This window comes from Toxotes jaculatrix, chromosome 7 (assembly GCF_017976425.1).
Source record: "Toxotes jaculatrix isolate fToxJac2 chromosome 7, fToxJac2.pri, whole genome shotgun sequence".
Taxonomy (NCBI): domain Eukaryota; kingdom Metazoa; phylum Chordata; class Actinopteri; family Toxotidae; genus Toxotes; species Toxotes jaculatrix.
In genome coordinates, this window is record NC_054400.1 from 21,760,657 (window position 1) to 21,870,044 (window position 109,388).

Below are 109,388 nucleotides of genomic sequence, written 5' to 3' on the forward strand. Positions count from 1 at the left end.
TGTTGAGGTTTGGTTGTTCTTCTGTCCCTCGGTAGAAAAAGTCAGAGGTACGATCTCGTTATCCTGTTTAAGGTGAGACAGGATGTGTTCCTACACCACTTATTTCCCAAAAAGCTAAATGAGAAAAGGAAAGACACCTGTAGCAGACCACTAACTCTCACTGGTTTGGTGAAAGTTCACGCAAGGTATCTTGAGGATAGGAATAACGTGGCTTGACATTTACCTGCCACAACTGGAAATATAGTTCGTATCAGCTGTTACTATTTCTATTAAATGTTTAATTAGTGTTGTCTCTGTCTTTATGGAATTCTGTAACGTCATTGTTTCTTAAGGTGTTATATTTCTGGTTAGTCTCTCTTGCATAATAATTATACTGGTCACCATGCACTGCTCAGAGCACAGATTGGTATTTGTGCTGAGGAAAAAGGTTGCTAGGCAATCCATTGAGATCTAAGAAAAGGTCTGTATGAGATGTGGCAAAGACAGAGAGCTGGCAGTTGCTGGGTAAATTGCAAGTAGACAATCAAAGTCATATCACACTGAGCTGGGAAGCAGAATGAGAGGAGCAAGCTGCTGAACGAAGCTGTTTACCTCCTGTCCTTATACGCTGCAGCAAGTGGTTGATATCAACAGGCGACATGAACAATTAAGTACACTCCATAAATTAGTCAGTGATTGATAGGGTTATTTTGAAAAAAATAAAAGAGAGAGAGAAAAGCTTAACATTCATCACACCTCATTCAGGATTTTACACGCTTGTATCCGTGACTGACATAGTTAGAAAAGCTTAGGATGTGGCTCTGAGCAAAGTGCTTTGATTTTGAGTGGGACAAGTGGAGGAGGTGGCATAATTGGGTTCACACCCTGTGGAGACTGAGTGACTCCTCCTCTCCCAAGTATTTGAAAGGAAACAAAAAAAAACCACCCAGAATAAATAATGGAGCTGTTGATGAAGCAGTACAAATGTCTTACACCCGACCAAGTTCACCCACTGACATGGCACAATGGGGCAGACTGAATTTAGCTGTCTTTCAACTTAATACACAGGTGTGGCTTTGTGCCCTGCAGAGAGTGGGGGGATTTATGGCTGGGAAGACTGTAGCTGTCATGTCCCTGCAGCAGCAGCACCACCACTGCTCAGCATCTCTGCCAAGGCGCAGTTTACTCTGCCAGCACTGCCCTTGCATCCCAATGAGCTGCATACAGGAAACGGCTAATGTTACAGCCTCTCATCATGTATCCTGGGATATGAGCTCAATTAACTCAACATAAGCACTGTCAATGGGGATCAAAACAGATAGAGGCCTCATATTCAGCTGTGTCCATAATTACAGTTTATGTAACAAACAAAGATCCACAAAAAGCAGTATTGGATCAATGTGATTGATAGCTTTGATGTTAAATTTCTTTGCTTCACACCTCTCATTTTTGCCAGTAATCCATCTTTTAGTGTCTGTATGCACTGGCTGGGGCATTCAGGGTGATCTCGGGAGCCAAGAATAAAACGAGAGGATGCTCCATCAATTTTAGTCTGCTACGCTGATTTACATCTCTCCGGCAGAAGGCAGTTCATGACTTGCGGAAATCCAGTATTTTTCCCCTATTTTTCCACACGACTGGGAATCTATCATGGAAGATGTAATCAAGAACTTCGAGAAAGGCTGTGGAAATGATCTCTCCTGATCACATTTAATCAGTGAGCTTAATTATTTAATCAGAAATTAATTAGAATACTAAACCCGATTAAGTAAAAGGGAGATCTGTTGCTATTATAGTTCGTATTGATGGATGAATGTCAGAGGACCTTCAGCACGAAAATGCTCTTTGTAACTGGCAGGGTTTCACTCATGAGTTATCTCTTTGGGTTACACACAGAAACCTGGCAGGAGGGAAATCCATTAGAGAGATCTGGCCTGGGTGCACACCACTCATGTACCTGAGATCAGTGTCATTTTAAGATATCTAATTCTTCTGTCCCTTTGAAACCAGATCCATTCAAGTTCTTTGTGTATTCATAACACGTCAAAGACACATTTTATAACTCATTCATTTAAATTTGAATAATGGATTTTTACAACCATTGGATAGAAATATCATTTCACTGTCACATGCTAACATTATCTAGGCTGCATCGCAAAGCTCAGAAAAAAATCATTTGGAAATAAAGCAATTAGGAATGTATTCAGCAACTAAAATGTATTGTATTTACATTCTATTCTATTCTTGTAATACAAAAGAGCAATGAAGCTGTTATATGCAACAATTGTTCTTTTATAAATGTGTCATTAGCCTGCAATGATTATGTTAAATACTGTATGTGAATGTGTAGCCAGAATCCCAGGCTAAATCATTTTTTCATTTCAGATACAAGGCTGTTTTTCACCTCATTCTCCTGCTCTTATTACATTTACTCACTAAATGAATCTAGAGCTAATCTCCTGTTTCTCTATTATGTTGACGAGAGTTGCTCAATTAATTTATATTCATTTAAATATATAAAAAGGATTGTAAACCCGCAAATGTGGCTGGAAATTGTTTTAATTGCTGTTAAGTCTAACCATTACAGCTATTGGTTCATATTACTTCCGCGCCATCCCAGGAATACAAATGTCGTGATGTACTGTGGAATAGAAATTAGCCTTCCTTAAAGAGACTCTTTAATAGTTGTCTGCTCATCTGTCTTTTGGAGTCTTTAGATGCTGGAGCATGTTGTTTGTGTGTAAAGCCCAGGGGCATGGTGTGTACTGCAATGAACTGATTTATTAAATTGTTTGCCTCACAGCAGCCACAAATAACCCCCCATATTACGGGGGAGCTGGAGACTGTTGACTGGTGCATCGGTGCTACAAAATGATAAATTACATCAAGAGCAGCCAAGTAAGATCCCTCCAACATACACACATCGGACAGTCAGACATCGGAAGGTAGGCACTTGAATTCGTGCACACACCCTTACATACGGGACTTAAAGAGTTTCTTGTCAGTTAAAAGAGAAATGAATGACAAAAGGACATGTAAATTGCAAGTGAGTGGTAATTCTTTATTCTTCACATCCAACATCTTTGGTGTCAGATGTACTTATTGTAGCTTCTAATATTTTATTTATTTATTTGCAGTTTTTCTGCTCAGGATGTAAATTGATACCATCCAACCAGTTTGATCTCACACATGTGAGCACTGTTAGTGATGATGACTGACTTTATCTTAGTCCTGTACATACAGTATATCACTCTAAATCCTTTATGTTGCTGTTAAGTGATGACCTCAATTACCATTATACTTGTACTCCACTGGAGTTCAGAGGGAAGGTACTTTGTATTGCACTATAGTTATTTGAAAGCTTTACTTACTTAAAACTTGTTAGGTACAGATGTAGTTTGATGAGTCTTAAAAATATGATGCATTGTTGTAGTTCAGACTAACTAGTGGTATATAAAATTATTAAAATTTGCTCCACATCCAGCAGCTACAGACAGAAATAATGATGTGATATAAAATCTAACAGTATAACAAACGTAAAGGTCTTTTTTATGCCTACACACCAGAAACAATTTGAATTTCTTAACATTTGGCAGAAACATTAACTTGGACTCAGGAAAGAACTGATTAGAGTTTGGTGGTCAAAGGTCAAGGTCACTGTAACCCCACAAATACTCAAGAATTTATATGTTAACTATGATAAAATATGCATAGATAAAGAAAAAAGATTAAAAAAAAAAAAACAATCATTTCCTAAAAGAGATTTATATAAATGTAGGAAGAAGAATTGTGGTGTAGCCATATGTTGTTCTTGTTTGTGAAAATGAAAAAGAGAAAATTATTATGTCCCAGTTCCATACTGCAATACAATTGTCTTAGTATGTTGTTTTTGTTGTTTGTAAGTAAACAAATAAATCAATATGCAGAACTAAGCTGTTTCATACTAACAGGAAAGGATACTATATGTGAAACAGAAAGCAGAGTTTTTTGTTTTGTTTGTTTTTAATTATTTCTGGGGTATTTGCAGAGCTGTTTTAACATTGAGGGTTGTTTTTAATGCATCCTGTCTCTTTTGAGTAAACTTAATTTTGTCCCTTTTCCACTGTGAATAGACTACACACCTAAAGCCTGCTAAGATTTAATACGTAGTTTGGATTCGTGACACAGCTCGTGACTGGGTTTTGGGTTTGACAAACACCTGGGACCAATTTACAATGACTGGGGACAAAGTCAGAGGGAACATTCATGTTTAAACTTGGATTAGGCTTTGCCCTTGTTTTCTCATGTTATTAAAGATTAACATATGTAACTAGCAGTGACATTTGGATTCCAAGTGTAAGTTTTACTGCATATATAGTTGATTTTTTTCATTGATAAAGGTCAAACATAACCTTCAGTAATTATTTGTGTGTATCTTATCAGCTGTGGAAAGTATGAAAGTAAATTTTCTCAACGACTATAATTTTGAGATACTTTTTATTAGTGGTAGTTCTATTATTCTATTCTAATTTATTCTTACAGTTATATAGGTTCTCGTTACTTTGCAGATTGAGATTTTACACAGAAAACACAGTGACACTTTAATAAATACGATCATTGGTATAAATTAAACTTCCCAGCAGCATTACCTAAAATTAAACCACCTCCACTTTGAACAGCTACGACATTAAAATACCTATTACCTGTTTTTGCATCAGTGATAACAATATGATATATAATCATGAAACTCTGACCATGGCTAAATGGGTACTTTACCATTGATATTAAAGTGTATTTTGCACCTAATACTTTTATCTAAATAAGATTTTGAACACTGGAATTTAACTTGGTGTATTTTTACATTTATCAATGAAAAATCAACTATATATGTAGTAAAACTTACATTTGGTATAAAACACCACTGTATGTTAATAAAACACTTAATATTTAACTTGTGTTCACTACATGAAAACACATTTTCATTTCCTGGTGAAGATGGGGGGTCATTATGGGCAGCCCTGGCTGAGCAGACAAATTAAAGAGCGCCATCTACAGAAACCTGAGCCTGACAAGAGATCTGTGGATGTGCAGTGCATAAACGTCACAGAAATCAGCATCAAAGATGTCGCTAAATCTCAAGGATTGCTACTGTGTGTCCTTACCAAACCCAATAACTGTGAAATGCTTTGATGTTTGATCAGGTGGCTGTTAAAACAAAGCACTCCTCTCCTACTGGTTGATTTGCTCTGCCAGTGTGAAGCTAAAAAGTTGTCTGCTTAACTGAACTCTTGCACTAAACTTCAGAAGCATATTTAAAAATATGAATATGAAATCAAATATTTTTATTTTAAGTACCATATGCATGAGGATATTAAATGAGAAGGGACACTTTTACAAACAAATTTTAATAATACAAAATGTTCACTCAAAAAAGAAATGCAGCCATTTCCTAAGGTACATAAAAAAAATTCACAGCTGTTAAGTGCATATTTACACTGGTAAGAGGCATGAATGAAGAAAAATGAATTCTACTCTGTCAGAGGAAGGAAAATCTAAATTGTCAGGCCTTTTTGAGTGCTGTTTCATTGTATTAGATATTAAAAATATTCCCACAACAAGCCGCACAATACCTCTCACACCTGTCAGCTCCAGAGATCACCCACACAATCTCTGCGTTTGTCTGTTTGCCCTGAGTAGCAGCTCATCAGCTACCGGGCTCTGTGGACAACTACTACGCCACACACACACACAAAGATTCACCGCCTCCACTGCCACCCAGACCTATGCGCATCCATCATAATTATACACAGCAGGAGTTCAAATAGCTCTTCATACTTCAGAGCAGAGGAACATTGCACCAATTTCCTCCACCTTATACAACACAAACAAAACAAGGAACACAAAATTCTATTTTGGTTATTTTTGTTTACTGAATATGACATTGGAAATGCTTCACTTAAGTCAGCAGAAGTCTGAAAAAAAATCTATTTGTGCTTTCTGTGGTCCCTTTATCCACCTTATAAGATTCACATGAAAAAGTTGCAGCACAGAATATTTGGAATACCTGGAGGCTATATTGAGTTACTATGCAAACCCATCTTCACCATGTCCCTATCATAACCTGTGCAGGATATGTCACCTTTTCTATGACATTTTCACTCATCTAAAGAACGGCATCAAGCTGTGCTTCCCTGCCAGCGTCATATTCACTTTCTCAGTCGCACCTGAGACTGAGTTGACCTATGGGCAGTATACATAAATCTCCACCAGCGCCACAAAGGCACGTGTGGCCTCTCTCAGGGTGTATGTTATAGGGCTAAAAGGTAAAGATAAAGGACAGACCGATTAGGGGGGGAAAAAAAGAGAGAGGGAGACTAGAGGAAGAAATGGTGGATCAGCATTGCTGTGCAGAAAAACAGGCTGCACTCTCTGTGCTGAAGCCAGCAAGTCTGTTTTTGTTGAACAATTTCATTTCTTTTAGAATCCATTTACCTAATTATATACCCTTGGAGTAATATCATTTGGGATGAAAATTAACAAATGATTGGATTTACAGGCTTCACAGACCACCATCTCCACTTGTTTAAGGACCCCTCAGGTTTGTGGGCGGCTACGTGTGTTTATATTTTGTGTTGTACATGGCCTTGAATATACAGCACTGTTTAGTGCACGGGATAACAGGATCAGTCTAGTGTAGACTAAATGCAGCTCTGTGAAATTAAATCATCTTGGACTGTGCTGTTTATGTGTGGAGTTTGGCTACTGCGAGTACGATTCTGTCTTCAATCTTGGGGTGACATATTCGGTCATGGGGCATCACACAGAGATGAATAAAGATGGGAGGGTTTTTTTTTTTTTTTTTGGAAGATGAGATTATTCTCAATCTAATTTACAGCCAATCCAGTTTTTTTTTCAGTGAAACCCCAAATGTTGCACAAGATGCAAAATCCCATAATGAAGAATATGTTTCTATTTAGGCCAGGTCATTTGTTTCTATGTTGCAGTAGAATGCAGTGAATTTCCCTTGGGGGATGAATAAAGTATCTATCTGATCTATCTGTCTATCTATCTATCTATCTAGGTCTATATATAATAAAGGAAAATGCTCACTTGATGTCACCTTAGGGACAGCAAAGTAAAAGGGAAGGAAGGAAAGATGAGAATCGTAAACGTGAATCACAAATCATAAAGTTTTAACTCCTTGAAAGTGGAAGGTTGGATGAAACTCGGGGGAGATTAAGTGAGATTAAAAATGCTTAATACCTGGCAGCTCATCATTGGGCAGCTTTCCATGAAGCAGTGACATGAAAGGTGACTTTGACACAAAGAGTAGAACTGTGGATGACACACTGTCATGTGGGAGCAGGACTTTTTTTTTGTGCCAGTTTCAGTGCAATATCGTCCAATAAATAAAAAAAACTGGGGTCATCGGGCTGCTAAAATCTTTGTTGATATATTAATTAGTTTGTGAAAAGTGTTGTGTACACAACTTATGATGTAGTCAGTTTAAAAGGATACTGTGACCAGTACATGGCATTGCCCTTTTAGACTCCTATTATTAACACCACTGGAGTTTCTCACACTTCAAATTATTAAGGCAGCAATCAAACTGTGTGAACCAAGTCATCCTTTATTTTTGGTTCATTTATAAAAGCCCACTGAAACCTATAATACCAGTTATACATTAAAAGTGTCACTGATCACAGCGGGTTGCACAGTTCCTCCACACACTGTAAATGTTGGCTCTATATCTTAGGGTTTCATTGACTGGGGCGCAGCCAGTCCATGTTCAATTTCCTCCCACAGTAATGTTCCCCTGAATTAAATGGGTTTGTGAAATTGAGAATATAGGAAACCATTTTGGAGAGATAAAATTATTTTGGTACAGTGAAAGCAAAGTGTATATCCTCTTCTAAGTGATTTCAGGGGTACAAAAATCAATAGCTCTCTAGTTGCATTTCTGCCAAGTTGATGGAGGTGGTTGAGTACAGGTGCAAAGATAGATCAAGTTGGAAATCAATCAAACCCGAAACATTCCATTTGAAAGGCGAGAAATGTAGGGCACTGAAGTGAGCAGGAGTCAATTTCAGAACTCTCGAGGTTCAGTCATGTTGGAAAAGCATACGCCACCTTGTCTAGGGTGGTTACTTTTAAAACATTGCAGGTTGAATTACTTAAAACTCTAATCAGTCATGTTACAAGGTTGATTCAGCAAAATGTTTCTGTTCTCAAATCTTTGGATTGCTAACCCCCAGAAAATATGGATTTAAAGCATTTTTAAGACAATAATACATTTAATCTACTTTAATCTTCTTAACTGGCGGGGTAGGCATTACAGTGCTTCAGGACTATGTTATTTAACATTCCCAGCACTTAAACTGTCTCAAGTGGAAACTGAAGTGTTTCAGGTTTTTTTTTTTTTTTTTTTTTTTTTGAGCCTCAAGTGACAAGACAGATTTTCTCTCCATTTTCCTTCCTTTGTTTTGATGTTGTTCAGCCAAGAATAATCCCTTACACTGTGCTGATTTCCTTTATCAGTAGACGTGACCTTTTGGTGGGTTCGGAAAAAGACCATCACTTACCTGTGAAATGTCACAATATCCTGGATATCTTTGTAATTGTATTTTGGGGAGAAAAGCCAACAACAACAGAAAAAAGAATAAAAGAGCAGCAAGCACAGAGGTGCTACCTTGCAGGCTGACAGGAAGTCATCCTATCACGTGTGTTTAACTGCAAATATTGACTCACTTTTTACATACAGTCTATGTGTACAGCACATTTTCTGTTAATATCTGAAACATACTGTTGTTTTGATAAGTTACCTTAAAATTATATTCAAATTTGAACAATTTAGACTTTGTGAAGACAGATTCACAGATTGTGAGTCACTGTACCCTCCTGTCTGCACTCAATTCAGAATGAGAGGATGAAGACTTAGCACTGGGCAGAGGACAAATTCTAACCTCTTGTCTTGTAAGCACAATGATGGCTGAAGCTCTTGGAAAGCGACCATTGACACCGCCACCGCCCATACCCGACAAAATCCACGTTCAGCGGCATAAAAAACCAACAACAAAAGACCTTCAGTTGTCTTTTGGATTTTGACACAACAGTGCAGTTTAATGACAGGATTACAGAGGTTCTTTTGAGCTAAATAATAGGATGTCATTTAGAATAAATGATAATAGATTTTTAAATGTGACGTGTCTAATTCCCAATCATTTTGCCTCTCAAATTAAAGTCCTATAGCAAGTGTTGCATAAACATGCTCACCATAAAAGGACCAAGATTGTTAGCAAAGATTTGACAGCAGTAATGAACTATTATCTGCTTTATGGTGTGGAAATATGACAATAAAACAGAGCAATGAGCCATACCATGATACATAGACAACTGATAGTCATGTAAATAGCTTACAAAACATCATTACATTATCAAGGGCTTCACAATGACTCATTAGATACCACATTTAATAAAAACAGAAAGGACAGTGTTTGCACATTGAGTAAAAACAGGAAAGAAACATGCACCTAGACGTACTGTTTAAATGTACATTTGAATGAATGATTTCAGATTAAATGATTTGAGATGAGTAAAGTCAAATGATGAGTAAACTTAAACTTTAGAAAATAGTGGATTAACTGACAGTGCTTTGGGACTGTGTCCCCAGGTCTGTGCCAGATGTCAAGCACCACCACTTAGCTGTCGAGGTCAGAGAAATTGAGCAGGTATGTACATGACAAGTACGAATAGCTGTTTGCGTGAGTAGCCATAATTGCGCCGATAGGAACCATTACCTGTCCTTCCCAGGTGAGATTATCAAGTCAATGGTCTTGAACTAATGACCAGAACATTGAGCCCAGACCTCTGCGAGCTGCTCGGTGCCTGAGTGGCAGAGAGGAAATCTGTCTGAGATGAAGTACCAATCAGCCTTTTCTACAGCTTCTGGTAGGAAACCTATGGACAAATTAATGGCACTCAGATCAACAGATAGTGAAGAGCCGGTCCCTAGTCAGAAGAATAAGGATTCGTCGCTCCACTTTGAATCGCTGGATTAAATATTGCTGTTGAAAGAATCTCTAATAATGTCCATGGGTCCTGTCAGTGAAACGTGATGCTCTAACTTTGCTCTAACTACACAGTGTTAAGGCTGCTAATGGATTAACTACTATCATGTAGAGATAACACTGAAAATCATGTGTTTTCCTTTAAGAAAATACTCAGGAGTTGCCTTCCTTTATAACCTTAATAAGAATTAAATGCCATCTTACACGTGAGTGGTAACTTTTCAAGAGTCACATCAACAAAGTCGTCATCCCAGCTGTCTGGTTTCATGTTGGAGTCCTAGACGTGATTAGATGGATGATAAGAATGATACAAAAGAGCAGCTTGTGTATCTGGTAAGGCTTTAATAGCAGCACATCTGCTCACCTCAAAATAAGAACGAACAATAATCTCACACCTGCTGCTCAACTTTCACTCAACTGCACTGGCAGATAAATCTCATGGACTGGCACACCACACACACCCAAACTGTCAGTGTGAATCCAAACATCTGAGGCCAAACATCTGGAACTAATGCTCAAAGAGAGTCGCTCTGATTTTATTGAGTTATTCTCCTTCCGAGAAGACTTCTATTTGGTAGACATTTTAGAGAAGGGGAAAGTCAAGACGACATCTGCGGTACATCGCCCTGAAGCAGCAGTACATGAAGTGTAGCTGTCCTGTTTTTGAGGACTAAAATTAATATTATGTTTCCGAGGCAATCCTGTTAGCACTGTCTAATCCGACTCAGATTGGCAGACTTGAAAACTGGTCTCAGAAGCAGTTTGAGGATTACCCAGCTTGAGTCTTATAGACACCACACATGCCGGTTGCTATGTTTTGGCCAGGGCTGAGGATTGCATATTCAGAGAGGAAAAACATGTCAATCTGTATGAGAAGCAAAACAACAACTGTGGTCAGTGACACTCTCAATCTAAAATCTTTGTTTCTCTCTTCACACAAGCTAAGGGCCACTGTGATGAAAGAATGAAGAAGAATAACAGCAACTGAGAACTCAATACAGTATGAGCAGCATGCACCAGCCATTTGTAGTCAACACTCTGGGGGCTATCAGTCTCACATGGCTTCCGAAGGCTGTCAGTGTTTGATATTTACCAGTATGTTTACATCTGTTCCTCTTGTCTGTGCAGGTATTAAAAGTTTTTGTGCAGCAGCTTGAGTTTCACTTTTCATTTACTCGGCTTTGCCAACATGTCTTTCTATACGGCTTTCTGTTGTCCATTCCACAGCCCAGATGGGGAACAGTAAGTCTCTCAGACAACAGTCTACATTGTCTGTGGTTTAGGTTGACAGATAATAATAAAAAAAAAAACAGCACACATAAAAGTTGGACTTCTAGCACTGCAGAACATTGCACCTGTAGGTGAAAGGTGTAGTCAGTGTTTCTAATGCGATATACTTTTTATCAAATTCAGCAAATATCTCATCACAGTCTGCTAACTACTGTCTTTAACTTGACTCTATAAACGCAAAACGAACAAAGTGACTCGGACCGAGCCACAAAACACTATTCCAGCGAATCAGCAATAGGGGGCGTTCATGCCGTGCACATGACAGGCTGCTGGAACCAATTGCACTCCAACACCTGGCTCTTCCTCTGCTTCTGCTGGCTGCTCCTGACTAATCTCTCTCTTTCCACATCCTCGCCCACGAGGAATGGAGCTACATCACGATAGAAATGAAACACTGGAGACATCACCTTATCAGCTCGGTATAAAAAGAATTTACTTGCTACAGCATAAAGATCTTTCATCATTCTTTGCCTATGTTATGTTACTCGTCCCACATATGTACTCTTCTGTGGAAATTACACCTTATTGATAACGTATCCTCAGGCGCTCGGGATTCCGCCATGATTCTCTTTTGGTTAGCCAGATGTTAGTGTCGTTCCCTTGCCAATGCGTGTCCATGAATGTTTTGAGCTTCTGAAGGAGCTCTGAAGGGAAGGGCGTCTTTGTTTGGCTGCTGAGTTCAAATATCAACAGTCTCCAGAACTGCGTACTCCTTGAAGCCACTATAGGTAAAATGCAACAGATAAATTACTTTTCCCTCCTCCACTTACACAGCATTCATCAGAGAGTAGAATACATTAAAGTTAATTGAGCATTTTTGCCATTTGGGCTGTATTAATTGAAAAGCCATCACTGCCAGCCATGCACCAAATGACCACATTAACTGTCAACATTATGTTTGACATCCTCCTAGATGAAGTAGTGCTTGGGGAGCTCTCAGTGGGCTCTTAGAAACACCAGACAAGAGAGAGAAGAGCCACGCTAAGCTTGTGTGTAGGTGGTTAGGCCTAAAGTCAAAGAACAAATTGCCGTCTCTTTGCGTCACTGGTGCTAATCACCGATGGATGGATTTGCCATGTCATCCAGGATTTGTGTCTGCTGGGATGAAACAGCACAAACTTTCATGGTGTGTTGTAGGTTCAGATGGCAATGGAACAGAAAATAGAAAATGATCCCCTTAGTCTATTTAGAGACGAGCGCTTACAAGCTGTTTTCCTCTATTTGCACCTCATTTCTGTTCGCAGCGCATCTATCATGTCATGTCTTCCGCCTGCAAGATATTTTCACCCTCGTTGCTCCCCGGGTCTCACCCTGTTTGAGTATCTGAGCTTGTGTTTCAGAATAGGTAGCCTAGGGAATAAAATGCAGATTCCTGTCTCCTTTGGTACTCTGTGCACTCACTCATGTGCTACTCTGTGCAGTGTGTTGCTTGTAAGATGACAGCAGTGCTTAATTTTAACATAAAGGTATATGCCAGATCCCTCTAGATACTCTTTGACTTGTGTGTTTGCTCAAGGATTATGCAGCATTGTTCTGTCTGAAACATTACATTTAAAACTGCTTACTTTTTCTGAAATGTTTAAAAAACAAATCAACATGAATAAGTACCCAAACAAGATTTCACTGCTATAGACAGACAAGCAAACAGGGCAGTCAGACTGAAATGTAAATTATTACCTATCACTCATACTGCAAACTGTAACACCCCCAGTCAGGATATTATTATCATTTTGGAAAAATAACAACTAATAAATTAACCAACAACAATGTAAAAAAAATGTAAATAAAATGTAAATACAGCAGAATGAGGGTTATATAATAATCAGTACTATTATAATGTGACTAAAAGACAAAGAGCCTTTCATTTGTTAATATTTCTCTTTTTACATTCATACCAATATACTGCAATAAAGTATATGAAATAGTTAAATGCATTTGAAGATAATATATTAAGTGACAGATTAGTGTTAGTCTTATATTCAGTCTGCAGCATGTGGTGCCCTCTGTGGATGTGTCCCTGGTGTAAAAAAAAAACTTAATCCCACCTCGAGGACATTCTTGAAGCCGCCAAATGTCTCCAGGGAACCCTCCATATGAATATTCCTTGGAGACCTGAGTTCGTGCCTCTGATGTGACTTTCTCTACTGAACCTCATTTCCATGTTGGCTTCACTGGTAATGGTGGATAGTAACAGGGAAACAGGCAGATGGTGCTAATATGGTAAAGCACAGTGTAGCTACATTTTTTGGTACTTTTGTGGGTGGAGGACATGAAAACAGGTTAAGAAGAATTGCTTATCATAGATTCATGAATCAGTGAGTAAGAGAGGGCGTGGGGAAAAAAATCACAGCCAATCCTCTCATCCCTGTTAAAGGCAGTACATTAATGAGGAACCTCGGGAGAAATATCACCCACCTCTGGAGTTCCTACGGACTCTTCTACGGAGCATTTCAGAGTCTTTCAGCTCTCTGTGTTGGTCCACAATGTCATGACTAGCCCCTAAGGGGGCTGTTTTCGGAACCCTCTTGTGATGTTTTGAACTCTTTTGTGGATTTTTGGACTCTCGTTTAGTTTGTTAAGTTCTGTTCATAGTTTCCTGTTTTATTTTGAAGTCATGGCCCCTTGTGTATCTTATCTTGTTCCACTTCCTGTCTTTGTCTTGTTTCCCGCCATCTGTGATTGTCTGCCCCGCCCTAATTGGTGTCACCTGTTCCCCGTTGCTGAGTGTATATATTGTCTGCGTCTCCCCTTGTTCTTGTCTCATGTCTTGTCTCTTGTCATATTGTCAGAGAACCAGCGTTTATTCCATGTTTAAATCCACGTCAAGTCAGGTCTTGTATTTTGCTGATACTTTCTCTTGGTCCTTGCTCTTGTTTTTTCAGAGTTGTTTTGTTACTTAGTCAAGTTGGTTTTTGCCTTTTTCCTCTGTGAGTGATTTTCTGTTGGTACTTTGTTAGAATTAAAACTGTTATTTTTGATTACATCTGTGGGTTGTGCATTTGGGTCCAAGTCCTTGCCCTAGCCATGACAATGCCTCAACTTCTAATGAATGAATGATATTCCCACTCTATGACCCATGATAAGCTGCTTTACTGATCATGATCATTCCTGACCTTAGCAGTAAATCTACACTCATGCTAAATGGTTACTTACAAACTTACATAATATAATGTGTACTTAAATGCCAGATGAATAAGCCGAAGAACAAAGAACATAAAAATGCTATCGTGGGCTAATAGACCTGCTCAAGCCTTTGGAAACACAGAGGTCCACAGACAATTTCCAACAGCCAGATTGTAATCCTATTATATCAGGCACTCTGCTCAGACAAATGAAATCATCTGCTGCAACTGGAGGGAGGCCAAGTTTACATAAATAAATTAAGAAACAGATTCAGTTCCACCCCCTTCAGTGATTGCACCTGGATTCCCCAAACAGAAAAACAGCATAATTTAACTGATAAGGGCCTCTAAATAAATTGCACTCAAATTGTATTTGATTCAGATGGGTCTTCATGTTTCAGCCTTTTAAAATGTATTAAGTATTGGTCATTGTATGAAGACTATTTTTTTGTGAGTAAATACAGTGAAAAGTGGGGGGAAATGCTTTTTAAACCTAGTCTGGCACAAATCTGTAAAGTGTGAGCTCAAATTACTCCCAGTAGCCTCATTGTTGAGACCTAAGACCTTTGCTGCAACATTACTTTCACACATACGGTAGTAGATATTGACAGAGTAGAACGAGGCCCCCTCTCTTTGTTTAAATCAGTGATTGCCAGGGAGCTCGTGCCCCAGGGGGTACCGCTACAGTTGCCAGGGGGTAAACAAAAAGATTGTGGAGTAGCTCAAATTTTTATCTGGTTCTCCAAGATGCTTGGAACAACCTGCCTGCCAAGTCCCTTGAAAAACTGTGAGGAAGTGTATTGAGGAAGAACTGGTGCTGTTTTAAAGGCTGGTTGCACCAAACACTGATTTGATTGAAGTTTTTCCTGCTCACTGCACTTTGATGGACAAGCAACTAACGCCTGAGAACTGTGTGTTACAACTGAGTGTATGAAATTAGTTAGCAAACATGAAGGAAAGTCTAAATTGTTAACTAAAAATGGATAAATAACCGGCTGACTCAAAAGGAATGAATAAATGGATGAAATAGTAAGCCTAATGTAAACGGTTTAAATAGATAGCTGAGAGTGATGGATAAATGCTTGAAATGTCATGTTCCTTTCACTACAAGTGGTAGAAGTACAAATGCAAACTTTACCAAACCAACATAAACACAAGTCCAGCTGTATGAAAAAAATACATTAGAGAAAAAAAAAAGCTTGGCCACCTCTGAAATCATGCATGACAGACCCACACTGATAGCATGGTATTATAACATGCACACACACATGCAAAGTATCAAAGAGGGTGTATGTAACAATGTCTGAAAGAGTTAATGAGCTTGAGCTTCAAGGTAGCAGCCTGTTTCAACAGGGAGCTGCAGGAGCTGAGACTCTGGAAGTGTGGATGGATGAGGCTGTTTGATCGCTTGTTATCCAGGTGCACTGCTCCAAGGTTATTGTGTTGTTCCATCTTGCCTAATTATGTAAAGTCAAAACCAAAGTCTTTTCACATCTGAATTCATTAGGCTTGGCAAGGACCCTTCCCCGCTGCTACAGTCACTAAAGCTACACCATGAAAATGTTGGGACTTTATTAAAACCACGATCGCGGTACTCCAGCTGAGATTTGTTCAAAGGTCTTGTATGTCAGCGAATGTCTCTTAATGGCAGGGTATCTGCGTTGGAAAGAAAATACATTTTATTCCGTTAAATTTGTTGAGAGTGTTGCTCTAAGACTGAAGACACATACTTATTTATCTCTTTCAGTGTGTGTGTCTGTGAGCACATGTAGGTGTGCGATGATAGTCTTTGTTTCCTGAAATAGTCAGTTTCGTTTCCCAGATAAGCTAAGATAGATGAACGCAATTTTAATTTAAAATCCCTAAAAAGGGGAGAATATTGTGGCAAACATTTCATTATCCTGGCCCTGAAGAAATTATATGATGAATTAAAAACAGGAATTGAAATGAGGGCTTCAGTGACACTGTGAGAATTCCCATTAGTGGCCAAGAAAATGAAAGATCTTTCATCAAAGCCTGAGATGACAGCACCGTATCATTCACTTCTAGCAGCTGGATGTGTCTTTTTTTCTGCACAAACCTGAGATTAATGCTTATCTGTAGTTCTACAGCGTAATACTTGAGTTTTCTTCCTCTGTTTAATCTGATTATTTAGTGCACCTGTGGAGAACAATCTTCGACAGTGAGGAATAAAAACACACCTCCTTTTATAGCTATGTATTCCACAGAGAGAGATAGTTTTCCTGATTTGAAAAGTGGATTACATTACAAGCGTAAACACTGCTGTAACCGAAGCACTTGTTTTCTCTTTGTCCTGCAACACGCAGCTATATCAAATGTGAAGTGATGATCCCGAGTGTATTACATTTTAATGGTGTTATTACAGCATACGGGTACAATTAGTTCATCAGCAGAAAGAGGAGATAATTTCCAGTGGCTCAGCTCTATTTAATGGCATTCCCAGGGATGCTGGCTCAGCAGAATAAGACCCTGTATCAGAGGACTGCAACAGTGGATGACATTTTGAACCACAAACAGCTACTTATAAGTTGTGATTATGTAGGCAATTTACCTAAAGAGCCACTGAACTAAAAACTGGTGTGAGAAAAAGCTTTAACAAAAGAGCATGAGAGATAAACCTGTCCATACTGGGTGATTATTGAACAACACTAGGTCAAATCTCAATATGCAGCTGGACCATGTATGGTCAATGTGTGAAATTGAGGAAGTAGTTGAAAACTGTTGTGTAACTGCTAGCTACTACAAGTACTTTTAATGGAAAGTAGATAAAGACTGTTTGAAAAGTTGCTAAATGTCACTAGATGTCGTAATATGTTAGTTAGCATATTCATGATCCATGTCATCACGTCATATTTGCGTTCTGCCGGTGTGTCAGCCAGTTTCAGCCCTTTATCTGTTTGCTTCGCTCCTGCTCTCCGTGCTCACATATACAGTAATTTAATACAACTGAATTCCCAATAAAGGTGTTCTCATTTACATGTTTTTTCTGTTTCTGTTGTCAAACAATGGAAGTATGAAACAGTGACTGAAGGGCAGCCCATTAGGATACACGTTAACCAACACCAAGCCATTTCCAAGCTGCTGCTGCTCTGCTAAAATCCTGATTTGAGGATCCACATTGTCAAAATCATCACACACACAAGTCTAGGACAACGTCTGCGCTGTGATTTCAGTTGCATTCACTTGTGAAATGATCACTCAGAGAGAAAGTTAGAAGCTCATTCCCGTCAATCTTAGCAGCTGTAAGGTCAATTAAATGAGATGTATTCAGAGGCGTGCCTGGGGAAGGAAAGCCTGACCTTGCGCTTGTGGGCCAACACTAGCGACTCTGTTTTACGGAAGGTAGCTTGATTGATCGTTAGATTTGTCTTATTTTAACTTGGGAAACGCCAAGACTAGGGCTGGCCCCATTGTTGTGGTCCAGCCAAAATTCCAGTAGACTGGCTTCTTTATTCATATAAATATGTTAAAATCCCCCTAAATTGAATTTATGTTTATCAGCACAATTTCCGGTTACAGCAAGGATTTCTGTGGACAGGCTTAATTCAGATGCTGCTTCATTGTTACATCCTGTAATGTAATATAGAATAGGTAAGATGGCAGAGATCAGAAGATGTATAGCTTCAGTAATACGCATTCCATGACATCAATTATACTTTGACAGTTTCACGGTTGTCAGGCCACCCATAATGATATCCGATGGGTCAACTTGAAATTGGACAGGTAAGACGGTATGTCATCCTGACATGAGGACAATGGGAGCAGCATGAGCATTGAGAGCTAGAAAAAAATGATTTGGGGCCCTAAATATTTTTAGCAAGCATGAAGATCATCCTTACATCTTTCCAAAGATGTAAAGGGGTATTTTAGAGATTATGGATTTTGAAAAACAGATTTTAAAAGACTATGTTTTTGACTACGATGCCTGTGGAGCAGATGAATCTTCATACTTAAAAATATATAAAACTGAACAAAGGTTGTGTGTGTTATGAATATGTTGTCAGTTCAGTTCAAAGTAAAGCCAGTCCAACTTTGAGAAGCTTGACAAAGCCTCAGTCACTTTGAAAACAGTCATTCACATTCCTGAAAGAGATTACCGTCAATGCCCGAGTTGCCATGGCTGCATAGCGAGAATCCCTGATGTTTATTTTCCCCCACTGCTTTTAAAACCGCAAGACAGGAGATACTAATCAGACTCAAAGTTCTTCTTAATACCATGAAGAATCATGTAGCCTTTGCTGCTGCTGCCTTGTTCCTGTCACTCTTTTAAAAATGATAAATGATTTTGCAATGTATTAAATAAATTACCAGTGAATGTGGTGAGACAGGGAGAGTGCAGATCTGTGGGTGGAAGCTGGGTAAAGGTGTCCTTGAGGTATTCCATGCAAGAAAAATTCACAGTGGATTTAAACAAACTAGACAAACAGCTCTGTTTTGTGGAGCTGAAAAAGCGTCTCATGATTTGCCTGCAGTATCTCTCATAGCTGAGTTCCAGTAAATTCTACAGATATTTTGCTATGACTAACGCTTTTCCACCATCTACTGCGGACGTATAGTTAGTGTTGGTTCATCTAACTCTATTGAATTTAAAAGTGAAAGGTGATGATTGCTTCATGGTCAAATTGACATTTTATTTTTTGAGGCTCTAGATTAAAAAACACAATGTACAAGTAGGAATGACATAAGTTAAATCAAAGGTTCAGGCATCAAATTAAGAATATTTTAAAAATCAATATGTTTACATTTAGACACACTGTCTCATTATAAGGATTTTTTATCAGTTATTCACGTGGTAATTGTGTAAGCTGTTTGAGATTTGGTTCTCTTCTCGTTTGTTGTTTTTAGGTTGTGGTTCTAATATAAAGTTGTTTCATATTGTGAATTCAATGCCTGATGAAGGTCCCTGTTCTCTATTGAACTCAGTGCTGACAGAGAGCAGGAATTTAACCTTTTCATTAACATTTTTGTCATTTTCCTTTACAACCCATAGTCATAGTTATTTGTTTTATCCATGACTGTTCCACAACCCTAACTGCATGTTTATAATTGTAAACATGACAACGAAGGTCCTCTTACCTTAAGGAAGTACTTATTTTAACCTAAACCACAATCTTTTCCTAAACTTAACAAAACCATGACCTAGAAGCTTAAATGCATTTTTACTAGTGTTTATTATTTATTTCAGAAGACGCTCCCATGGGTTGTAACAGAGGGTAGGTACAAACAATCTACATGGTGGTTTTGGGTGGAGGACTAGATTGTCTGCAATGGTTTATTGTGTTAAGCTTCATCTTTATCTCTCTCGACAGCTTTGGCTATATTAACAGAAGTCACAATAAGCCCAGGAACATTGCTCTTCAACATGACCACTGTGACTCAAGGACCCAGCAACAGAAGAGGAACTGAAGTTATAATTAAAGAATTTTAACTTAAAGCTGAAAAACTTGTCTAACTGCAGTTAACAATAAAGGAAACGTTTATTTAAAGGGACATAAATGTGAGATTTTACAGTGCAAAGGATAAAGTAACATGGAGTAAAAATTGTTCTCCGCTTTTTCTCAACTAAAGAAGACGAGTTAGCAGAATCTCGTCTCTCTGTAATGAATCACAGATTAAGATTCTAAGTTACCAGGACTTAGTCAGTTTCGTTTAAACAAGAGATTGGCTTCATTTGTTGGTGCAATTTAGAGTTTTACTTTAAATTCTGATGATTTAAGTTTCTGAGGCCTAAAAAATGTTAATTGTTATTTAAGCAAAAGAATATAAGTTACAGATTTTACAGAGCTTTCAGGGTTTTTAGGGGCTTTAAGATCTTAGTTGCATGGTCTGTCATGGAAAATCTTCTGGAAATCAGCAACTGATACTAAACTCTGTGCAGCTATGTGACTACAACAACAACTCCTGGGTCTTTCTTAAAAATGCAAATGATTGGCCTGATTTTCAAATGTTTTAATGTATATCAAGAAACATAAAGAAAATATTATCATTAACTGTAAATGTGCTACCCCACATGTTATGTTAAATTATACTCTGTGTGCCCTTTTTAGTGTTTTTTTACTTAGATCAGCTAATAACATATGCCCAGATTAGTTTTGTTTCATTCTACCTGTTTTGTTGTATGTTTGTCATTGATTTACTATAATGTGCTGACTTCTGTTGCTTTTAAATAAATAAATAAATAAAAACAGAGAGTACTTTCTCTGTGTACTCTCAGAGCATCTTCTCTATTCTCTTTGTATAATATGAACCAAGCCACATAGTTCTTTCCAGAAAACATCCAAGGAAACTGCAAGGAAATTACAGGTATTTCAAAGCTTGAGCAAATGGTTAAACTCAAACCAAATTACTAACGACATCCATCCAGTGACAACCCACTGAAAATATACCTATCCATTTGATATGCTTGAAAAGCCAACACTCAGAACTCCTCTGCAACAATGAAACTTGTAGAAAACAGTGTTTGAGGATTTGTGCATCTTCTTTTCGGATTATGTAATAAGGCACACCTAATCGACCAATATAAAGCAAACCATCTTCCCAGCTTCAAACCATGAAAACATAATGTCTTAAGTGGGAGCTGAAAACTTTTTTTTTTTACAGTGTATTGTATTCAGGCTTTTTTGGTTTATGGCTCTGTCACGAACAGTAGCAACTGTTACAAGATATTTTCGTGGTATAAAAACACCCACACGCACACATACACACCCCAACACAAACACACACACACACAGATACACAAACAAGCACAAATAACCAGGCTCAACAAACTAAACACATTTTCCAGAGAAGAAAATCCACAAACACACACAAACAACTGACATGTTTCTCTCTGTGGATGCCTGATGTGAGGAAATGTGTCCGAATGCACTGTTACAGTCTTCACTCTGCTCTTCAAGGCTATACTGTTTAGAATCTCAGTACCATGGGTAGTAGTTCAGCACCGTGGATAGAGGAAGTCAAGGAAGTGTTCAAGGTCCACTCAAAGAGACTGAATCCCTGCAAACAGGCTTAAATGGGCACTTATTGCATAGAGGTGGGAGCCACTTTCGGTCCAATGAGCTGCATGCCCTCTCACTTGAGGTCAATGAGCTTCTGGTCAGTGTTGTGTCGCTTCCCAAATCCATTAAGTCCTCAAGATTCCCCTGTGTTTCTTTCTCATTCTTGTCTGGCTTTGGGTTGTGTGGAAACAACACAATCTGATGGAAGCCAGCCAAGATGTAAAAATCAGCTAAGAAATTAATAAATGTAGCACTGTTTTTAATTTCTCCACCTCTCACATACTATAAATTGCAGTTTTTTTTTTTTTTTTAAATGTAATATTCGCTCAGGAATTTATGGAATATATTTTCATTCACTCTCCTCAATGTGTTATTAATGTACAAGTGAAATACCCTCAAGGAATCATAGAGGGCATGACCATATCTTAGATGAGAAAGAGGAGAGAGAGAAAGTTGCAATAAAACCGAAGTAAATCCCTCTGATACCACTTGGCAGACGGTTGCTTGATATACCTCAGGCTGGATATTAAAAATCTCAGATGGGCTGTCCAACTGACAACTTAATCCATTTAGAGACACTGAGTAAGCAGCAGGAAGCTGAGTCAGGGTCAGTGTACACAGAGGTCTGTCATTTCTCACACGAGGCACAATAAGTTTATCTGCGGTAATCTATTCCACACGCTTAAGAGTCAGACAAAAACAGCAGAGAGGCAGGAGAACAATGCAAACATCTTGTTTTGATATCACGATGATTAAAAGGCATCACAACATGAAAGCCTACTCAAAGTGAGGTTACGCAAGTGCTTGAAAAGAAGAAAATGCCTGGTATGTGTTCTGTTATTTTCAAAGACTGTAAGAACATCACTAAGTTGATGTGTGAATATGTTTTTCAAAATCCCTGAACTGTTAAGGGTAGACAAAATGACCTAGTGAAAACAGGGGAGTTCAGTGTGTTAATTAATGAGGCCGTGTTCGAAGATTGGCTGGGGGCACAGCAGCCTCAATGACCTTCCTTTTAGCATGCCCAGAAAAATGGAAGAAATCTGGTGCAAGTTCAATATGGTGTTGTGGCTGTATTTTGAATAATACAAAAAAAAAAGTCGTGACAGAAGCAACATGTGTTAATGTAGCAAGAAAGATGTTGCAGAAGCTGGTGAAGAGCACTGTTATGTAAGTAAAATAATCTGTAGTTATCACATCTAAATGATGTCAAGGTTTTTTAGCCATTAGAGAAAATATTAAGCTACCTGTATCCTCACAAGTTCTCAGTACAGCTTCTTCAGTTGAATTTACTTTTGAAAGGTCATATATAACACGGCTCCATGATATCTAGTTTGACACTGAATAAATAAAGAAATCGCTCACGTAAAGTATTTGTGGCTCATATTTTGCCATCTGGTTATCAAAGCAATTACACTTTCTAAACAATTTTTCTAAAATAATTTTTTCATGTTTTCAATTAAGTTGTTTCCATTCAGGGAAAAGAGTTGATTCAAATCATAGAGATTTTTTGTGAGTAACTTGAATATGTGTTTGAATAAATAAGTTGTTTGTTTTCCGTTATGGTTAGTACAATCTGAAAAGACATTTTCAACTTTTGGATGCCATAACTTCATGTTTGGAGTTATTATTGGTTGGTTCACTGCAATGGGAGGTGGGCACTGCTCTACTTTATACTTTAATATCCAAATCACATTGCAAAGAAGCAACAAAGAAGCACCAAGATAGATAGATAGATAGATAGATAGAAAGTAAACTCTTTCGCTATCCGTTGCTCACGAAACCTGGAGGTTAATGACAGTTTCTCAGTCGCAAAAGACACAAGACACGACGCACAAGTTTTCTTGTGCTGATCCATCCTTTGAACATCAAATCCTACAGACTGTGCAGCCATACAGTTGGTAATGTTAGCTTTCAAAGACTCATGTATTGACAGAGGCATTTCCAGCCAATTCATTTAAGCTTTTCAAAAATATCAACTCTGACAGGTGTCATTGTGCACCGTCTACTGACTTCACCTTAATGAGAGACAGTGGGGGTTGGAGATGGAGGGAGGGCACACACTGATTGTACTGTCTCTGGTCCCTCTCACACTGGTTTCTGAAGAGGATTTTGAACCAGACTGAACGAGCTCGTAGTTCAATACTGCCATCTTCTGGACAAAGTTGTCTACTGTACTGTCATAAATGACCCTCACAGCTTATACATCAAAAAATGTTCAAGTACAACAGGTAAGTTCCTTATTTGTTTTCATATTTCAGGCTTCATCTTGTACGTCAGTCACACTTACTCTTCCTGTGCTTTTCCTACATTCACAGCTCATCCAACCATGATGCTTTTCTTTCCAAACCTTTAACTGAAAACAAATGTGTTATATCCTCCTCATATATCAAATCATGGTGATGTTAAGTGTTTCCTCTGCATTGAAATTACAGTCTCCTTAATAGTAATTCATGATACAAATAATTTATAAACATTTTAGCACTGTTGCAGTAATGTCACTGAAGTACATAACCATAGCGCATAGTAGTAGCAGCAGTATGGTGAGAAGTAAATAGATAATTGTGGTGAAATATGATTAAAAATCCCAGGTTTTGCCAGCATCATTGTTCTGTTGTAAGTGTGACCTGGAGACATCTGTTATAAAAGCTAAAGTTTTTGAAGTTATATACCATGATGCATACTGGAGTCACTTGTTGTCTTGTCTTAACAGTAGTGCAGAAAGGAGCTCCTATCTGATTGACTGAAGTTTCAGGTTCTGTATTAATTAACATAAGATAACAGAATACATGTCCCTGAATGTCAGTGTAGAGATAATATTGTTTGGGCAGTGTATCATGGTGCACCATGCATTAGTAAATGGCTTACACTTTAGATTAGCAGCGGCAACAAGCTTTGTAAATGATCTGTAAATGAATCACTTAAAGATTTATAGATAATTTGGAACCAATAAGGAAAAAATGGCGGTGTGCCACACGTGTGTACACATGTTTACTCTTGTACTAACAAAAGACTTTGTTAATGACTCACTTAACAAAATTGTGTGCTACATATTTGTTTGAGATAAATAATTGACACTCATTTTTAGATCCTCTAGGAACAAACAGTTTACAGTATATACAGAAAAGAATAGTGATATTTGGGTGTTGAATATACATAAAATAATGTGAACGTTTCAATGCATTTACACTGTAATGTATACACTGAACATTGGACATGATAATAATGCCTTTAAATGTATCCACAGATCTTTGCGAAGGTGTAAAGGCCCTGCTGAGGGTCAGGGTTCAACTCTCACTGGGACCATTACTGGTGAAAATGTCTCTGTCTAATGTATAGTCAGACAGAAACATCCAGATATTATTTTTACCTCAACAGATGTGCCAAAGGTCTTCATGAGGATGCTTCGTAGGTTGTTATCCACAGACACCCCTGAGATTCTCCTTGGAGTCTACAGCACTTATCTAAATAAGCAGAGGAGAAGAGGAGAGAGATGATTAGAATAAACAAGGAAAGTACCAGCAGAGGTAGTAGAAGTTATGTAGGTAATTGTTGTAGCGGTAGTGGTGTTAGTAGTCATAGTGGTAGCAGTGGAGGCAGCCGCATCTGCTTACAGACAGAGATGAAAACTCTAATTGGATTTTTATAGCAGCTAATTGAGTCCTAAAATCCCAGAATTTCCTGGTTGATGAACTGGGAGCACACTGTGGGATTGAGAGATGTAAACTTGGCACTGAGACGACATCAGGAAGTGAATCTTTAACTTGAAGTTAAACTCCACTCACTCACCAGTGTGTCCACTTTGTCGGCTCAAAGCTGATTTGGGACCAGCTGAGCAATGTGCAGAGCCACCAGGTAGCCAATATATTGCTGAAGGATGCGTGAAGAAACAGACAGGGCTCTCTCCAACTCGGCTCTGGGCCAGAGAGCCTGCTTCAGTGTCCCCAGGACTGCCGGCCATCTGGTAAATGAGACAACACCCGTAATATGATGGAAACATGTTAATCTGATGCATTTTAAATCTGCCCATGCTGGGCTTTCACAAAACCTGGTAAAGTTTTTGGTTAATTTGATATATACTGTACTCTGAAGATAATGAAATTGTACATGGCAGAAACTGGACATAATTCAGTCAAATATATGTTAATGTATCTTTACATTATGTTAATTTCAGCTAATTAAAATTGAATACTTGGATATAGTTTGCGACATTAAAACAAATTGGTTGAATGTATTGACAGGAGTCACCAGAGAGTGGGACAAAATGGCACGGCACACACTCACCAGTCAAAGGTTTTAGAACATCTCCATTTATTCAGCTTTTAAAATAAGGAATCATGGAGTCTTTTTGTTGAACCAGATTTGTTCTGAATATCTGACTCATCCAGCAGCCGAAGACACTTGTGTTGTTCTTTCTACAATGAAAATCAATTATTGCTCAGAAAGTTTGTTCCTGTGCTATTCCAGAAGTTCTCACTGATGTGTTTCTTTTTTGGTCACTTTGCTTTCACTCTTTGTCCAGTTCATCCCAAACCCGCTCCACAGGGTTTCAGTCTGGAGACTGTGCTAGCCTTCATCATGTGAGGCCGCCATATGCTTCTTTTCTTCTAATGGTTTGGGTCATTATATTGCTGTAGGATGAAGCTCTGACCAACCAGTCTGTCTTCTTTGTAACTTGCCTTTCCTCACCATTCTAATACCATATAAGGAACTAAATCCTGCAGTACACTATTGTCCTAATGCATCAGAGGGTTTAGTAACACAGTTTGTTCCAACACTGCCTTTGTACAGACAGAGAGTTTGTAAGTCATCAACAAAAGTTTGCTACCTGCAGGAACTGTTTACATTAACTTTCAATGACTAATTTCCTTTCACAGCAGGAAAGCTGTAAGTTAATCAGTTTCTTCATCCCGGAAAAAGGCCTGTTTTCTATTAAGTTTGCATATTTTTTCGGGTGACCTAAACTTTTTTTTTCTATTATCCTTGGACAGTTTACCAACTACCTCTGTAACTATAAGATTATTCACTGGACCTGAACTGCTGAAATTTCAATAAAAACTGGAAAAGTGGGGATGTTCTAGAAATCTTGAATGGTAGTGTAGATCACTGCTGTTTTACTATTAAAGGACCACAAACTATGGATCTATTTTTATTCATGTTCAATCACATCCTCCATTTATGATTAATAAATTCTTAAATTTATTATAATGTTCCATTGTTTTGCTCATTAAAAGCTTTGTGTCAATCAGAGGTTTCAGATTGCTGTTGTGGTAGAATTGGTGGTTGACTTTACTGTACGCTGCTCTCTGGTGGCCACATTGTGTAACTACAATAGTGAATGTAATGGTGAGCCCTTTCAAAATAAAATTTAGACACGATACAGAGATACAGTTGGGCACTGTGGCCACTGGAGGGCATTAAACACCTATGATAAGTAAACTCATGCTCATGACATTTATAAACTCTGCACCTCTGCACAAGACTTCCAAGGCAGACATGCATTGCACTTCCGGCAAAGACCATCAAAATAAAGGTTACCCCACACAGACTGACTCCCTCAGTATCGACCTTGAAAAGCAGAAAGTCTTCGCTTCTAAACAATTATCATTTACTTAAATTTTAGAATCTCCGTTATTGTTGTCACCGGCTTTCTACAAATCATATCTGTGCTTAAAATGTGCAAATAAAGTTTATTTGAAAAAAAAATGTGCAGTGTCTCTTTGTGACGTATTTTTAAGGGGACAGAAGGAGGGCGGTTTGAAAGGGAGAAGGCCATTTTTGTCAACATGTTTCAAATAAACCAAATTGCCTGACGAGATTGAAGTGACTGTTCGCCGTTAGTAAGCTGTCTCATCTGCAAGTTAGCTGGGAATAAACATTGGCTTGTTATTCGCTTCCTCGCGGGACTTAGCTAATGTTCAGTGAATTCGGTACGTTAGCTAGCTCGCTGCTGCCTGTGGCTGTCTTTACTTTCCGCTAAATGTCGACCCAGTTTACCATAAAACCGGTGTCTTTCTTCGCCTCAGCCTGAGAAAACCTTCTGAAGATGGCGAGCGTTCACGAAAGTTTGTATTTCAACCCCATGATGACGAACGGAGTGGTCCATGCTAACGTGTTTGGCATCAAAGACTGGGTGACTCCGTATAAAATCTCCGTCCTGGCGCTGCTCTATGAGATGACCGCATCCAAGATCACACTGCCAGAAAGAAGACGACTTAACAAGCTGATTCTGCCCCTGCAGCAGGTTGGTTTTGTTGATGTAGCAGCCTTACACTCCACTGTATTGAAGCACTTCTCTCATAGCTGCATATTCTTGTTTCATGCGTGGTTTATCAGGGTCCGGACCTGACTCTTGGTCAGTTCCTGCAGACGGTGGAGGAGTGTTGCTCTCAGACTGCATACGCTGTCAAACTCAGGTTTGTGCTTCGGCTTGATCCCCACTCACTGGATTTAATTGCTCAGTACCATGGAGCCTTGTAGTTCTGGTAAAAATCAATATTGGGCTCAGACTACTGATGCTTTCAAGGTCTCAAAATGTTCAGGAAATTGTATCACTTAATAATAATATAACCTCGGGAAAGATAAAGACAATATATACTGACATAACAACGTTTAGACTAGACATATAGATCATATAGTACCACAATAATGTTTAAATAGTGGCTTATCTAGTTACTTATGCCACTGCTGTTTCCTTCAAAGGCTGCATGAAATGGCAGATGGAGAGCTGAAAGACATGGAGTACTTCTTTTCTACACTTCCCACTCCATTCACTGCTTTTGATTCTGAGGCATATAAAACCAGCGTTGTGGGTGAGTAGAACATATGATTTGACAGCTGCTTTCAAAGTCTGACTGGAAGTCCTGACATGTCTGTTGTGTTCTCATTAAGAAGACATCTTCTCATCTTTTTTTTTTAAGGTCTTTTTATGAGACACATGCTCCTGGCCTACAACAAGCTGTCCTTCAGTCAGGTCTACAAACTCTACAAGTCCCTGCAGCACTACTATCACAGTCACTACGCCAGGCCTACTGATGGTCAGGTGGGTTTGCCAGCACTGGTTGCCGATGACTCTGATATGGACCTCACCAGCACTGAGGATACTGTGGGAGACAGAATAGACAAAGAGGAGTTGGACACCCCACTGCATGAGTCAGAGCTTCGGTTAGTAATGCTGTGCTTGCATAATTACGTAACTATCAATAGAAAAACACATATTTTTAATCCTTGCCTTGATTTTATTTTTTACAGCTAAGTGTTTTGTGCTGTTTTGGTTGTAGAAATGACAGTACTCCAAGCAGAGGTCCCCTGTCACAAAAACAAGCAGAGTACTTTCTTGCAAGACAGGTGAGTGTCTTCAAATGTAAATCAAGGCAGAAGTGAAATGAATTGTTTTATTGCCATCTTGTTCAAACCACCATATTTGATGCAGTAGGTAAAAGTTTGTGTCAAACAGAGACCTACTGCTGTAACACTCAAGGGCCCTTGCTGTTTTTGAAACATCTTTGACTAGGCGTACCTACTGAAGAATGATGAGAACAAAGCTCTGAAGCCCGCTGCGCTGCAGGAGGAGCTCAACAATATGCTGAAGTTTAACCCAGATTTTGCTGAGGCGGTGAGGCTGATTGTCCTACCTTTTGTTATCATTTTAATGAGTCTGTTCCTGATTTATCAGTTTCAATGAGAGTGACGGTATCTCCCTCATCAACTCTGTGGCCGTTTCTTTCTTTTCAGCATTACCTGAACTACTTGAACAGCATGAGAGTCCAGGACATCTTCCTCTCCGCCCACAGTCTTTTACATTACTTTGATCGACTCATCTTGTCCGGAAATGATGGAAAGAGCAACGGGGATGAGGGCTACGGTCGAAGTCTCCGCTATGCTGCTCTTAACTTGGCAAGCCTGCACTGTCGCTTTGGTCACTAGTAAGTACAAGTGGTGGTGGAGTTCTGAGTAGATGGACAAGTTTCTAAGCAAAGAATAAATTCATTTCATACACAGAGGTTTTCCCTTTTCTTTCCCCTCAGTCACCAGGCTGATCTGGCTCTACAGGAAGCTATCCGCATTGCACAGGAGTCCAATGACCATGTGTGCTTACAGCACTGTCTGGTAAAATACTTTTTTTATAATTTATATTATTTTACTTTATTTCACTGTTGAACCATTTTATAGCATTATCTTTTTCTTCTTCTTCTTCTTCTTCTTCTTTTGTTCATTATGTCTGAATTTAGCGAGTGTCCTTAGTTTATTTATCCTGTTTCTCTGTGTCCTGTATCAGAGTTGGCTCTACACATTGGAACAGATGAAGGGATCTGACAGCACTGTGTTAACTGAGGATTCAGTGAAAATGGCTGCCCATTTCTGCCTGCCAGTGAGTTTTGCATAAGCTCTTAAATAAGAGTGTCTACATATGAGTGGCTGTGGCTGTTCATTATTCTTTAATTGCTTTGGCTGAATTTTCAATTTGCAAAACAAAACAAAATGCTGTACTCCAAATTTTTACATAGTATAAGCATAGATATAGATATAGATATCTATATATCTATATATATGTTCTAAATTCCCTAATAGAGTATGCATATTGATAGAATGTTAGGATTTGTTTATGGTTTGATTCCAGTTGTGATATTTGGTCAGGCTGTTAGGAGACAGCTATGTCTGGGCGAGGGGGGGCTTTTGAAGAAAAAAATAAAGAGTACGCTCAGTGTGTGACAAGAGGACTACACACTAACTCAGTCTCTGCCATCAACTGTGATGACTGCATGGACGCAGCCTCCCCCCACCACCCTGCAGGTGACTGTGTTACAGCCAACTCCTCAAGCATCACAAGCAGTGAGTTATGCAAGTTCACAGATGCAAATTACATCTGGCTATCAGCTCAACCAGCCGTATATATACAGCCAGTAAACAATGCACATGGCAGAGTGCCACCCGCTGCACAGCTTCAATACCAACCCATGCCTGCAGCAGCAGTAAATTTTGTATCAGTGCCACAACACCCTCCACTCATGTCTGCACAACCAGTGTATCGATCTGCCCAGATAGCAACAGTTCCATATCCACCATCACAACCGCAGAACCTCCATGTGCAACAGTATCAGCCTCAACTTGCCCCCTCAACTCAGCCAGCTTATCAACTAGTGCCTGCACAACCTGCCTTCACCCTGCATCAGCCCACAGCAGCTCTCTGTAGTGAGTCCAGCCCCCAGTCCCACTACACATCACTGCAGGTACCATACACCATCCAGTTCCCCAAGCAGCCGGTTCCAGTACCTGAACTGCCTAAGCTGGTACATGACAGTGAGAGAGAATTTGCTGACCTAAAAATGGCCTTGGACCATCTGCTTGATCCACATACAGAACTTTCTGAACATTATAAATACCGTGTGCTTATGGAACAGTTGGTCTTGGATGAAGCAAAGTTAATAGCTCAGTCATGTAGGTATAATGTACAACCCTACACAGCCGCCATGCAAGCTTTACAGAGACAGTACGGACAGCCACACCAGTTGGCACAAAGTGAGATTGCAGCCATCCTGAACTCTCCCGATCTCAAACCAGGAGACCCAAAGGGCTTTCAGAGCTTTACCCTCAACGTTGATCTGCTGGTAGGAATGCTGACTTCATTAGAGGGACCAAATGTGACAGAAATGATGTCTACTGGCCATGTTGACCGGCTACTTAGCAAACTCCCCAGACACATGAGAGACAACTTCGTGGAACATCTGCAAGTTCGAGGCCGCCTTAGCACCAGCAGCCTAAACCCATACAACCTAAGAGACCTTGCAGAGTGGCTCATGGTGAAGGTGGAGGCTCAGAGACTGTCTGCAAAAATGGCGCAACGCTATTGAGCTGAAGGAGCACAGCCTACCAAGAGAGACAGACCCATCCCTAATCCCCGACCTCGGACTCAGCCTGTCTCTATGTACCACGGCGCTGACCAGTCAGGATCTGCAGAAATGCCACAACAAGCATTTAAACAACAAAGGTTTAAAAGAATGTGTATTTTTTTACAAGAGTACAGAGCACTATTTGTCACAGTGTCCAGACATTACTCAACGCTCAACACAGGATATTGAGAAGTGGATAGTAGATGGCAAGCGCTGTCGGAACTGCGGCCGCACTAACCACGACCAAGAGAGCTGCACCTCAAAGAAACCATGTAGTGAGTGTCAAGAGGTTCACTCGAGAGTGCTTCATGGTGTTGCTGGACCAGGCCCCCGTGTCTACCTCATAACACCAAAGGACTACAGCTCTGCTGCTAGCTCTATGGGAGGAGGAAAAGTATACCTCAAGGTGGTGCCAATCATCATCAGTCATGGAGCCAAATCACTGCAGACCTATGCAATCCTCGACGATGGGGCTGAATGCACCATAATTCTGCCAGCTGCCGTCCGTGACCTGGGGCTCAGAGGCAGAGCTGAGTCCCTCAACCTGCGGACTGTTCGCCAGGATGTCATTCACCTCACTGGAGCATCGGTGGATTTCCATGTAGCCTCTCCGGCAACACCATCAGAACAACATCTGGTCGAGAGAGCCTACACAGCGGGTCGACTCACCCTGACAGAGCAGTCCTACCCAATCGCTGCGCTCCAGAGACGCTACCACCACCTGAAGGGGTTGCAAATACACGGCTTCAGTAAGGTACAACCACTGCTGCTTATTGGTGCGGGTTATACTCACCTGATCACTGCCACTGAACCAGTCAGGTTTGGTCCAAAGGGAGGACCCGTAGCCATTCACACCGCACTTGGCTGGACGCTACAGGGTCCAGATGGTTCACAATCCTCCAGTGCTTCATGCTATTACACCACCTTCAAGCCAGCACCAGATGATATCTATCAACACGTCGAACGCCTCTGGCAGCTTGACGTGCTTTCATTCCGTAGTGAGCGGCTAGCAGTGCGGTCCCACCTGGACCAGGAGGCAGTGCACATTTTGGAAGCACGTACCAAGAAGGTGAAGGTTGGTGACATACACCTCTATGCGACACCTCTGCTCCGGGTGAAGGGTGCACCCCTGCTTAAGGCAAATGGTGAAGCAGTTATGCCAAAGCTACGCAGCACAGAGAGCTGCTGAAAGACCCTATCAAGGCCAAGGTGTTTGAAGCAGAGATCCAGAAACTTATTGATGGCGGGTGTGTCACCAAGCTCCAGGAGGAAGAGGTAATGAACTCCAGCGAGTCATGGTTCTTTCCCCATCATCTCGTCCATCACAATGGTAAACATCGCCTGGTGTTCGACTGCTCCTTTAAACATGGCGGTCTCTCTCTCAATGAGCAGCTGCTTCCTGGTCCAACCCTTGGACCATCTCTCATCGGGGTCCTCCTGCGGTTCCGCCAGCATGCTGAGCACCAGCCGTTACTGAGGTTTGTTTGGAGGAATCTGCAAAGAGAAAAACAGCCCGATGTCTACCAATAGCAAGTTTTGCCATTTGGTACCACAAGCAGCCCATGCTGTGCAACATTTGCTCTCCAAAGACATGTCAAAGAGAATGCTCCAGGGAATGAAGACATCCTGCAGTCTGTCGAACAGTCCTTTTACGTGGACAATTGTCTTCAGAGTCTGTCAACGGCTGAGTCAGCCAAGCTGCTTGTGGACAAAATGTGACAGTGTCTGGCTTCAGGAGGCTTTGAGGTCCGTCAGTGGGCAAGTAATTTTCCATCAGTTGTCTCCCATTTACCTTCCACTGCCAGATCTGAGAGCGCGGAGCTGTGGCTCACCGAGAAGAGCAACGATCCACAGGAGCCAGCTCTCGGCCTGCTGTGGCATTGTCCGACTGATCGGCTCAGCTACAAGCCAAAGCCTCCAGAGAGTGAGACCCCCACTATGCGCTACATATATAAGGTGCTCGTCCGCCAGTATGATCCGCTTGGGATCATTATCCCGTACACTACTCGGGCCAAGGTCCTTGTCGAGAAACTGTGGGCAAAGAAGAGGAGCTGGCACGATCCGAACCTCCCTCCTGACATTCTCCAGGCCTGGTCTAGCTGGGAGAGGGAGCTCCCCGAGCTAGCCAGTATCTCCATCCCTCGAACCTATGCACCATTGGAGTCTGCTACTGATACCACGGAGTACACTCTCCACGTTTTCTGTGACTCCTCAGAGCAAGCATATGGATCAGTAGCATACCTCACCTCCACAAGTGATGATAAGACTTATGTCTCATTTGTCATGGCAAGGTCCAGGGTGACCCCAAAACGTCAGTCAATGCCACGGTTAGAGCTCTGTGCAGCGCAGCCCAGCTGTCCTCCCTCATTCACAAAGAGCTCACCTTGTGTATTTCCCAGACCATCTTATGGACTGACTCCACAACAGTTCTTACCTGGCTGACATCTCCATCATGCAGGTTTAAGGTCTTTGTGGGAACCCGAGTTTCTGAGATCCAAGAGCTGACTGCTTCACCCACCTGGAGGTACGTGGATACCACTAATAATCCAGCCGACGATCTCACACGCGGCAAGGCTTTCGCTGAGTTAACACCCTCAAGTCGTTGGATCCAGGGACCAGCATTCCTACGACGTCTGCTGGATGAATGGCCATCAGGTCCTGGCACTGTGGGGCCTGAGGACAGTAGTGAGTTAAAACAGAGTGTGTTTTGTGGCCTCACACAGACGAGCTCACCACTCAAGATACCAGACATTACCCAGTTCAGTAGCTGGAGGGAACTGGTAAAGGCTACGCAGCAGTCTCTTCATGGGGCGGAGCTGACCCTGCATCGCCTCTGTGTAGTTTTCAAGATGCAGAACTTCATCTATTAAGGATCAGCCAAGCAGACTGCTTCTCTGAAGAAGTCAGATGCCTCAAAGTAGGCAAACCAGTACCCCCCAGCAGTAGGCTGAGTACGCTCGCTCCAGAGTTAGACCCAGACATGGGTCTTATGCGGGTTGGGGGACGCCTGCGCCGCCTTGACAGTTCTGACCCCATTGTCATTCACCTGATAGTGTTGGATCCCCACCATGCAATCACCAAACTCCTCAGATGCCCAATTACACCACCCCGGGCCTGACAGGGTGTTTGCAGAGATGAGGAGTCATTACTGCATTCTGCGGGGACGGCAGAAGTATCAGCGAGCCTGTACTGGTTGCATGAAGTGGAGAGGAAAGCCAGTAGTGCCAAGAATGGCAGATTTGCCCTCGGCTCGCCTGCGGCTGCTCAAGCCTCCATTCTACTCTACTGGCGTGGACTGCTTCGGGCCTTCCTCCTAGCACTAAGGCGGTTCATTGCACGTAGAGGTACCCCCTTTGAGGACCAGGGGACCAACTTCAGAGGGGCAGATAAGGAGCTGAAGGAGGCCTTTGCAGCAATGGAGTCACAGCTGCAGGAGGTACTAGCAGAAAAAAGTTCTGTTTTAACCCACCAGCATCTCCCCACTTCGGAGGCGCCTGGGAGCGAGAGATTCAATCAGTTAAGAAGTAAGTAAGAAGAAGAGGTTCTGCTCACACTTCTCATTGAGGTGGAAGGCATCCTCAACGCCAAGCCTGTAGGATACGTATTCTCGGACCTAGCCAATCCAGACCCAGTGAATTTAAACGGATCACTTTCTGGGAAAACAAAAGCGCTGTCATCTTCCTGATGCACTTTCTTTGTTCCAAAAAGCGAGTCTTCATTTTCCTGGGAGATTACCTAGTCTATCGTCACTTTAAGATAAACACAACCCAGAATGCTTCACTTATCAATCATGTTGCTTGGCTAAACCTGCTAAACCTTTCCATGTTTGACATGTGTTATCCACCACACTGACTGATAATCCTCTCTGTTACAGTACCTGGCATCTCTGGGCATTCAGTCTTTGGTCCAGCAGGGGGCGACACAGGGTAAAACAGCACACAAACTAATGGACGCGCTGAAGGACACAGACATCCTGCACTGGAAGCACAGTCTGTCGGAGCTGATCGAGATCAGCTTGGCTCAGACTACGTCCATATGGAGGATGTACGGCAAGAGGTCAGGCTCCTCACCTTGCCACCCCACCACACGGTTGTCAGTTCTGTTCACTGTTATTGACAGTGGACTGCATCCTATCGGACAACCTTCTCCCGACTCACATTAAATCAGCTCTGTTAAACATGACTGTAATGTCTAATGTATTCATGCATGGGTTAACATTTCGGACAGCTGAACATCTAGATATAGATAACCAGGACTTTTTATCTAATTCATTAATGTGGCCTTCTGTGTCCGGTGCAGCACCATGGCTCTGCAGCAGGCCCAGCTGCTTCTCAACATGAGCAGTCTGGAGCCAGTCAACTTCGGGGTCCAGCAGAACAACACAGAGGCCTTCACCGTGGCTCTCTGCCACCTGGCCGAGCTACACGCTGAGCAGGTAACGCATTTGATTTGATCTTGTCGTCTTCTTTCTGCCCTGCTGTTGCCTGTCCATTGGTGAGTTGGCTCAGTGTTGCAGGAAGGTAATAAACATCGATCAGGTCTGTTTTCAGGCTCCTGGAAAGAGTTCAACACTTAACTCTTTACCTCATGTACCTTTGCTTCTGTGGCAGGGCCTGTACAGTGCAGTGTCAGAGATTCTTCAGCATCTGAAAGAACAGTTTCCTTCTCACTCACAGCATGCAAAGGTTGTTTTGCCTTCCTTTTATTCATTTTTAGGTAGACTTTTTGATATGATGTGGTATTGTCCATGAGAGGAAATGTAATAAATGAAATTTGGTTTTTTGTTTACCTTATTTTCCAATTCAGCTCTGGATGCTGTGTGATCTTAAAATCCAGTTTGAGAGACATATGAACGAAGGAAAATACCACTTAGCGGAGCCACTAGTCACAGCCATCTCTGCCTTGAACAAAACAGAAGGTCTTTACAGGTAACACCAAGGCACAGGTCTTCAGTTCTAATCGAAACAGTTGCTGTCTTGTATGTGTGTAATTTGTGCCGTAGCACTAACGGTGTGTTTGCTGACAGGAAAGCTCAAGTTCTGAAGGCTCTCAACCGCAGCACCGAAGCGTACAGCATCTTACAGCGGCTACAGGTTCACTGTGAGAAGACGAAATGTACAGAGATGGTCATCAGGTAGACGGCCAATTACGTCATGTTGTTTGTAATTTATTTTCTGACAACATGATTACCCCTTTCCTGGAGTGTGGAAGACAGTGAATGCACCTGAACGTAGTCTACCTTTGTTTCTTTTTTGTGGAATTGAATAAAATCCCCTTTTTTGGAGCTGCCATGAAGATTTAATTTGTGACGTTCACACAGACACAGTTGCCTTTCCAAAATGTTTTTTTTCCAGGGATCAGACTAAGTCACGTTTTTATCCTCATCTACATCACTGCCTGATTATGTCTCATACAGAGTGATGCTGTCCACTGCTGAGCTCCACTGGGAGTCGTCTGGCTTCTCCACAGCTCTTCCTCTCCTCCTGCAGGCCTTGGCTTTGGCCAGACAGCACCACCTACAGTCCCTGGCCTCAGAGACCATCCTTCACCTGGCCTTTACTCAGGTCAGCCACTACACAGAAACAGCCTGTTACAGCTCCCATAAATGCAAATCACCACAGCCCTTATTTGCAGTATGACAGCTGTAAATGCTAAACAAAAGCAGGACAGGCATGTGGTTTATTGGTGTATCTCTTATCTCTGCTTTTTTGCAGCTGATGCTGGGAGTTCCTGAGCAGGCACTGAGTGTCCTGCATGAAGCTATTGAGCCAGTTCTGGCCCACGGCGCAGTCATGGACAAAGGCCGAGCCCTGCTGCTGACAGCCCGCTGTCAGATGGCAGTGGCTGGGTTCAGGCCAAATGGACAAGGGCAAGCAGGTAACAGCTCCAGTCCCCCTGTGGAACACCGATCCCTATCTCACAGTGTCATGTGGTTGTTCATTTACATTTACACACTGCTGCTCATTGTCTCCCTGCAGATTTGCGTTCGGCAGTTTTGGCCGTCGACACGCTAGGCGAGGCTGCAGCCTATTTTTCCAAACTGAACTGTAAGGAGCGGCTGCGGGACATCCACTACCTGCAGGCTCAGCTCCACCACTCTCTGGGACAAACGTCACAGTGCAACAAAAGTGCCATGGTCTTCCGACTGCTTGACCAGGAACTGCAGTCACCAGCACCACCAGTCTCCATGCAACTCTAACAGCCCCCGGCCCAAAGTTGAGTTACTTCAGCTCACCACTAGATGTTGGTGAAACTCTGTCCTGCTCACTTTCAGCTCTAAAGCATTTCTTTTATAAACATTTTGAACTGGAGGTAATAATGGGACTCTTTTCATGCATTGCCGGGATAATTATCACACACAACCCTGTCCGCAGTCATAAATAAGGCTAAGTTTCTAGAAGGTGACCATGTCTCCACTGGTCTTCATTTGCAGTCTGTTACCAATTTGAATGATGGCCTGTTAATAAATATAACCTGTTTTAATAGCTTCCGCCACAGAACAGTCCAGGTTTGTCTGACAGGCATAACATGCCAGGCAACGGTGTGGTGGAAACGTCGAAAGTTTATCAGGAGCTGTCACGGCCGTGCTGATTTACCCACCGCTTTTTGATGAATGAGGGTAATATCACAGTTAGCTACAAGATGAATGTGTTTCAGTGGCCTGGATGATTCATATTTCACCAGAAGAATACTGATGAAGCTGGAATCCAGAGGAAGAAATCGTGATCACATTTATAATGTAATAGACCCACGATGACATAACAGCAGATACTGTATCTGTATTCCACTTTTGTCTGAAACAATTTGGGAGAACCAATTTGGCTGATAAGGTGGCTTTTCCTCTGACGGGCCTGTAATAAGATAAGATAAGATAAGATAAACCTTTAATAGTCCCACAATGGGGAAATTGCACTGTTACAGCAGCAGAAAAAAACACTCAGGATTTACACAATAATACACAGTAATAATAAATACTATAAACAGCAAACAGTATGAAAAAGAAGAAGAAGAAGGCTGCACATAAAGCACCAGTTATTAAGTCCAGAACAGAGTATGTGTGCAAGTGGTTTTGTGCATGTGGTTTGCTCAGCACAGCTGGTTGTACAGTCTAACAGCCGCAGGAAGGAAGGACCTGCGATAACGCTCCTTCACTGTCTTGGGGTGAAGAAGCCTCTCACTGAAGGAGCTGCTCAGTGCAGTCAGTGTGTCCTGCATGGGGTGGGACTCATTCACCATGATTGATGATAGCTTTGCTACCATCCTCCTCTCTCCCACCACCTGCACTGGGTCAAGGGAGCAACCCAGGACTGAGCTGGCCTTCCTGATCAGTTTGTCCAGTCTCTTCCTGTCCGCCGCAGAGATGCTGCTGCTCCAGCAGACCACACCATAGAAAACGGCTGATGCCACAACAGAGTCAAAGAAGGACCTGAGGAGCGCCCCCTGCACTCCAAAGGACCTGAGTCTCCTAAGAAGGTAGAGCCTGCTCTGACCCTTCTTGTATAGGGCATTAGTGTTATCAGTCCAGTCCAGTTTATTGTTCAGGTGAACACCCAGGTACCTGTAAGAGACCACACTCTCAATGTCCGTTCCCTGGATGTTCACTGGTGTTGGGGGGGGGTGGCTGCGTCTGCGGAAGTCCACCACCAGCTCCTTGGTTTTCCCTGAGTTGATCTGGAGGTGATTCCGCCGACACCAGTCCACGAAGTCCTGGATCAGTTCTCTGTACTCCCTGTCATCGTCGTCTGTGATGAGGCCGACGATGGCAGAGTCATCGGAGAACTTCTGCAGGTGGCAGTTGGTTGTCCTGTACATGAAGTCTGCCGTGTACAGGGTGAACAGGAAAGGAGCCAAGACTGTTCCCTGTGGAGCCCCTGTACTGCTGACCACCATGTCAGACTCACAGTCCTTTGTCCTCACATACTGTGGGCGGTTGGTGAGGTAGTCCAGTATCCAGGTCGAGATGTGGTGATCCACTCCCGAGTGTTCCAGCTTGTCCCTCAGGAGCAGCGGCTGTATGGTATTGAAGGCACTGGAGAAATCGAAAAACATGATCCTCACAGTGCTGCCGGGCTTCTCCAGGTGAGAGAGAGCTCTGTGCAGGAGGAAGATGACAGCGTCCTCCACTCCAATACCAGGCTGGTAGGCAAACTGCAATGGGTCCATCGACGGCCTCACCAGGGGGCGGAGATGGGAGAGTACTAGTCGCTCCAGTGTCTTCATCAAGTGTGATGTAAGTGCCACAGGCCTATAGTTATTGAAGAGGTGGTTCGGGTGCGCTGTCTTAGGCACCGGTACCACACAGGATGTTTTCCACAGCTGTGGAACTCTTCCCAACTTCAGGCTGAGGTTGAAGACATGCCCCGCAATCCCACAGAGCTGGTCTGCACAGGATTTGAGGAGCCTGGAGCTGATTCCGTCCGGACCCGTAGCCTTCCTCGCGCTGATCCTTCTGAGCTCCCTTCTCACCTGGTCTGTAGAGAGGGACAGATTGGAACATGGGGACTGGGTGATTGAAGTCATGAGGGTAGGGGGGGGGGTGGCTGAGCGGGTTGGAATAGGAGTAGGGGCAGTGGGGGGTAGTTGTGAGCTGGGTTCTGCAGGAGGGGGGGTGGGGCAGTGTCCTGGAGGAGCAAGGGCAGTGGGGGGTGATTGTGAGCTGAGACCTGCAGGAGGGGGGATGGAGCAGTAACCTGGAGGTGCCGACAAGGGGGGGTAATCCATTACTTAAAGCACTTCTTTAAAGAAGATAACTTGTTTTGTTGTATTTAGTTCTCAGTTAATCTGACACACGCTTAATAATAACTATATTAGGAATAAATCTGCAGTTGTAATATGTATGGGGTACACTTCAGTTATAGTTTCAGTGCTATTTATAGGGCCTGTTGACAGGAAACTCCTGTCCTCCTTACCATCTGTGCCGGCCCCCTGAAAGTTCCTGTTGACTGAGTTTAAGCGCCCGTTTTTGGCTTCACGTGGAGTCAAGAAATTCACCTTACTCTCAAAGGTGGGGTCTTTTGAATGATGTTTGTTGGAATGTAGTTCCAGGCATGGGGCCATACAGCACCTGTTTTGATTTATTACAACAAACAGTGGGCAGAGTATATAATCAGTTTAGGCTTTTACCCAAAGAATTTTATTTGACGCTGCTGGTTACAAAGTGCTTTTATTGCGGCAAAGCAATTTCCGTGAGCTCAGAGGATTCTGAAGATTTTTTTTAAGCTCAGAAAAGTTATGAATGACAAAAAAAACAACATTGTTGAGATTGAGGTTTTTACCCAAAGGCAACAAAGCATTACCTTTGTTGCTGGTTCTTGGTTTTTCATTTGCTCAGAAAGCACACGAGTGGAGATATTTCCTGAATGCTGATTGAAGTTCACTGAACAGTGAAAGTAAAAACGGGGTCAGGCTCTTCAGGGGTCCTGAGTCCTCCACAGGTTTTGTTTATCTCTTCTGACAATAATTGATCCCACTAAGTCATTAAAAAAAATGTTTACTGTGATTTTTTTTTTGTGCTGAAACAGTGGGTCGATAGATTAGCCACTCACCAAAATTAAGTGAATCAAAATAACACATTTTAAAACTTATCTCTCTTTTAAGTTATTAATCAAGCAAAAAAAAAATAACTGCCAAATGTTCACTGTGCCAGCTGTTTTCCTCTGTTTTCAGCTATGCTAACAGCACGGCTTTAGGGATGTCTCTGTTGGTCTGTTTAGTCCTGACTGAAAGGTCTTGACAGCTGTTTGGTCGCTGGGCCATGAAATTCATGATCCCAATTTAGTTTAGCTTATTTATTCTGGTTTGTGACCAAATACCTGTAGTACTAATGACATTTCCATCTGCCTCAGCTGTACTTGCTATTTAGTGCTGATTGGATTTAGTGCTGATGTCAACCACCTTCACGTTGGCGAAGGTGGTTGACATCATACCTGCCAAACATCAAGGTTCAGTATTAACACTGTAGAACACAATCGGATTAAACACATACAAAAAGAAAAAATATAGTAATTTCGGCTTCTATGGTAAAAAAATAACATCTTTGTTCAAAATGTTTAATAACAAGCATGGCAACAAACATGGCATAAGAACAATGCATGTTTAGAAAAATATATCTGCAAATGTATTTTTCAGAATACACTATACATTCACTTAACCTCTACTCGATATTAAACATTTACAGTTCAAAAAGTAATAGATTCACTATAGAGTCACGGTAGAAAACAACACAGTGAGTCTCTGCTTAATAATGTTCATTTCAGGATCAGCTTACATCAGGAGAAAGATGTAGGTAGACATTTTGGCAAGACAGGCAAACAACCTGAGGTGTCCTTATTTTTAATCGATGTACCTGCTTGTAGTTCTAGTTTTTAATTGATGGTTTTTCACCAGTTTGACATGAAAACAACCCCCCCCCCTTTTTTCTTTAGACAATAAAAGAACTGAAAATACTACACAGACAACCTACAACCACTCAGATTCTTACCTAAAACATAGTGATGAAACCCAGGAACGTTTCTTATTATGACATTATCATTTGCCTAATTATTGGAACTTACTTGTTTTTAATATGTCCCTGACCAGTATCCAGTAGTGATGATACAGGAGTCAAACTAGGTGCAACCTCTTATTTTACTTCAAAACACAAAAATAATACCAAAGTAAAAAGTTAATGTTGAATAGTTGAGTTTGAGTAAAAGAGGTATTGAAATGGAGTCATTTTCCATGTTTGAGTAAAAGAAATTCATCTCAGAGAAGAGTTGGTGGCTGTGTCTCCGTAGCTTAAACATTGCTTGTCTTTAGTGCAGACACCTTTTATTGTGGCTGTTTTATTGTATTGTGGCTCTGTCCAAGTGTCTTTGAGGAGACAGTCCAGACTGACAGGAGCAGAGGAGGAACTGAAGTCACGCTCAGTATCCCGCTGGATAGCCTCCTTTCCTGGGGTCGGACTCTGCACAGAGACGCTCTCCCTGCCGCACCACTGCCTGGACCACGGAGTCTGGAGTCCTCAGCAGCTGTGTTACATGGTTCTTCTGGGCGAGACCCTCCAGGACACTCTGCCATGGTATCACCACACACACACACACAAAAACAAACATGTAGAGTCTTATGCAGGTGGTTAAGATGTTAGTGGTACACTTGCATGGCTGTAGACTCGTAGTCTCTCTTACATTTTATGTATAAAGTGTAATTACGCTATCCTGTGATAAAGCAGATGAAAGATGGGATTGTTTTTAAATATTTTTTGCTGGTGCATCTAGATGCTTGATGAGCTGAAATGAATGGTTGCCTTTATGGTAGGAAATCCATCAAAACACACCTGGAATGCTTTGCAAATTATTGTACTTTTGTGGTCAAATCAGTATGTAATGAGTAATACCTCTTCAACCAGAGGCTGTTTTGTTATGTTATAAATTCCAGATGTTGATTTGCATCGTAAGCCTCCATGTGTGACCCACCTTTTCAAAGCCCTGCTCCACCACTGTCATATTCGGGTTGAGCTGATTGTGGACCCGCGGCTCTGTCACAGCTTTCTTTAGGTCGTAGTTAAAGAACAAGGAGTTCAGGATTACCTGTTTTTAGCCAGAAAATGCAAGATGTCAAATAATGAAGTGTGTGTCTGTGGGATGGAGATGTATGTGAATGAATCAGACTTACCAAGGCAGTGGCTGTGGTGATTTTTGTTCCCCCAGACGCTCCTACAACCATTTTCACTCTGTTATCTTTGTCAAAGATGATGGTGGGACACATGGAAGACAGTGGCCTTTTGCCTGTAACAGATAAACAGAAAGTAGCTATGACTGCTTAATGGATAAGTGTACTTTTTACCTTGTGGTTTAATGGTCCCCACGCAGCATTCTAATAGCTAAAAGCCGGCACATTAATATAACACACATTTAAAATGACTGTAAACAAACCAAAGAGCCGCAGTGAGCTGCGGTTTGAGGTTGGAAATTAGCTTATAGCTTTAAAATGGAGGAGGAGGATGCTGTTTGTGAGCTAAAGCTATCAGAGCTCCTGACAATGACAAATGCAGGAACAAGTGAAAGGCTGTTGGAAACATCCCTTCTGAAGCATCCTCACTAGAGAAAGGGTCAAGTAACATCCTCCTGGAAAACAGGGGTTTAATTTAGAAACGCTACCATTTATCAAAGAGACATGTCCAAAAGTCATAACCCAAACTGGGGGTTATGTCTCAGGTAATACAAGTGTGATAATTCAGTCCAGCCACACCTGGTTGGATGAAGTTGTTGGGCGAGGGAGGGATTCCAAACCCGTTGGTCATGTAGGGGGAGCTGAAATCATCCATTTCATCGTTGAAAATGATTCCAGTTGATCGAGACATGACTTTGGAACCAAAACTAGGGAAATAAAACAGCTTTTTGTCACAGATAATAAGCAGCAAAACTGTTTTCTTTCTGATTGGCAGGTTCAGGAAAAATGCATTTGCTTTATTCCAAAGGAAAGGCAGTATTCTCTGAGATCGTGACTTCTTACTATAGATTAATGGTGCTGGTGGCTGCCACAGCGCTTCCATCCTCAGCTATGACCGACAAGTGAGCTGTCCCGTGGTTATCTGGGACAAAATAGTCTGGCTCATAGTAGTTGTCTGGGTGAGTGGTGTCATCTGTAATTTTACTTCTTATGCCATCAGCAAAGTAGTCTGAGGTCATGTTTTGGATGAGCTGAGGAGAACAAAACAAGTCAGTTGCAGAGCTGACAGACTGTCATGAAAATCAGAAATGAAAAACAATAGCAGGACACATTTCCTGGCCTTTATGAAAATACAGAAAACACTACCTCAATTTTTTAAATCAAGGCTAAAAAAAAAAAAGGCTCATTCTGCCCTTAAGCAAGGTATTTCATGTCCTTGCTGCCCATTTAGAACTGCACAGTGGCTAGCAAGAGCCAACTGTGATAATACTGAGTACATTGAAACTAGAAATGCTCCAAAATAAAGGTCTGTAGGATAATAATAACATTGATGCTTACATCAGTAATATTGAGATAACGTGGGTCCCCAAGTCGGCTCCTCTTGGCATAAGCAAAACGAAAAGCCTCTACGATGCGATGGTACGTCAGAGTCTTTTTCTCTGCTGTAGAGACACTTGTGTCTGTAAAGTTGTACCCTGTAAAATATCCACAGGAGAAATCATGTCTGGAGTAAATGAAGAATTAGGGTTTTTTTTTTTTTTGGCCCACTCAGGTAATGAGGCTTCTCCATCATTGTGCTAAAAGCCCATTTCAGTCAGTGGCAGGTCATTAAACTGTGAGTCAAATAACAACATGAGTCCTTCCTGCAGATATGAATCTGTGGGAACTTGTTCCTCCGCAGTCATATATGAACACATTAAATCTTATCCTCCATTTGAAACTAATGATGGCACTTTTTATTTAAAGCATGAATAAAGATTCTCTGTCTGAACAGACGGGGTGTTGATGGTGAATTCAATCTGGCAAGCAGAACTGAGCAGCCGCTCTGTTTTCCGCTTCCAAAAAGGGCGGAGAAGGATTTCTGGGACGACCTGGGGAAACCTGACATCCTTTCTTCTGCATGGCTGCACAAGCACTTGGCAAAGCTGCTCACCATCCACTATATTGAGTATGAGTGCCAGCACAGGGCCACTGGAGGGGGCATCTGGGACGTGCATGGTGTATTCCCCAACATTCAGCCTCAGAGGATTCTCATTCAGCACAGGCTGGTACTCTAACAAATCATCCAGGGTGATAATGCCACCTGGAACAGGCACAGAAATGAGCAGAGTGAATTTAAAATGAGGGATAATGTTCAAATTACTGATTGCTGTATTTCAGTAAAGCTTTTGTTTGAGCTCTTAAATGTGCCGTTTGGTTCTGAGCCTATTCTACATTAGTTTACTCACCTGCCGCCTGGATGTCCTCCACGATGCTTTGCGCCATCGACCCGTTATAAAACACATCAGGCCCCTCTTCTGCTATTCTTTGGTATGTGTCGGCCAACTTTGGAAATCTAACAATATCATTTTCCTTCAAGATGTTTTTTTGAGAATCACAAAACACCTCACTGAAAGATGAGAAGAAAAGATTTCAAATTAAATCAAAGCTGCTATGAGTCAGATTTGAAAATGTCTGACTTTGGTGCCACAGCGCTGGCATAAAAAAAACACTACAGCAGACAGTAATGCAGCTCACTGAGGGACAGGGAGATGAGTGTATAGCTAGATGAGAAGACTGATAAATGTCTGTCCATTAAACATGAGGCTGCCATGGATGTAGCAGAGTTAGCAGAGCTATTGTTGCTGCTCCTTAATTTAGTTTGTATTTTCTATCTTTTAAGGCTTCATCCTCACCACATGTTGGCGTCTCCTTGAATTGAATCTTTGCTCTTGAAGATGGCGTGGGCCAAAGCTTTTCCTATAGGAAAACCGTCACGAGCCAAGGCGATGCTGGGCTCGAACAGCTCCTTCCATGGCAGCCTGCCATGCCTCTTGTGTGCCATCTCGTAGCCACGGATCTCCCCGGGAATGGCTATGGACAATCCACCTGTCATGTTGAAACAGCAATAGCACTATTTTGAATTTCACAAGCTCTTTCTCTCTGTCTCTTGTCTCTTGAGGCCCAGAATACTAAGAGACACAAAGACACCCTGAGACATCTATAGGTACAGTGTGCTGCACATCCAGATTTAGTATTGTATTTTTATGTAACCAGCAGCAGGTGAAGGGAAGATACTGAAAGATTGTTAAGTATGGGAGAACAGTATGAGAGGATCTGAACGGATAGATCTGAGACTAGAATATTTATCCTCTCTAAATCCCTCTCTAGCCTCTGATACTATGGAGTCACATTACAGTAGCTTAAACAGTATCACTGAACTCAATAAATTCAGTTCTGCATTGAGTGACTCTCTCTCCTCTGCACCTGGGAAATACTCCAACAGTTCACATCTAGGTGTGCTACCTGTACGGGAGAGCTTGGTGTTGTTGCCAAACATGTCTTCAGTGGCGTTCATGGGCGCTGTCTCCCTCGCGTCGATGGTTTCTACCTTCCCTGTTGAGCAGAAAATGAGGACAGATGATTTTTGCTTGGTTAACTTTGTTGACAAGTTGCATTTAATGATGCGCACTCACCTGTGGAAGCGTTGTAGATGACAAAGAAGAGCCCTCCTCCGATGCCCATGCTGTGAGCGTTCAAAAGGCCGACACATAGCAAGGCAGCGATGGAAGCATCCACAGCTGAACCGTTTTTCTTCAAAATGTCCCTGAAAAGACAAGAAGACACTTTATAAAACCTGCAAAGCACACATGCAGAAAAATGTCATACAGCTGTATGTCACATTTGGAAAACAAAGGCCTGGAGTTTCAGAGTTTTCTTACCTCCCCACTTCTGAACACTTTCCAGCATCTGCAGCCACAGCAGCCTTTGAGTAGAAGTGGTCCGAGGGGGGAGGCGTGTTTTTCTTCCCCAGCCCCATGAAGACCCCCAGGAACAGGCTCACTGCAGCCACCAGAAGGACCACCAGGCCAGCAATCAGGGACTTCCCAACCATTTTCCTGCCCAGGAAAATCAACACACCTCACAGTCAGACGGGACCCCTCAATTCAGACAAAAGTGTCCTCTCCTCCTGACGTCACCCATCATTTTCCTCACGGTAGCCAAACCATAACACTAATAACAATACGGGGGGGGGGGGGGGGGGGGGGGGGGGGGGGGAGCACCTTTTGTTTTTTTCTTTCAAGAAGGGAGAGCAGAGAGTTCACTCACCTTTAGTTGTTTTTGCACAGATATGAATGTATAATACAGGACAAGAAGAAGACAGAAGGAAGGTGTTGGCCGTTCAGCTAACTCTCAGTGTGTGCGATGCTGGTGAGAGAACATGATGTGTCATCTTTGGTTTTCAGGTGTTATTTAGCTCACATGACGTGTGATGTTGTGATGTTGTTGGGCAAAGCTTTCGGGATAATAAGCATGTGCTTCATTTGTGTAAGTTTTGAGATTCATTTGTGCATGAAACAGAGGGACATAGAGGAAGACGGGAGTGAGAGGAAAAAAGGTCATGAAAATGTTCTTCTTTAACTGCTGTATGTTTAAGCTCTTGGGAACGTTAGCAACAAAGCGATAAAGTTTGAAATTCGGATGGAAAACTGCACATTCAGTTCTTTTGTTGTTATTTAATCGATTTTTTTTTTTTTTTTTAAAGTAGACAGCACTTTTTCCAAATGATAGATGCCTCTCTTTCCTCACTTTGGAGGGAAACTCTTGAATTTGTCTTTCTAGTCTTCTATAACCTTCCATTTCACTCTGATATCAATCTGTCAGGCTTGCCAAAGTGAAGGTGAGAGTGATCTGTTTACAGATGCAGGCGGCATTCAGTCCTGACTCTGGGCTCCGTGTGATTGGCTCAGCTGGCACCGTTGCCATGCTCAGTGGCTGTGTCACAGTCTATTTGGCTTATTCTGCAGGCATCCTCAGACTGATTGAGATGCCTGAGCCTCCATCCGAACAGCACAGGTCCAAGCTGACAGCGTCTGTGACAGGAGCTTCTCAACAGCAACTGTCCTTCTGTGGTACCTCATCTCATCCAGTGTGTTGCAGGGCCACACTGATAAAGCACTGTCAGAGGAGCCTGTGGACCGCTGCTACTGCTGTGGCTGTGATTGTGGCCAAATCTAATCATGACTATCCTGTTCTGGATCTCCCAGGTTCAGAGCCGCCCTAAGGATGGGAGTTTATTCAATGGACAGGGCTGATTTATAGCGGAAGAGGACAATTACATATCTGTTTGTTGCAGATCACAAAAGCCTTCCTTCAGCTTTTGTGCTCACATCACTGTCACAGGATGGGGGTTATTCTATGAAATATCAGCTGGAGCTTGTTCATATTTTTATCCCTCAGCTGGAGGCTCATAGGTTTCATTTTGAGTTTGCTGGGAGGGATACGCTGCTACCCTCCAGGTTTCCCTCTGATTGTTTTCACACGATGGAGGGGATGGCGTGTCTACGCCTATATACTCAGTAGCAAATCAAATCACACACACTGTTGTTGTTCCTCAGGGACAGGTAAAAGACAGCCTACAGAAACACTTAAGGCAGAGCGATGGCCACAGTGGACAAGGAAGTGATGTCATGTGTTTTTATGTGTGTGACTGCAGCCCTTTAATGACAGGGGCTCCATAGACTGACACTGAGTTGTGTGTGTACTGCAATTATAAGTTGGAAATTCAGCTGCTTCTTTCTAAGCAGAGATGGACAAACATGTATTTAGATGCATGTATGCATTCTTAGAAATTATGATCAGAGTATTTATTATAATAAGGATTTTAAAATATTTATTTGATAGCTGACAGTTGAACAAAGGTCCCCAACCAGACTTAACTCCTAAGCTACAGGGACACACCAGTTGTATCAATGTTTTGCTGCTTCCTGCAGCATGATTTGTGTGCTATCTTTAGACTGCTGATTTTGTTTCCATTGTTGTCATTTTAGTATCTTACTGCCCTATGTTTATACTTTTTAACCTGTCACTTCATTGGATTTACTATAAATGAAGAAAGATGCACAAAGAGTTAAAATTATGTAGTAATTATTTAAAAATAATGTGAAGTTTAGAAGAACGTCTGAAAAATTAAGCATAATTCTGTGCAGCATGAAAGTAGTTTTTCTGTTCTGTTAATGGGATATTCCAAAGCTGGGAAGAGATACATTTAATTAATAATGGTTAGAGCTGAAGCGGCCGAGATATCGTCAGTTTTAGTCCCTCATTTCTGTCAAGCTTGATTATACAATTCCCCATTATTCGACTTTCAGTCTTTCATTAGATCATCTCTGCCTTGTAAATGCCCACATCTTTCAGATCCCACGGCTCCAGTTTGTAATCCTGAGCTGAGATGATTCCAATGTCAACGGGGTCATTTTTTTTTTTCAAAATTTAGAAATCTCCCTCCAAAACTACATTATTATACAGCTATTTTACATGCTGAGTGGTGCTGTCCCTGAAGAGCAGACTAAATCTCATCTGTTGTTAATCATCTCACAGCCCCTCAGACCCTTCCAAATCTTGTGACCCATCAAGATACCCCTGCCCTTTTGTTTGTTTGTTTCCTATATCTGAAGAAATTTCACTTCGTCTACAAGAGCAGAGAGGACAATTGTGTTCAGCATATGATGTAAAAATGAATTCATTCATCGGCATTGCTTGGAGAATCAAAGATCTGACAAAACAAATGAGTGGCATGGGGATGACACATTAAATTAAAAGCATAAATCAGCCATAATTACAACCTCGAGAAAAACGTGCAACAGGCTGTGTCCAGGGAGAGTAGAGTGCAGCCAGGGGAAATGCTTATTAGAGAGCAGATCAACTATCCTGCTCCACTAAACGATAATAAGCCTGAAAATAAGGTCAGATCAGGTTCAGAGTCCCGAAGCCCACAATGATGGCCAGCATCCTCCTAATGGCACCGGCAAGCTGCAAACTGGTTAAGACAAATTAATTGCAACTAATTGCAGCGTTTGTGGTTTGAATGAGGTTGTGGATGCTGTCCCTAGAATAGAGTCAGAAAAAAAAACAGTTAAAAAAATACAAATCTGAAAATATCTAAATGTTTACTCATGTCAGTGTCAGACCACTAGGTGCCACAGGAGAGCCAGTAGGTGCCACACAGGGTCAGCTGACACTGACACGCTGACACCAATGCTTAGATGTCACGATAAAGCGAAAAACAACTTTATAAATAATTTTATTAATCTAGTATCTATTTTTTTTTACATATTAAGTGACCTACCTGTTACTAAACTTATGTTTGCGTAGTTAGGTTTAAACCTGTGTTTACGCAGTTACGTTTACGTACCACAGTTTCCCTTTTGCTATAATAACTCAGAGGATTAGTGAACAGTGTATTTTTGTTGTGGAAGTAATAACATAAAATGAAGGGGGGGGGGGGGTGTAGATCGTTGTTGCTCAACAGATGGACCTGTTATGAAAACAAACCTGGAAATCTGTTCCCACCCTGTTTGACACTGAGGTGCCACCAGGTCCTGTCCTCTCTCAGGACGGGACCTACAAACAGGTACACCCTACATCACAAGCCTCCACTTAATAAGAGTGAATCCAGCGCCGTCTGCAAAAGCTACATTTGTGTTTTCCTACAGTGCAGCGGGGCTGCGAAATAACTGAGAGCTGTCTCTCATGCAGATACAAATGCACCCATGAGTCACCTTTCAGTGACCCCTGTAGGTCTCTGAGCACGATACTGATCCACATTACAGAAAGGTACGCTGGGACATGGATGTTCTTCAAGGGCTGAAAATGATTTAGTGGAGTTGTGACAGATGCAAACAGGATCTGACAGCTCGTGCGATGGCTGTCTGACAACAAGACAGCCAAAAGAGAAATTCATATTTATCCATAGGGCCAATGACAAAGCGCGTAACTGGAGAGAATAAAAAAGACAAACTTTGAGTTCTTCTCCTGAAGGACAAATCTGAAACCTCCCCCGGAAACATACCCCTCAAGACTCAAAACTAGAAATTTGAGGGTTTTTGGGGTTTGGGTTTTTTTTTCTAGTTATTTAGAAGAGTCCTACATGATTTGTCCCATTGTGCATTGGTGGCGTAAGATATCAAAAACAACAGTGACATCCTTGGATTCTTTTTATTCTCCCTATAGCTACACGGGAAGAGGAGGGGGGGTTAAGCCTGGGAGGAGAGACGCGCAGCGGGCACCAGATGCTGGGATTGGTCGGACGCTCCACGTTGCACAAACCTAAACAGCAGCGTAAAGCAGAGACGGTCGGAGGATGAAGCAGCCGGAGCATCCTCATCCTCATCATCCGAGCCAGGCGCACGTATCCCGCGGTGGGTGAAAAAGTCAGAATAGCTATGTGCGACTGGTGCATGACAGAATGGTGATAAATTAGACTGTTGTCGGATACTGTTGTGGTTCCGCACCGGATCAGTCTGCTGACAGCCAGGCAGCAACGCAGCGCCAGACAGCACGGCGCTGTTTTCTCCCCATCCACTGAGGACCATCTGCTGGCAGAGAAACTGGGGCTGATCATGGCTTTTTCTCTTTGGTAATACTGTCAGAGCTGCAACACAAACGCCGCCTGCATCTAGAAAAATAATAATATTAATATTAATAATAATAATAATAATAATACCATGGGTTCCAGGCTGAGCAGACAGAGCAGCCTGGATAATGAGAATTTCTCAAAAAAGCGACGCAAGCTTCTAGATAGCACTGGAGAGAGCGACAGGGGCAGTCGGGGTGGCGGGGACTTTCTGTTTGCACTGATGCTGAAATCAGACAAACTGCCTGGGATGCTGCGGAGAACCAACCACAGCCCGTACATGAGGCGAGTGGCGTGGATCAAAGAGATACAGAAGCTGCTCCGTGACCGCAGGATAGAGCAGGCAACCGACGTGCTCAAATTACTGAGGAAGGTAAGGACAGACTGCACACAGCTCGGCCCCGAGCACGGTTGAGTCAGACCTGCTTACATACACTCTGTGCACTACTGCTTAAAGCCTGCTCTGATGCTGATGCCGCCAGAAATCCTCAACATATCCCCGAGCAACAGATGGAGAACAGACAGGAGCTGCTCGTGTGTGTGAATGCAGTTTAATGTGTTATGCATGTCCGCATGTGCCTGAACCTTGCCTCTGACCTCTGACCCCCAAACCACTCCCCCTCCCCCCTTGAGGTGACTCTGCACTGCATGGCCTCACTGCTCCGGCCACTTCCTCCAGAAGCCTTTGTTTTTGTAGGAAGTAGGCCACTCACAGAGCAGTGTACCTGTGACACATTGTTTCAGTGGCAGACACAGCATGTGACTCAACAGTGTTCACTCTCACTGTGGGCAGACGGGCTCCGCGTTGACATTTGATTTGAAAGGATGGCCTGCGTTCTAAATAAGGAAATGGTCAAACTGCCTGCTGTGTGTCACTGCTTCGTCCCAAATTTCATTGTCTCTTGATGGGATCAAGGTTTCGCCACAAACAAACACACATGCCACCTTCCCCACTACATCTGTCCTTGTTTCCTCAACAGTGGCCAGAGTCTCACCTCTCCTTAGGCTGTTCTAATGCCCCCATTACAGTGACCTGCCCCCTCCATCCCTCTAGTCCTAATACCTCTCTCCCTCTCTCTCTCTCTCTCTGTAATGGTCTGTGCTCCGGTAGAAACTCTGTGAGCCATGTGAGTCTTGTGTTCCACCATACAAAATATTATTCCTCTCCAAAAGATTTTCATTAACTCTTACGCACAGGAAGAAGGTCACAGAAATGAAAATCTGAACTGCTGCAATTGCTTTAATAGCAGCTTTTTCATACTTTGTTGTGCAGGCTGATGTTGCTGCACTTGATTTTCATGGAAGATTACTTGTCTTTTTTTTTTTTCTCTGAGTTGAGATTATTTTTTTTAGCCTCTGTGGCTGAAGAAAATCTTTAAAAACCAACTGGATCTGATACAGTTTTCACTTGACCATGACAATAGTTCTGAGTAGGTTTTGTAGTTGTGAATATATCCAGCTCCTCTATACTGAGTAAATGATGTTTGATCTTTATCAAAGGTTTGTTTTCGAGGCCTTTTCTTATCTGCTGTCTGATAAGTTGCATTAAAACATGTGTAAAAGAATATGTAGGTGCATTAAAGGTGTGACAGCAGCCTTGGTGATCTCATTTGTTTGCTTGCCCTCAGGCCCTCTGTCTTTTAGCTGTCGACCAATCCAGCATTAATTACTCTGAAGCCTTGATGCGGGAGAGAGAGAGAGAGAGAGAGAGAGAAACATCCTTAATCAAGCCGATGAGATAAACTGGCTAGCCTAGGCTCCATGACAGCCACATCACAGGGGACATGGGCTCGCTTCCACTAAATGAGCTCCATTTTTATTAAATAAGCCTTACTTTATCTTTACTCTCAGCTCTGCGAGCAGGTAGATGTCTGAGACATTCTGTTCTCTGAATTTAAAAGGAGTTTGTGGCAGAGTTAATTGGTGTGTAACAGTGAGCTCTGCTCCAGATATGAGAAAGATCTGAGCCTTGCCGCAGATATGGGAAAGATTCGTGGCTTCATGCCGCGCTTGCACATGACAATTGATCGTGTCTAAACTCAGATGGGGAGATATTTTTATACCTTGTTTCTCAGAAGGGCAGAAGCAGCTTCTCTCCCGCCTTGGGTTCAGTCTGTGTTTACCGTTGCCCTTGTTAAAAGGGGAGCCAGTAATGCGGAGCTGCCAACCTCCCACTCAAACTGTCTTTTATAATCAATGCCGATTGTGTTCGAGAGAGGAAAGAAATGTGTGCGCACAGGTGTGTGCGTACTGTATGTCTCAAAGGCTTGCCTCTCTCATTAAAGTTGCATGGGCTGCACAAGTGCTTGTCATTGTGGTGTGCCTCTTTAGGACCTTGAGGATGGACATGTTGATGAAGGCCTATTGTACAGTTCAGTACACACAGCTTCACCGCTGACTGTTGCTTGTCTCGTCACACTCAAAAGGTCATCTGAAATCTGCTCTTTTTACGTGCTCTGATTTGTTTTTTCTGCAGATACTTTTGGATTTGTCATATTTCTGAGTAAGCTTCCACGACAGCTGTCAGCTTTGTGTCCTTTGGAAATATATTTATGTCTTGCACAAATTTTTAAATCACATTCACTCAAAATCATTTTGAAGCGCCGCTGTTGTATTTTTATGAAGTGAATAGAATGATAAACTGAGAAGAATATCTTAAATGAGCTTAGAAAGATACATCGAAGAGCAAGGATCGAAGAGCATGCATAGTTCTTAAAGTGGGAGACTCTTAGAGTCAGGAGTGGTCTTGTTTGTGCAAAGAATATGTGCAGTGGCATGATGGGATATGCACTGTGGCTCTGTCCCGTGGAAGTGTGATTATATATGCCAAAACACAGCATTCCCCGTGACTCCCTCTAGACTTAACTCTCCTAGTGTAGATGAAAAAAGCTCCTGTCTCCTTTGATGAATATTTAACACAAAACATTTCTTTTATCTTTGCATTTCAAATCACAATGCCCTTGACACAGCAGACGTCCCATTTCCATCACTAATGCATTTTTTTTTTCCAGGACCAAAGATACACAGTTTGATTGGAATTATTGCAGGGTGGTTTTACAATTTCATCTTGCTGCATCTTTTGGTAGGATCTGGGTTTGGAAGGCACCTCGCTCAACGACATCTTGTACAAAAACGCTGCCTTCCTCAACCTAGTGGACCCGATCTCGCACGAGCTGCTGCTCAGCCTGGCTCGGGAGATGCAGTGTCCCAAGAAGGTCAGCTTTTACTGTGTTCTTCTCCCCATGACACTCACAGAGTATCCACAAAAAAAAAAAAAAAAAAAAAAAAAATCAGATGTTGGTATTCTACGAAAGAAAGCATTCTCCTAAAAATACTCCCCTGATGGTTTCTTTTTGTGAAGTTAGAAAGATCAATGAAAATCCAATCTGAGGATGTTATCGACTCACATCTCTGCCGACGGGTGGTTGAAAGAAATTCTGCAGACACGTGTTACTTTTGAGGAGCTAGAAATAGGAATGGCTGTTCAGAATGAATCATGACCCCTGTGTGTTTAAAGCAGTATGTTGATTTGTTCTTTATCTTGAAATCTCATACCTCAAAACTCATAAAACTGTAGACATCTGCAAAATTACAAGTGATAACCCTCAAAGAATTGACTGAACTGGCACGTTAAATAAAATAAGGTTGTTTTGTGCACAGAGATAAATTCACAAGTCAGTATGTCTCAACCTTCAGTGCTGAATATTTAATTATTTTGATGTAGGCAATTGCCACCAGCAGCCACAACATGCTTAATGAAGTAAAATTGCCAGTGTTTATCAGTGGCTGTGTTGAATCTCCCCTCTCCTGTGCACTTCCTGTGTTTTCCTCCTTGATGCACACTGCATTTGATTAGATTTTCTTGCTTCAGCAAGGCGGCTAAATTGTGTTTTGTTCACGAATAGCTCAAGGTATCTCAAATTATAACAAATTTTTCCTTCTGTTCATGTGAAATATGTTACTGTTATAGGTTGATAGGTTTTAGAAAATGGAGGCAACTTTGCAGGATTTAAAGCCTAGATGGTGTGAAATAATGAAATGTTAAGATGTTTTCTCCTGCACACACAAGCAGAAAATCTCATTTTGAAAGCTGCTGCTTCACTGCTGTTAGTCTCTTTGTTCTTCAAGCCGTTATAAACACTCTTTCTGCTCTTTTCTACAGGATGCAGACACCATAAAGTCTTCTGATAAGATTTGCAGACAGCTGATCTACCACCTGACCCCGCACTCAAAGTGGCTGAGGCAGAGCATGTCCAGACGGAAATCCCAGGCCTGGTAAGCCCTTCTGTCCAGACATCCAGTCTGTAATAAATCTGCAGCTCCGCACAACAGAGAACAGGGCTCTGCTCCATGTTGTGCTGGAGAGATTTCCATCTTTGTAGCTGACATTGAACTAGGACAGAGCTGCCCACTGGCTGACCTGACGGGAACGACATGGTAACCACAGCTGTCAATCATCTCTCGTTTTAAGTGGTCAGGTCTGTGCAGCGGATGTGCGTTGCCACTGGCCTTTCTCTCTTCAAAAGTGGCGCAGCAGCAAATTTGTCCATCTGTTTGCTTAAGAAAAGCTGGGAGGGTAATGTTAAAATGTAATTGTACTCGTCTTGATGAAAGACTGAATTGCTTTTGATGTGCAAATGATGACTAGAGAATTATATTGTGTACAAACAGGGTTTTTTTGTGCACCTAGTTGTTGCTTGGTAATCCTATTCATGAACAGAAACAGGCTATCATAATTCTTTCTCATGTAATTGCTTATTCTACAGCTGGCTAGACACTGCACATAATGCTTTCATTTTCTAGAGATGAAAATAATCTTGGGATTGAGAAAGAGACAATGCGAACACAGCGAGATGAGGCATTGTGAGTCAGTCAGAGGTATCAACAAGCAGAATCTGAGGCAGAGCGAAGACATATTCACAGGGATGTGGCAGGATCAGACCCTTCACTGTTGAGCTGCACTAGCAGGGCTTTGTTGTGCTCGTGGCCGTTTAATTCAGCCCGGAAGAGGAAAGATACGGGATTTAACTGACACTGACAGCATCTCTGAAAATGTGCAGATACATACGAGTGCTAAATTCCTAGCTGAAGGGGTTTTTTTCCCCCTTTTTTCTGTTTTCTTTCTTTTTTTTTTTTTTTTTTTTTTACTTAGTCATGTTGTTGGCTTCATAAACCTGCAGAGAGAGAGAGAGACGGTCTGACACTGGCGGAGACAGCAGGAGCAACATGAATCATTAAAACAAAAATCCACCCTAAACCAGAATATTAATACAGCTGATGCTGTGAGCTCTGACAGCTTCGCCTGCCGTTGTGTTCATGAACAAATATCTGTCAAAGCTAGAAAGAGTCGAGTGTGAATAGGAAACAAAAGACAAACTCAATTTCTGGAGATACATTGTCTGGTTTAACACTTTTATAAAAGCAAGTATGCGATAATGCCCTGGGTGCACAGTTAGTTTTCCGTTTATTGTGATTATAGAAAGCAGCTCAGCTCCCATTCTAGTGTCTAACTGTATTGTTTGCTTGTGTAATTGTTTTGGGAAATACACTTATTTGCTGTCTTGTCTAAAGTTAGATCAGAAGATTGATACTACTCTTATTTCTGTACACGAAATATGAAGCTACAGCCAGGGGATGGTTAGCATAGCTTAGTATAAAGACTGGAAACAGGAGGAAAAAACTGGCCAGGCTATGCACAGAAAATGAACAGTTTTTACATGGAGTTTTGTGCATTCTGTGTATTTTTACACCCTGGGTTTTATGCAGATTGAAAAACAAGATGTAACATGTGCATAAGTGAACTTAGAGGTGCTGGTGGCTAGATTTTCTACTTTTCCATTATTTAGGCTAAGATAACTTCCTCGTCACTGTAGCTTCATAGTTTGCCTACAGATATGAGAGTGGCATCAACCCCCTCATCCAACTCTCTACAAAAAAAGTTCAAAAGAACTGATCAAGTGTATTTTCCAAAACTGTGAACAGTCCCTTTATCAAGTAAGGATTTAACTGTCCACATTAACAAGAAAAGCATGTCATGAATATCACTTTAGGGTGGATTTTACCTCCCTTTGACTTCCATCTTTGTTCAGCTGCAGGCAAACTGCCCTCATCTGTGCAAAAATGCAATAATCTCACCTCTGTGAGGTTTCTCTGTACTCAGAGGAAACAGAAACAGCTCAGTCCTTTTTAATGCCACCGGCTTGTTCACCCCTTCATTATCCAGCATTAGCACTGCACACCAGTCGCTCTAAATACTGTACACACACATTTCTGACTGAAATGCCACACTGAATTAATGTCTGAAGCTCACTAATCCTTTTAATCTACCTAACTAGTTTATTTGGTTTTTCTAGAAAAGGTTTTTTTCCCTTTTTTTTTTTTTTTTTGATTATATTTAATGAAAGGGCTCCACAATAGGTTTGGTGGAGGCAGTGACCCAGAAATGCTGCTGAGGCGCTCCCACCTTAAGGCTAATTTCACGTAAGTGTAAAAAAGCACTTTTGTGACATTTTTTCTCTTCAGTTTTCACACCACTGTCTTCCTGTCCTATCAGCCTTATTTGACCTCATAATTTTCCTTTCCCATTGTCACCTGAATGCTCAGAAACAAGAAACACAAAATAACCATTTAGCGGGCGCTGTCGTTTTTAGTTTCCACATTACTCATCTTCACTGACTGCATAATAAATCTTTTAGTGTTTTTTACCTGTTCTAATTCACTTATATACATTATATTGTGCACTGCCTCACAGCGTGCACGTTAAAGTTTCCTCAGGGGACACATCAGTCATTTTTACTCATCGTTTCAGCTTCAAGTCCTATGCCAGGAAAATACAAAGTGGTCAGACCAGTCCTCCAGGTCAAGGTTTTAACTGAAACATCCACCACACAAAAAGATATGGAGGTGACATTTTCGTTCAGGAACTGTCTTTATTGATATGGGCTGTGAACTGTGAGGTTGGATTCCATATACCATGAAGGACAATGCAGTGGTGTGAGTGTGATTCCCATCCACAATTTGCACTCTCACACTCTCACTCTGTACAGTCTTCCATGCATAATACAGCAGAAAATGAACTGAAATATAAGTGAAATGTCAGAGAGCAGATTGGCTTCAGCCATCATAGGACTGAAATGAATAATAAAGCAAAGCTTGAACATAAATAACTCTGGAAAAAAACAAAAGTCGTGAGCAATGCAATCATACCCCAGAAGGGAACTAAGGAGGAAATGAACTCCTGGAAAATACTTCTTTAAAGTTGAAATAAAATGGGATTTTTATGTCTACTCTTATCGTCCACCCACTTGTGAACACGTGCATATTAACTGTTTCAAAAAGTGTTTTCATCTGTTTAAATAGCATTTCACCTCATCTCAATTAGCATCAGCTAACCCTCCAGGTGTGAATATTTATGAATGATGAGCGTGATCTGATTTACGCCGACTGAATTCAAATGCTGCCTCATTATATTAAATCACTGACACACAGAGCCTGGTGAGCTACACATGAAGACAAGAGATGCACACTGCTTCCTCAGTATTTAAGTGGGAATACTTAGTAGACGACTTCATTGTGCGATGTAAATTTAATTGATTGCTTCATTATGTAATGGATATTTATTAGATTATGTAATTGTGAGTGTGGTTTGGTAAGCACTATTACTAAAATGTTGATGCCATTTGTGTTATTACTTGCTTCGATTGAATGTTTGTGGAGGAAGGGATTATTTTCTCTCTGCTTGCTGCTTTGAACATCTACTTAGCGACATGTATCGAATGTGATTTGATTAATAGTCGAGAACACCGCGTCTCTGCACCATTTCTTTTTTAATCTTTTTTAATCGCTTACCCATAAACTGGTTTTGTCTTTTAAGCTGACCCCTGTTGTCAGTGTTCTCGTGGATGTAAAGCCGTCCTCTCGGAGTTATCGCTCTTGTTTTCTGGTATCAGATTAATTTGGAGGAAGGATGAAAGAGATTTCCTGAGAGGACACCTCAAACATCCATTTTTCGTGCTTCCTGAGCTCGAAAGGAGGACTGTGCCTGAAAAGGAAGCAGTTGTGTGGTCAAAACCCATTCACACCTGCAGGGGAGCCATGCCGTGGCCATTAGGACTTTTGTGTCTCTGGTGAAGATGAGGTTTCTGTCATATAAAAGGCTGCCAGACAATAGAGGCAATAGAGAGGGGGATGAATGTGGCTCAGAAGACTTTTGTTAAAGATACAGCGGCCTTGACAAATGTCTTTATCTGACAGATTTTGTGCTCAAACTCTGATTAAACTCCACTTTAGCCTGGATTCATTAGCAGGTTTCATACTTCTCTTTCTGTGTCTATGCAATTAATACAAAGGTCTCTGCTCATCACCCGCTTTTAAAATGAAGCCAGTAAATGCTTCTGAGGGCACATCCATCTTCAACGTGACCAAAAAAACACTTTAAAGCATCACAAGTGACAGGTACTGCAGTGAATGTCACAGTAAGTCACTGGGCGCCGGAGGATGTTATAATTCACTCTGACACCGAATCAGCGTTACAGGCCACTTCAGTAACAGCTCAAGTTAAACACACCGCATCCTCGCAAGGGGGAAAATGGGCACCAGTAAATGGGACTGACTGGAAACAAAAGGGCAAGGGGGTGTGTAAATAATATACAAATAGTTTCACCTGCAGCGTAAGTCAAGAGCTAATGCTACAGAAAATTATCATTTATGTTCAGATTCAGCCTCAAATCCTGACTGATTTACATATTATGTATATTATAAAGGGCTTGAGGGTTTTCAAACGCTTGTGCTGTGAATCTGTGCACCAAAAAACACAGATATCCTGAGTTCTCCTCCCTCAAATGTTAAATAAAGCTTCCTTCAATGACTGACATTCATTTTATAAATCGATATATGGTCGCAAACACAAAAAAAAGGTACAGAGGGTACAGAAGATGTTCTGAAGCAACGCTTAGCTAATGCTTGATTCATCATGATTTACTGCAAGGGTCCATCATGAATTCCTGTAGCTGACATTAACAGATGATCAAGTCAGTATGAGTTTATGTGATCTCTAATGGATCATCAATTAATTCACAGTTACTTCACACATTCATTTATATATCACCAAATTAGGCTGATGTATGAGTCTGAAATGCACTTTTCTGTGTAATTGGATTCAGCTAATTTGGTGGCAAAGCCTATAAATGAATGTATGACTGTAATTTAACAGTCTTTAATTGATGATCCACTAAGTGTTAACCAATCACATAAAATCATAGTTACTTGATATTACATTCATGACAAGCAACAGAATTCATGATACATGCTGCATTAATTCATCATCATGTTATACATCGTCATGAGTCATGCATTAGTTAACAATTACTTAAGCATATGTTTTGTACCGTTGTTAGAAGGTGTTACCTGTTTGTCTTTCAATGCGCATTCTGATGCAAGTTAAAAATTTGGAACCATGTTCCATGATAAAAAAAAAATACATATAACCCATTCTGGGGATTTTGTAAATGTGTTTGAGGGGTTGCATGAGGAATTACCAGTCTTTACTTAAGCATATGTTTTGTACCCTTATTATAAAGTGTTACCGATGATCGTGCATGTGACAAATTATTTCAAAGAGCTCTAATTCGTGAGAAGACAGTGAACATGTTTAAAAATGCATTTTTTTTTTTTTAGGAAATCATGGCTGTGTGTTCCTCAGCTTAATTTTCACCAAATTTCACTGAGATCTGGCCCCGGGTTTTGGAGACATCTTGCGATCTACCAAACAAATAAGATATAAAACAGAACTGCACTGATGGAGATAATAACATCGACGTATCTGTAGCATTTCCAAAAACGCATCCTTTTTCTTTCCTGTCCTAAAAATACAGAGGCAAAGCATCTTCTATTCAAGTTTTATCCTTTTCTAAAACACATTATAGTTTATCTTTTAAGTAGTAAACTGTTCTGGCTCTGTGCTATAAGGAGCTCTGCGCTTCTGGCCCTCAGAGCTTTAAGCTCAAGCTGCTGGCTCACTCGGATGTTTTGGCTCCTCTGTTTACACTAGTAAATCCCCATGCTGCAGTCTCTGTGTCAGCCTTCCGCTCCAAGCCAGGCCAGTCACCCCCTCCTTTATACAACACAGGAAACACAACATAAAACCAAGGCCTTGTTCCCAAGTCACAGATAGGGGAATCATTCTGAGATCCCCTTAGCCCCTCAGCTTAAACTTAACCCTCAACTTAAACCGTTTTGTGCTTTTTCATGTCTAAGAGTCATCTAAATAGTCCCACTTTCTTTCTCTTCATGTTCCCCAACAGTCTCAAGACAACCCTACAGAAAAAGCTGTCCAGTGACACTGTTGACTTGTCCGGCATCCCTCTGTCCACTCGTGATGTCCGCCAAGTAGCCTTTTACCTCCAAAACAACAGAGACAGTGTGGTGGCTGTGGACATCAGCTTCACTGAACTCCAGGACGAGAACTTGAGGCTTCTGCTGCCTCTTCTCGCCTCGCTGCCCAAACTCAGCACTCTGGCTCTTAACGGTAACCGCCTCACCCTGGCTGTCCTCAAAGACCTCACCGAGATGCTCAAAGACCCCAAGAAGTTCTCCAGCCTGGCCTGGATCGACCTGGGCAACAATGTGGATATTTTCACCATGCCTCAGCCGCTGCTAGTGGCGTTGCGTCGGCGCTGTAGCCTGAAGAGCAGTTTACCAACCATCTATGAGTACACAGAGGGTCAGCCCTACTGCTACCACCTGGAGACTTCTATCGAGGAGCCCAGCCACTACGAGGAGGAAGAAGAGGAGGAGGAAGAGGCGGAGGATGACGAGGATGACATGGGGAACAAATTCGAGCTGGAGCCGTGGGGTTTAGGGGAGAAGCAGCTCTCCAAAGACTTCACCCTTCACTACTGTGAGAGGTGATGGGGTATTTTCTCTCTGAGGCTCTTTCAACTGTGGTTGAAATGTCGTCCCACAGCACTCCGTTACTTCCTTCGCCCTCTCGCCCTCACACCACGAGCTCAGTCACCCTTCGAGGCACGAGGGGAGACCAGTGCCCACATTGTGAACTTCTCGTCCCGACACAGCTATCAAGCTATTCCTAACCATCTCTGAGTTAACCCACACAAGATAGTGACAGTCACAACAGTGGACTTACTGTGTTGGTGGATGGTGCTCTTGGGAACAAGGTGCGGTTTCATTGGAGGGGGGCTGGAAGAGTTAATGAACCGGTGCTCTCGCTCTCTCTCTCTCTCTCCCCCTCTATCTCTCTCTATCTCTCACTCTCTCTCTCTCTCTCTCTGCGATAGTGGCAGCTGAGGAGCCAATCCCAAGGAGATTTAGATCAGTTGGTTGGATGAAGGAGCAGCATCCCTGCGGTAGCTGAAGTGGAACTCGAGTTAGTTTGGAAACAGTGGGTCTCTCTGGGTTCTCTACCAGGACTGAGACTATCTCTGGCAGGCAGGGCCTAGCTCCACATTGTGTGTTCTCTGTTAATCTCTCAACAAAAGCTATGACACAAGTTCAACAGACTATACAGCCGACGACCTGTCACGTGATGCCGGCAAAACTGCTATGTCAAGACTTTTTGCGTTTTCCCCCCCTTTCCAAATGTCCACTTGTGAATACCCACGCAGCCCTTGTGTAGATGTAAATGAGGACACAAAACATGGCTCTGTTGTGTTTCCACAGGCTATTTTTGTGCACTTTTGGTGAACAAAGCAATCTTAGAAGACAACAGGTAGGACTCAACAATGGATAGCTGTCACTGATTGTTTTTGTACTTGCCTAAATGCTGATATTCACCTCTTTGTAATTATTGAACTGTTGTAGTCATCACGAGAGTGTTTCAGTGCATTTATGACACTACAGCCAACTGTAATATGGGCCACTGAGTCTGTGTTCTGCCCAAACTGCCCTTCCTACTGCCATTTGTCTCTACAAGTATGTTGTCATTTCCATATATTGAAATTCATTGGCTCTGTGTTTGAGACACAGCCATGACTGTTATCTGTTGGTTATAGTCTGTCTACAGTAGCACATAATGATTAAGTTAGACTGACCGAAACACTGCAATGCACTTTAAGGCACTATTCTTTTTATATTTCAGTTTCTCCATGGCATATACTCTGTATTATTTATAACTAGAGATATTTACAGAACAGGAGCTGAAAGCATACCTCTTTAAGGTGAAATGATGACCAAATATCTCACGATTGTTAGAAGGACCATTAAAAACAACAACACCAGATATATAATAAATGTTTAAATGTGTGTTATCTGTGTTTGTAACAGTAAAATGTCAGATTACTGCTGTAATTATTTGTGTTATTGTTTTGATGTTTCGTCTTTTGTCCGACTCGATAATTATAATAATGACTCTAATGACTATGAAACTGAGCCCAGTGACCTCCTGCTGTAAGCCTGAACAGTAAACAAAAGGGGACGTGGCTGATGGGATTACACAGCAAAACAGAAAATAGTTCAGTAAATGTAGTTTACAATCAGAATGGACACCTTTCATGTGAAATGTTTAATCTGAATAATGGAGAGCACTGTCCGCTTGGTTTGTAGTTTATGTTTTTTGTGTCGACGTCAAACTCGTCCTTGTTGTAGCCTGTGTGTATTTGTCTCATGCCAAACACTGACTGCCAATAAAAGAACCGAACCAAACTGAGAAGTGATTTGTTTTATTTTGAAGATCTTGCCAAAAAAAAAGTATATTGAAAGGTTGCAACATCTGGGTCACTAACACAACCTGAGGTTGCTTGCAGAAACAGAGGATTTATTTATGCAGATTAGCCTGCAAATAGGGCAATAAAAGAAATCAGCTCAGACCGTGCTGTTCAGGATTGGTTGTTGGAGGGCTGTACTTGTTTCTGAGCCAGCAGATCATCTGTGCCGCTGTGTGCTGTCAGGGAAACGCCTGAGCTGCCACCGTTTACCAGGGAAAGGCAGGGTGGTCATCGCATGAGGCCCTACCCATGATCCTCTCCTGGCAACCTTTTGTTCCTGCTGCCAGACATGGTAATGTGGCATTTGCAACAGGTGGCTCCTATAAGGTCAGGGCACAGTGTGACTGTCACACCCCCCGAGGTCCAAATACCATGTGACAGGGCAACAGAGCCCACCCTGAAAATCACCAGGATCTTATTATCTGACCTTTTCCTTTCAGGATTGATTTATTTCCCTGGATTTGAACTGAAAAATAACAAAAGAAAAATCAATTTCTTTTATCTATTGAATGAAATGTGGCTCATGTAGGCCTTTGGATAGACACAGAAAGTGCATCATATTCCTTCACAAACTTTCTCTGAAACTGCTCGCCTGTTTGTGTGAGTCACTACTAGATCTGATTATCTTGCTCCAGCTGCAGCATGCTCCATCCCAAAAATGAAAAATAATTTATGAAAAGCAGCACAGAGAAGTCACGCAGGTTGTTCAGAATACATTATGGCACAAAGGAAAGGATTTACAGAGCGGATTTCAATAGCAGTGACCTCAGGTTAAAGGGACTGACCTGCCCAGCTGAGGTTTACTTTGGTGCAGCCAAAAACAGCTCTTGTAATTGCTATTTGTTTGTAACCAGGACTTATTTATTTCTTAACATTTCATTTATTGTATGCTCCCATTTGAAGCAGGATATTTTCACACCGCAAAGTCTCTTTCAGGATGTTTTCAAATGTTTTAACATGGTTTTCATGATAGAATAAGATGCATGTGAACTCAGTGCTCCAGTACTGAGATTGTCAATTCTGCATAATACCAGATATGAACAAGTTATTAAGACAGTGAGACAGTCTAAAATAGCCTGCTGTGTATGTCTCAGATATGAACATGAATATACTGTCAAGCCACTTGTATGATGTGAAAAATGAAATGAACATTGATCAGTATTGTCGTCTGTTTTACAAGAGAAACACGTCAGAAATTGTAAAAAAAACTGAGAGAAATGCCATGAGAGATAAAAATGTGTATTAAAAAAAGCTGAATAAAAGAGTCACAGTAGGTCAGGTACAATCACAGATATGGGCAGTAGTTTTTTCTTGCACAGTTAAATCCATCATGTCACTGTTACAGAGACTTTATGTTTAACTGGTACATGTTACTGTTGGCGTTCAGCTGAACAAGCCTCTTACTCAGTGCCTTGTACAATGATTTTTCCAGCTGGACAAACGCCGTCTCTTGCAACCTTTGTGCATCTGTGGCAGCAGGAATGTCTGTAACCTTCAGGCCGTCCCGCACAAACCAAAGTCACTGACTCACGGTCTCAGTAGCCGGCAGCTTTGCCCTTTTTCCTGGCATCAGACACAGCACAGATACAGCTGTCCTCCTTCTCCACTGCGTTGACCACATTGTAGAAACTGGTTGCTGCTTCTTGATTGTGTCCCAAAGCTTTAAGACCCTCAATTACATTCTGAAGAGAAAAGAAGAGACTCAGACAGAACAAAAGTAGCATCATTTTTTACTTTATGAAATAAATGTATTGAATGTATTACCTCGTCAAATTTGGATTCAAACTTCAATGCATTTTTAGAGTTGACAAAAACAACCGGAGTATCGATGGCATCCTTAAGGTTCTTTCCAAACCAAAGGTGGTTCATGAGCGTCTAGAGGAGAGCCAGAACAATACATTGTAATCTGCCAGATGGGAAAGTGATGATTACAGAATGGATTATGGACATGGTGAAGACACTCGTGAAGGCAGCTCTGGCAGTGACAACAGTGAGGGGCATTAGTTTGCAGCAATTTATCTTAAGGGCACTTAGTGTGATTGCCATGGACACGTACTGAGGCGATGCCAGTCGTGATCATACTCCCACCAGTCGATCCAATCACCAGCGTCTTCGACTGAGACTTCAGCACAGCGGGGGCCATGGAGGAAGGAGGCTGCTCCCCTGCAAACACAACAAAAGCCTTGACTGACAGGACAGACGGACACAATTCAGACTCATCAAAGTGAGAAGAACGAGAAGAAAATGATTATAAATTCAATCAGCAGAGTGCCTTTCAAAGGGAATCACAGACAAGCATCAGTCAAGGGCATTTACTCAGCCTGCACATGTGAGTTTACCTTTGTTCAACAGCTGACATCTGACTGTAGTGAATACTGAGGCCACGTGTGTGCTATGTACTTTTAATAAAAGGCACCAAACTCTCAATAAATTACCACATTAACAAATAACACATCAAGATTAGACTACAATGACCATTTATGTTATACAAACTGTGTTTCTACAGTTGAGCAAGAGTGTTTTTTTAATCATTTTTTAACAATTTTTGTTTGGGGTCAAAAAGAGGCATAACTCCTTGTTAGACATCCACAGACATATAGACTTATTTTGGATTTGGGCAGTGGGTGGTAGTTGTCATGACTAGCCCCTAAGGGGGCTGTTTTCTGAACACTTTTATGTTTTGAACCCTTTTGTGGACTCTTGTTTAGGTTGTTAAATTTTGTTAGTAGTTCCTGTTTTATTTTGAAACCATGGCCCTTGTGTATCTTGTGTTGTTCTACTTCCTGTCTTTGTCTTGTTTCCCTCCATTTGTGATTGTCTGCCCCGCCCTAATTGGTTTCACCTGTTGCCCCTTGCCTTGTGTATTTAAGTCTCGTCATTTCCCTGTGTTCTTGTCAGTTCGTTCTCGTCTATTGTCTTGTTTCTTGTCCAGTGATCTAGTCATTGTGTTTCAAGTCAGGTTGTGTATCATTTGTTACTTTGTTTCTTGTTTGGATTTGGTTTCTCAGGTTGTCCAGTCTTTTTCCTCACAAGAGTGATTTTGAATTCATGTTTTGTATTTTTGTTTTTGTGCCTTTTTCCCCTTTATGAGTGATCCTTGTTTGAAACTTTGTTAGAGTAAACACTATCATTTTTTTATTACGTCTGTGGGGTCATGTGTTTGGGTCCAAGTCCTTGCTCTAGCCGTGACAGTAGTGCTACCTAAGAAGTACTTTCAACACTAATCAGAGTTATAGAGCGCATGAAAATCCATTGGTTTTTACCCATGTTTTACAGCTGGACTATCTGAGACCACAAACAGGTTCAATTAAAACTTCAAATAAAGTTTAAAAGCAGCTGTAACAAAAAAGTCAGTAGTAGTAGTATTTAGATGCTAGAGGACCACAAACAGAACAGTAAATGTGTCATTAGAAGTTATATCATATATTGAACTTTGAAAGACCCTTATGAATGAGAGTTAGCACGTCTATGTTGTGTTCCATCCTCAGTAATACAGGAACAAAACAGGAAACAGACGGTTATTCTATGGATATGAAAAAACATGTACCTGTGTTACTCGTGTTTAATTACTGTTAAATAAAAACCATGCTGATCGATGATTACCAGGAGAGATGTTATCGGCAATTCCACAGAAGTCGGCCAGCTCATTGTTGAGGATGACTCCAGTTCTCGGAGAATAAACCATGGAGCCAAATCTGTGGAGAAAGTACATAAAGTGAACAGAATCAAAAAACCATGACGCTCATAAAACCTCTCTCACTCTTGAACCTTCTTAATCCTCCACTGTAAAACCAACACTAATATCTCAAGGCTGGCTTCCTGCTGTGAAGCGAATCTTTTTCAGATACTGACATGTGGTTGATGGTGCTGGTGACAGACACAGCAGATCCATCCTCAGCCAGCACAGACACATGTGTGGTGCCCATGCTGTCCAGATACTGGGTCATGTTGTAGTACTGGGGATCATGAGTCGTGCTGCTGCTGATCAAGCTCCGTATGCGGTCGGCAAAGCTGTCCTCTGTGAATTTCCTTGCCATCTGCGAAAAAACAAATTACAAGGGTAAAGTTTTGATCCTAGTTGCTTTGCAGAGATAACAAAAAAGAAATGAAATCAGAACTAAATTTGACCCTTGGAGTCCTACGACTTCTGTTTATCTACCTCTAAAACTCGTTTCAAATATTTTGCACCTATTTCTTTTCAGAATAACCAGGACTACAGAAAAATGAAAAGAACAGAACAGCAGATCAACTAACCGGAGAAATCAGTGAGGCTTTGGCTGTAACTGACAGCAACTATGGGCTTAAAACAGCAACACAACCAATAAATAACACAGGCAAAAACTGAAAAAGCAACAACAAGCCATTGCTCAAAGTTACCTCTATTCAAGTCACTGACTTTTCAGATAGGGATAGGGTAGGGTTCAGATAGGGTTCGACATCTGCACAACCTAACATGACACATTGGTATTTCTTGGATCACAATAACAACACAAGGAAGAGTTGCAACTGATATGTTGACTGATGTTGAGATAAACCAGTCTGTTCACACGTAGGCTTCACTTTTAAGTGGGTGTAAGACCTGTTTCACTTTGCTCATTTTATAATTCTTTATACAAAGCACAGAATGAACAAATAAAATATGCTTTGTAATAAAAACATCAGAATAGTATGTTCAGTGGTTGAAACGAGCCACACCTATTCTGCAAAACAAGTAGGTTTACTTTTGACATGTTAGGTAAGTTTTGTATGCGGCTGATGGAGATGGGTGCATATAGGTACATAATGGTGATATATGCAGCACCAGCATGTTTAGACATGTGTAGACAAATGTTCATGGGAGCATTTTATGATTCTTACTTCCTCTGAACTGGACTGTTGATGGATGTATTTCTTCAATCCATTGGCAAACTTCAAAGCTTCAACATAGCGGTGATAAGTCAGAGTCTTTTGTTCACCCGTCAGAGATGCTGGATTCAGGCCAAATCCTGTAAATAAAAGCAAACTGTGTTTGCTCTGTTTCTATGATCTATAGATTGGTCTAGGTCCTCTTCTTGCAAGACAGAAACAAACTTATATTCACTCCATCAATCAGTCTCTTTAACTGTATATTATATATGCAACAACCAATAAAAGCACTCGTTTGACTGGATCTGGATCATGAACATAGCTGCCATGCCTCATTATGTGATTTGAAAGTGTAGAAGAGCAGCAGCTCTGCAGTCTGTGTACAGCAGGAACCTTTCATGATGTTAAGGACGAAGCTGAGGATGATGCCTCCTGCAGGGGGTGGAGGTATGTACATCTGGTACTCTCCCAGAGGAACAGCCCACGCATCAGTCACTGTAACTCTATATGATGCCAAGTCCTGCACTGTGAGATTCCCCCCTGAGCAAAAACATGGAAACAAATGCTTCTGCTAAGTGAAACTGAAGAAGACACATCTGAGCCCCATATAATCAAGACTTTTAATGGATCCAGGCAGCTCACACTGCAGTCTGTGAGTGATCACTGCAGTGCTTTACACACCCAATTGATTTGTTCCTTTGTAATTAGGTCATTGTGCCAGGCAGAGATAGAAAATAGCTGGAAAAGAGTTTATGATGAAACCTGTCTCACAATACCTGCCTCCTCTATGTCACGGATCAAGTCCTCGGCTATTTGTCCAGTGTAGAAGGCGTCTGCCCCCTGATCTGCAATCTTCTCCAAAGTGTCGGCCAGTTTCTCAAACTTCACTGTGTCACCAGTCTTCAGCAAGTTCCCATCCCCATCTGAATATAAGTCCCTAAAGCACAAAGGCAATGAGAGAAAATTTCGTCCAAATGTAGAAAAGTAAAATGTATGTATGTTTTTTTCTTCATCATATTTTGGGGTAATGTTTCTCTGGGTGTCTTTCGTACCATAGTGTCTGGCTCAGGTTCTTATCAATTTTCTGAACGTATCGACCTTGGACTTCAGGCATGGGAAACCCTTCTCTGGCCAGTCGGATGGTCGGCTGGAAGAGGGTGGCCCACGGCAACTTCCCATAAAGCTTGTGTGCCTTTTCATAACCTCGAATTTCCCCTGGGATCCCAATCCACTGGCCACCTGGATGGATAGATGGACAGGCAGGAAGGTCAGTGGTCGACAGTTACTCTATACATTTAAACTAACAGCTAAAGTTGCTAGTTACTTTTCAGATTAAGACACAATACAATTTTGTACAACTTTAATCACCTCACAGTCACCCAGATATACCTTTGGAGGGGATCTGACCTCTTGCTTGGGAACCACTGGACTAAACCAAACTGTATACAAAGTAGATAAAACTACATTAACTGTAACCAGCTACAGCTATAACGTGTCGCTTGAGCATTAATCCAATGCAATATTATTGCAATGCAATAATATTATTAACAACGTTTTCATAAAATGGCTTCTGAATAACTTCTTTTAAATCGTTTTAGTTCTTTTGTTTTTTTGTGTTCTACACTAAAATAAAGTTGTTATCATTTACAGATCCCACTTTCCTGTCTACTTATATGGGCTTATAAGTACATGTATGTTGCAACAAGATAAATAGTGATGAGGACTGTGTGTGTGTGTGTGTGTGTGTGTGTGCGTGTGTGTGTGTGTGTGTGTGTGTGTGGTTTTGGCTCAGAGCCAGAGAAACAAAGGCATTTACATGTCCAAGAAAGGACTGATGGTATCTTCAGCCCTACACCTCACATCAGTCTTTCAACTTCATGCCCTTATGTGGTACATACAGTTCTCCAGATGTGGACCATGCTGAATTCCTCGAAAGGAAGAAGCCTGGTACTGAGAGCAGAATGTTTATGCTTATCACTGCTTCCTCCAGTGTGATAATGCAGGAGCCCAGTAACCCAGTAGCCTCATATCTAACACAAGAGCCAGAGCAAGATAAACAAGCAAGGCTCCCCAAGAAAGTAGTCAGGAACAGAAAACTGATTGATGTCTTTCTGTCAGAGCAGTACCTTGCAGCAGCTGGAAGGTCTTGGGGCATGACTTCAGCAGGTCAGGTTTAAACATCCTCGGTACAGTCTCTCTGGAGTTTATGATCTTCACGTTACCTTTTGGAGAGAGGAGATATTCTCAATTAACTTTGTCACCACAGCAGGAGAGTCATTTCATTAGTTTTGCTTTATTAGGGGGATGAATGAATGAATGCGTCTCACCAAATCTGTCCATCACTGTGAACATGGACCCCCCTCCGATGCCCATACTCTGTGGGTTTATGACGGAGGTGCACAGCAGCGCAGCAATGGCGCCATCTACCGCTGAACCCCCTCTTTGAAGGATGTCCCTACAAGTTTTCACACTTATCGTAACTATCCAGATCAATGTGATTTAGTTAAACTGCATGTTTCTGCCAAGTAAAGATGAGGCGTGCTTAGGTTTTTGCATTGGCTGGCGATATGTAAAGCACATTCCGTTTCCTTGTTAGTGACATGAAAAAAAACATGAAATGTGTAAACTCGAATTTGTTAAAACCAGGAAATGAAGCATGTTACAATTTAAGATACAATCCTGACATAATTTTGTTAGTGCAGAGAAACAACAGAAAAAAGAAAACGGGTAATTTACGGTTAGAAAGGTAAGGCTGATTTTCAAAATCACTTTAAGTGAAAAAGCTGGCTTCCTTAAAACACATCGTGTTTATTGTGCGTTATGTGTGTGTAACCATAACCATCTTACACCTTACTGACCATATCAACTGCATTTATTTTTGAAGCCATGAGAAAAGAGTCACTCACCGTCCAACCTCTGAACATCTCCCAGAGTCTGCGGCCACTGCGGCTCTTGGGTAAGTATCATCGGGACACTTCACACTTGGCGACTCTTGGCGCCTCACAAATACAGCAATACACACAATTATAATAACCACGCAGAGCAGCGTCAGTGCACAACAAGTGTACACTCTCGCCTTTGACCTCGCCATGGATGATTCTACCAACTGTGTCCGCGGGGATCATGAAAGTTTCATCTGACCTTTGTAAGTTATCTCTTCTGAAATATCACAACTTCACTGACTGACCTGGGCCCAGTTGTCCCATCAGAAGGGGCGGACGCTGGACAGTCTGGCTCCACCCTCCCCCTAGAGGGTGTGAAGAGGGGTAGAAACTTTTGGCGCAGTTGCTGAGTCACCCTCGAGGTGTTTTAACTTCCAGACATACCTCTGTGATCCGGCTACAGTAATTGTGCCTGTATAGTTGTAATTGTGAGGCGCAAGTGTCCAGATGATGAACAGAGCGCGGGTAACAGATGGCAGGTGCAAACACAGATCAAAGTGTAAATGTGTAATAAGTGATCCAAATGGCAAGGAAAAGGTAACTCACATCTTTTACTGTTAGTGTTTACCTGGTCCCAGGTCTTTGAATCTACAGACAAATGCAAACAACTAAGAAGTTGTTAGTTGTGTCCAAAGATGTGCTGAATTATCTGGGTAACTTAGCTGAGGAAAACTGGTTTTTGCTTCATTTTCAGGTTCAGATTAAAGCAAAGCTCCAAGTTACTCAACCAAAAACAGCTTCATGTAAATTATTAGTTATTTGAAAGACATGCACAAGTTGTTGGACTAGTTTTAAAGTTCTTAATTTCCTTGTTTACATGCTTAAGATATGAGGTTTAGTGATGGACAGGTACCCTTGATTTCATCCTGCTGTAGTTATTGATCAATGTGTAAATCTCCTGGGGTAGAGATTTATTTACAGAGGAAACATTTTGCTGTTGCTGAACAGATGTAAAAAGTTAGTCCTGCTCACAGACCAGTCAGGGCATGTTAGTCTGATAATAGTGTTAATGTTTGTTTATGTACTGTATAAGTTTTCACGCTCGACATAAAGCCAGGAGGGTCCAACTGCAGACTCTAGTCTACTATTGGGAAAACCATGTCTGAGAGCCAATGGGGGGGGGGGGCGTAGGGTCCCCAGGAGTGCAGTCTGCATGTTGGGCCCTTCCAGTAAAATTTGTTGACCATGTTGTTGTAGTTTGTCATAAACTATCACCATCAAACTGCCGCTCTGTGGCTGCTGGGGGCGAATTCCAGTCAAGCTGCAATGCATCTTGGGAAATGCTGTCTGCAGTCGTATCAAACAGTAGTCGACGGGCGAGCCATGAGACATACGGAAGAAAGGGGCTCTCAGCTGAATCAAGTCAACCAAAGACAACCGGAGCAATACCGGATACAAGGAAATTTTGCCTTCAAAGTAAAAGAACGGAGCACAGAGAGCTTGTAAAACACTCTGGGCTTTTAGTGGTGCTGAGGCTAATGATTATTTTCACTGTCAGTTATAATCTTCCAGTTATTTTCTTAATTAATTGACAAGCATTTTGTCTGTAAAAAAAAAAAAAAGTCAATAAATTCAGATGGTTTGTTTTATTTAATCATCTGCTCAAATCCACAAAATATTCACTTTAATATTATATTTAACAAAGAAAAGAATCAAATCCTCACATTTGAGAGGCTGGAAGCATTGGATTCTGCTTGAAAATTTATTGAAATAAAGAATCAGTTTTCAAAATAGTTGCAGGTTACATTTCTGTTGATTGACTAAAACTATTTCAGCTGTAGCATACAGGCATAAAGAGGAAAAATATTGTTCTCAGTGGAATATTTACAGTGCAGTCATTTAGATGAACCGAGTACAAAAGCCTGTAAATAAAATCATGAAAAGAAAGATTTAGTTGTGTGTGATGATATTTGTTAATGTTGTACTTCATAGGGTTTAATTTTCTGCAGTTAGCTGTGGATTGGGTCAGTGCAACCTCACCCTCTGGTTTCTGACAGGTTTGGTCAGGTTTATGATCCCTGCTACTTTGCCTCCAAAAATCATTATGTTTTGAATCAAAGCAGCCAGAGCAGAGGCCTGTTTTAAACTTGAACCAAGGCTTTTAGGCTTTTTTGTAAAGTTGGATCCTTAGTAATGTAAAACACCAAACGGGCACGAGCATGAAGTTTGTGTCACAAATATTGTCCCAGTGACACAATTACTTTAAAAATGGGATAGTGGTAATACAATTAAAGGGACACCACCGGTTTAGCTCAGTTTACTTGTCATGAAGAAATTTACTAGGCCTATGAAAACTGTTGTATAATGTCCACTGTGGCTGTGGAGATAGCTTTTGACCCAGCTCAGACCGTGCTGTTCAGGATTGGTTGTTGGAGGGCCGTGTGCTGTTGGGGAAACGCCTGAGCTGCCACTGTTTATTGATTGATCTGACTTTCGGTCACAGTAACCGGCAGCTTTGCCATTTTTCCTGGTATCAGACACAGCACAGATACAACAATCCGCACAGATAGAGCCGTTCTCCTTCTCCACTGCATTGACCACGTTGTAGAACCTGGTTGCTTCTTCTTGCTTGTGTCCCAAAGCTTTAAGACCCTTAATTACCGTCTGAAAGAAAAAGAGGAGAGGAGACTCAGACAGAACAAAAGCAGCATGATGTATTACTTCATGAAATAAATGTATTGAATGTATTACCTCGTCAAATTTGGGTTCAAACTTCAGTGCATTTTCAGAGTTGACAAAAACAACACTAGCATTGATGGCATCCGTAAGGTTCTTTCCAAACCAAAGGTGGTTCATGAGTGTCTAGAGGAGAGCCAGAACAATACATTGTAATCTGCCAGAAGGGAAAGTGATGATTACAGAATGGATTATGGACATGGTGAAGACACTCGTGAAGGCAGCTCTTGCAGTGACAACAGTGAGGGGCATTAGTTTGCAGCAGTTTGGTGCGATTTGGTTTTTATTAAACAAAATTTAACCAAATTGAAATACCAAATTAAATAAGCCAATCACAGCATGGGATGTGGAAATCACATCCCATGTGTGAGTGTGAGTGTTGTAAGGTATGAAATGAAACAAAAGGATAAAATAAGGAAACATAAACTAAACCCAAATTGTGGAGTGCCTGTGGAGGAGAGGAGAGCAGTTAATCTGCAGGCACAACCTATATAACCTGGGACACACTGGGTGCCACAGGTGTTCCAGATATACAAATCAGCTATCTGCAGAGGGAAGAGGTCCAAGTTAGTACAAAGATCCCAGGCCCCCCCAAAAACCCAGGGGTCATCGCAGTGTGATTGCCATGGATACATACTGAGGCGATGCCAGTCGTGATCATACTCCCACCAGACGCTCCAATCACCAGCGTCTTCGACTGAGACTTCAGCACAGTGGGGGCCATGGAGGAGGGAGGCTGCTCCCCTGCGAACACAACAAAAGTCTTGACTGACAGGACAGACGGGCACAATTCAGACTCATCAAAGTGAGAAGAACGAGAAGAAAATGATTATAAATGCAATCACCAGAGTGCCTTTCAAAGGGAATCACAGATGAGCATCAGTCAAGGGCATTTACTCAGCCTGCACATGTGACTTTACCTTTGTTCAACAGCTGACATCTGACTGTAGTGAATACTGAGGCCACATGGATGTTTCACCCTCTCTATAAAAATCATCACATCTTTTGAATATGCTTTTAATAAAAGGCACCAAACTGTCAATAAATTACCACATCAACAAATGACACATCAAGATTAGACTACAATGACCATTTATGCTATACAAACTGTGTTTCTACAGTCGAACAACAGTGTTTTTTTTAATCACTTTTGAACAACTGAGGTAGAAACCTCAACTGCTAAACAACAGATGAATATTTCTATGGTTCATATCACTTCAGGAACGAGCATTGACATTGTTAGCACTCCAAGTGAGGAAATGTTTTGTGTTGTATGGGCTATTCATTAACACTCATATTCCTTTTGCTTTTCAAAATGTCATTCGCAAACAAAGAAATGTATAGTATGTTATCATACATTGTGACATACATACTTATATTTGGGGTCATAAAGAGGTATAACTCCTTGTTAGACTTCCACAAAATCCAAATACACTTATTTTGGATTGGGGGTTGTTTTACAGCTGGGGTCACTCTAAATGAACTTTAAAAGCAAATGTCACAAAAAGAGGAAAAGTCACAGAGTCTCAAGCTGATAAAACAGCTTTGAGTTTGTGGTGTTAAAAGGGTCCGGGGTCTCTAGGACAGAACAGTAAATGTGTCATAAGAAGTTATACAAAGATCTTCATTTGATATCAATCCACAACACCATGAACAATATATACTGAAAATTTGAAAGACCCTTATGAATGAGAGTCAGCACTTCTATGTTGTGTTCCATCCTCAGTAATACAGGAACAAAACAGGAAACAGACGGTTATTCTATGGATATGAAAAAACATGTCTGTACCTGTGTTACTCGTGTTTAATTACTGTTAAATAAAAACCATGCTGATGGTGCTGATTACCAGGAGAGATGTTATCGGCAAATCCACAGAAGTCGGCCAGCTGGTTGTTGAGGATGACTCCAGTTCTCGGAGAGTAAACCCTGGAGCCAAATCTGTGGAGAGAGTACATTAAGTGAACAGAATCAAAAAACCATGACGCTCACAAAACCTCTCTCACTCTTGAACCTTCTTAATCCTCCACTGTAAAACCAACAATAATATCTCAAGGCTGGCTTCCTGCTGTGGAGCGACTCTTTTTCAGATACTGACATTTGGTTGATGGAGCTGGTGACAGACACAGCAGATCCATCCTCAGCCAGCACAGACACGTGTGTGGTGCCCATGCTGTCCGGATACTGGGTCATGTTGTAGTACTCGGGATCATTAGCCTTGTCACTGCTGATCAAGCTCCGTATGTGTTCGGCAAAGCTGTCCTCTGTGAATTTCCTTGCCATCTGTGAGAAGCACAAAGCATTGAATCATCATACCAACACAGGGAGGGTGTCATGGTCCGTAAAATATGACTTGTTATGTTTTGTCTCGTGTCTATGTTGTCTTGTGGTTTCCTGTTTTATTTTGAAATTATTGCCCTTGTGTGTCTTGTCTCATTTTACTTCCTGCCTTTGTCTGGTTTCCCGCCGTTGTGATTGTTTTCCCCGCCCTAATTGTTTCCACCTGTTTCCCCTACCTGTTGTGTATATATAGTCTGCGTCGCCCCTTGTTCCGTGCCAGTTCGTCTTGTCCTTTCCAAGTGAACCAGCGTCTCTTTATCGTCCAGTCTCATGTCAGGTTTAGTGTTGTTCTTTTGTACTTTGATCTTGCTTATGTTTGCCTTGTTGCCTTGCCTTTTGTTTCAGTTTATTGTTTTCCTCGTAAGAGTGATTTTGTGTTCTCCTCGCTAGAGTGATTTTGTGTTTCCTCGATAGAGTGATTTTTTGTTCCTTTTGACATTTTGTTTCATAGCGTTTGTTTCCCCGATAAGGCGATTATCATTTGCTACTTTGTTTAATAAATACTTCTTTTTGATTATACGTATTGGAGTTGTGCTTTTGGGTTCTGTCCTCGTTCGGCCGTGACAGAATGAACTGGCCAGCATGAACCCAGCCGACTCGGATCATTTATCAGCGGCCATTCGCTCCCAGGGCGCCCGCCTTAACCGGCAAGAGGACCAATTGTCTTCCCTGGAGCAGGGCATGAAAGCCATTGTTGCTGGTCAAGATGAGTTTAAGGTGTCGGTGACCTCCCAGATGAACCAGCTTGCTGATCAGCTCCAACATGCCTTCTCCATAATGATCCGTGGAACTTCCCCCACGAACACGGAAGTGAGTTCCTCGCCTGCGGCCGCCCAAGCTCCACCAGTTTTGGAGACACCTTCTCCGGCTCCACGTCTTGCCCCACCAGAAAAGTTTTCCGGTGAGTCTGGAGATTGTCGTTCGTTTATAGTGGACTGTGAACTGCATTTTGAACTCTTGCCTTCAGCATATCCGACTGAGCGAGCCAAGGTGGGGTTCATGCTCTCTCATGGGCTACGCGGAGTGGTCTCGCAACTCACCAGTCTGCCAGTCCCGGGGGGCTTTTGTGGAGGTCCTCAGGAGGACTTTTCATCCCATCTCGGTGGACAGAGAAAAGGCAAGAGAACTCTGTAACATCAAGCAAGGTATGGACACTGTCTGTGACTATGCCATTCATTTCCGCACCCTCGCCACGGACAGTGGCTGGAATGCCTCAGCATTATTTGACACTTTCCTCAAGGGGCTTTCTGATCGAATCCAAGATCTTTTAATTCCCCTTGACCTTCCTGATGATCTCGATTCCCTAATCTCCCTTGCCATAAGGACTGATCATCGGTTGCAGGAGCGCAATAAAGGCTCTAAGGCAGCACCTACCCTCCGCCATCCAAACCAGACCGTCGCTACCAGGTCCAGCTGGCAGAGATCCAACCAAACGTTGCCTGCGGGTCAGCGGGAGCAGTCCTCCTCTGAGAAGGAGGAGGAACCCATGCAGCTGGGCAGGACCAAGCTGTCATCGGAGGAGCGCCAACGGCGACTACAGGAGGGTAGGTGTTTCTACTGCGGGAGATTGGGGCATGTCCTTTCTGGGTGTCCAGTAAAAGAAAAGGCTCACCAGTCAAAGAGAGGGTCCTGGTGAGCCGGCTCTCCTCACCCGAATTCCCTCTCCGTCCTCTCACTCGGGTTGAACTCAAGCACAATGACACCCCTCTGCCCCTAGGAGGGTTCATTGACTCTGGGGCTGATGAAAGCCTCATGGACTGGGACTTGGTTAAGAGACCATCTTAAATCGGAACGGCTCCCTCAGCCTCTGGAGGCTAGTGCTCTTGACGGGAGCTCAATTTTCAAGGTGACTCACAAGACTGAGCCATTGGAGGTCAGGCTTGGGGATCACAAGGAACTTATGGACTTTCATATATTCAGCTCCAGCCAACATCCCCTCATTTTAGGGTTCCCCTGGTTAAAAAAACATAACCCGAGTATTGAGTGGAGTACGGGGAGGATTTTGAACTGGTCTGGTGAATGTCAAACCACTTGCTTGAAAAAATGTAACAATGTTGGCAGAAATGTTGTTTGTAAGTCTATCCCAGTAAACCTGGCTAAATGTTCTGACAATCCTGATCTGTCTTCTGTACCTGATTGCTATCATGACCTAGGGGAGGTTTTTAGCAAGAGCAAAGCTACCTCCCTCCCACCTCACCGCCCTTATGATTGCCCTATTGACCTCATTCCTGGTGCTCCCATTCCCAAGGGGAGAGTTTATGCCATCTCAGGTCCCGAAAGGGAAGCCATGAATGAATACATTGAGGCTTCCTTGAAGGCAGGGTTGATCTGTCCTTCCTCCTCCCCGGCTGGGGCAGGTTTCTTTTTCGTGGGCAAAAAGGATGGGTCCCTTAGACCATGCATAGACTATGGCCCCCTCAATGACATAACTGTCAAGAATCGCTATCCTCTACCACTGATGTCGTCTGCCTTCGACCAGTTGCAGCAGGCTAAGGTTTTTACTAAGCTTGATCTGAGGAATGCCTATCATCTGGTTCGAATTAGGGAGGGGGATGAATGGAAGACGGGGTTTAATACCCCTCATGGACATTATGAATACATGGTGATGCCTTTTGGGTTGACCAATGCTCCAGCTGTTTTTCAGGGCATGGTAAACGATGTATTGAGAGAGTTTCTGGGTCACTTTGCTTTTGTATACATTGATGACATTTTAATCTTCTCCCCTGACCTTGATACCCATGTCAGCCATGTATGCCAGGTTCTTCAGCGCTTGCTGGAGAATCATTTATATGTCAAGGTGGAAAAAAGTGAGTTCCATGCCGATACAGTATCCTTCCTGGGCTTCATTGTAGCCCCTGGGAGGGTACAAATGGATCCGGCTAAAGTTAGCGCTGTGGTTCAGTGGCCAACACCTGATAGCCGTAAGAAGGTTCAGCAATTCTTGGGATTTGCTAACTTCTACAGACGGTTTATTAGAAACTTCAGCGCCATAGCTGCTCCCCTCCATGCACTCACGTCCCCGCAGGTACCCTTCCAGTGGTCCTCCCAGGCTGAGGAGGCGTTCCAGTGGCTCAAGGCTCTCTTCACCTCCGCCCCCATTCTCACGGTCCCTGATCCCACCCGACAGTTTGTGGTGGAGGTTGATGCCTCCAATGAAGGAGTGGGTGCGGTCCTCTCTCAGCGGTCCGCCAAGGACAACAAACTGCATCCCTGTGCCTTCTTATCTCTGCGGTTATCACCGGCTGAGAGAAACTATGATGTGGGGAACCGTGAGTTACTGGCGGTCAAAATCGCTCTTGAAGAGTGGAGGCATTGGCTGGAGGGGGCACAGCATCCGTTTGTGGTTTGGACAGACCACAAAAACCTTGAGTATATCCGCACTGCTAAAAGACTGAACTCACGCCAAGCCAGATGGGCCCTGTTTTTTAACCATTTTAACTTTATTTTGTCTTACAGGCCGGGGTCCCGAAACGCCAAGCCAGATGCCTTGTCCCAATTGTTTGACCCCGAGCCCACTGCCAAAGACCCCGAACCTATCCTACCACTGAACTGTGTGGTGGGAGCGGTGTCATGGCAAATAGAATCTGAGGTGAAGAGCCCGACACCTAGTGGATGCCCAGAGAATCGTTTGTTTGTTCCGGTTGCCATGCGTCCACAGGTGATCCACTGGGCTCACACCTCCTTGCTCACCTGCCACCCGGGAGTCAAAAGGACCATGCACGTCATCTCGCAGAGGTTGGTGGCCTTCCATGGATCAAGAGGTTCAAGAGTATGTGGAAGCTTGTACCATCTGTGCCCGCAATAAGACTACCTCCAGAGCGCGGATGGGGTTATTGCAGCCACTCCTGGTTCCCTCTCGTCCTTGGTCAGACATTTCCTTGGACTTTGTCACGGGGCTCCCGGTCTCAGAAGGTAACACCACCGTGCTCACGGTGGTGGACAGGTTCTCCAAGATGACTCATTTTATTGCCTTACCTAAGCTGCCGTCAGCTAAAGAGACGGCAGAAGCTATGATGACTCATGTTTTTCGTATACATGGTTTTCCCAAAGACATTGTGTCAGACCGGGGGCCCCAGTTCATCTCCCAATTCTGGAAGGAGTTCTGCAAACTCATCGGCGCCACCGTCAGCCTAACATCCGGCTACCATCCTGAGGCTAACAGTCAGACAGAGCGCCTGAACCAGGAGCTGGAGACATGCCTCCGCTGTTTGGTGTCCCAGAACCCTGCGTCCTGGAGCAAGCATCTTGTGTGGGTGGAATACGCCCAAAACTCGCTCCCCACGTCAGCCACTGGCATGTCCCCGTTCCAGTGCGTCTATGGTTATCAGCCTCCAGTCTTCGCCGACACAGAGAAGGAGGTCACAGTTCCATCCGCTCATGCCATGGTCCGGCGCTGCCGGCGCATCTGGTCAGCAGCCCGCAAGGTCCTCATCAGGAGTCTGGACCGCATGAAGAGGGCAGCTGATCGACGGCGCCGACCAGCCCCGGCCTATCAACCAGGCCAGAAGGTCTGGCTCTCCACCCGGGATTTACCCCTTCATGTGGTTTCTAGAAAGCTGGCACCTCGGTTTATGGGCCCATTCCCAGTCTCTAAAGTCATTGGTCCTTCCTCTGTAAGGTTAAGATTGCCCCGGTCCCTTAGAGTCCACTCCACTTTCCACGTCAGCCGAGTTAAACCAGTCGAGGAGAGTCCCATGGTTCCCGAAGCCAAACCCCCTCCCCCCCCTCAGCTGATCGACGGCGGCCCTGTCTATGCCGTCAAGTCTCTCCTAGCTGTTCGCAACAGGGGCCGGGGCAGGCAATTTTTGGTGGACTGGGAGGGTTATGGCCCAGAGGAACGGTCATGGGTTCCGGCCAGTTTTATTGTGGACCCTGAACTCATCACGGACTTCTACAGACGGCACCCTGACCTGCCTGGTCCGTCAGGAGCCGTCCCTAGAGGGGGGGGTACTGTCATGGTCCGTAAAATATGACTTATGTTTTGTCTTGTGTCTATGTTGTCTTGTGGTTTCCTGTTTTATTTTGAAATTATTGCCCTTGTGTGTCTTGTCTCATTTTACTTCCTGCCTTTGTCTGGTTTCCCGCCGTTGTGATTGTTTTCCACGCCCTAATTGTTTCCACCTGTTTCCCCTACCTGTTGTGTATATATAGTCTGCGTCGCCACTTGTTCCGTGCCAGTTCGTCTTGTCCTTTCCAAGTAAACCAGCGTCTCTTTATCGTCCAGTCTCATGTCAGGTTTAGTGTTGTTCTTTTGTACTTTGATCTCGCTTATGTTTGCCTTGTTGCCTTGCCTTTTGTTTCAGTTTATTGTTTTCCTCGTAAGAGTGATTTTGTGTTCTCCTCGCTAGAGTGATTTTGTGTTTCCTCCATAGAGTGATTTTTTGTTCCTTTTGACATTTTGTTTCATAGCGTTTGTTTCCCCGATAGGGCGATTATCATTTGCTACTTTGTTTAATAAATACTTCTTTTTGATTATACGTATTGGAGTTGTGCTTTTGGGTTCTGTCCTCGTTCGGCCGTGACAGAGGGGTTGTAACCAAGCGTGTTAGCTTGGTTACAAGGAAGTAACTACATGCATTTACTCAAGTGCTGTACTTGAGAAGAGTTTGTGGAACTTGTGCTTCACTTGAGCCTTTCCCTTTTTTGCAGTATTATACTTTTACTCCACCCTGACTACATTAGTTTTTTGAAGATTGAGATTTCTCATTTTTATATCTTTAAGCAAAGCATATGATGAACACGTAAAATATCATGCTTTTTTTTTGAAAGCAGGACTCTTAATTTACAGTACTACTTTTACTGAGGTAAGGGATCTAAATACTTCGTCCACCACTGGTTATAAGCCATAAGCTTAAGCTTAGCTGCTTAAACTTATGGGTGATAAATGCAGCACCAGCATGTTTAGACATGTGTAGACAAATGTTCATGGTAGTGTTTTGTGATTCTTACTTCCTCTGAACTGGACTGTTGATGGATGGATTTCTTCAATCCATTAGCAAACTTCAAAGCTTCAACATAGCGGTGATAAGTCAGAGTCTTTTGTTCACCCGTCAGAGATGCTGGATTCAGGTCATATCCTGTAAATAAAAGCAAACCGTGTTTGCTCTGTTTCTATGATCCATAGATTGGTCTAAGTCCTCCTCTAGTAAGACAGAAAGAAACTTATATTCACTCCATCAATCAGTCTCTTTAACTGTATATTATATATGCAACAACCAATAAAAGCATTTGTTTGACTGGATCTGGATCATGAACATAGCTGCCACGCCTCATTATGTGATTTGAAAGTGTAGAAGAGCAGCAGCTCTGCAGTCTGTGTACAGCAGGAACCTTTCATGATGTTAAGGATGAAGCTGAGGATGACGCCTCCTGCAGGGGGTGGAGGTATGTACATCTGGTACTCTCCCAGAGGAACAGCCCACGCATCAGTCACTGTAGCTCTATATGATGCCAAGTCCTGCACTGTGAGACTCCCCCCTGAGCAAAAACATGGAAACAAATGCTTCTGCTAAGTGAAACTGAAGAAGACACATCTGAGCCCCATATAATCAAGACTTTTAATGGATCCAGGCAGCTCACACTGCAGTCTGAGTGATCACTGCAGTGCTTTACACACACAATTGATTTGTTCCTTTGTAATTCGTTCATTGTGCCAGGCAGAGATAGAAAGTAGCTGGAAAAGAGTTTATGATGAAACCTGTCTCACAATACCTGCTTCCTCTATGTCACGGATCAAGTCCTCAGCTATTTGTCCAGTGTAGAAGGTGTCTGCCCCATGCTTTGCAATCATCTCCAAAGTGTCGGCCAGTTTCTCAAACTTCACTGTATCGTTAGTCTTCAGCAAGGTCCCATTCCCATCTGAATATAAGTCCCTAAAGCACAAAGGCAATGAGAGAAAAGTTCATCCAAATGTAGAAAAGTAAAATGAATGTATATATATTTTTTTCTTCATCATATTCTGGGGTAATATTTCTGCTGGTGCCATTTGTACCATAGTGCCGGGGCCTGGCTTTTATTAATTTCCTGGACCCAGTGACTTTGGACTTCAGGCATGGGAAACCCTTCTCTGGCCATTTGGATGGTCGGCTGGAAGAGGGTGGCCCACGGCAACCTCCCATAAAGCCTGTGTGCCTGTTGATAACCTTGAATTTCCCCTGGGACCCCAATCCACTGGCCACCTGGATGGATAGATGGACAGGCAGGAAGGTCAGTGGTCGAAGGTTACTCTATACATTTAAACAAGCTCTGTTTTCCACAGTTTTGAGGTACCTGAGGTACCTGAGTTGTTTTTCATTTTACACTATTTTTACTACATTTCAGAAAAAAAAAACATTTACACTGATCTAACAACTAAAGTTGCTAGTTACTTTTCAGGTTAAGACACAATACAATTTTGTACAACTTTAATCATCTCACAACCACCCAGATTAACCAGGGAACACTGGACTAAACCAAACTGTATATAAAGTATACAGTATACAGTGAACTACATCCACTGCAACCAGCTACAGCTAACGTGTCTTTTGAGCATTAATCAAATGCAATATTATTAATGTTTTCATAAAATGGCTTCTGAATAACATCTTTTAAATTGTTTTTCCTTCTCTGTATTGTTTCAGTTTGGGTAAATTTGTTTGCATTTGAGTATGTATGTGTGTACGATGGTTTATGTATGAAATTCATACATATGTATGTTGTAGGTTTTTGTTTTCATTTTCTCTTTTCATTTTGTCCTTGTAAACCACTTTGTAATCTCTAGTTCTCATAACTGCTATATGAATAAATTTCTGATTTTTACAAGTAAAGCAAAGCAGCTTTACAGTGCTTTGCAGTCAAGACAAATAATAAAAACATAACTTAAACAGTTACAACAAATACTATCAGTTGAGAAAAACTGTTTGACAAAAGTGAGTTTTAAGGAGAGAAGAAGAGAATTCCTGAAAAGGAATTCATCATGGTTCACGTCATAAACATGATGTTTATGCTTATCACTGCTTCCTCCAGTGTGATAACGCAGGAGCCCAGTAATCTATTATCTAACACAAGAGCCAAAGCAAGAAAAACCAACAAGGTAACCTGAGAAATGAATCAGGAACAGAAAACTGATTGATGTCTTTCTGTCAGAGCAGTACCTTGCAGCAGCTGGAAGGTCTTGGGACATGACTTCAGCAGGTCAGGTTTAAACTTCCTTGGTACAGTCTCTCTGGAGTTGATGATCTTCACTTTACCTTTTGGAGAGAGGAGATATTCTCAATTAACTTTGTCACCACAGCAGGAGAGTCATTTCATTAGTTTTGCTTTATTAGGGGGATGAATGAATGAATGCGTCTCACCAAATCTGTCCATCACTGTGAACATGGACCCCCCTCCGATGCCCGCACTCTGTGGGTTTATGACGGAGGTGCACAGCAGCGCAGCAATGGCGCCATCTACCGCTGAACCCCCTCTTTGAAGGATGTCCCTACAAGTTTTCACACTTATCATAACTATCCATATCATTCATTCATTCATTCATTCATTTTCTACCGCTTAATCCTCTGTCAGGGTCGCGGGGGAGCTGGAGCCTATCCCAGCTGACTATGGGCGAGAGGCGGGGTACACCCTGGACTGGACGCCAGCCAATCGCAGGGCTGACACACAAAGACAGACAACCACACACGCGCACACACTCACACCTACGGGCAATTTAGCAGCCAATTAACCTATCCCATGCATGTTTTTGGTATTGTGGGAGGAATCCGGAGTACCCGGAGAGAACCCACGCAGGCACAGGGAGAACATGCAAACTCCACACAGAATCAATGTGATTTAATTAAATTGCATGTTTCTGCCAAGTAAAGATGAGGCGTGCTTAGGTTTTGCATTGGCTGGTGTTATGTAAAGCACATTCCGTTTCCTTGTTAGTGACATGAAAAAAACATGAAATGTGTAAACTCGACATAGTTTTGTTAGTGCAGAGAAACAGCAAAAAGAAAACGGGTAATTTACGGTTAGAAAGGTAAGGCTGATCTTCAAAATCACTTCAAGTGAAAAAGCTGGCTTCCTTAAAACACATCGTGTTTATTGTGCGTTATGTGTGTGTAACCATAACCATCTTACACCTTACTGACCATATCAACTGCATTTATTTTTGAGGCCATGAGAAAAGAGTCACTCACCGTCCAACCTCTGAACATTTGTCAGAGTCTGCGGCCACTGCGGCTCTTGAGTAAGTATCAGCGGGACACTGGCTGGTGATATGTAAAGTAAGGAAGAGGATTAGGACCACATGCGAAAATATACACTGTTCCCCATAAAGTTGGGATCATTTTGTTTTCAGACACATTCCCCTTTTAATTCCTATTTATACACATCAGCGATCACGTTGGAAGAGATTGATCAATAAAGGTTTGAGAAGATATAGGCTTTATCTATCATGAAATGATTGTGACAGAATAAAACACATTGTCACAATCATTATAGAATTCTGACTTTAAACTCGGAATTCAGTTTCTTTTTCCTCTTCCGTGATAAAAGCACATTTCCATGTCAAAGAAATGTCCTGTAGACTCGAATTTTATTTTTGACGTGTTAAAACCAGGAAATGAAGCATGTTACAACTGAAGATGCAGTCTTGAATCGTGTTTATTGTGCGTTTATGTGTATGTTAATCATAACCGTCTTACCAGTGGTGGAGGAAGTACTGAAGCTTAGTACTTAAGTAAAAGTACAAATAGCCCACAAAAAATATACTCATCTGAAAGAATCTTACTTAAGTAAAAGTACGAAGTACTTACTCTTAAATTTACTTTAAAGTATTTTTTTTTAAGTAAAAGTACTCACTCAGTGGGTTGTCTCAGTGTCGGGGCCATTTTTTATTCATTTTTTAAAATTACTTTATTGATCCCTCCTGGGGAGATTATTCTCTGCATTTTACCCACACCAAGTGAACGAAACACACGCACAAGCATTATGCACATGAGCAACATGCCATAAGGAAAATGCAAAAGAGTCACTCACGGTCCAACCCCTGAACATGTCCTTGACTCTGCGGCCACTGCGGCTCTTGAGTACGTATCATCGGGACACTTCACACTTGGCGACTCTTGCGACTCTCCAACCACACAGAGCAGCGTCAGTGCACAACAAGTGTACACTCTCGCCTTTGACGTCGCCATGGATGATTCTACCAACTGTGTCCGCGGGGATCATGAAAGTTTTATCTAACCTTTGTAAATGATCTCTTCTGAAATATCACAGCTTCACTGACTGACTGACGGGACAGGGGTCCAGTTGTCCCATCAGAAGGGGCGGACGCTGGACAGTCTGGCTCCACCCTCCCCCTGGAGGGAGTGAAGAGGGGTAGAAACTATTGGCGCAGTTCCTGAGTCACGCCTGAGGAGTTTTAACTTCCAAACATCCCTGTGGGATCCGGCTACAGTAATTGCGCCTGTATTGTTGTAACTGTGAGGCGCGAAGCATGCAGGCATCAAGAGGAATAATATTGTTCTCAGTGGAATATTTACAGTGCAGTCATTTAGATGAACTGAGTACAAAAGCCTGTAAATAAAATCGTGAAAAGAAAGATTTAGTTGTGTGTGATGATTTTTGTTAATGTTGTATTTCAAAGGGTTTAATTTTCTGCAGTTAACTGTGGATTAGGTCAGTGTGACCTCACCCTCTGGTTTCTGACAGGTTTGGTCAGTTTTATGATCCCTGCTACTTTGCCTCCAAAAATCATTATGTTTTGAATCAAAGCAGCCAGAGCAGAGGCCTGTTTTAAACTTAAACCAAGGCTTTTAGGCTTTTTTGTAAAGTTGGATCCTTAGTAATGTAAAACACCAAACGGGCACGAGCACTAACAAGTTTGTGTCACAAATATTGTCCCAGTGACACAGTTACTATAAAAATGGGATAGTGGTAATACATTTAAAGGGACACCCCAGCTCAGTTCAGTTCAGCTCAGTTTACTTGTCATGGAGAGATTTACTAGGCCTTTGAAAACAGTTGTATAATGTCCACTGTGGCTGTGAAGGGAGCTTTTGACCCTGATGACATCACCAGGGTCATTCTGGGACACAACTACCTGATTTTGACCAAGAAGCTTCATTATCAACTGGGGCCATGGGAGTATTTCAAATGGCAGGGATAGTGACAGGGAAGATGTGGCAAGATGCAGGAAAATGCTACTAAGCTGCATTATGGGAATTGTAGGATTAGCTTTAGCCATAACAGGAACTAAAAGTCTTTGCCTCTATTTTGAGTTTGAGCTTTGTGTTTTTTACAATCTGTCTCTGACAGGTCCTCCATCTTAATGGACATGACTTATCAAATAGTGGAGAACTCCTTTTGATGTTATAAAGACTTATTGTATATATCTATATCTATATATATAGATATAGATATAAATATGTTTCACAGACATAAGGCAGATCGGATGAAATGGATCTGTGAGCAAAAACATTAACAGTTTGGAGCATTAACAGTGATCGCCGTGTTCTCCTAATGTCAGTCACAGCATCCTCTTCTCTTTTATTTCAGATGTTTTATCTGAATAATGGAGAGCACTGTCCACTTGGTTTGTAGTTTATGTTTTGTGTGTCAACCTTGTCAAACTTGTCCTTGTTGTACCATATATGTCAGTGTCTCATGCCAAACACTGACTGCCAATAAAAAAGAACTGATCCAAACTAAGAAATGATTTGTTTTATTTTATTTTATTTTGAAGATCTTCACACAAAAAAAGTATATTTAAAGGTTGCAGCATCTGAGTCACTAACACAACCTGAGGTTGCTCGCAGAAACAAACAGAGGATTTATTTATGCAAATTAGTATACAAATTGGGCAATAAAACAAATGAGCTCAGACCGTGCTGTTCAGGATTGGTTGTAGGAGGGCTATACTTGTTTCTGAGCCAACAGATCATCTGTGACGCTGTGTGCTGTCAGGGAAACGCCTGAGCTGCCACTGTTTATTGATTGATTTATTTCTCTGGATTTTGAGAAAAATAACAAAAGAAAAATCAATTTCTTTTATCTATTGAATGAATGAAATGGAAGGATTTACAGAGCAGATTTCAATAGCAGTGACCTCAGGTTAGAGGGACTGACTGGCCCAGCTGAGGTTCACTTTGGTGCAGCCAAAAACAGCTCTTGTCATTGTTATTTGTTTGTCATAGATTGTAACCAGGACTTATTTATTTCTTAACATTTCATTTATTATAATGCTGCCACTAAACACCTTCACTGTGAAAAACAGATGAAGTCCATTTCAAGCAGGACATTTTCACACTGCAAAGTCTCTTTCAGGATGTTTTAACATGGTTTTCATTATAGAATAAGATGCATGTGAACTCTAGTACTGAGATTGTCAATCCCGCGTTATACCAGATATGAACAAGTTATTAAGACAGTGAGACAGTCTAAAATAGCCTGCTATGTATGTCTCAGATATGAACATGAATATACTGTCAAGCCACTTGTATGATGTGAAAAATGAAATGAACATTGATCAGTATTGTCGTCTGTTTTACAAGAGAAGCATGTCAGAAATGGTAAAAACTGAGAGAAATGCCATGAGAGATAAAAATGTGTATTAAAAAAAGCTGAATAAAAGAGTCACAGGAGGTCAGGTACAATCACAGATATGGGCAGTAGTTTTTTCTCGCACAGTTAAATCCATCATGTCACTGTTACAGAGACTTTATGTTTAACTGGTACACGTTACTGTTGGTGTTCAGCTGAACAAGCCTCTTACTCAGTGCCTTGTACAATGATTTTTCCAGCTGGACAAACGCCGTCTCTTGCAACCTTTGTGCATCTGTGGCAGCAGGAATGTCTGTAACCTTCAGGCCGTCCCGCACAAACCAATGTCACTGACTCTCAGTCTCAGTAACCGGCAGCTTTGCCCTTTTTCCTGGCATCAGACACAGCACAGATACAGCTGTCCTCCTTCTCCACTGCGTTGACCACGTTGTAGAAACTGGTTGCTGCTTCTTGATTGTGTCCCAAAGCTTTAAGACCCTCAATTACATTCTGAAGAGAAAAGAAGATAAATGTATAATAGAAGATAAATGTAATGTATCAAATAAATGTATTGAATGTATTACTTCGTCAAATTTGAGTTCAAACTTCAGTGCATTTTTAGAGTTGACAAAAACAACCGGAGCATCGATGGCATCCGTAAGGTTCTTTCCAAACCAAAGGTGGTTCATGAGTGTCTAGAGGAGAGCCAGAACAATACATTGTAATCTGCCAGATGGGAAAGTGATGATTACAGAATGGATTATGGACATGGTGAAGACACTCGTGAAGGCAGCTCTTGCAGTGACAACAGTGAGGGGCATTAGTTTGCAGCAATTTATCTTAATGGGACTTGTGTGTTAAGACCTGGCTCAAACTGCCTCAACAAAAGGGAGATGCACTACAGAAAACAGTTAAAATGCCAAAATTTGTATTAAACCAAACTTAACCAAATTGTTGTAATTGTGAGGTGCAAGTGTCCAGATGATGAACAGAGCGCGGGTAACAGATGGCAGGTGCAAACACAGATCAGATAAAAATGTAAATGTGTAATAAGTGATCCAAATGGCAAGGAAAAGGTAACTCACATCTTTTACTGTTAGTGTTTACCTGGTCCCAGGTCTTTGAATCTACAGACAAATGCAAACAACTAAGAAGTTGTTAGTTGTGTCCAAAGATGTGCTGAATTATCTGGGTAACTTAGCTGAGGAGAACTGGTTTTTGCTTCATTTTCAGGTTCAGATTAAACCAAAGCTCCAAGTTACTCAACCAAAAACAGCTTCATGTAACAAAGTTAGCAGAGTGAATTTTATTATTTAAAAGAAATGCACAAGTTGTTGGACTAGTTTTAAAGTTCTTAATTTCCTTGTTTACATGCTTAAGATATGAGGTTTAGTGATGGACAGGTACCCTTGATTTCATCCTGCTGTAGTTATTGATCAATGTGTAAATCTCCTGGGGTAGAGATTTAGTTACAGAGGAAACATTTTGCTGTTGCTGAACAGATGTAAAAAGTTAGTCCTGCTCACAGACCAGTCAGGGCATGTCAGTCTGATAATAGTGTTAATGTGTGTTTATGTTTGTGTGCTTTATTTTTATGTACTGGAGTGCAGTCTGCATGTTGGGCCCTTCCAGTAAAATTTGTTGACCATGTTGTTGTAGTTTGTCACAAACTATCACCATCAAACTGCCGCTCTGTGGCTGCTGCGGGCGAATTCCAGACAAGCTGCAATGCATCTTGGGAAATGCTGTCTGCAGTCGTATCAAACAGTAGTCGACGGGCGAGCCATGAGACATACGGAAGAAAGGGGCTCTCAGCTGAATCAAGTCAACCAAAGACAACCGGAGCAATACCGGATACAAGGAAATGTTGCCTTCAAAGTAAAAGAACGGAACACATTGAGCTTGTAAAACACTCTAGGCTTTTAGTGGTGCTGAGGCTAATGATTATTTTCACTGTCAGTTATAATCTTCCAGTTATTTTCTTAATTAATTGACAAGCATTTTGTCTGTTAAAAAAAAAAAAAAAAGTTAATAAATTCAGATGGTTTGTTTTATTTAATCATCTGCTCAAATCCACAAAATATTCGCTTTAATATCATATTTAACAAAGAAAAGAATCAAATCCTCACATTTGAGAGGCCGGAAGCATTGGATTCTGCTTGAAATTTTATTGAAATAAAGAATCAGTTTTCAAAATAGTTGCAGGTTACATTTCTGTTGATTGACTAATCAGCCAAGTATTTCAGCTGTAGCATACAGGCATAAAGAGGAATAATATTGTTCTCAGTGGAATATTTACAGTGCAGTCATTTAGATGAGCCGAGTACAAAAGCCTGTAAATAAAATCATGAAAAGAAAGATTTAGTTGTGTGTGATGATTTTTGTTAATGTTGTATTTCAAAGGGTTTAATTTTCTGCAGTTAGCTGTGGATTAGGTCAGTGTGACCTCACCCTCTGGTTTCTGACAGGTTTGGTCAGGTTTATCATCCCTGCTACTTTGGCTCCAAAAATCATTAACACAACTACCTAATTTTGACCAAGAAACTTCATCATCAACTGGGGGCATGGGAGTATTTTAAACAGCAGGGATAGTGACAGGGAAGATGTGGGAAGATGCAGGAAAATGCTTCTAAGCTGTATTATGGGAACAGTAGGATTAGCTTTAGCCATAACAGGCACTAAAAGTCTTTGCCTCTGAGTTTGAGCTTCTTTTGATGTCATAAAGACTTATTGTATTAAAGATATATTGACTTTGAACTGGAAGTTGCTGCACCTAATCCATGTATGGAAATGGGAGAAGCCTAGAGGTCTGACACTTGGCTCCAAGTTTCCCGATTGACTTAAAAACCCTCCTCCGAGACGTTTATTTTGAAATGTGTAACCGGAAACGTTATCGCATATTCCTCTGGTTGCTTGCCGCTGGGTGGCTTCCCCTGGTGGAGCTTGAGTATTTACAACAATATTATCTTGAAGCCTATCCGCCGCTGCTGTCCACCACAGACAGCCAGGCAGGGAGTCAAACCGTCGATAGGACAGCTTTCGTATTTTTTTCCTCCAGTCTACGACGGGTGTCGGTTCCAGTTAGGACTTTCTTTTGTGTATTTTCCTATAATGTTGACAAGTGATATCCGTCTACCTTGTGCACTGCAGTGGAGCGCAGCTTCGCCTGGAGAAACACCTGTGCGCCTCTCCTCTCCACTGGCCACAGTCATGAATGTTGAGTAGGTATGGATGCGACCCTGTGCACGAATCAACGCACCAAACATCCACGTAGCTCCAGACAAGGAAACACGAGCTCGGTTACTGCGATCTGCTTGTTTACCGTGGGCTTATTGAACGTTACAGCTCATCAATATCCTGGTCATCAGTTTGTATGGTATCTTGGCCCTTGATGGCAGCAGCTCTAGTGTCCAGATTACATGGAAACAGTGGAGTATTTGGAGGAAAAAGGCATGGTGTGTGTATGGGTGTGTGTGTGTGTGTGTGTGTGTGTGTATGTGTGTGTGTGTGTGTGTTTAGCTTCATGGTTGGGTTTAATGGTCAGTCTGTCCTAAAAGCAGCGGGAGTGTGTGTGGGCTGTGGGGGCGTCTTGATGCTCTCAGACAGGATGTAGGGGAGGATCTATTGGAGCAGGATTACCCGACCATTTTTGGTGAGAGCCCATCGTGGAGTTCTGATCACAGTTGACGCATTGCACTCCTCGCGTTTTGGCTGCTGGTCCATTACCATTATATAATCACACTCATGTAATCCAGCCTCTCTCTCTCTTTTTTTTTTTCAGGCAGCATACGATTACACAGACTACAGCTCGCCCCCTCCCTCCCCCTGAGGATCCATTTATGCAGCTCCTGCTGAGCAACCTATGAATGCCAATTATAAATGTGGGTGGGTATCAACACTGTTTACGTTTACATAATTCACTGTTTAGTGCGCGTGGTGCATCAAGAAAATACAAAAGGGAGCGATTTGTGTTAAATGCAGCACTGTGCCCATGACTCATGGTTTTTTACACAGTGCAGCGCTCAGGGGTGTGTGTGGAAAGCTGAAATCCAAATTCTATCCAAAGTGTGTGTGTGTGCCGGGTGCAGTCATTTTGAAGTGCACAGTGTGTGGGTGAGTTTCAGCAGGTGTGTTTTTACATGTGGTGCATACAGGATGGGAATTTGCTGTCAAACTCTGAGCAGGTAGATATGTTTCACAGACACAAGGCAGAGAGTAACCATGCCTGCATCAGATGAACTCATTCTGCGAGCAAACACATTAACATTTAACAGTTTGGAGCATTAACAGCAATTGCAGCGTTCTCCCAATGTCAGTCACAGCATCCTCTTCTGTTCTCATCCCTCTTTCTCTCCTTCTGTCTTTGTTTTCCAGAGAACAGATAACCGTAAGGTGCGGTGTCTGCCTGCATTTGTCTGAGAGAACGAAGAGAGGGAGCAGCACAAATACCGCACAGCCAGACATCATGCAAGGAGAAACCTCCCCTCGCTGCAGAGTGCTGAAATGTTAGGACTGAAGAGCGAGCGTGTCAGATCAAATCAGCAGACTGTTTACATTAGGGGGGGCGATAAGAGCTGCTTGACACTAGACTCACTAACACCCCGTGTGTGGTTTAAGGCCCCTTTCAATCACACGCAGGAAAATCGAGAAAAGACGCGTTAACTCATCTTTCATCAGCAGTTTTCTTCCAGTCAGATTCAGCAATCCAGAAACGAGCCGAGATGGAGTGGTCACTAGAGAGTGTGAGGGAGATGGTGGCTGGAGGGATGCAGTCTATAAGAGAGTGTGAGATCTGTGCGTTTGCAATAGCCATGTGTGTGCTGCTGCTGTTTATGTGGTATTGTTACAGGGTGGGCCGGGAGCATGGTTCCAGCCCCTTGCGTGGGAGGTATCTGGCTGGCCCTGGCCGGATTGGAGGGGTGGTGGGGGGCTTCATGAGTTCAGACTGCCGTGGCAGGGGGAAAGGGAAACATGGGTCATTGTTAGAAGAGCAGAACGGCTTTGCTTTCTGCCAGTCGTCAGAGTGTTTCCGCTGTACCAGCGCTGGAGAGAGTCTGAACCAGAGGCTTTATCACAGCCTGCAGGATTACGCCAAGCGCTACACCTGGTCAGGTATGGGCAGGGTGCATAAAGGAGTCCGTGATCAAGGCCGTTACCTTAACAGCCGACCAACCATCCAGCGGCCAGAGGTCTTCTTTCTCCCCGACCTACCGTCAGCCCCTTTCTTCTCCAGGGAGGTACAGAGACACGACGTGGAGCTGCTGGAGCAGAGCTTCCCTGCCCTTCTGGCTGAGTTTGAGAGCATCTACCACCAACCTCCGGCCCGCAGCGGGTCCTCCCTCCCACCAGGGTGGAAAGCCAACAGCACCCCTCGTGGGCAATGGTGGACCTACTACCTGGTCAACCAAGGCACCCCTCTGGTTCTTAATGTCAGGAGATGTCCGCGGGCATGGAGGGTGCTGGGACAGCTGCGCACCTTCATTGCCAACAACGTGTTCGGCAACGCCTGCTTCTCTGTGCTGACGCCCGGAGCTCTGATCACTGAGCATTACGGTCCAACGAATGTCAGACTGCGCTGCCACCTGGGTAAGAGAGTGAACAGTTTAGTGAGCTGAAAGTGATTCGGCCATGTGAGGCTCATTGAACTCAACACAACAGCAGATGATTTCAGTAATAACCATGTTTAACAAGAAAAGAGGAACAACCCACTGAATCAGCTGCTGTATTGTCCTGAATCCTCTTGAGTCATGGAAGCACATGGCTGAAATTTAGAGGCTTATGCTAAAAAATTTATTGTTTTCACTGCACCTGAGCTTTGACTCTGTTTCCATCTGTACTCTGTGAGGTGGCTATAAATAGTAAGGTTTATTGTTGTGTAGGCAGCATCGCTTGTAGGATGCTTTAAAGCAGCATGCTATAATGATAACGGATGCTTTAAGAACAGAACATTTTGTGTGGGATATGTCACCAGAGAGGTTGGTTAGCAACACAAAATGTTTCAAAATGCCTTGTATTTAGGAAGTCCCATGGATGGTCTTGTGTTATTTTTTCCCCTGGCAGGTCTCAGAGTGCCCCCTTCCTGTGAGCTTGTAGTTGGTGGAGAGCCACAGTGCTGGTCCGAGGGTAGCTGTCTGCTTTTCGACGACTCCTTCCTCCACAGGGCCTTTCACGAGGGTAAGACGGGATTAAAATGGAATCCTTTATTGGACTCTGTCCCTTTTATTTACTCCTTGAAGGAGGATTGACCTAAAAATGGTATAATCCAATATCACTAAGGAAAATGGGGAGCCATTTTAATGAGTCTGATATGGATTTGAGTTTGAGACCATGACAGAATGGGGCTCTTGATTTTTCTGCTGCTGTGTTTCTGCTTGTGTGTTTGAGTGTAGGCAACGCAGAGGATGGCCCCAGAGTGGTCTTCATGGTGGACCTCTGGCACCCCAACGTGGCTGCTGCTGAGAGACAAGCCTTGGACTACATTTTTACTCCAGGCCGTTTAGAGGACAAAGAAGGGAAATAGGTATGAGTGAAAAACCATGTCCTAGTGAGAGACAGATGGCCTTTAGGACAGTGTCTGTAGGATTGGGGAGCAACTCTTTTTCTGCCTCCAGACCAGCTCTCACATTCACTGTGTACATATTCTCCGGCTCATACACTATCTCTCATAACTCTCCTTAGCAGATGACTAAACATTGGGCCTCTTTTATCCATCATGTTTCTGTTTTTGCCTGTGTAGTAAAAGACAACCACACCTGATCGTACTTACATTTTTCAAAACTTAGTAGGTGCACGATTGTTCCTGCATCCATTTTATTAGTGTCTATTATTACCACAGCAGTGACATTTTAGGTTATTTGTTGTTGTTAATTTATTTTAAATCATTGAATGTTCTTTGAATTTCCACATAAATGAATAATTTGACTGAACACTAAAACCTTTGTCCAGCAGCAAATTTCACATTCCCATTTCCCTCTAAACTTGGGCCAGTTCTGGAACAAATTTATTTCTGAGATTCTAAGTACAGTTTATATCAGTTTTATTTTGGTTGTGGCTTAAAACAGCTGAATAGTTTTCTAATAGAGAGCAGAGTGCGCCACAGATATGATAAATGATTCTTGGCGAGCCCAACAATCTTTCTGTTATGCTTCACAGCATAAATAGCTCTGTAGGCCAAACCATTCTAATAGCTATACATGAACCGGAGTCACTGAGTAAAGCATTTATGGGCCCCAAACTCTTCCCAGGCATTAGGATAGACACAACACAACAACACATTACTTTACACTTAACATCTAACACCTATTACTAATTCTTTTACACTTACTGTAACACCTACATACATTTCCGCAAGGGCTAAGAAATTTGATCATTCAACTTTTTTATATGACTCAACATGTCCAGTCCCCCCGTCAAATTAAAATTTCGATTCTAACCAAGACACGACTGTCAGTGGGTTTACACATTTGTGCGACGGACTTTCGACTGTTTGAATTTCGATGAATGACTGGACAGTGATTGTAACATCCGTTAGCATCCGAAGAAATGCTGAAGCTGAAGGAACCGCTGCTAGAGCACAGGTTGACACATTAAGCCAAAGTCAGTGACAGAAAGATTAGTTACAGGTTGCACAGTTGGGATTTTAGGACATTCTAACTAAACTGGCATTTGTTTATGGATAAATAAACTAATTGCATTGCAGATAGTGCTACTGTATGTTGTCAGTGTTGTAATATTTACAATGAAATGTTCTTGTGTTTATTGTTATGCAGGCATACAGATTCATCCATACGTGGTGTGATAACTGAGGTCCAATGTCAGTCATGACGTGAATGTTTACAGACACAGCTCAAGTCTCTGTCACGACTCCTGCCGGTGTAGTAGTTTATTTGTGCTCCCCTTTGAAAATCAGTCGCTTTCTCAAGACATGGTTAGAGAAGCACATTTTTAAGTCAAATTGTGTGAGTCAGCCTGTGCTGTAAACCTGGAGATGAAGTGTTTTTGGTAAATTTACTAAACTCTTGTAATTTGGTTGTATTTGATATCAGGTTTGTATTTCTGTAAATAGGGTTAAGGTTAAAAAAAAAACTGAACAGTCTGAGATGTTTTGAAATGATTGTCTTAAATGCTATTAACTATTGTGTTGTCTTGATTTACAGCTAAAGTGATTGCATTTCATTCTCCGTTCTCAAAAAGCCAACCACCACATCATTTTGATAGATTAAATTTGTAGATTCTGTAAAATGTTTATGAAGTATTATCTCTGTTGTTCTGTGATGTTTTTATTTCATCACTCTGTAAGTTTTGCAGCGCCACATGGTATCCATTATTAAAGCCACAATCCTTAACTCCTCCACAGCACTTCATGGATATATGTGCACCGTCTAAAAGGTAGTGAAAATGAATCTTTAGCAGCTTTACTAGTCCACAGCAATTCAAGATAATCATCTATTCAATTCTAATGTTTACAAATGTATGATCATTTACAAGCTGTTTACAACATCAGGCAACACTGACACTCACATTGAGCTGTCCATAATTAGGATTAAAATCAAGAGTGCTGTTAATCCACTTTAAAGTATGAAAAACCATCATTCCCAAAGCATTTGCTTTACATGTACAGTATACGATGGGGTAACCATTTTGTTTACATTTGGATGAAGGATTTGTCCTTTAACACATTCTTGTGTGGATTTTGAACAGTATTTCTGTACATTTAATAAATGGTCAAGTATCTTATTTAACCAGCTGTTGTCAGACGTGTCACTTTAACACAGATATGACAGATCTGAAACAAGACAGACATCACATCATGTGATTTTACTCTAGTGTGTTCTGCATTATGAACCATTTCAGAAGAAAAAAGTTGTGCAGAAATGCCGCTCTAACATTGATGATACACTGTCGTTCCCAAAGCATTTAGCAAAAGGGACAAAATAAATTGTGTTTCATTTTTTCAGCCAGATGCAATTTTATAGCAGTGGCACAGGGAGGCATAGGCATGCAGTGTTGCTCTGTTTTCTCATTATAACAGCAGTTATTTCCTACCTGTATTGGCTCTGGAACAAATGAAGCAAAAAGCACTAAAATGCTGAGGCAACAATAACATCATGTTAAATAAAAACAGCAGTGTCAGTGTTACTTGCACGACTTAGCTTTGTGGGTTCATAAAGAACATGCGCACAGGTTAATATTTGGAAAGGGATTCCCAACACAAATCAGCATCCTTCACTGGGAATCCCATGTGGTTCCACAGCTGTTGGCCTATAGCTTTGATGGATAGAGGAATATGTTCATGTGGGATTGGTGCTAATTATCACCAATAATAACACATAGCTCATGTATAGAGGCCTTAGTGTTGGTTTAGACTGCATGTTTTGTGGCCACAGAATTGGTTTTGTTGCAGTCTCACAGCTCTTAAATTATTAACCACAGCAGTTATTGTTGATTACTGCTAAGTGTCCAGACCTTAGTGTGAAGCTCTGTGTGTCTAAGAGAGAGAGTACTGTGGCATGGTGGGAGGGAGCAACAATTTAAAGCTCATACAGAGATGCATGTGTATGTGCAAGCATTATCCTTTGATCAATATGCATCGACACCACTAACTCACAGAATTTAAAATAATAATCAGGCACATTTTTTTATAAAATGTGTCTCAGAAGCCAGAGCTGTGTGGGCTGATTAGCTGTAGTAGGATGTAGGGACCTCTAGGTGTAGCTGATGGAGTCCTATACCCGCCAGCCTCCTGACTAAATGTATAGTTGTATAATATCACTTCCATTTCATCCAGTTGTTTGTGTTGTAACACCGAGGATTTTATTTTTGTACATATGGTGATGTTTTTGTTTTCTTACAGTTGAATGCCATAGAATTAAATGGTTACAGTAACTGGTGTTTCTGATATTTTGTCCAATAGGAGGACAAAAAAATAACATAGATATGATTTTGTCTCTCACGCCACATCACTGTCTATGACCAAAAAAATTGTTATTGTAGACTTAGAGTAGATTTAACTCTTTGCTGACAATAATTCAGCATTAGCTTCAGTGATGGGATAAAGCCAATATTAAATTCCATTATTTTTAACGGAACATAACAATTAGACAACTATATTTCTCTGCTTACAGTGGATCATGGCATCTCAGCTCTGTGACATACATACATACATGTCTGAGTTCCTAACGGGGCACATTTTCATCCCATGGATGCCGTGTTTTTCCTATTAGGTTTGTCTTTGACATGGAAAAGTTTGCCGTCCAGCGGTGTACCTTACTACCGTCCACACCCACGTCATTGCCATGATGCCAGAGACGAGCATTCACATCAATGAAAAGGTGACGCGCTCTGCAGCGACGTGTGTGCCCCTCTGTTCCGCTGTCTGTGCGCGCTCCGGCTGCGCTGATGCACAGCAATCAGGTGCTGAAATGTAGCCTAACTTAACGCGGCCAGGCTCTGCTGGAGAATATGGGTCGACAATGGAGAGAAAACCGCAAATGATGCCGAGGATCAGCCCGCCGAGACCGACGAGACCAGATCCGCAGCTATGAGCTCCTCCTTTCCAAAATCTGAATCCACGACCTCCTTATTGAAATCATCCTCGGCGGCGAGGAGACCCACACACTTCCCTGAACGTACAGCAGAAAGCCGGAGAACTCAGCATCACCATCAGCATCAGCACCAGCATCACCACCGTCCCGCCGCACTCCAGAGCAGCAGCAAAGCCGAGGAGTCCTTCTGGTCGGCCGAGTGCGACATCAGTGCCCGGAGACCCCTGTGCCACCCGTCCCTCATCGGCAGTCAGGACAGTAGTAATAACGCAGCCGCTCGGGACAAGTGCAAGACACATGCCCCTCGCAGCCAAGTTCCCGACCCGCCGGAGCCAAACGGTGAGGTGGGCCGAGGTGTGAGGGAGCGCTGCAGGTCGTCCAAACCCACACACCGCCACCACCGCAGGAAGCACCACCGGGAGGACCGTCCTTCGGCAGCGGGAGCACCTGAACCTGAGCATCACCGCCGCTGTCACACTCACACCCGCCCGGTCCCCAGGGTGCCCTCGCTGTCGGACAACAACGACGACAGGGCTCCTCTCTGTGAACCGAGGGACCATAAGGGGGCCAGTTTGGCCAATAGTGGCGGTCAGGTCAGCAGTCCCTCACCGTCCTCATGCTCCCTGGCCCCGCTGTCCAGCAGGTCATCTCGTCGCTCCCGGAGGTCCAGTGCTGCTTCTTGTGCATCCGATATCAATTTACGCACCATCCTCAATTCACTCTTTGGGCAGGTAAGGCCTTGAAATATAGGAAATTTAATAATGTACCCATCAGTTGCTTAACACAGATGTGTCTGTCTTAAATCACCCCCAGTGGGTAAAATCCATTTGAAGAGTTTTAGTGTGTGAAGGGCAGGGAGGGCTCCTGGAGATTGTGTGGCCCCTGACAAGCTGTGACAGTGACACCCCAAACCCAAATCCCAATTCATGTGAAATGTATTTGGAATGGCCTATTCTATGGTCTGGACTAATAGAAGGTTCACTAAGAGAAAATCAGGTTTTGTAAACCAATCAGAACGGATGACACCAGTGTCTCTGGTACTACACACTTCATCCAAAAGAGAAAAAAAAAAGGAAAAATCAGTTGCTTTAAGTTCACTGAGTTTTGCCCTACAGAGCTGCTGTGCTGAAAATAGAGCTTTGTTACAAGTATTTCTACAGAAGTGGTTAACTGTGGTTTCTGGCTCCATTGACGTCCTGTTTCCAATCAATAAACACTAATGTACTCTGTGATACCTCCTGCAAACACTGTCATTACTGACAGAGGGGAAAAGGCTTGTTCTACACATTCATTTCTTATGTAATTTGTAAATACAGTACTTCCTCCTACAGACCTTCTCAGTCAGACAGCCCTTCCTTATTGAAGTGGATGTGCTGGAGCAGATGAAATGTTCTAGTATCAAAGGGGTGGAAATCTCTGATGTGCTAATGTGTATTTGGTCAAAGACAAAGATATATATTCCTGTTCCTGCGTCATTCAATCAGGAACACTGCTGTGATTGTTGTGTTCTGTTTTTGAAGGAAATCACTTTGATGGTCCTGTTGGTGATGGAGGCTCTATTTTGAGCCATAGATCTATTTATACAAAAAAAATGAGTTCAGCTGAATATGCTTGGATCCTCACCAGCGATGTGGTTTTGCGTAATTTTTGCACACAGAGCTAAAGTCTGCAAACAGTTTTAGTTTTACTTAACAAATCCCCACAAAGCTCTGCATAAACATCTGATAATGTTGTTTATTGAGGGCATTTCTCAGGTCTCTTCCACAGAAGTCAGAGTTTGTTTGCCTCCATCTATGGTGTTTGGATTTTAATCTGATCATGAACCATGAATCAAGTGATGATTTACAGATGCTACAGTACTGGGAAGCTCTCAACTGTAAAATAGGCTCCGAATGGGAACATGGAGAGCATCCATTGTGGCTTCAAGAGAAAACTCTTCTGATGCTCACACCTATTAATGTTGTGGCTGATGGGTATATGACAGCCTATTCTACAAATAACCCGTGAGTCAGTCTGCGAGCAGCTCTGTGAAAACATTAGTGTGACCTGAAAAAGGTCTTTGATGAGACAGCTAGATGGAGAGGAGTTCAATGACAGACAGAAATGTAACACATGGTTTGAGAGCTACACACACTGCCTTTGGCATTTTGTCTGAACAATGCAATGACTGTAAACACAAATTTCACTGCTCTGGCTACAGGTAGAGTTTTGACTTGCCAGAATGGGACTGCACATGAACAGATAGTGATCATCTACCTGTAATCTGATTTTTATAGTATTGCATTTGCACAAGTACACGTCAATAAATATTTCATGGTAACATGTGGACCACACAGTAACCACATTCCTGCCTCTCGCAGTCTTTATCTGTTTCTTTGTGATGCCATGTGGCTGCTGTAGGTCAGAGTGACCTTGTCTTTGCCTGCAGAGGGCACAGGATGATGTGTGTGCTGTGTGTGTGTGTTTGTGTGGGAGGGGAGAAAACAAAGACACATGCAGAAACATGAGATGCAGTATATGAATTCAAATGCAATCTCATGGCTGCAAATAGACAAATTAGTCTAGCGGTTGAGTGTGACAGTGCAGGTGAGGAGGACAGCAAGCCTGAAAATAGGACACTACATACACAGTGTTCTTGTAAACGTGCCTGGTACGGATTTTCAAAGCATAGAAACAGCACACACCTTGCAATAAGTGTGTGTGTGAGTGTGACCTGACGTAAAAGGTTACTTATCAGGTGCAGCTTTGTGTATATTCCTGTAGCAAAGCTGACACAGCTTATCACACATCTCTTGTTTATTCTTATGTTTGGTGCCAGTGATGCTGTGTTGAATAGTGTGTGTTGTTCACAGAATAACCACAACAGTTTGTTCAGTGTGACAGTTGGGTGAAATATCTCACACACGCTCACCCTCTTTTCCTTTAATAGGCATACTTCTCTTTCTCTCCTCTGTCCACTTCCCTCTCTCATTTAGCTTCTCACTCTCACTCTTAATCCTTCTCCCCCTCTTTCTCTCTCTCTCACTCCCTCTCTCTCTCTCACTGTGTGACTGGCGCTACTTTGCTTCTTTCATTTATGCCAGACAGTACAGCACGGTGCAGTTTAACAGTTTATTCAATCAGCTGTAGGTTAGCACCCCAGGCTTCATGGGTCTTGCTGAAACCAGAGTTTGCACTCCTCTCAAAACCCAAACTGCAAACTTAACAGAGAAAAAGTCCTCATGGTCCTTTTTAGTGTCTCTTTTCTCTTTTGGTATGGGAAACTGCTTAGACTGGCCTCTGAGAACGGTAAGATTGCTTTCATTGTGATGCACTGTTACACCCTGTCTTTCTCGGTTTGTTTGGTGGACTTTGTGGTGCATTCAGAGCTGAAACTGCTAAATATAACTTGACGGGAGTGTGGCATTTTTTGGAATTTGTGTTTATAATTTTGCATAGTTGTGTGCAGCTGCTTTTGTTATTTCTGGTCAAACTCACTTGGATGTCGATGAAGTCAGTCATTGTACTGCAAAAACCCTGTAGAAGATTTAGAGTATTTTTAACAGTGTTTTTGAAAATGTCCACACAGTGTTTTGTGGACCATGTCTTTACAAAAACAGTCAAAATCAGTCAAAATGTTAATTTACACTAGACTCAGTTTAGGTTTAGAACATGCAATTTGGTGTTTTAATTTACACACTGTTTAATGTTGTTGGTTTATAGTGAAAGTTACTTGATTATGAAGAGAAATGGCCCCGGGGCATATTTTGTTGACCTCATGTTAAATTAATAGCTTCAGACTTTGGCAGACCTTTGTGGTGTAACAGGTGCTATTTTCTAAAAAGCAGTGTATGTCCCACAGGACAAAATGTGTCCTAATGTCTTCACAGTATAATGCAGCCTGTTCCCTGGCGCTTCAGCTCGCCCTTTTCTGTGCTTCTGAGTATGTTTACTGTTCCAGTGACAGTGTATAGGTGTGAGGTGCCAGTCCGTACAACGTGGCACATAAACAGTTATGAGCAATGAGTGGAAAGTTGGCAACATGCTGCTTTATTGATGCATTTACATTTCTGCCTTGTTTTCATATTTTCAACATTGTTTCATACACACTCTTATACACATGCACAACACACGTAATACTTTTACAAAGAAGTACGGTTCCATTTAATCTAGTGCTTATTTTCCAGGATGTAGAGTCAGCACTGACTGTCACACATCCTCTCTCAGTTTGTACCTTTATTCCACTGTGCTCTGAAGCCTCTGCGGATCTCTAACTCTGTCTCTGCATCCCTCTGGAAAGATGCTCCAGGATGCTGAGAGGAGACTCAGAGGGGTGATGTCCTGTGAGGAGATGGGTCACCCAGGTTATCTTGGGCCTTATCAGGAGTCCATTGTTTCCATGACACAAAACTGCGTTCTCGTGAGCAACATACTGGGACAAACCTGTGTCTTCCTGAGTACAGGCATAGCCAAGTGCAGGCAGGCTGTACGTAAGTCTGGACAAACACTATTTTCTTTATCTGCTTATGTCTCTGTTCATAACAGTAGAGCTTACCTTTACAGGATTTCTTTCAGTGCTAAACAAGCTGCAGTAACAACTTTCACCACTGGAGACCCTGCTTTCCATCATCATTTCTTACTATTTCCATTCTTGCTGCTTTTGACTGGAACCCTGCCACCTGCCAAAGTAGGGAACACACATGATTTGGGAAAGGACTGAGCCTGAAAATTCTCAAATTACCACAAGAATGTTTGGGAACTTGTGATTACACACAGGGTTCATGAATACAACAATACTCACTTCATTTGTTACTCACTTTAGATCAGTGGGTTTCCAACCTTTTAGGCTTCTACAGGGGTCAAACAGGTCAAACAGGTGTAGAGATGCATTTTGGGAAATGCACTTACTCGCTCTCTTGCCAAGAGAGTTATAAGGTATATATACTGTCTATACGGTAAATACTTAGCCTGGCTCTATCCAAAGGTTAGCTGTTCCCACCTGTTTACAATGTATATGCTAAGCTAATCTACTTTCATATTTAGGAGACAGTTCTGAGAGTGGTATCAGTCTACTCAACAAACTCTCAATAAAGTGAATAAGCACAGTCCCTGAAATGTCAAACTAATATTTTGGACTTTCACATCTCAGTGAAAACAGCAGAGCAGTGGAGCTTTTTGAGTGAACTGATCTGGCCCAGCACATGTCAGTGTAAATGATGATGGATGATGAACAGGCAGAGATGGAGGAGGAAGTGCTGATGGTGCTGTGCATGCACACATGTTGGATTGGCTGATTGTGCTTCTTTCAGCTCATGTGCTTTCTGTGTTTTCTATCTCAGTGGTTCCGGTCAGACAGTTCTTTGGGCCTGACGTCAGCACTCAATGTTGTGTTTAGACTTCTCACTGCTCCTGCTGTTAACCCCTGAGGGCTCTGGGATATGTCTGCCTCTCTCTCTGTCCTTTAAAGGTTGTGCTCATTGTAAGCAAGGCTCTGAAAAAAAATAGAAACAGCCACATTCTTCTGTGAACTTGAGGGTTATGGTTCCCAGTCATGCTTTATTGGAATCAGCCTATTAATACTTTGGGGTTTTGTCATCAAGATGTGAGATAGCTCCAGTCCACTGTTAAGATCTTTTATTGTTGGGCGTCCTCACATTGAAGTTCATAAGCCAGCTGAGCACTGTTATGGAGAAGGTTGCTGATTTAGGTTTGGGCATCACTCAAGTCACAGCGTTGTCAGCGGTATGTTTGCATGTACTTCATACACAGAAGAGTGTGTTTGTCACGGTGTGCGATCTCAATGACTGCTTTTGTTCATGCGTTGTGAATTTGTTTTTGTACCGACCAGTGATTAAATGTTATATATGTTAATAGGACAGAGAGCTGCGGCCAGAAGAAATGGATGGTAAGTTTCTCTTTCTTTAGTGTTTTCTCTTTCTTTGCTGAGGTTAAGCAGTCAAACAAAATTTACTGTGAAATGACGCATCACAGGTTTGTCAAAGAGCTTTGACGGACAAACATAGGAGTAAAATAAAATGAAAAGGGAGACTAGTTTTTCCGTGTGCGGCCAAAATTTGTTTTTACAGCTGAAAAGTAGCATGTAAGAAAAAAATAAGAGCCATACAGTTCAGTTACTAATACATTTTCTGTTATTGCTCAACAGAGTTGCGGGATGCTTTTAAAGAGTTTGACAAGGACAAGGACGGTTTCATCAGCTGCAAAGACCTAGGAAACTGTATGAGAACCATGGGATACATGCCCACGGAAATGGAACTAATTGAACTAAGCCAACAAATAAACATGAACTGTAAGGACATGAACTTGTCTTACATATTTATATGTCACAAATTATCACTGTATCCTGTGTGCATACTGTGGTTTGAAATTCTGTGACAAAATCTCTTTTTCTTAAGTGGGAGGTCATGTTGACTTTGAGGATTTTGTAGAGTTGATGGGCCCAAAACTCCTCGCCGAAACTGCCGACATGATTGGAATAAAAGAATTAAAAGATGCGTTTAGAGAGGTAAGAGTGTCTGGATTCAGAGTTTGATAACTGCTTTTCATAGCTCTGCTCATACTGATTTTTACAAGTAGCCTTTCCATTTTTAATCTTGTTCCTCTGCTTTTTGTCCTCAGTTTGACACTAATGGAGATGGTGCGATAAGCACATCTGAGCTCCGAGATGCAATGAGAAAGCTGCTGGGCCAACAGGTAAGATTTGGACTGTAATATAACGGAAAGCCTCTAAACTATTCTTGAAACGAGTGCGGTGCTCTACTTACACTTACTTCTGCCAACCTGTTTTTTTTTTCCAGGTGGGCCTAAAGGAAGTAGAAGATATCCTGAGGGATGTCGATCTGAACGGTGATGGGCTTGTTGACTTTGAAGGTAAAGCAGCTTTCACACACTATTTATTGAAGGTTTACAGTAGAGTGTGGTGCAGCTGCTGCATCTTGTCATGCTCCCCCTCTCTTTTCACAGAGTTTGTACGAATGATGTCTCGCTAAGGTCATAAAATGATCGGTCCTGAATGTGAAGCTGTGTCTTTCTCTATACTTGACCAAGTACAACAGAGGACCTGCTAAGATCTTCTGAGCCATCCAAATCTGAATGACACTGGAATTACAACTCCTTGAATGTTATGGAGCGAGGAGTCACCTCACAATTTCAATCAATAAGTGTTCTTCCTGAAAAAGTCTCCAGTTCAAGTGAGGCAAAATTTGCTGTAGCCTAGCTGATGATTGTCCAACTTATGTTTTTGCACTTTAATTCTCACTAAATAACTTCCTGTGTGGGTAGATTGCTGGTGTCTTGTCTCATCCTCTACATGGATAAAAATAAGTGTTTCGCAAAATGTCGCCTCTGATGTACAACGAAGTCGGGATGAGAGAGTGAATGTCTGTAGAGAACAAGTAAAAGATCAGTGCACTGTTGAGCATTTCAGCACATTCTCACACAGTATGTGTTATATTAGAAACTGTAAGTGGAATGTCCTTTGTGTGACATTGGTGCTCCACCAAGGAACCCATGAGGCAATATCACACCTGTATTGTAACTGTGTGACCATCTGTGATTTTTCACTGTGCCAGTCCAGTCCGATAAAAGCATCACTGTCTGACAAATACGTGCAAAGAAGAAGCAGATCTCTGATATTAATGAGCAACAGAACTCTGAAATACATTTCATATGTGTGGTTCTCTACGGTCTGAAATCAAGGGCAGTTGAAACACTATTTACAAAGGTGCACTGCTCTCTTTCAAGGTTTAAATCCACTGTCAATAGCCTGCAGTGGTTTGCAGCATCATATGCAGTGTAAATGGAGCATCTCCAGACTGTCTTTCAATACTCACAGGTCTGAGAACATACAGTGGGAATGACATATGTGAACTGTATTTTCAGAGTATGTGGTTATTGTTGTACTTCTATTGTATGTCGGTGTCAATATGATTGTAGTTGTGGTAACGTTCCACACATATCTGTGTTGTCGAAGCAATTTTTATGCATGCCAAAGAGAGAAGTTTATTAAATTCAGTATGCACATTCGCATTTTTTTGTCTAACAAAGTAAACAAAATATTTCGCCAAGTTAACTGTAGAAAAATAAAAGGTGTTTACATTTGAGCCCCTTTTCCTGTGGAGAAAAATGTCAAAGAAAATGCAGGAGCAATACAGTAGAAAATGGCTTTGAGATTGTTATTTAGACATCAATTGAAAATATATTGTACGTACTCAAACACACTGACAACAGCTTGTTTTTGTTATGGACCTTAAGTTTCATACTACCTCTTGTTCTTAGCTGTGTGTCTATACTTCCTGTAAAATGTCATTATCAGCAGATTAGTTTAGCACTGTGTGCTGTCACTGCATGTCTTGAGGACAAACCTCCTCATAATATCTATTATTTATACGTGTCTCTGGTAAGACTGCAGGCTGGGTACATTTTCCCTGCAGAAAGACTACTGAACCATCACTGTGCAAGTCACCAAATGAAAATAACTGTAAATAATTGTGCTGTGTCCCTGTGTGACCTTTGACTAATTTAGCTTTGATGAAAGGTTTGTATTACTACAAACATGTTTGGTAGTTACAAATATTACAAAAGACATATTAGGTATTGATGCATTAAGCATAAATTGTATCATAAATAGGTGCTCTTCTGCTTTATTTGGGCAGCAGTGACAGAGAGTATCTACAGGCTGCTGCAGTAACTTTATTTCATTGTCCATTATACTCCGGTTAAACTATTTGGTAACTCATGATCACTATTGTAAAAGAATCCAAAGCAGTTAACCTTTTAAAATACACCGCTCCACCCGTGGGACACTTTGGTCTTGGTAGCATTTCTTTAGGTGTGTTTCAGTCTGGACTGGACTCAGTCTTCACACAACTTTGACAAATTATACATTATTTGAAAGATCTAAGTCTCCTGATTTTGTCTGTGCAAAGTATTTTAGGATCCCCATATCACTGCAACAGCTGTATACGCAGAATTGGCTCAGGCTTGTGGCTATGGCCCCAAAGTGTTTTCCATACAAAAGGTATGACTGCAGGCCTTATATTCCTTTTGCCATGCCAAAAAAAAAAAAACCTTACATTCCCTTGTTTGTGCTTCTGTAACTTTAAGTATCTCTTGCGTTCAATCCGACTTTTTGGTTGTAAAGTATAAAGTTACCCTTGAAATGAGATCAGGTTTGAAGAACAGTAACCGTTTTATTCTGGGTACATTATTTTTTTGTCCCCAAAAATGGGAGTGTCTGGTCACAGGCAAAAATGACCACAGTTATATTAATACTAAAATGTTCAGTGCAAGACTGTTTTCATCTAAAAAAGAATAGAGGAGGTTGTTGCAGGAACAGCAACACCCACGACAAAACTGCAGCAGTACATGCTGCCTCTGGGCCACTTCTGGAGAAACACTGATGCAAGCAGCAGCAGCAGCAACAACAAATGTG

The 109,388-nt window shown here is 42.1% G+C and overlaps 7 protein-coding genes across 14 annotated transcripts; 4 read left to right on the plus strand and 3 right to left on the minus strand.

The window, feature by feature from the left end:
* The first annotated feature begins 27,220 nt into the window (after positions 1-27,220).
* Positions 27,221-37,841, plus strand: anapc5 (anaphase promoting complex subunit 5). Of its 3 annotated transcripts, XM_041043203.1 has the most exons (18): positions 27,221-27,386; positions 27,483-27,700; positions 27,793-27,872; positions 28,159-28,268; positions 28,377-28,620; positions 28,737-28,803; positions 28,970-29,071; positions 29,191-29,381; positions 29,484-29,565; positions 29,735-29,827; positions 35,221-35,402; positions 35,646-35,781; positions 35,957-36,031; positions 36,153-36,274; positions 36,373-36,480; positions 36,763-36,910; positions 37,061-37,223; positions 37,325-37,841. In XM_041043203.1, the coding sequence occupies exons 2-18, from the start codon at positions 27,503-27,505 to the stop codon at positions 37,543-37,545; spliced, it is 2,322 nt and encodes a 773-aa protein (XP_040899137.1). In that variant the 5' UTR covers positions 27,221-27,386; positions 27,483-27,502; the 3' UTR covers positions 37,546-37,841. The 3 variants fall into 3 exon arrangements, with proteins under 3 accessions (XP_040899137.1, XP_040899135.1, XP_040899138.1); XM_041043201.1 differs by having other exon boundaries at positions 27,221-27,700; XM_041043204.1 differs by lacking the exon at positions 35,957-36,031 and having other exon boundaries at positions 27,221-27,700.
* A 4,286-nt stretch (positions 37,842-42,127) lies between these two features.
* On the minus strand, positions 42,128-46,808 carry ggt1a (gamma-glutamyltransferase 1a). Its single transcript, XM_041042620.1, has 12 exons — positions 46,697-46,808; positions 46,451-46,581; positions 46,287-46,370; positions 45,671-45,863; positions 45,224-45,384; positions 44,929-45,078; positions 44,334-44,470; positions 43,839-44,026; positions 43,575-43,702; positions 42,999-43,111; positions 42,800-42,913; positions 42,128-42,397 (listed from the first exon to the last, which is right to left on the minus strand). Exons 1-12 carry the CDS (start codon positions 46,792-46,794, stop codon positions 42,251-42,253), a joined length of 1,644 nt encoding a protein of 547 aa, XP_040898554.1. The 5' UTR covers positions 46,795-46,808; the 3' UTR covers positions 42,128-42,250.
* A 4,673-nt stretch (positions 46,809-51,481) lies between these two features.
* On the plus strand, positions 51,482-62,298 carry lrrc75ba (leucine rich repeat containing 75Ba). Its single transcript, XM_041042045.1, has 4 exons — positions 51,482-51,763; positions 54,477-54,605; positions 55,553-55,665; positions 61,692-62,298. The coding sequence occupies exons 1-4, from the start codon at positions 51,482-51,484 to the stop codon at positions 62,296-62,298; spliced, it is 1,131 nt and encodes a 376-aa protein (XP_040897979.1).
* A 1,846-nt stretch (positions 62,299-64,144) lies between these two features.
* LOC121184405 (glutathione hydrolase 5 proenzyme-like) lies at positions 64,145-72,169 on the minus strand. The gene is made up of 12 exons (XM_041042044.1): positions 71,861-72,169; positions 71,282-71,409; positions 71,081-71,176; positions 70,007-70,193; positions 69,731-69,891; positions 69,348-69,494; positions 68,967-69,094; positions 67,962-68,146; positions 67,713-67,804; positions 66,166-66,272; positions 65,874-65,984; positions 64,145-65,791 (listed from the first exon to the last, which is right to left on the minus strand). The coding sequence occupies exons 1-12, from the start codon at positions 72,043-72,045 to the stop codon at positions 65,645-65,647; spliced, it is 1,674 nt and encodes a 557-aa protein (XP_040897978.1). The 5' UTR covers positions 72,046-72,169; the 3' UTR covers positions 64,145-65,644.
* A 1,415-nt stretch (positions 72,170-73,584) lies between these two features.
* LOC121184404 (glutathione hydrolase 5 proenzyme-like) lies at positions 73,585-87,175 on the minus strand. 2 transcript variants are annotated; one of them, XM_041042043.1, is made up of 13 exons: positions 86,910-87,175; positions 86,069-86,140; positions 85,244-85,371; positions 85,043-85,138; positions 83,902-84,088; positions 83,622-83,782; positions 83,241-83,387; positions 82,863-82,987; positions 76,669-76,853; positions 76,420-76,511; positions 75,210-75,316; positions 74,588-74,698; positions 73,585-74,500 (listed from the first exon to the last, which is right to left on the minus strand). In XM_041042043.1, the coding sequence occupies exons 1-13, from the start codon at positions 87,065-87,067 to the stop codon at positions 74,144-74,146; spliced, it is 1,926 nt and encodes a 641-aa protein (XP_040897977.1). In that variant the 5' UTR covers positions 87,068-87,175; the 3' UTR covers positions 73,585-74,143. The 2 variants fall into 2 exon arrangements, with proteins under 2 accessions (XP_040897977.1, XP_040897976.1); XM_041042042.1 differs by having other exon boundaries at positions 82,860-82,987.
* Positions 87,176-92,341: 5,166 nt separating this feature from the next.
* On the plus strand, positions 92,342-97,765 carry asphd2 (aspartate beta-hydroxylase domain containing 2). 4 transcript variants are annotated; one of them, XM_041043050.1, is made up of 6 exons: positions 92,342-92,639; positions 93,196-93,299; positions 93,789-95,000; positions 95,475-95,588; positions 95,804-95,934; positions 97,571-97,765. In XM_041043050.1, exons 3-5 carry the CDS (start codon positions 94,136-94,138, stop codon positions 95,932-95,934), a joined length of 1,110 nt encoding a protein of 369 aa, XP_040898984.1. In that variant the 5' UTR covers positions 92,342-92,639; positions 93,196-93,299; positions 93,789-94,135; the 3' UTR covers positions 97,571-97,765. The 4 variants fall into 4 exon arrangements, with proteins under 4 accessions (XP_040898984.1, XP_040898983.1, XP_040898985.1 ...); XM_041043049.1 differs by having other exon boundaries at positions 93,196-93,295; positions 95,804-97,765; XM_041043051.1 differs by having other exon boundaries at positions 92,342-92,635; positions 95,804-97,765.
* A 2,189-nt stretch (positions 97,766-99,954) lies between these two features.
* Positions 99,955-108,012, plus strand: cabp1a (calcium binding protein 1a). Of its 2 annotated transcripts, XM_041042361.1 has the most exons (8): positions 103,128-103,246; positions 104,238-104,423; positions 105,812-105,842; positions 106,101-106,244; positions 106,351-106,460; positions 106,574-106,648; positions 106,753-106,825; positions 106,919-108,012. In XM_041042361.1, the coding sequence occupies exons 1-8, from the start codon at positions 103,214-103,216 to the stop codon at positions 106,942-106,944; spliced, it is 678 nt and encodes a 225-aa protein (XP_040898295.1). In that variant the 5' UTR covers positions 103,128-103,213; the 3' UTR covers positions 106,945-108,012. The 2 variants fall into 2 exon arrangements, with proteins under 2 accessions (XP_040898294.1, XP_040898295.1); XM_041042360.1 differs by lacking the exons at positions 103,128-103,246; positions 104,238-104,423 and adding an exon at positions 99,955-100,689.
* The last annotated feature ends 1,376 nt before the right edge of the window (positions 108,013-109,388 follow it).

Excerpts from the sequence above, each read along its gene's own strand:
- asphd2 (XM_041043050.1), top strand. The coding sequence starts at position 94,136 with ATGGAGTGGTCACTAGAGAGTGTGAGGGAGATGGTGGCTGGAGGGATG. Across the intron at positions 95,001-95,474 it reads CAGACTGCGCTGCCACCTGG|GTCTCAGAGTGCCCCCTTCC; the intron begins GTAAGAGAGTGA and ends TTCCCCTGGCAG. Across the intron at positions 95,589-95,803 it reads CCACAGGGCCTTTCACGAGG|GCAACGCAGAGGATGGCCCC; the intron begins GTAAGACGGGAT and ends GTTTGAGTGTAG.
- anapc5 (XM_041043201.1), top strand. The coding sequence starts at position 27,503 with ATGGCGAGCGTTCACGAAAGTTTGTATTTCAACCCCATGATGACGAAC. Across the intron at positions 35,403-35,645 it reads TGGAGGATGTACGGCAAGAG|CACCATGGCTCTGCAGCAGG; the intron begins GTCAGGCTCCTC and ends TGTCCGGTGCAG. Across the intron at positions 36,481-36,762 it reads TGTACAGAGATGGTCATCAG|AGTGATGCTGTCCACTGCTG; the intron begins GTAGACGGCCAA and ends TGTCTCATACAG.
- LOC121184405 (XM_041042044.1), bottom strand. The coding sequence starts at position 72,045 with ATGGCGAGGTCAAAGGCGAGAGTGTACACTTGTTGTGCACTGACGCTG. Across the intron at positions 67,805-67,961 it reads ACCAGCACCATCAACCACAT|ATTTGGCTCCATGGTTTATT; the intron begins GTCAGTATCTGA and ends CTTTCTCCACAG. Across the intron at positions 65,792-65,873 it reads TTGAATCCAAATTTGACGAG|AATGTAATTGAGGGTCTTAA; the intron begins GTAATACATTCA and ends TTTTCTCTTCAG.
- ggt1a (XM_041042620.1), bottom strand. The coding sequence starts at position 46,794 with ATGGGGCTGGGGAAGAAAAACACGCCTCCCCCCTCGGACCACTTCTAC. Across the intron at positions 43,703-43,838 it reads ACCAGCACCATTAATCTATA|TTTTGGTTCCAAAGTCATGT; the intron begins GTAAGAAGTCAC and ends TTATTTCCCTAG. Across the intron at positions 42,914-42,998 it reads TCACCACAGCCACTGCCTTG|GTAATCCTGAACTCCTTGTT; the intron begins GTAAGTCTGATT and ends GGCTAAAAACAG.
- LOC121184404 (XM_041042042.1), bottom strand. The coding sequence starts at position 87,067 with ATGGCGACGTCAAAGGCGAGAGTGTACACTTGTTGTGCACTGACGCTG. Across the intron at positions 82,988-83,240 it reads CATCCTTAACATCATGAAAG|GATATGACCTGAATCCAGCA; the intron begins GTTCCTGCTGTA and ends TTTTATTTACAG. Across the intron at positions 76,512-76,668 it reads ACCAGCTCCATCAACCAAAT|ATTTGGCTCCAGGGTTTACT; the intron begins GTCAGTATCTGA and ends CTCTCTCCACAG.
- cabp1a (XM_041042360.1), top strand. The coding sequence starts at position 99,955 with ATGAGCTCCTCCTTTCCAAAATCTGAATCCACGACCTCCTTATTGAAA. Across the intron at positions 100,690-105,811 it reads TCAATTCACTCTTTGGGCAG|GACAGAGAGCTGCGGCCAGA; the intron begins GTAAGGCCTTGA and ends ATATGTTAATAG. Across the intron at positions 106,245-106,350 it reads CCAACAAATAAACATGAACT|TGGGAGGTCATGTTGACTTT; the intron begins GTAAGGACATGA and ends CTTTTTCTTAAG.
- lrrc75ba (XM_041042045.1), top strand. The coding sequence starts at position 51,482 with ATGGGTTCCAGGCTGAGCAGACAGAGCAGCCTGGATAATGAGAATTTC. Across the intron at positions 51,764-54,476 it reads TGCTCAAATTACTGAGGAAG|GATCTGGGTTTGGAAGGCAC; the intron begins GTAAGGACAGAC and ends ATCTTTTGGTAG. Across the intron at positions 55,666-61,691 it reads AGACGGAAATCCCAGGCCTG|TCTCAAGACAACCCTACAGA; the intron begins GTAAGCCCTTCT and ends GTTCCCCAACAG.